Below are 133,959 nucleotides of genomic sequence, written 5' to 3'. Positions count from 1 at the left end.
CTATCTATTGTTATCTATCAGTATCTCCTGATGAAAACGTAAAAATATAATCTTATATAAAAATATAATCTTCTAAAACACCTTTAATGTTCACTAATGACACAGCTACAGAGGAAATATATGCACATCCTCTGTTCATCAAGTGCTAATTTTCAAAAATTATTAGCTGAGGGAAATATATCATGCTCTGACTATATTCAACTTCTTCAGGTTCAGATACGCCCTCCTCCTGAATTCATGCTTACTGCCTTTAGCAAACTTGCCTGAGTCCAATATATCAGGCTGAAGGTGTTCTAGATTGTGCCAGTATCTAGTAACTAAGAATGTGACTCTTGATATTATTGCCTGACTGGCTATCTAACCAAATTTTGTATGCATGCTTTTCACCGGATATTGACTTCAGAGGCCAAGGTTGCACCAATGAAATATTAAAGATTAAATCAGATTGTGTGATTAAATTTAAGGTAGGAAGATAGGATCTCATTTGAGGTTTTCAAAGGAGTGTGCTTTTCTCCCTTTGCATACTATGAATTTACGCTTGTGTTAAATACCTAAACTAGACACCACCAATTCAAATTATTCAAATTACAATTCAAATTCATCAAATTACTATTTAGAAATTTTAGTTCCATAATTTACTGAAATTAAGGCTAGCTGCTGTGAAGCTGTCTGCATCTTAAAAGATGAAGTGCATCATTTTACATATATGCATTCTAATAATCAGGACTGCCCATCCTTTCCTTTGTTTCCTTCTATATTTGGTGAAAGATTATTTATTAATTGTTCTATACTTTTCAGATTATATTTTTTTCAAACTTTATTACTTATGAAAACCAGGAAGAGATTCTGTAAAAGTTCCAGTACTATATCATGCAGCAGGACTGCAATTTCAATCTCTGCTAGAAGTTACTCATGTCCATACAAAGGTTCCTTTGATTTCAGACTGGAAAAAATAAATAAATTCTAACTGGCATGGTGAAATCAATTGCAATATCAACTCTTTAACATTAAAGTTGTAAGTGGGTGGAGTAATAGGTCAAGAAAACACGGACTTTTTTATTTTAACCGTTATGATAAATATTCTGGAGGGTTATCCTTTAACAAAAGCACTTATCAGTAGCTGCAGAATTTAATTTTAATTTGCCTAGTCATTAGAGATAGATCTGAAAAGCCAGATGTCAAGGCAGGCGCCATGGTATATTTGATAGCTAGTTAATGGTCCTTGAAATTCAGAAGCAGTATGTCAGCCCTAACAGCTCCCTTCACAACCAACCCCTGATCTTCCAGGCTTATGACTTCTTTTCTGTCTCCACTGCTTTTATTAAGACTAACAACTGAAAGTGGGAATTATGTTGGTTTTTTTTTGTTTGTTTAGATGAGCTAGAATATCATGTTACATCATTTTAATGTTCATCATCTCTTTGACTTCATGACTGTGAAGCTTCAGTTCTATGGATATTTTTTCAAACAGAAAAAAATGATTTCTCTGCAAATAAACTGTATGCACTATAAAGTATAGTTATGCTGTTTCTATTCCTGGTTATAAAAATATTTCATTTATGCCAGATTAGTATAGCCTTCTACCTTTTCTACCTTATGAGATAAAAGGGGCTCTTTGGAATGCTCAAGAGAGCCAATTTACACTGTAGGATGCTGGACTGCGTGCTGGCTTGAACTCACAATATGCAATTGTAGGTGCGATTTGGCTTCTTAGCTTTTAAAACATCACTTTGGGTAAAACAATCATCCTCTTTTCAGACTCCCTCAAGCACTTCATCAGATGGAAGCGGGTTTTTTATAGCAGGTGGTTGAAAGAAATGGCACATACATTACAGGGAATGAAAAAGGTATTAACAAACTAGGCAGGATGTTTGAATTCTGTGCAGAATCATCACTTGCAGTGACATTCCCTTCATATTTGAACAATGAATATCACTGCATGTAGGATGATAGAATAAATCAAATCTTAGTAGAAAACAACAACAAGCAAGCAAGCAAACAAACAGCAACAACAACACAAAAACACCGTACATCCTCAGCAAGTAGAAGAACTTAGTTATTCATTGGTTGTTTTTTTTTGCAACCTGAGCATCAGTATTTTTTCATTTGGGGTGAAGGTAAATTAAATTTTGTACTTTTAGTATCTGCTAGAAAAGTTTTGCTTGGTATATATATATCAAACAAATTAAATCTTGGAGATGACCATAATGTAAATGTTTAAAATCTAAAGTCTCACCAAATTTGTGAGGCAATCAGAAATAACTGCTGTAACAAGCGATGTTTCCTACAGATTGCCCTGATGTAGTACTTGTAGACCCAGCTCTGAGACATGCTTGATCAGACTTTCTGCAGGCTGCTCATGATAAGGTCAATGTCTTCTCCAGCCTCTGCCACCTGTTCTTTTTCATTTCGTTTTATCAGATTTAACAACTGTGTGAGCATTGACCAAACTAGCCCATTTGTTAGGTGACTTTGGCCATCATAAGGGGATTGTGAATACACGATCTGTGTGCTGAATCAGGCCAGCGTCCATCTAGTCAGAAACACTCTCTAGAATGTCAGTAAAGACTGTCTACTACAGAGGAGGAATCATCACATGAAGTCTTTGTGCTCTAATGGTGTAGAATTCACCAGAACATATTTATCCTCCACAGATGTACACGCACATGTGCTATTAGTCAAGGCTAAGCCTCCATTTTGAACACAGCCTCTGAGTCTTTCATGAAGGCCCAAAAAATGCAGTATAACACTTCATCTGATTGCATAGGCTTACCAGGTAAGATCTGTTTGTCTATAGAATTTGTGCATGGTTCCTTTTACCAACTCATTAACGTCAGCTGAATGCAATTAACTGTTGGCCCACTCACTAAATATATATATATATTATATATATATATTATATATATATAAGCACTATCATTTCCAGTCCTTTGAAGAGGACAAGGCTCCTGCCATTTATTTACTAATATATTTATTTTGAAAAAATAAATAATAATAATAATAACATATAAACTAAGCTGCTAAGGTGGAGGATTAATATTATAAGGAAAAAAAAAAAAACTAACAGTATTTTGATAGCATTCTGTACATTTTTCTAAATCCTCGAAACACTCAGAAGATGACGTTAAAGTTCTTGGAATTTGTTTCTTCACCATTTCGGATCACCTTTAAGGAATCTCAGCTGTACTTTAAAATACAACGAGCATCCAGCAGCTGGGAGTCACAGGGGATTCCTCAGTGTGCCCAGGGAACTGACAGCAGTGGTCAGATTTTCTTCTAATTATAACTCTTCAATCATCCCCTTGGAAAACTGTTTATATAAACACTCCTCATGAAATTCTGTAATGTAGAAAAGATCTGGAAGTTTTATTTTAATTCAGTTGACTTGGAGTGGAGAATACACAAAGGGCTAAGGCTGGATAATCCTTATTCATGCCAAAAAATCATTTACCCACATCAGTAATCCAAGCTGTACGTTCTCCAGGTGGAAGAGGTTTTGCACAGTCTGAGTTCATTAGGCACAGGGCTGTACAGCACCAAACTCTGCAGAGGCTCATACTTCAGAAAACTGACTCCACAGAAATCTCCAAAGTTACCTTTTATTCTACATCACAGCAAAAACATAAGAAGTTTAATGTACATTAAAATTTAATTTAAAAGTGTGATATACATATAAAATATTCATCATGGTAAAAAGAAATGAATTGTTCAGATCCAGGAAAAAATCGGTTCACATTTTAGTGGTTTTAATTTTGAATGGAAACTCTTTAAAAGTTTAAATAATCTCCTTCATATATTTAAAGTAATTTTTCCCTTTTCACATTTGAACAAAATGAACATGCTTCCACGATAAGTTTAGATTTTGATAAGTTACTTTTTCTCACCAAAACGGTCCATTTGAATGTGTTTTTCCAGCTCTATTGTAATATTTTTAGCTACAGGATGAATCAAAATGACAGCCATAGACTTTCACTGTCATTGAAAGTTTATATAATTTTCCTTGAAGTCTACTCAGAAGGCAAGTGAGAAGAGGTTCATCTAAAAAAAAAATAAAAATCCATGACTGTGCAATATTTCTGCTTAGCAAGACAGAAATAAAAGGGGCCATAAAAATAAAATAAATAAAAGAATAAAATAAAATAAAATAAAATAAAATAAAGTAAAATAAAATAAAATAAAATAAAATAAAATAAAATAAAATAAAATAAAATAAAATAAAATAAATAAAATAAAATAAAATAAAATAAAATAAAGTAAAATAAAATAAAATAAAATAAAATAAAATGCCCTCCCACAACACCAGCCTCCCTATACTGCTTCCTAGTCAAAAATGAAATAAGTATAATATAGAGTGTTTTGGTGCCTGTTAAAAGATTTTTGTAGATTAATGACCTTCTGCTATGACAAGGTAGCAAGCAGAGCAGTTCCTCATCTAGTCCACATGTTACCAGAAGGGCTGGATAGTTCTCTTCTTTGGCAACTTAGAGATTTCAGAATTTGTCTTCCTGGCTGCTCTTTGAAAGACGGAGAAAAGCCCACACTAGTTCAGGCAGCTTATTTTGGAAACATTTGTTTCAGTTGTATTTCAAGTACTATAACACATTATTTTTCAGTCTACTGTGTTCCTAGAATACTTGTAATAACAACCCTTATAGCAATGATCACGATAATAGAACCAGCTCTGGTGGCTGTTCCTGTAGAAAAGCCCAATTGCTGCCTGATCTGAGTAAAACAGAATTATCCCATGCAATATCTGCTTTGGCAGCTATATTAGGGTACAATATATTGGTGTGTGACAGATAAAAGGGGAAATTCTAGAGATTTATTCTCACTTATACAGAGAGAGAACTATAAGTGCTCCCCCTTTTACCTGGCCTCTCCTGCTTTCCTCTTGAAAGTCGTATTTCCTGTGTGGAAAAAAAGTAAAGAAAAAAATTTACTTCAGCTGCTACTATCCTTTAAAGACTGTGTGATCAAGCCACAATACAGTTTCCCAGAATTTCTGTAATGGCTTCACAAACTGACCCTTGCAAAAGAACAACACCAGGAAAAGCAAAAAAAAAAAAAAAAAAAAAAAGACACTATAAAAAGGGCAATAGAATCACATAACCCTTCCCAGAGTATACTAGAAAGGGAAAGAAGTGGCATAAAGAGGCTGGTCTTGGGACACACACAGAGTTCACATCATGCTACAGTAACCCATCAGACTTGCTGTTACTAATGGGTCTATAATTCAGTGTCATCCTTCAGCAAGCAATTATTATTATTATTTTTAATAATAATATTATTTTTAAAAGTATTACTTAAGCAAGGACAGCCATTTAGGATAACACTACCATAAACATTGTTACTCTTGCAAAGCCTGTCTTCCACTTGTATTTCCAGACAAGCCACATGTGTATGTATTTTAAGTGCTGCATTTCCTTTGGAATTTGGGAGGGAGTTGTCTACCAACCTTGAAGATCTGGACTTAAGTGATATATTTTATCGTGTATGTAGTAGTAAATAAAATGTCATGTGCAGCAAGTCCAGTTGCTGGAACCCAGTAATCTGTATTATGAAATTGCTAGAGCAATCTTGTCACATATTAGGCCTACATGAAGAAACTCTACCCCATATAATTGTGGGAAGTAGTTTGAAAGCTTGCATTCATCAGGAAATATTCCCAGGAGGTAGTCTGGATGGAGCTCTATGCCCTTGGGTCTAGAAGAGCTTAATTATGTGTATGTGATCAAACTGCCAGTTCTCTTCTGTGCCAAAAATAGGTCCTGCTGCTGTTATTTTACAAGAATAGATGCAGCCAAAGAGAAATATGAATAAAATTAGTCTTCAACTACTTGGTTAAAGTTGTTATCACTCAGATATCCATAAAAATTATAATCCTTTGAAGAGAAGGAAACGTAATATATACGTTCCACCCGGGATGGGGCAAATGGTCGAAGGTTATAGAATCATAGAATATCCTGAGTTGGAAGGGACCCACAAGGACCATTGAGTCCAACTCCTGGATCCACACAGGACTACCCACAAATCAGACCCTATGTCTGAGAGCGTTGTCCAAAGGCTTCTTGAAATCCAACAGGCTCAGTGATGTGACCACTTCCTTGGGGAGCCTGTCCCAGTGCCCGACCACCCTCTCAGTGAAGTACCTTTTCCTAACACCCATCCTGACCCTCCCCTGTCCCAGCTCCATGCTGTTCCTGTGGGTCCTGTCGCTGTCCCCAGAGAGCAGAGCTCAGTGCCTGCCCTTCTCCGGTCCCCTCGTGAGGGAGCTGCAGGCCGCCATGAGGCCTCCCCTCAGGCTCTTCTTTTCTGGGCTGAATAATTCAAGTGACCTCAGCCTCTCCTCACGCACCTTGCGCTCTAAACTCTTCACCATCTTTGCAGCCCTTCTTTGGACACTCTCTAATATATTTATTTCTCTCTTACATTGTGGTGCCCAAAACTGCACATAGTACTTTAGGTGAGGCCACACCTGTGCAGAGCAGAACGGGAAAATCAACTCCCTTGGCCGGCTTGCAATGCCACACTTGATGTACCCCAGGATACAGTTGGACCCCCTGGCTGCCAAGGCACACTTTTGACTAATATTCAACCTACCATCAACAAAACCCCCAGATCCCTTTTTGCTGGGCTGATTTCCATCCTCTATTACCCCAGTCTGTACATATTGCCAGGGTTGCCCTGTCCAAGGTGCAGAATCTGGCACTTGATTTGTTAAATTTCATATTGTTGGGGATTGCCCAGCTCCTCTCAATTTAGTGTTGTCCTCAAACTTAGTATACATTCAAGTCCCTCATTAAGTACTGTGTGCAATTTTGGGCACCACAATGTAAGAAAGAAATAAATATATTAGAGAGTGTCCAAAGAAGGGCTGCAAAGATGGTGAAGAGTCTAGAGGGCAAGGCGTATGAAGAGCAGCGGAAGTCACGTAGATTGTTCAGCCCAGAAAAGAAGAGCCTTTTTAGCTTTTTTCAAATTGCCAAAATTATCTACAGTTTTTAACAAATACACACAGAAACTCAGCCCTTGTGGGCATATTCAGAATTTTTCTATTTTATTGTTGTGTTTTGTTGTTGTTGTCATTTTTTATTTGGTTGGTTTCAGTGGCATTTTCAGATAAACTTTTGTCAGGAAAGCTGATGATTTAGGGAGCGAACAATAATATTTTTGAACTATATTGCTTATGTGCCATTTTTAAATTTCAGAAGCCTTCAAGGACAGTTGCGGTTAAAAAAATAAAAAATAAAAAAAAAAATAAAAAAAACAGTATTAAGCAGGTGGAATTAGCCTTGAAACTTTTGGCTGGGGCTGTGGGATGTGCTTCAGAGTAGTATAGATTTCCCTTTAACAAATTATATAATATATATTTCTCTTTATAGTTCTGGTAGGAAAAAGGGAGATCCCTTGTCAGACAAAATAAAAAAAACGTAATGAGGAAGACCCCATGTATTTCTAATATTTTGATTGCATTAGAGATACGTTGGAGATCAATCATGACTCTGTTTAAGTACACCAAATTTCCACCTGAGTAATTGATAATGACAACTTAAACTTAGCTGTGCTTGATTAAACAGGTTCTTGCTGGCACTTTGAGAGTCAATAATTCTCTGACATATACAGTTGCAATTACAAATACACACTGGCATTCACTTATCCGAAATGAAAACATTTACCTTCCCTGGGATTCAGCTGTCCCTTAGAGAAACTCTCATCTGTGTTTGATATTCAGTCTGATTTAGTGTTGTTCTGTATTTATCCAAGATAGGGATGGCTATTGCACACTTCTACGCCTTAGTTAACTTAGAGCTGTCTTAAAAATAAATAAATAAATAAATAAATAAAATTACATTATTTAAAAATATGGTGCAGTGATTTAAAAAGGAATTGTGAGTTCTCTGAGAGTAAAAATAAATAAGTACAGTTGAAAAGTCCTAACTCAATATAAAAAGTTATAACTCTTTCTGTAATACATTATAAACTTGTAAAGTTGAGATAATAACATCCAGAATTTTCACCTGGAATCCATACAGAATAAAGGGTCTGGATATATCTTTTAATATTGGATCCCTTTCTTATACTGGATATACCTTTTAAGCCAAGCTTGTCCTGTACCATCATCCAGAGTTTAATCAAAGAATGTCCCCTGATATGAATACCCTGACTGTTTACTGTCACGAGGGAAGGGATGTGCCTCCATGGATAAGTGACTTCCACTAGCAGTTTTTTATAACCGTGCTACGGAAACCAGAAGAGATGATTAAACTGAAGATGTAAATAACGTATTCTCAGCTGCCATTTCTCTAAGTATCTACATGGCCATAATGGGATTTCAACACCTCAGCATCTAATTTCAAGACACTTTGTTGCTATTAGATTCCTCAGCCTTTAGGTATCCTGCAGTCTTTTCAGTTCTGTCCCTGTACCACAGACTCTAGATGTGTAATGTAGCTTCTGTTCATTTTCTTTCTCACCTTTGCAACCCAACCTTTTCCCACTTGTAAGGAGTTGTAGTAGCATTGTGATAATTAATTTCTGGTCATGTCACAGCTGTATCCACGTGAAAGGCAAAGGTCAGCCTATGTCTTATTACATCCAGTATGAACTGGAGTAGTCTGTCCAGAACCTACCACTGAGTGTGAGGACACGCAGCACTCAGGACTTGTATGATAAACTCAACAGTTTCTCTAGGAATTCCACCAGTCAATACAAAACTGCATGATATAAATGTACAATCTTCATATAATGGAACAAATTAATATTCTTTTAGAGTCCGAGTTCAAGTATTATCCTCTGTAGCAGCCCTCAGCAGCACTCCTCATTAGTATCAGTGAGTATATTATCTTTCTTAATCAGAAACTCTTAAACTTTTTAGTCATGGGAATTCAAGGGTAACAAAAGAAGAAGAAATAGTGTGTGAATCAGTTTAATGGCACATTTACATGCTCTTGGCTGGAACAGGAATCTTGAAGTCACAGTCTTAGTCTTGCATTAAATAGGTAGGAGTATACTGTACACTATCCGGGAAACTCAGAACTAGATGAGGATAAACATGAAAGAAAAATTCAGAGTGCACAAGAATGGGTATTTAATCACCCATTGGGACTAATAATGATAGAGTTTGCTGAAACAATTGTGAATTTTCCTGTTCAAGTGCAGAGCTTTAGTAAGGAACAGAATTCCAAGTTGTGAGGTCATAGGGATGGCAAGAGGAGAAATACTCCAAACATGGGTTCTGGAGAAATCTTGAACCCCTTGTAGTCAACAGCATAGCTCACACTGACAGCTGGGTCATGGCCATGCCATGCTCAACACAGCAGAAGAAATCTGGCACATGCTGAAGGAAAGGAGATTCTTTTATTAATGTCCTCTACCTCCCCAATGCCCCATTAACACTTTTAACATAGCAAAGGAATAGAGAAGCTATTGAAATAGTCAAAACTACAAATGTTTGCTAGAAAATGCAGCTAGTGATTTATATCATACTCCCAAATACATAAATAAATAAATACCAATAGATGGTTCAACTATAATGATTTGTGGTGCTACATTTTCTTGTGATGAGTATTGGTAAGTTTGTCTTAAATTTATTTCTCCTTATTTTAGGCAAGGTTTATTCTAGATATCTGAAGGTCAGGGTCCATCTCATCTAGCTCCAACCATCTAAAAATTGGACACTTGAAAGTGTTAACAATTCCTCTGAGCTCTCTCCACAATCTCAAGAGATAGAAAAACACCTTCAGAGTATCATTCATCCTACCCATATTAGGGGTCCAAGATAAAAGGCAGTGCCCTTTGGAGATATTTGTGTGCATTTGCTAGCTGCAGAGGAAGCCAAGGCTCTTTGCATTGCCTGGGTTCATCATGTAGATGGTTATGGCTCACTGCCCTGTTGGCTTCACAATGCTTCCAGCAATGGAAGCGTGGGAGTGTACAGCTGGGAGGGAAAAGAACCAGATACTTCTCACAGCTTGATTTCAGGTGTCATGTGGCCACCTGATTATTTTCCTCTATGTGTGTTATGGGGAGTGTCACATAATCCAAGCTTGGCAAAATGGCCTGTATAACACAGCTGTTGGGATAGGAGAGTGGGTATAGGCAGTGGGTCATAACAAATCACCCAAATCTTTCTGAGGTGTTTGCCCCAAACTGATCATGTTAAAGAGGAAGACACCATCAGCTGTCTGAGAAGCAACTGGGTGCCACCTCAGAGGGGTTTTTCCCCTGTGCATCAGGGGTGCACCCGTACCTCCTGTGGGGGAGGGGTACACATAGGGACTGCAATCCCCAGAGAGGTGCATGTGCCTGAAACCCACCTGGCCCGTGGGAGGACGTATGTGTGTCATTAAAGTATCCTTAAAATTTTCTATAGCAGGAAATTTCAAAATCTGTAGGTGTTTATTAACATTTTGTAAGTGTCTAGTGTTGTGATTTTACTGTTGTGTTGTTGATGTTAATCTTAAGTATACGGTTCACTGATTGGCAGTTAATTAGGTGTTGTTAATAAATCAGTAAAACCTTTTGATCATTGTTTGGTTTACCAAGTGAACTGAGTATTTTTTTCCCTGCATCATTATTAACACATTGTATTAAGTCATAGTTAGTTGGAGGTCACTCGTGCATCTAACCTGTAACACAGAAAAGAGGATGTTCCCTCTCTTCCCAGCATGCAGCGTAGTTGCAGATGCTCAGCCGCTGCTTCTCAGTGTGATAAACTCTTTGTTGTCTAATGTTGAGAACTTCTCTCTAAAGACTGGAAAGACATTTATTAACTTTTTTTTTTTTTCTGGTGACACCTAAAACTTAATAACAATTAATCATAAATTATTGTGTATTGGTAAAGTCAGTATATCATACAGAAATAATGATTTCATTAAGACAGACAGAAATAATCAGTCTTTTTGACATTTATTGTAAAAGACAAGAAGTTCTATCCATCAAAAATGCACCGGAAAAAAAAATATTTTGTGCTAAATTTACCTTAAATTTTGGTCCACTTAATGTCTTTCATCAATTTCTATCTTCTCAGTTTAACAAATGGAATCATAAATAATGCAATCTACATCAATTGCACTTATTTGCAATTAGATTTTTTTGGTGCTCTGTTTTATGAATATTTAATAAACTGTGTAACCTTGATGAAAGGAGTGCAATTTAGAGGGACATAATGAATATTTAGAAATTCTTGTTTTGTGATCTCAACTTCTGATTTTAAATTAACATCCAGTAAATCTTCCTGTACAATGCTCAGCTCAGCAAGCCTGACATTTTCCTGATCTAGAAATACATGGATGATTTCAAGATATGTTTTCTACTGAAATGGGATTAGATTTTTTTTTAAAGTTTCTAATCATTATGGCCTGAAATTTTATATAGAGGAAGCCTAAAAGTACACATTATAGGGTTTCTATTAACAAAAACAAACTAGTCCTAATGCAAATTTAAGATGTGTGATGCAAAAAAGAAATATTACATATAGTTATTAGAACAGAAACAATAATTCTCCAAGAATTCTGGCTTTGTTTTTTTTAGGTATAAGAGTAACTAGCTGAAAGTTTTGTTTTATTTTCTCCAGTTAGCCACAATATCTTTATTCTAAAGTATATTATCGCAGGGTTAATACTAACACACTGCTATCAATTTTCAACATTTACCAGTCTTTTAGAATAAAGCAAAATAACAGGAAGATAATTGACAAAAAAAAAAAAAAAAAAGAGAGAGAGAGAGAAATAGAGATTAGACATATTTTTCCAAGAATAAGAAAAATCTCATGACTCAGTGGCCACTATTCAAACTATGGCTTATACTTCTGAAATGCGCATGAGATACAGGAGAACAGAAGATCTTCATTGGATAAATTTCATTTGTAGAGTGCTGTGATACTTGGAGGTCTCTGAAAAGTGCTATGGATCAATGAGAGCTTGGATGTAACTCCCTTTCACTTTGCTTCAAAATTAGCTCAGGAAACTGCTGAACATACAGGAAATGTGTTAAAAATATGCCTCATTTCAGAGCCTAGACACCTGCAATTCAGGCATTGAAACAGACTGAAGGCAGGAGTCTAGCAAAAGCACAAAACAAACCTGATCAATACTTCTATTAGAGAAAGAATAATAACGATTTTGTTCACACTACAGCTCTTGGAATAAATTGAGTGCAGAATGGGAAAGAAGTGATTCCCGGTGACCTCACTGAACATGGTACATTGTTCATCTCCAGGCAAAAAGTCTTCCCCGTTCTGCTGTGTTACCACTGTGAGCTTAGGTCTGGGAATCCTGCAGGTAGATGTTAACTGCCTAAGTATTATATAGTAGCAATCACCTTCCTCCACATCACCAGAACCAAAGGGAAGAAGGCAACATCAATTTGAACGAAAGTGCTGATCAAAAGTGAAACAGCTGGAGGATGGCCATTTCTAACTTACTCGATGGAAAGATTAATCTTTCTTGAAAAAAATTAAAAAAAAAAAAAAATAGAAGATTTTCTGGCAGAATATTTAATGGGGGGGGGGGGGGAGAAAGGAAAAACAAACAAACAAACAAACAAAAAACTACTCACAACTGATGTAAAAGACCAGTGGCCACCCATAAAAGTAGTTTCCTTCTGCAGAACAGAGTGGGGAGCAGGGATGGAGCTGGGCTGTGCATTGGGTGAGTTTAGTTTCTCCTGGGCTCTCTGTTTTCGTGGTCAGGCTGTAACAATGTGGCCATGGGGGCAGATCCAGTGCTATCTGACAAGAGCAGGTTTAAACACTGCAGTGCTAAAGTCCCTTGTTCAACAGAGTCTCTCAGATCTGGTAATGTCTCTTCACAGAAGAGAGGTTGAATTCTGGAGTGGGCAGCAAAATGAGAAAGAACTCATTTCCTGACAGCCCTTCTTTTATGTTACAATAAAGCACAATTACCAGCATGGTTGATGGTTGCAGAGCCTAGAGTGAAATAACTGCTTCAAATACAGGCTCATTTGGAACCTAATTATTAAATTACTTGAGATTGGTATTTGATTACAAAATAGTTTTGAGCTTATTGGCATTTTATCTCCTAGTCTTATCAAAGATGACATAAGCAAATATTTATCTTTGATATAAGAGTGTGAATTATCTTGTGGGATATGAATATTGCTGCTTATTACATGGGTTTCAATTTCTTCCTAAGCAAGCTATTACTTTGTTTATCTTTCATTTGAGAGTCAAGATAAAGCATAAACAGAAATGAGCTTGTTTCCCTAAAGCTGGAACTTTTTTTAAGAATGTTCTGACTGCAAAGATGGAAACAAGACTTAAAGTATTTGGATTGTAACTATCTTCAACTAGTGTTTGGTCAAAGAAAAAAAAATAATAAAAAGCTTGATTTGTCTGAATGCTGTTACGTACTCCTCGTTAAAAGGGAAAATTTTACATGGAGAAAGAAACAATTTTTCAAAGGATAAATAGACATGGTTGTATTGGGTTTATGGGGTTTTGGTAGTGGGAGGCTGCAGGGGTGGCTCTGTGAGCAGAGTCCAGCAGCTGCCCCATGTCAGATCAGAGCCAGCTCCAGCTGCCTCCAAAAGGGACCTGCAAATGGCCACAGCCAAGCCAATAAGCGATATTGTTTGTGCCTGTGAAAGAGCAGATTTAAGAAAAAGAAATAAAGCTTCTGAACAGCAGCTGAAAGAGCAAGGAGTGAGACCCAGCCCTGCAGCTCCCAAGGTTAGTGCGGAAGGAGGGCAGGAGACGCGCCAGGGATGCAGCAGAAGTCCCCTGCGGCCTGTGGAGAGGCCCCTGGTGGAGCAGGCTGTCCCCCTGCAGCCCATGGGTCCCACACGGAGCAGATCTCCACGCTGCAGCCCGTGGAGGAGCCCCCGGTGGAGCAGGTGGATGTGGCCTGGAGGAGGCTGCGGCCCATGGAGAGCCCCCGCAGGAGCAGGCCCCGGGCCGGAGCTGCAGCCCGTGGAGAGGAGCCCACGCAGGAGCAGGGGGTCTGGGGGGAGCTGCCGCCCGTGGGGGACCCGTGCTGGAGCATTTTGCTCCCGGGGGATGGACCCCGTGGTACGGAGCCGTGTGGGAGCAGTTCTTGAAGAGCTGCTGCCTGTGGGCAGCCCCCGCAGGCTCAGTTCGGGCAGGACGGCATCCCGTGGGAGGGACCCCACGGGGAGCAGGGGCAGAGAGGGACCGTGAAGGAGCGGTGGAGACGAAGCATCAGGGACTGGCTGCAACCCCCATTGCCTGTTCCCCTGTGCCACTCGGTGGAGGAAGTAGAAAAGGGTGGATGGGATTAAGGTGTTTTTAGTTTGTTTTCAGTTTCTCACTGTTCTAGCTTGTTGGTAATAGGTAATACATTACATTAATCTCCTTATTCTGAGTATGTTTTGCTTGTGATGATAATTGTTGAGTGATCTCCCTGTCCTTATCTCAACCCTTGAGCCCTTTTCATTGTATTTTCTCTCCCTTTCTCTTTGAGGAGGTGGAGTGAGAGACCAGGTGTGGTGGAGCTCAGCTGCCCCGCTCAGTAAAACCACCACAATGGCTGAACCCACAAAGCACTCATAGAGAGAGGATGCTTTAAAAGATAAAGAGCAAGTTGTTAAAGCACAAGTTGAAAAACTTAAGATCTGTGATTCATAGGTCCCAGGTTAGCATTCACTTTGACTGTGAGTCTGCACATGCAGCTGTTGTTACTGAGGAGTGATGTGAAGAAGTTGCTGTTGCTGCATGTTTGGAACAGGATTTTTTTGCTTCTTTGATCTACTTTTAAAAGATAGAACACTTTTAACAAGGTAACCAACCCAGACCACCAGAGAAACCGTAAACAGAGTCTTCACCTATTTCCAGCATTCCTGTGTACAAAGAAGATGTTGGCCCTGAATGTACAAAATTTACATTGTCATTGTAATTTGGTGTTCCCTGCAAATTTCTGAAGGGCATATTTTCCTATCATTTTCATTTGGGGAAAACACTCAGCTTTCTAAATGAACTGTCTTTCAATGACAAGTTGTCTAAGCAGGAAGCAGCACGTATAAGCTCCCTCTTTTTTTTTTTTTCCAGTCCCATTCTCTCTATACGGATAACTGATATATAACAGTCTGTAAAAGATCAGTGCTTGAGACATTTGTTTTTCATAAAAATGAAACAACATTTCAGCTGATTAAAGCCTTGTGGGTTTTTTGTTTGTCTGTTTTTGCAAAGATATAACTACAAAATGTATTAGCTTATAAACTGTAAATTCTGTTCAAGAAATTCTCTCTCTTGTGTCTAATTTTACACTAGTTGTTGAAGAATCAGGTAATGAATTTTGGTTAGCTGTTTCTTTTATTGGAAAACTTCTAAAAGGAAAGAAAGCAAATACTTCCAAGTTACTTTATTAGAATATATAACTATATTCCCATAAGACATCAAGAATGACTCGCATAATTTAAAGAACACCAGAAAAATCAATACTGAAGAAATAAATAGTGCAGAGTGTTCAACTTAGTGCTGCAAACAGGGAGCTTCTCTTAGATTTTTTGCTTCTGTCACAGTTAGGAATAACTGACATTAACATCAATAGGGGCGAAACTATGAAGATTAGTGGCTATGAAGACATAAAGAAGTTAATAGCAATAACTCACTTATTCTAGATCTTCAAGCCTAGACACACTGGTGACATATATGATGCCATGAATGAAGCTTGTAGAGCTACGTATGTCTGAGCCAGCTTGGACCATCTCAGTGTTAGTTAAATGGCAGGAACTCAGGGTAAACAGGGTGGACTTTAGGCCCTTATGTGAATTAGTGCATGACTGAGTCAGAATAATTAAGGTTGGAAAAGAAGAGTTATGGAGCTCTCCAAGCAACTAGAATTTCAACATCTCCAGAACCCTGATCAGAACAAGAGACTTACTAGAAACACCAACCAGTTCTTTCCAGAACAAATCAAGACACACTGATGGATGGTGACACTCTTGGCTCATCCTCACAGACAGTTGGGTTGGTGCCAGGCTGCAAAGCTAGGGACCAGAGCTGATGGAAATACAATAAGGCATATTGGCCCAACTTTACTGACACAGCCAAAGGGCTCATACCATTGCTTGAGGTAAGAACTGTAATTTCTCTACAAAGGTTTGCAGCACCAACTTGAATTTCACTTATTGTTTTTACAGTTTTCATGTATCACAGTCTACTGCTGGTATTTTGTCTCACTTCAGCAATAATAGCCTATAGGATCTTGGATGGATCAAAAGGATGTTAATCAGGTAAGTTAAAAAAAAAAAAAAATAGAAGTCTAATAGTTGCCTAGAAATTGCTTGAAACTAAAGCAAGTGCATAAAACCTAATCTTGGCACAAAATTACTGTAATATTTACTCTGTAAGTAAGTTCTTTTAGGGCATGAACAGACTAGAAACAGCAGCAAAAGCAATACAGAAAAGACCAGCCAGTAAGGTAAGTCATGCTGACAGGGCTAATGCAATAACACTTTTCAAACTGTACAAACATTTAGAATACAAATGGTCTATTCCCTTCCTTCAAGCACAGCATCTACAAACATCTTGAGCTCTGATTTAGCAGAGCATTCAACCATGTGTTTGCCTCTGAACACATGGTTAAATTCTACTTGCCACATCCTAGATTTACTATACCGTACGTGTGGAAATTCATGTTGTTTAACAATGAAATAGAAAGCTTCCCTCTACACTCAAAAAATCTATCATTCATCCATCAGTCAATAAAGTTTCATATTTTCATTTTTTGCACTGATTGTGAATGATGCCCTTCTAGGGGAATAAATAATAATAATTAAATATATATATGTACACCCCCTAGGCAGTAGGAGTCAGCAACTCCAATAATATAAAGCGAGTCATATACAAAGCTTATAGTAGCATGATGGGTTCACAAAACCTATTGCAGACTGGTGAAAATAGTACTCTTCTGTGCTCTTGTCTGTACAGAGGAGGTTGCAGTTTACCAGTTTGGTTATATTGGAAAGAGCAAAGGTCTCTATACATAAACCTGTGGACCAAAGGGGAGCAGAGTCCACACAAGTCAAAATATTTCCCAGACTGATGCAGCAAACACCAAAGAGAAATAAAGACAAATTAAAATCACAATCCGAACAAGACCTAGGAACTGGCTCTGAAAGAAAAAGAAGGGGAGTCTGGGGGACTATCCTTAACTAAAAAAAATCTGTAGCACTGAGTCCAGATGCTGTCTCTTGTTTCATTCATGATTCATTCAGAAGAAAAGGTACTTTGTGCTTTTTTCTTTTTTTTTTTTTCCCAATCAGCATTATAAAATCATCCTGAACAACTGAAACCACCCTTGAGTTCCTGTACTTCTTGTTAAGTGCTTAGATCAAAAGCAATCACTTTAAAGACCTCTGACTACGTTCTTCTGTATCTTTGTCTGCCTCTGAGCTGACTGCACAATACCTTTGCATTTAGGTTTATAATCAACAGGTTTATGTTTAAAATACTTTTGCCCTTCCTACTCTCATTGCATTTTAATATTTTAAAGCTATAAAAAGACAGTGGTGAAATCTCTCATCATAAACTAGTCATCACTTTAAATACATGTGTTTCATTTAGCATTTTATATCATCCCCCGTCTCCTTATTTTTCATTGGTATCATTCCATTGTCTGCATCCCTTTTCCTGCAGGCTACAGTATAGCCTTCTAAAATATATTCAAAGTACAAGAATGTCTTAAGGTTGTTTTCACTCGCTTCTGTGAAGATAGTCATTAGATGTGCAATTTTTCCTTCAGTACGCCTGTTTACCAAAGATCATAAACCAATAATACTCACCAATAATACTGACTAAAAGTTATGTTCTGTGCCATTCTGTGTCAAAATCCTTGTCTTATTTTGAACAGAAGAAGTGAAGCCTACTGAAATTAATGACAGGTCAGAATTCTCAACTATTTCCATGCAATTTGTCTGCCTTCTGAGATGAATACTTTCTAAAACTGGCTGGATCAAATGTGCTACATAATGTAGCTCAGGATTGCAATTCCTGCAAGATTTAAAACTAGCATTTGCTCTAGAAAAAGCTGTCCTAGCTTCTGAGGCACAAAATACTTGAAAACTCTTGATCAGGGTGGCAGAGGTCAGTAACCAAAATAAGTTTAACATATGAAAGTAAAGCCAACACTGGTTTTAATGCCCCCTAGGATACCAAAGTTCAGTGTTTTCTGCAGTCTGGACACAAGCCCTGGCTTTAGATTTAAAGCTGAGCTACAGGATAATGCTTGACCTTTTGACCCTGTCTTTAGCCTAAGACTTACTCTATATATTTCCACCGTTGAAATGACAGTTCATCTCCACTGTTGCAGAAGGATGAGGAGTATTTGAATGGGAATCCTTCTGTCTACCTTAGCTACCTGAATTTAGAAATCTAGTCAAATCCAGTCATCAGATTCTCTCTAAAGTTACTATATGGAGCTCAGAAACTCCAAAGGACTACCCACACCTTCCCAATTCTCTTGTGCTTGTTGATATACTTTGCTACTTACCTTGTGGAGGTACACACACAGCTTAGACTGAACACTTAAATGTAACTGTTTTATGTGCTATGAATCCCTTGTCTAATAGACACTGTCATCCTGTACTTCAAATGCTATAGCCATAATTTAGAGATATGTGAATCAGTTCTGTAAAGATCATAGAGTCATAGAGTGGTTTGGGTTGGAAGGGACCTTAAAGATAATCTAATTCCAACTCCCCTGCCATGGGCAGGGACACCTCTCACTAGACCAGGTTGCCCAAAGCCCCATCCAGCCTGGCCTTGAACAATTCCAGGGATAGAGCATCCATAGCTTCTCTGGGCAACCTGTGCCAGTGCCTCACCACCCTCACAGTAAAGAATTCCCTCCTTATATCTGTTCTAAACGTTCATTCTTTCAGTTTAAAACTTAACCCCTGTCCTATCACCCTGTTACCTAGTAAAAAAAATCCTTCCCTGTCTTTCTTGTATGCCCTCTTTAGGTACAGAAAGGCTGCTATAACTTCTTCTCCAGGCTGAAAAACCCCAACTCCCTCAGCCTGTCTTCATAGGAGAGGTGCTACAGCCCTCTGATCATCTTTTTGGCCCTCCTCTGTACTTGTTCTAATATGTCCATGTCCTTCTTGTGCTGGGGGCCCCAGAGCTGAATGCAGTGCTCCAGGTGGGGTCTCACAAGAGCAGATTAGAAAGGGAGAGTCATCTTCCTTTACCTCTTGGCCATGCTTCTTTAGATGCAGCCCAGTGTATGGTTGGCTTTCTGGGCTGCAGGCTCACACTGCAGCATCATGTTGAGCTTCTCATCAGCTAGCACCCCCCAAGTCCTTCTCCTCAAGGCTGCTCTCAATTTATTTTCTGCCCAGCCTGTATTTGTGCTTGAGATCGATTTGATCCAGGTGCACTTGTCCTTGTTGAACTTCTTGATGTTTATATGGGCCCACTTCTTGAGCCTGTCAAGATGTATGGCATCCCTTCCACACAGGAAATGTGTGGAAGGTGTGTCTTTCATGCTGTAAGATCAGCAATAGCAATTAATGTTATAGAATTATTACATTGGGCTTTTGTTGTTGTTGTTTTTTAATTTTGTTTCAGTTAATATTCTGCAAACATTTGTAAGAAATACCCACTCTATTATTTTTCTCCTTTTAGAAACAGATTTCAAATCAGGTCATTCAACTGGAATTTATTTCAGTCTGTCCTCTCTAAAATAGGTGGATTTAGTGTTCATGTAGGTACAAGATAGATGCTTTAGAATGCACTGAATGGACCAGGATGGCATAGTCCACTCAGACACTTGTGAAAAGTGACTGATGGTGTTAAAAGCCACATTTGTCATCTACTAGCCTTGTTATTTAAATGATCTTTGCTCTTTCATATCAAGCAGATTGAAGATCTCATTGTAGCAAAATTAGTTGCTTTTTTCAAGGCCTGCAGATAGAGCACATAAGGACAAGGTTCTGTATCTGCAGTGCCTAATAAATGTCTTGGCAAATTTAAATTCCAGAAAAGATATAGATAAATGCAAATGAGTTCACAAAAGCTGGGTGCAATGTAATTTTACTGAGTGGGTCTCTCTGTAGAGAACTTTGAAGGAAGTTGTGATGTTATCTATTCCACAGGGACACTAAAAATCCAACAATACTTCCATTTCTAAGTTGATATTTGCCCTGAAAAACCCTGAGCATGTCATTCCTCCCCACCATCAACTCAACATACAGTGTATTTCTTGTGTTCTGATGGCAGCCCTGCCTCTGGCACAAATGAGTGTGTCCAGGCCTATCAAAAAAAAAACAGGATCTGTCATTAAAATAAAATATTAGTGTTTAGTTAAAGCTCTAGGACTCTACTAAAGAGAAAGGTAAAAGGTATTTATAACACACTTTAAAATAGCCCTTGCTTTCCAGCCCTCAAACATGCCCTTCTCTGTATCTTCAGTCTAAAGTTTTCACCTAAAGTTTCTGCAGGCTGCTTGGACCTCTCTGTGGACCTAGGATGTGTGCAAGGAGGCAACCATTATGTGCCAGTCCTGCTTCACACAGGTGTGCTTTGTCAAAGAGCAATCTTCTGCCATGTGGCAAGAGGCACATGGAAAAACACCTACAGAGTATGCATGCACATAATTCCCAGTATGCAAACTGTGCCTGCCGCCAGAAACCCTGCCCTGCATTTCTTGCTGGAGTTCCCCACCTGGTTGGCACAGAATACATGCACCTGTCCCTTGTCTTCACCTGCATCACTGGACTGTAGGAACGTACTTACATTCCACTCCTATGAAGAACAGCTGAGAGAGCTGGGGATGTTCAACGTGAAGAAGAGAAAGCTCCAGGGAGACCTCATTGCAGCTTTTCAATGCTTAAAGGGCATTCGATGCTTAAAGGGCATAAATGGAGAGCAACCTTTTGCTTGGACGGATAATGATAGGACAAGGGGGAATGATTTTGAATTAATAGAGGGGAGATTAGATGTTAGGAGGAAATTCTTCACTCAGAGTGTGGTGAGGCACTGGCACAGGTTGCCCAGGGAAGCTGTGGATGCCCCATCCCTGGAGATGTTGAAGACCAGGTTGGATGGGGCCCTGAGCAACCTGATCCAGTGGGAGGCATCCCTGCCAGTGGCAGGGGGGCTGTAACTAGATGGTCTTTAAGATCCCTTCCAACCCAAGCTATTCTATGATACCTTCTGCATGTCCCCATGGTCTGTGGAGCACCCTGCCTTCCCTGCACCAGGATCAAGTGTTGGTGGCTCACTGCAGCAAAGATTTGAGACTACAAGTGACTCCATGTGATTTACTGCCACTCTTTCCTTCCTGTTCCTTCCTTTTTTTTTTTTTTTTTTTTTTTTTTTTTCCCCCTTGGGAATGCTGAGATACCAAAAATTCAATGTAAACAAAATCATCTCGTTTTAGAGCAAACAAATTAATCAACCAGTAACTGCCACCAAGTACGTCAGTTTGGTATATATGTCTTTCATTAGCAGTAGGAACAAGTTTGACTATTTGAGAATGACTTTGCACTATGCCTGAAAAAAAAAAAAAAAAAAAAAACAGCTACAGAGAAAAAGGATTGAAGAAAAAACCTGTACTCTCTAAATCACTAGTAAAGTATCCGAAGTTATAGCAATTGCTAGGGCATAAATGCAAGCCAAAAGGGTCAAACAAGAGAGTATCTTTCTGAACATCTTTCTGGGACAGGCTTCTAGTAGTTGTGCACACATCCAAAGCAGGCTGACTCCTGCTTTTGCAGCCTGAGAGGAATGTTTATGGAAACTAAAAGAGGCCAAAGTATGGGGAATAAGGGATGCTCAGAGTGAGAGAGTCTGTTAAGCAACAAAATATTTCCCTGCAGTTCTGTGGGAATGAACCAAAATGGCCTGTCTTGTCTTTGATATATGAGTATAAACAGGGAGCAAGAAAGAGTACATTTGGTGGAGATTTCAGATACTTCTGTCAGGAAGGAGAAAATTAAGAGTGGTACTCTATGACCCACTAAATAGCGCTGTATGTCAGTTACTTCAGTTAAAGTCTCTACTTTTTCCTGTCCCTGGAAATCAGATTAAATCGGCAAAGAAAATAACGTTTAGAGGAAAAAAAAAAAAAAAAAAAAAAAGAAGGTATTAATAGTTGCCATAAATTGATTAGTGCTTTCTTCTAAGCATAAATATCTGGCATTTTAACTGCTTTCTTAGAAGCAGAAGTCACAATAAAGGTCACAGGTTTGCAAAATCTTAACAACCAGTAAATACATTCAATTTTTCAACCTAACTTCGACTGTGCTCTCAGACTAGAACTGGGCTGACAACATGCAGGGAATGGAGAAGATGCACCTTGTGCTGACCAGAGGGACACTGGAGAGTCTTAGTATAGGAAAGGGTTGCTACACATTTTACCTCCTGACAGGCAGGGAAAGAAGCCAAAACAAACTAAAATAAAATGTTCTTGCATAAGCTGAGAGCTGTCTTCTGAGAAGGCTATGCTTTTATTAAATAGCGCTCCAAGCTGTGGATCAGTAGTAAGTGTTGTACCTGAAACCATGATGTAATTGTATACCGAAATATAATTAGATAAGACAGTCCCATTTTGCAATGAGTTATAGTATCTTCTACTAGATCATATCTGGACTTCCATGTAAAACTAACATTTGTTAGATCATTGTCTCCACGGAGTTTTTCTCATGTCAAGAGACATTTAGGTTCCCAGCACAGCCACTTTGAATATGTTCATCTGACCAAAGATAAGGGTGAACATAGGTAAACATAGCTGAGTAGGCACTACAGGGGATCCAGGGGATGCAACCTCCAATAAGTCCTGTGTATTTCCTAGAATCATAGAATGGTTTGGGTTGGAAGGGACTTTAAAAATCATCTAGTTCCAGCCCCTCCCTGCCATAGGCAGGGATGCCACCCACTAGATCAGGTTTCCCAGGGCCCCATCCAACCTGGCCTTCAACACCTCCAGGGATGGGGCATCCACAGCTTCTCTGGGCAACCTGTGCCAGTGCCTCACCACCCTCAGAGTAAAGAATTTCCTCCTTATATCTAATCTAAACCTACCCTCTTCTGTTCAAAGCCATTGTTCCTTGTCCTATCATTACACTCCCTGACAAAGAGTCCCTCCCCAGCTTTCCTGTAGGCCCCCTTCAGGTACAGAAAGGCCGCTGTAAGGTCTCCCCGGAGCCTTCTCTACACTAGACTGAGAAACCCCAACTCTCTCAGCCTATCTTCGTAGGAAAGATGTTCTAGCCCCTTGATCATCTTTGTGGCCCTTCTCTGGACTCATTCTAATATGTCCATGTCCTTCTTGTACTGGGCCCTCCAGAGCTGAACGCAGTGCTCCAAGTGGGGTCTCACAAGAGCAGATTAGAGAGGAAGAATCACCTCCCTTTACCTGCCAGCCACGCTTCTTTCAATGTAATTCTTTCATTAACTTAATCCTGCTGATGGCAACAAAAGGAGGAAATAATCCTTCACTAAGATGGGAAAGAAACATGAACAGGCACTCATCTATTCACATGGCTGGGCTACCTGTGAAGTGATAGCAGGGTCATCCTCCCCTACCATATCCCACAGCTGCCTCCATGGTTTGCTTGGAGTGAAGCTGAACTTTGGAGCCCATACTTGAACCTGAACACCAGCAAGGAGAGTGACGTTTCTGCTACTTCTGTAGTTTTCTTTACACAGTACCTGAGAATCCCAAAGTCTTTTTTTTTTTTTTTTAAACAAAATTACTCTCAGAGCCACCCTGCAAGAGAACGATACTGTTGTTATTGCTATTATTTCAGTTTTAGAGTTGGAAAGTGGGCTGCAGTGAGGCCATAATTTTAAGGTATCACTGTGACTGTAGACACGCATAGCCCTGAGTGAGATTTTTAAAGCACCTCAGACTCTAATTTCAGATGAAAAATTAGACACTTTGTGTCTAAGTGCTTTTGAAAATCCCACCAGGGTCCCATTTTCTGGTTCATTGCCTAACTGGCTTGTAAAATCTGCTGTGGCTTGCTCAAGGTGACACACAACTTTTGGATGCTACTTCACAGATCGTTTTTTCCTCGGCTTGCTTTGGTTCAGCCACTAACCCTTTTTCCTGCCTGACTCTAATCCCAAACTCACTCCTAAACTCCATCCAGCACAAACATACCATGGTGGGACAGGGCTCAGCTGGTCGCTTCATCTGCTGTTTTCTTCTGTATATAGCAAAACCTAAGGGGCTGTTGCTCTTAGCCCTGTAACTCATCTTGTATTTTTACTATTAAAAATCTTTCAACATGCAGACTTACTACAGTGCTATGGGTTGCTGATCCCACACATTTTTGTCAGCCACTTAAATCCATAGAGCAAAATGGGTAACATGACTTTTCTAAGTATCTGCTTTACCGCAGCTTCATAGAAAGGCTAAGGAAAAAAAGTAAGTTTATTAATATGTAACATAAATCTTATCTGATAATACAGCCAATTCATGTTTTCTTCTAGCAAGAGGAGACATGGAAAATAATCTGTCATTGTTTCCTTTGCAAGCACTTTATTCCAGACAGGGAAACTGTGAAGAACATTCTTTTTACTAAAGAAAATAAATCTGTTTTCCCATGGTTTATATTTTTAAAGGGCTCATAATACCATTATGTCTTCTATATTCTTTGATTTTTCAATACCTGTTTCAAATGGATTTCTCTGCAATTAGTGAAGTTGCTGTTATTTGAATCCCTCCTGTGCAAACTAAAAATAATGTAGTTAAATTGGTGCAGTTAAAACTAGTCAAAAAGTTTATTGAGATACTTTTATTTTCATGTAGTTTAAGTTAGAAAAATGTTTGAGCTATCCATCAAACTGCCTTTAATGTAAAATTATATTATTAAATGTAAAAACTGAAAAAAATCCTTTTATTTTCAGACTAATTCACTTTCCTTTATGACACAAACTGACATGCAAATTTGAGAACATGTAATTGAAGATGGCACTAATAAATATGAAGAGGCTTCATCCGCCAATTAGATAACTGTTCCTCTCAGGTTATCTCAGGAGAGATTGGCCTGTTGCCTGTAAGCTACTTCTCAAACACCTTATACGCCTACAACAATATATACCAAATGACAAAGCTTTTGAGAGAGATCTGTTCTGAATGTCAGAAGTGACTAATTTCTTCGATATCTTATATGATTTTCCAAAGCTATGAAGTACTGTACAGGAGAATTAGCTTATAGCTGTGCTGTGATTTCCCTAGCTAGTAAATTTAAGGTCTATCTCTGCATTTAAATATGTTTTATATTAGGAAGTGAACATTATAATTCTCTATTTGAGTTTAAAATTCAACTCCTGATATGGGTGATCTAGGTAAGCAACATTGAAGTTAAATGTGAAAGAGGATTTTGTACTATATATAAGAATGTTATATCCTTAGAAAAAATATCCCCCCCAAAAGGAAAAAAAAAATAAAAATCATGTGTGCTACAAATAGTTTAGAAATCACAATGCAAAAGAAAAGTGGTATACCATATATGTGATAAATGTCTGTGAGAAACTAATAAGGCCAATGCAAGCACACCAACAAGATGCAAACAACAACAAACAAAAAAACATAGCCAAAGATTTGCTTGCTTGAAGGACTTGAAAGAAGTTATAGACACGTGATTCAGATAGCTTCCTTTACTATATCGATAACGCTGAGTTGCTTTCTGTCCATGTTAAGCTTTAACATCTCTTTTTAGCACGTATGCAGCATTACATAATTTAATAGTAGGTATATCCTTTCTCTTTGTCATGAATATGTAGGGCTTTGGTCTTAAAAACATATATTTTATCTATTTTTTAAGCTTAGCAAAAGATTTGCGAACAACGATAACCAAGACAACTAAAAGGAACAGTAAATATTTTGTAACTCAAGGGACCTCCCCACAAGGTCTGCTTTTGGGAAAATAAAATGCTACAAGAATAAAATAAATCATATAGCTCAAATTCATGCAAGTGCATTTTTTATCATAAAACACTTCTATTTTATCCTGCAAATTTATGTCAAGACATTTTTGAAATGGAAGAATTCTAGTGGAAGGGAGAAAACAGGTGTTCCGGTTTCCTGTAGAGAAAAGCTTTTTGTGCAAACCTGTTTTTCTCCCAGCCCTTCACTCCTAGCAGTGAAACATCAAGATCACGACCTTTTTTTGGAAATTCTTATGAAAATTGGCAGTGAGGAACAAAGATAAGACATGACAATATTGGTCCTGAAGAAGTAAAATGCTATCAAATCATTTTTCCTTTTTGCAAGTGCAAAGTTTATGTTATTGCTGTTAATAACAGCTTAGTAGGTCCCAATGAGTGGACTAGCTTGTATTTGGAATCTACAGAATATGGACAAAAATAAAAAGTGTGAACCTGAAAAATACTCTTCAATATATGTAAATAATGTAACTCTGGTAACTTTGAAGAATTTATGAATTTGCATCATCACATCCGTCAACCAGATGATCCATAAGGTTTACCCATAAGATGTATAAATCTTCTAAACAGAAAAAGATGATGGTTGACATGCAAAGAAATGCACTAAGCAGTTAATAACTTTCATTCCTTGACAGAAGTTTTCTTCTTGTACATAACATCCAAATAAATAGCCTAAATAGTATGAGTTTTATTTTCTCCAGGATTTTCCATGAAAACTTAATACCTGTGTTTCATTTGCATTCAGAACATCTGACAGTTCTGCAGCATGTGAGCTAAGCCCAGCTCACATAGCTGATTCAATGAGCATCAATATTCATTAAAAGCAATAATTAAGTGATATTGCCCTGATTTAGAGCACTGACAGGAGGCTGGTGGCAACAGTCAGTGTTGGACCAGAATGCCCTGCCTCACTCTCAACTCAAGCGTGCATGAGCACTGGCCCATGGCTTATTAGGTTCTGCTGTTAATCCAGTGCTATCCAACTGAGAACAATGAAGAGTGAATTTCCACTTCAGATCCAATGCCTTTGCTCTATAACACAAAGTTGTGGCTTGCCATGGAATAGTTGAACTGCTTCATTGGCACACTGGGGCCAAAGTCTTAAAAAATCAGTGCTTAAATGTATATTTGAATTGTAAGTAAATATCCTAATATTCTGGGATGGTATTGCATCAAAAAGCTTCAACCAAGTCAAAGGACATCTAAAGATTTGTTAGTATATTTTGGTATCCAAAACTAGAAATGGTCTTTCCAGCTATTTCAGAGTACTTCAGTCATTAATTAAGATGATGTTAAAATGGATTTCATGCATCTGGAACTGGCAGGGGGCCCAAGAAGACCCAACCAGATCCTTTCCACTCAAAACTGATAACAAAAGCAAGTTAGGATGATCAATGCTGATTTTATGAAAAAAATAAAATAAAAAAATGTATCTGTTACTGTGGCAATCAGGGACCCAGGGTGAAGAAAAGTAGCATTTAATAGTTTTATGAAGCAACAAATGCACAGAGCAAGAGTTTCCAGTCCAAGAGATGGCTTGTACCTTTGTGAATGATACGTGTAGTTTGCTTCACAGATGCCTCCCCCCCCATTTCCTTCTGTTGAAAGTTTTCCTCCTCTTTGATTGCAAAGAAGCTCCTGAGAGGCCACATGCTGAACTGTGCTGGCTTGCCTCACTGCATAGTGTTGTCAGCTGCTGCATCCAACCCACGATCCATGAATAGCAGAGCTATCCCTCTAGAGACCACCAAGGGCCACTGCCTGCAGCAGCAAGAGCCCCAGCTATCACTTAGCATTAATAAACACAGATTAGTAAAAGGGCAAGATGCTTCCTGCTTGACTTTGATGGATCAATTTGGCTATGTTTAAAAGAATGAATTAAACAGCACAAGGGAATGTTTCCAAGCACAAGAGCTTGACTTTACAGACCTAAACTGTTAGAATGACCCAAACTGGCACTAGAGTCTTCCAGATGGTTCCTGGACAGCTGTTGAAAGCCAACGTGGGCAAATGGCCATTCCCAATGGGCAGTTTAGCTGTAGGCACCATATTCTGAAAAGCAGAAGAACTCAAAAGTGATAAGGCAGGCACTATTCTGACCATTGGCCTCCCTGCCAGAGAATAGCCCTGCCTACACTTAAAGCCAAATGTAGATGTCAGTATTGGCACCCAGGAGGGAACGCATCCTTGGCTCTCCGTAAGCAAGGCTCAGCCCTTGAACTGGGCACACAACCCCCTTATAATACACCAGGGGAGAGTTATCAGCCTGGGATGTTACCAAATCACCCATTTCCCAGAAGAGTCTTGGACAGCAACCTAAAATTATTTATGTTTGATGGTGTCCTGAATTTCTGCAGAAAAGTGCCTACAATTAGCTAGGTCAGGGAGAGATGGCAAAGCTCTGTCTTGGAGATTAAGCACCAGGTTCCAGTCCCAGCTCTGAAGCATGTTTGTTTATTTTATTCACTGACTGTTTAACATTTAATACATAAACACTGTCGGGGACAAGAAAAAGAATCCACAACTCACCCTTTTTAGGCAAGTTTCCTGATAACAGGATTAAAGACTTGTGCTTGTCCTTACATTTTCTGCTTTGTCCACTCGCTCTCCAGTTCTTTGCTGCACAGCAAGAAAGCTTCAAGAAAAAAAGGGGGGAGAAAAAAAAAAAAAAACAACTGTCAGATGCTAATATTGTCCCCACTTCAGATAGTCTCTATTAGATGGTTTTTAACTTCTACAGGATAAAAAGCACATGGGGGTGTGTTGCAAATTCCCCATGTGAATTATCCCCAACATCTGATCCAGGTGGACTGCCAATTAAGTGATTTCTGCTTCTCTTTCTGGTTAATTAATTAGTTACCCTCACAAATTAGTTGATGCTGTTGTGCTCATTCCCACAGGTATACCATAGGTATGTTTTGGATACATTTATATTGAGTATTTCACAGAATTAGGTAGCAAACTGAATTAAAGGATCCCAATCTGGGGGAAGAGTTAGTAGCAGGACAATTTGCAGGGCAGAACTTTAGGCACCCTTGCAGTTTCACCAGTGATAAAAAGGCATCCAAAGAACTGAAGTTTTCAGATCTTTTCTCCTCAGCTGACATCCTAAATTCCAGCTACATTGCTTTTAAAAATTTACTTGAGATATGTATATGCTTCAGTAATCCCATGTTCCTCTGTCTCAGTTTTTCATATTGCATATAGCCAGCCCTAGTACCTTGCTTATGGGCGGGGTGTTAAGAACAGCTACTGAAAGCTGGGAAGATTTTCTTGTGCTATTAAAGACTTACTTGGATGCAGTTTTCTTGCATCCCTTGCTGTTTCTAAATTAAATCAGTATCAGCATAAAGACCTTATGGGAGACTGAGAATGAAGTTACCTTTCAGCCTAAAAGAAGAAGGCTAGGAAATAAAGAAAAGGACAATGTAAGAATGTAGAAGACCAAAGCAAAGGAAGAAATGGAGAGGAGCAGCTTAGTCGTTCAGATACCCAGAAGCACATATCCAGGCAATAACTCATTATTATAATGCTTAATTTGAATAGATGGTACAAAATAGTTTCATGCAAAACTTACATTTGCATGGTTTTACTTAAAGTGTGTCCCTAAATTTTGATTGGAGATATATACACTTAATTATTGCATTGGAATGACAACTGAAAGAAATGCAAGATTCAGAATCCACAATGTATATGTTGGGAATGTTTAAATAAAATTAAGGAAGAAAAGATAGCATCTCTCTGCAAGAGACCGCCTTCATATTATCTCTTCCCTTAACACTAACAATATGTTAAAAGGATCTGAAAACAATTCCTTACAACTCATTCTGGCTGGGTGATCAAAGAAAGATAGCCTACATAGAAAGTAGATTTTATTATTTCTCATTAAAAGTCTTGAAATTAAAATGAGGCTTAGGTACTACATTTGGAAAACAAACAAAAACAACAACAAAAAACTTGCAATATCTCCTTTGCAAAAGGCAGCCTGTAATAATAATACTCTGAAAGAAATGCCTCTTCCAAACTATATTTTGAGCCAGTCCTGTTTTAATCCAAAATTAGACCAAAATATTGGTCAAAACAAAACATTGTTTCTTCCACACCTTTAGAAATTTCTCTTGTTAAAAAAAAAAAAAAAAAAAGGTTTTAATTTCATAAGCAGTTCTACTGCAGAACTTTAACTGTCTTCTGGGAACAATGTAAAACACAGGACATTTCTGGCCATAATGCTTTCTCTTCAGACACTCCAGTGGCATTAGAGAGGCTAAAACCAGACTGAAGTGTTCTGGGGTGGGGAAAATAAAGATGTATGCTTCTCCAAGTTATATTACTTCTGAGATTCTTTCCCCTTTTTAAGTAAGGAAGACTGGAAGACAGTGTATCTGATTTAAGTTATTTTACTGTGAATTTCTGCCATATTTTGAGCATATTCCAAGTGGCATTTGAGATATAAATAGCAGAATAAACAGTCAGCTACGCAAGCAAAGTTGAAAAGTCAGAGACCAACAAGATTATCAGTTGTTTCTGCAGTACTTCTGACTTGCTCACATGCCAAGTGTAATATCATGTGACGAGCATTCTTTACAGCCAGGAGCTAGATTTGAGGTTTCTTTATTTTCCACTGGCACCCCAACATTCTAAAAATAGACAAAACTATATTAAAGCAATAAAAAATGAATACCCCATATGTTTTACCCCAAATCCTAAATTATATGTTGTATGTCACTGTGCTTCTATGGTTGCCTTATAAACATAAGGACAACCATATGTTTTGGAAGGAAATTCCAGAGGTAAAATGAAATGCTTCTCCCCTTCTAAACCTAGTCTTATTCAAGGCTCTGAAGTTGGAAGATGTGTTTTATCCAATATTTGTGTGCAAATAATATTTATGATATAATAACAATCAGACATAGGACTCTCTCTAGATCCTATTTGATTATGAATACTACTCATTTGGCACTTCTTCCTGACTATAAGCACAAAGAAATAGACAATCTTGCATAATGAAAACAACTGGAATAATGAGTGTTGTTAGAATGCCAGTCTTTTAATGCTCTCTACAAATGCAAATAAGTTAGAATGGATTTACCGATTGCTGAATAAATACCTGTCTTCACTGGAATTTGATTTGAGATTATGTCCTCCAGATTTATTTATTTATTTATTTATTATTATTATTTTGCTGTCAAATACTTTTTTTTTTTAATGACCTTTACTGTGTGTTACCAAAATGTTTAGATCTGCAACATGTTCCAGAGCTCTAGTGCATAAGATTATCATTTGCCTACAAGGACCCACATCTCTGCCAAAAGTACTGTGAAGAATCACATTCACTTTAATGCCTTGAAACTAGGAATAAAATCAAGCTGCTTTCATGTATTTTATTGCCACTTTCAAAACCGTAGTAACAACATTTGAATGTACTGCATTTGGTTTTTGTCACTAATGTGCAAAAAGGGTTAAATCTTATTTTAAATACTCACTGTCCAGAAGCCATTTTTAAGATACCCTGAAATTCTGTTTCCTATTTTGGCAGTATTTAGGTGTTTTGACTTATCTATTTCAGTGGGAATTATAATTTGTCCCTTAAATCTGCCAGTCTTTTTTAAGTCTTTGCAGTTCATTTTCATACTTGGACATAAGTCACTGTGTATCTCTGTCTGCCCTGTTCTGGGTTCTCATGTCAACACTGAAGTGTTTTCTTTTAAAAACCTGATCTTTCATTGTTGTTTTCTTGAGTGATGGTTGCATTTGTGAATCCCGTGAGCATGATTGCAGTCTGAAACTGGAGACAGTTAATCTAGGAACACTTACTCTGCTGCCATTTAACCACAGTCTCCTGGGATGAGCTGAGCGGGAAATATGGGATGCCCAAAACATTAACTATATTGGATGAAAAATTGGTGTCAGGTTTCCTTCTGAGCTCTTTCCAAGTACTCGTGTTATTTGATTTATCCATTAGTCATGTTTGGACTATGATCTCTGGAGTAACTTTTACAGGAGGTGAGCTAATAACCACAAAAGATAGATAGTCAGCTAAAACACATCAAGGATAAGCTTATCAAAATAAAACGGAGTTCCTCCATAATAATATTTAAAGTTATATACTAAAATGCTAATTACCAGTCTCAGATCACTGTAGAGGGGCAACTGGTACCATCATGACAAATAATGAGATCTAGCTTGCCACACGCTATGTGGCAGACTGAAGAGTAAAACAAAGGTCTAAGATTGTGACAAGCCAACAGCCTCTGTAACAAACCGCTTCCTATCTAAATAAAGAAAGCATGAGGTGAGGAGGGAAGCAGATCAATGAAGAAAAGGACAGAGGAGAAGCAGATGGGAATTAATGTCCCCAAGGAAATTGGGTGACCAAATCAAACTCAGAGGTCAGGCACCCTCCATCCTAGTCATGCTCACCTCAACCTGGGACATGCATGGTATAGTGGGGGGGGGGGGGGGGCTGCTTTTCCATAGCAGTCCAGATAACATGTATGGCACTGAATATCCAGGCCAATAGCTATTTTAGAGGACTCTACTCAGATACTATTGGGCAAGAGTTGGAAGTGGTTATCCTTATTTTCAGCAAGATCCTGTATCACTATTGGTACCAAGCCTCTCTGTGCTACTCCTATCCCCATTTCATTGCAAAGAACATTCCTTTCTGATTAGACAATACTGTCAATTTCCATCACCCAGTTCAGTCCTCAGATCAGTACCCTTCAGATTTCTCAGCACCCTTTTTCTGATGTAGAAATACCTTTACAGAACTGCAAAACTCCCCTCAAAGCTTCTCTTTGCCAGAACACTTATCAATGGTTAAGAAGCTGCTATTCTGAAGCTTCGTTGCTTGCACAAATAATTGTATAATTACTTATCTTGTGTCTGTATCTAGCTGTGGTCTCTAGATTTATAAGCATTTAATACAGGGCAATCGAGGTTAAGGAAAAGGTTGTCCATGCACTATTGAAATACAAATATGTACTTAGTTGTGATTCTCTCTCTATACATCTGCTTAACCTAGAACACGATACTTGTATGCCATCAGTTAGATATGAGATTTCTGTTAAAAATACTGGCTTTCAAAATTCTTCCTCAGTGTTAACCGGACAGGATATGTCACTGAGAACTGGAGAAAAAAAAAAACTTCAAGAATAGCTAGTTTTCTTGAGTAACGAGAAGTTTGTGGAAGGAAGCAGTGTAGACTCTTCTCAGACCTGTAGACCTGTGAGGACAGTATTTTTTTCTCACTGTAGAGATGGTAAAATAAACAGGAAATAAGGAATATAGCTAGGATGTTACTCCGTACTGGTACTAGCATTTGGTAGAACTGAGAAATACATTTCTTTCTAATATTTTTAAATTAATTTTAAAATTTAATAATTATCTTTAATATTTTTAAAGAGTTTAAAATTTTAAAATTACTCCAAATATCTTTATGCCTCTTATATACTGTTGTGCACTGTCTTCTTTTCATTCCATTTGCAGAAGCCCAGCTAATATATCTTCAAGATCATGATTCTTGTCATAATGGCATCTGTCCCAGGATTCTTGATTTGTAGCCAGTGATTTGGTTAAAAGTTGTAAATGGTGTTTTGTCTTTCAATTTATAATCTGGGTCCTAAATGCTGGAGGGTGAGGAGGGTGAGGGGAAATTGTAAGTATAAAAATAACATTCTAAAAAGAAAATTATTGTACTTCTCTTCCTCTAAAGATGTTATTACTGTTATATTACTGTTATGAGGAAGAAAAATATTTCTAGCAATGTAAATGCTCCTGACTCTCATAGCCAAGTCCATTTATAGAAGTTTCCTTTAGTTTATGACAGGTACAACAGTATGGAGAATCTGACAGCTATTGTAGACTTTTAATGCCTCATGTAGAAATAGAACAACTGTATAAGAATTACTTTTCAAAATATTTTCTCATCTTCCACAGTTTAAAATGTTTGTTACTGTGACTTCTTTTATTCTTCTTCTTATTTTTTATTTTATTTTGTCTATTCTACCTGAATGGCTGAAGTTCACTTTTCTTTATGGGAGACAAACTTGGTGATGTACCTAATTAAAAAAATAAAGCTAAACATTTCGCTCAAAACAGAAGCATGCCATGTCTGAGAGAGGGGGTTTAGCACTCTTTCTTTTCAACCTTCAATGTCATAATATTCACAGTAATGAACCACTTTACACAGGGCTCTGATTACATTGGGTAAGAAGAGGATGTAATGGATGATGTGAATACCACTCCATTGAGCTCTTCAGCTATTATCCCTTCCCATCAAACGCAAATCACTAAACATATTACAATTTTCTGTCTCTCTTTTTCTATATATTGCAGTAAATTGTGTGAGACAGCTTAGAGAATCAGAATTTTAGATTTTATTCCCTTCCACTAATCTTGAGACATAAATTCAACTCAGCTTAAATCAAGTACATGAGCTGAGCTTCCTGTTTCGCATGCTGATCTGCCAGTTGTCAGCAACAAGGTGAAAGTGAAACAAAATCAGTATCTTGGTATATGAATACCTCTTATTGTAAATAATTGCTGTAGTGCCATAAAGCTACTCACAGGATGAATACATATTGGAAGTATGTCTCTGAAATGCTTACACTACAACTTGAAGACAAATGAAAGACAGAACACATCAATGTAATAAAAAGGAAAGAAATTAGGAATAAAACTCTTGCAGTCACATAAATATTTAAACGTCACTTATAACTAGAATTGACAATACCCAGCTGAAATACAATCAGGAATATCATTTCCAGAAAGAAGCTCTGATAACACTGATAAATTTGAGGGGTAGATGTCACCCTGTACCTTGTCAGTGAGTGCTCAAGCAAATCTGAAGTCCCTAAATGACATGCAATCTAAAGAACTACATCTTTTCATTTCATATGATAACAGGGCATTTTATATGGCTATATTTTTTTCTCAAATGACTTGAAAATTGCTCCAGGCCACCATTAAGTGTTGAAGGTGGTAATACAAAATACACATATTTTTCAATATCCATTTTTCACTTTGATTGTTTTGCATAGTTTATTTTTATCCATTCCCAGTCACTATCATGATCATTTCAGATCTGAAAACACAATGTACCCTTGCAGATTATAGCACCTACTCCACAATAGCCGACTAAAAGAGTTCACTCAGTTCTTTTAATATATTTCAATAAGGAACAATCTTCAGGGAAATAAGGAAGCATAGACAAAATAGGTTGTCTGTCCCGTCTATCTGAATAAGTGCAATTTAAAAGTAAAGTCCTATAAAATACGAGAATGAAATATTAAATAAAGAGTATTAGAAAGTTGTGAAAGATAGAATAATAGCTTTAGCTTTTTAAGTCACTGAAGGTCTTGAGTGTTTAAAGTGTATAATGTGAAATGAGCCAGATGAAATAATTATTTATCATTGGCTAGCAAAGACTGAATTCTAAATGGAAAACAATTTTCAATTAACTGGTCATGCTACACTTACCTGAGGTTATGTTGCATAATCAGTCATGAAGAAATGTTATTTGCGTACTGTTCATGAGCTAGATGGTTCTAATGCTCATTTAAAAACTAAAATACTATTTAAAAGAGGGGGCCATTGATAAAATTTGCCACCCACTGGAAAAAAAAAAAAAAAAAAAAGCAGGATGTTGACAGACACTTTAAATGTATAAATATTTTGAAGAAATGACTTATAGCTGTTGGCATCTAGCATCTCATAAGACTATTATCCTTCTAAAGTAATTCCTCAGCTACTTTTATAATCAAAGCTATTCAGGTCTCTTTATATTACTGCAGGCTATGAAAGTGGAAGCAGGTAATTAAAGTGGTATGTAAACATGTGAATATGCCAAGCTCACCCCTCAAATTCAAAGATAAAGTCTCTGCAGCACTGGGGTCAGTGTCAAATTTCCCTTTGTCACTGAAGGCATATATCAGAACTGATTCCTTTAGTCTCTCAAGCTTCTTCTATTCACCTGCATAATTTCTGCCTATTACCTTCTTTTCACTTGCTGGCTATAAGCTTGGGATGAACAGTTATTGTTTTCAATTTGCCTTTAAAGCATTCAAGCACAGAACATATTTTTTTCTGGCTTTTTAGTTGCTCAGTGCAAAGAGTGTATTATCTGTGATTAGGATCTTCAGGATCTTTTGTAATATAAACAAATATCAATACTGCTCATGTCTTGGAATAGCCTAGGTTTCCTGTGCTGAAATACTCACTTAAAAATTGATACACACATGAGGAAATGGGAGGTGATATTCAGGATAATTGAAAACATTCTTAAATGTAAGTAATTACTTACATCCATTCTTAAATCAAATGGATTATTGCATTACTTTGATTCAATAAATACATGTTATTTCATAAATATACAAAAAGTGGTGATATTTATAGAGTTTTGAAAGGGAATTCTATTTCCAACAAATACAAATAGTCCAATTAACTTGAAAGAAATGGCTCGTGTGCTTAACAGTAAGCATGTGCATAAAGATTTGCAGTAACTATATAGTAGGAGGCACTATTTGGAGAATGCAGCAAACACTTTCTTCTAAATACCACCACTGAATCACCCTAGGATTTCGAAGCACTTTATAAAAGATAATTAATTATCCTCCCTCTACACTGAACTCTTAATCAGAGGAACTCAGCATCTTTTGCTGTCATTAATTAATTCAATCTCCTGAGACCACAGTAAGGTAGGAAAATATTATTGTCCTCTCAGATTTTGAAGGAATTCAATAAAGGTGCCTCTCTTTAGTTATGCAACAGATTACTTATTGGCTCCAGCACCCACCTCCCAAAAAACACACTGAATGCAGCAGCCTGGCAAAATGGGTAATATTGCTGTATGCTTTTTACAGGTGCTTTAGTTGTTTTTCAAACAGTGACCCATCAAGAAAGCCAGAAATAGCATCCAAACATCATGACTTTGAATCCCTAAGCTAAATAGTAAAGGCATGTTTTCACTAAAGGTTGTTAATTAACAATTTAAGACACTTCTACACCTTATTTTGAAGCATCTTCATTGAAATCAGTTTCAGATATTTTTCAGTTGCTGTGTAAGCTGAGTGTGTGCCAACATCAAAAGCCAACAAAAGCATAGTGCTAACAGAAGTAAGATGTGTTACAAAGGGAACTGTATCCTGTGAAACTGAAAAAGCATTTTCCCAAAAAGTGCTAATGGGAGAAGGCTATGACTGCATCCCAATACATTCTGTGGTTATAGTCCTCTTGTTAGCCAATGGCTTGCTAACTAAATAAGATGCACTCGGGTAGGTTTACTGACATGGCTGTTATATATCAGATGACTTTTATCTCAAAACTAATACAAGGTGTTCAAAATATTGGTGTATCTGGCATACAAGCAGTGCAGGATGAAGCTGTGGTGTTTTCACACTGATGGACAGCTAAGCACCACACAGCCACTCTCTCACTCCCCCTCCTTGACAAAACAGGGGGAGAAAATATGATGTAAAAAGAAAAACTTGTGTTTTGAGATAAGGACAGGAAGATCACTCACCAATTACCATCACAAATAAAACAGACTGAGCATAGGGAGATTAATGTAATTCATTACCTATTGCTAACAGGCTGGAGCAGTGAGAAAGTTAAAGCAAATACTCTTCATCTCCACCACTCCTTCATGGTCACTCTCTGCCCCTGACCATGGGGTCCCTCCCACGGGATGCCATCCTTCCCGAACTGAGAACAGGGGCTTCCCGAACAGGGGCTGCCCACAGGCAGCAGCTCTTCAAGAACTGCTCCCACATGGCTCCGTACCACGGGGTCCATCCTGTGCAGCAATTCTTTTTTCTTTTTTTCCCCTTTCCTCAATCTGCTTTCCCAGAGGCTCACCCAGCATCACTCCCAGTCTTGGCTCTGGGCAGCAGCGGGTCCCTTTTGGAGCCGGCTGGAGCTGGCTCTGATCTGACCTGGGGCAGCTGCTGGGCTCTGCTCACAGAGGCCACCCCTGTAGCACTCCACATCATTCCCCCATGTTCCCTCCTCCCCCCAGCTCCCCCCAGACCTTGCCATGTAAGCCCAATACAGATGCATACATGAACTGAACAGTGTGGATCTCAGAAATTTGAAGCATTTTTGTGTTGTGTCTTTTGTGATACTACAGAAATAGGTATTTTCCTCTTAACCTACATATAACAAAGACATCAACTGAAGACATCAATAGTATTGCTTTCTTGCTTACTATGTACTGTTCTTCAATAATATCATGACTAACATGATAGTAATGTGTAATATATAACTTCTGGGTAACGTGCCTACTGCATCAAATTACACAACAGCTGGAGAAACGTCATCTGCTAGAACCTGTTCAGTCTGAACTTAAGGATTGTTTTACAGAAACTAGCGTTATCAAACAGCCAACAGTTTTCATTCTTGATTTGTCCTTCTCTGCAGTTCCCTGTGACTACCACAAAGAAATGCCAGCAGCATCAAGGAGATGAAAGGAAAAGCAGTTTCTCCATCCTTGGTATTGCTGAAAACTTTGATTAGTCACTTGCTTATCTTCTGCTGTTACCTCCTCCCAGGCAACTTTTTAGGGAAAAGCCAGATCTGACCTGACTCACCTCATAAAATAACAGTTTCTTATCTTCCAGCTGCTACCTAAGGTCACAGCCAGGAAATATTTTATGAGAGTTAACCAGTAAGCCCCCTGGGTCTAAGAATTCCCTCTCGAGACTAGATACAAAGGGATTTTCCATGGTAGAAGAAGATCTTATCTTTTTTCCCTCTCTCATTTTCTTGTCTCCCAAGAATGGAGTAATAAAAATACTTTTAGATACTTAAAAAACCCTTTCAACATTGCTTGGAGCCAATGGCTGATATGACCCAAGAATAACACACAAAGAATAACACACATAACGAATAACACATACATGGACACTGTGAAATAAGGCTGTCATGTATATATACAGCCACCTGAACTCTGCATTGCATACTGAATCAAGGGATTCCTGAAAACTCTCTGCTATCAAAACATTTGCATGAAATTAGAGAAATGATTGAAAGAGTGCTTAAGAGTAGAAGCTTATCCTATGTGCGTGTACTAAGAAAATTAGTTAAACATACTAGTACTCATGCACAAATATGTATGAATTTGATGTATATATACATTTTAAATATAAGTATATGTGCATGTACACATATGTATATGTATGTTCATACATATAAGCAAATAAAAAATAAACTACAATACACAAAAATTATCATTGTTTTTATGATGGATATTCCAGTTAGAATACCCTTATATACTGACTTTCTTAAACTCTCGGATTTCAACTCAAAGAAGACAAATGGAATTGTATTCCTTTTCAGTTGTAGAACTTACTCAGCATTTTTCGTTACAGAGATAGGATTGGTACTTTGTCAGAGTAGTCATTTAATGTATGCCCTGACACAGAAATTCAGACCAAAAATGCTCTATCAACAATACACTATTCCCTCGTGCTGCTGTGTAACTGAACTTCAATTCATTCAAACATGAAGGTGATTCACTTGGAAAAGATAATAAATTATCTTGACCTGAAAAGTATTTATAACCTTAAAGATTTAGGGTGAAATCCAAAGTGATCTTAAGAAACTAAAACAACCATTCAAACGACTGAGCTACATAGATCCGAAAATATTGCACTGCAGTCACTTCAGTTGGAAGTTCAGCATCCCCTCTGTGATACTTGAGAAATGTAAGGGTATTGAAAGCCTCCAATAGGCCTGAGTATTCTTTGAACTTCACTGACTATAATAATTATTAAGACCTTCCTCCTATAATCCACCTGATTCCTAGTGCCGAGGAGAAAACTGGTTTGAAATGAGAAAGCAAACTAAATATTCAATATAAAAATTCCATACTATTACTATACTATTTGTATGTAACCTGACAAATTATATGGTTTATTTTTATGACTGTCAGCAAGATTCATTCTTCAGCACAAGAAAGCTTCACAGAATTACCTGTTCCTACATTATATGAGCATCTTACTCAACAGTTCTTAGAGAAATGTGTATAAATGCATAGAGATCAGCCTGTAATTAATTAAAAAATTGTTTGGGTAGGGTGAATCATAAAACGTAACCTATGGAAAAGGAAAAAAAAAAAAGGCAGGTTTATATGGTCATTTCAGGGCATTGATTAAAGAATCTTATTAACACTTTGTTGTGAATACCCCACAACAGAAGACATGCATAGTAGACAAGCTGCTCAAACAGCTGCCAAATACCATCTAGGGCTATCCATTAATAAAAAGAAACTCTCTCCCACAATCTTCCTAATCTTCTCCCTGCATATATATATATATATATATATCCTTTGATACTAACTCCATGTTGTGACATAACTGCTCAATATATTTTCCATGAACATATCTTGTGCCCGCACATGAGTCCCAGTCCTCTGTCTAGGTGTGTGCATGTTTCTTCTCAAGATCTCCAAGTCTCATGGCTCAAGGGAGCCTAAACTCTACTTAAAATTTGTGTCTGGTTCACATTGCTGCACTTTAAGAAGCTTGAACTCAGACTCATCTGTTATTCAAATCTCATTTTTGCAGGCCTTTTGAAGGTCTTTCCAGTCTGAATCCCTTGCTGCTCATCACAGATGATGTCCAGCGTCCTCCGAGATACTGTTTTTAGGAGATGCAAAAAATCTCATCAGTAGCTATACTCACCACCTGAAGTGGCAGCTCAAAGTTTGCAAGACATGCTGTCTACACACTTTATTCAGGAGCTAGGAACACCAGGCTGTAGGTAAAAAATAAGCTTTTGAACTCCTTGTAACCTGAACACCAGGATGGAAGTGTGTGTGTGTGTGTGCGTGCGTGAGTGTGTGTGTGTGTGTGTGTCCCTACCTTGGTTTTGCACTAATTTGTGCAGACAGTGTTGTAGCTATATATGAGCTTCCTCTTCCCTTCATCATGCACGCTCTGCACTGAAGAAAGCTCAGTACCTAGTGGAAAATGTTCATCTTGCCAGCCTGGGACAAGGACTTGGCAGGAAAAAGCTCAGATTCATCTCTCTGCTGGAAGTGTGTTGTCTATTTAGTAGGAATTACTCAAAAAAAATGAAAATATTCCAAGGTTAGCACAACGGATCCTTGTCTGCACCTTCAATTAAAAAAGAATTAAAAGGGTAATGACAGAAGGGTTGTGAGAGTTCCCAAGCATAACGAGGTCCTCTATAAACAGTACCTAGACAATGTAACCTCTGATTGCTAATGATGGTGTTATACTTGCAGTCTGAGGCTATATTCAAAATACCTGGGATGGCTTATCTACCTTCTTACTTCTGCTTCCAGCCCCAAATCAGTACCCATGTTCATAGACCAGCTGTTTTCAGTGAGCTATTTTCAGATACCAACCAAAACGTGTGCAGCCCCACAACATCAGGAGTGTCTAGGAGTCACGTTTTGGACAGATTTTTTTCCAACGAGTCTCTTTTATGTTAAAAAGGGCAGGTCAGTTCTGTAAGCATCTGGTTTCCTTCCCAGGATCTGCAAGCTACCCAATCTGATATCAGAAATTCACTAGTAATAAGAGGACTGGTTTGCAGGATGCTGGAGGCAATGGGATGCTCAGCATTGGGACAGAAAATGAACAGCAAATTGTGAGGCTACAGCACCATCAGGGATTGTAGGAAGACCATGGACAAGTCAATGTCCATGCAAATTAGTCTAATGCTGATCATCTACAATGCCTGCAGGACACCTACATGATCTTTCTGTCCCAACAAAGCATTCCTTTTTTTTTTTTTTTCTGTCCATGGACACAGTTACAACAAAGGGATGAATTTCAATTTAGGGCTGGCCTGGGAGCTGCATGTTTGAACCCACTCTGGATGAAGGGTAGTTCAGACGTGGCTATCCTGCTTCCTAGGGGAGCACGGTAAGCATTAGGTTATTAGTTGTAGTCAATTATCACAGAAAGACTCCAACCAGCTTCCCCAGTTTTCCTGTCTTAACAGCAAAGTTGTTACTGAGTTTTCAGAAAGAGTCCAATGTAATTTATGTATTTTAACTGTGTCCCATGAAATGAATTTCTTCAAGCTTTCAGGACAGACAGGATGATCCATATTAAATATTAAGCAGGCAAAATTATGGTTGTATATGAAGCTCCCTGAAAACACAAAACTCCAGTAGAAGAAAGCATCAGGTGAATTTCAGTATCTTAAGCACCTGAATCACAATATCGTATGATAGAGAATAACTTTAATAGCTTAATTATAGAAGGCACAGCAAATTTATTTATAATTCACATGAAATTCACAAAAAAAAAGTGCTTTGTCAGACACTGACCCTATAATAAATCACATATTGTGATCCTTCCTTTCTTTTTAGTAGTGCCTTTATTACCTATAATGTAAATATCGTTTGTTAGCGTAAGGGTCCCAGAATTTGGCACAGGATTGTATTATGCTAGACCAAGTCATGTGGTTGGTTTTACCTCGAGCCATGAGACTAAAGATGGAGAATTCACTAACAAACACAGAGAAAAAATACACAAAGAAAGAATCATGTCAAAATTTTATTGGTGCTGAGGTAGCTTGCCTTATTGTGGAATAGTCAGCCAAGATATTTGCACAGTTTGACTAGTGTTAATTTTCACTTTTATTGAGATTTTACACAAAAGGAGCAAGAAAATAGCAAGCAGTATAATTTACATATCACAGCATATCCAGGTTACACAGTGGCAGCTGCAAATGCCAACAGGCACAGTATGGAGAACAGGACCAAAGAGCTCAGTCAGTCACACGACTAGTGGGAGATGTGCAGGCATCAGATGAATTATGTTAAAAAAGTGATTGGTGGGGAGGAAGTCTTGGGTTTAATGTAAGCCCTCTCCTGACAAAGGGGAAGGCTGCCTTTCAGTAGTGAAAGGGTGGTTATTGGGTGGTGAAATGGGAATTGGCAATAGGCTCTACTGGTGAATGAGTGACAGGATCAAATCTGTCACCACTGTCCCCTTCATATAACTTATGGATTGTGATTTTTTTCCCTTAAAAATGGGTTGCACAGGCTTGTTGGCCATCTGAACAGGAAAGTGCTGCTTTATCCCTTCAGGAAGTAAGGAAGATTTTGTCTGACTGACTTTATGGTCACGTCAAGTCCAATCACAGATGAGTCCTCCAAGAAACTAAAGATGGTTGTTCTATGATGAAGACAAACACACTTTTAAAACAGAGGGAGGACATCTACAATTTAAAAACATAATGTATCTCACAGCTCCCATGACTTACTGGAGGAGGAAAGTGAAAACAACTACAACAACATTTTAATTTCTTGTTTGGTTTTGTGTTTTCTTTTGCAAAGGAAATGATGCAGCTCATGTTAGTTTAGTAAAATTAGCACCTACAGTGTCCAAGCAGGAGAACAAGAATATGCAATTATATTTGACTGCAGAACAAGAACACACAATTGTTTTTTTGTTTTTTTTTTTGTTTGTTTGTTTGCTTTGTTTTGTTTTATTTTGTTTTTTAATCTCTTCTTTACATTAAAGAAACAGCTGCATTTTTTATTATTCTTATTTTTATTTTTACTGCCAGTGCATCTTTGCTGTTTGGAAAACTAAATAAATGGTTACAGATGAGCCATAACAGAACTTTTTTCAAACTAAGCTGCAGAGAATAAACATTTAAATGTTCTCTAGGTACTAGTAGTAATTCTGGGTAAGACAGAAAATGGATGGTAAACTTTTGTTCCAAAATTTACCTGTAAGCATTGCTATATTTCTAAAGCTCCTCTCTTCTCCCTCCCCTCTTCACAAATTCCGTCCCCTCTTCATTCAGTTACATCACATGTTCATACATGTAAATATGCATATCAAACAATTCATAAAACAAGCACTGCAGAAGAGCTAGTGACTTTTATTTGTAAATTATAGCTATAGATTGGGTTGGATTTTTTAAAAGGGATATTAGCATTCCCTACTGCTAACTCTGAAGTAAATAAAATGATACGAGGTAGATGAATTTCTCAAAGGTTAAGTAGTTCTCATTTGATTACACATCTGAAAATCCATACTTAGACTACAACTTTAGAAACTGAACTGGAAATATCCTTATATTTACAGCAGTTACTGATTGCTCTTAAACTAGAACTAATAAAGAAGTAGTCCTTTTTGATTTTTCTGAACTTTTGATCCTTATCTGGACAAATTAAATTTTCAGTGAGAAAAAATGGAGCACAGATGTAACATGGCCAGAGTTTTAAATGTCATAATTTCCTCCATTTCTTAGTTACTGTTATCCTACATTGATCTGTTTCTCTGCAAACAGTGACAGTTTTAAAACTAAGACACATTTTAAAGCTCTGGATGTGGGTTTTGCATAGGGATTATCTGAAGGACTCCAAGGGAAAGGGGGTCTTCAGCATGCTGGTTGGTGCTTCAGCATGCTAAAAAATTTACTGACCTATCCAGAAGTGTTCAATCCATTACCATCCATGTAGGACATACAGCCTTTGTGGAACACCAGTGTTCATTTCATATTTCAGAATCAAACGTGACATTTGTATCCACACACAACTTTCATTACTTGGTTTTGTTATTGCACACAATATCAAAAAATAAAAATAAAAAATAGAAATGATATGGCTTGCAAAGCTGGCAGAACACTACTCAAAGGTGTACTGCCATCTTCTGGGAGAATCTATCCAGTTTTGAAGCCAGATGAATTAGTTACTTTGTCCAACTTCTGCCCGCTGTAGTGAAGAAGATGTTGTTTTCCAAGCAGCTGACAGTACAGCTGAAAGGTTTGCATTTTAGCTTTATAATGTCTTGCTTCATTCAGGACCAAGAAACAAACATCATCACATCATACAGTAATATGTACTAGCACATCAGACTGGTTAAGAAAATCTCTTTTATGGCCAAAGAAGACATTATAACATTTGTAATACATTACCTTCAGTGATCAAAATTTTTAATTATCATCTCTTCAAGTCCTACTCCAATATTCCAAAGGAAAACACAAAATTGGTTGTGTTCAATTCACAGAGATTCATTATGAGTTTGAGATATATCAGCCAATCTTCAAATAATTAAAAAGTTACTTTTTATCTATTTTTCATCTACTGACGCACACTGACCCTTTGGATCAGGCTATTAATAACCTGATTTATGACATCTTCCATGCTTAGACAGATCAGCAGGAAATCAGCTTCATGAACTTGCATGTCTCTCTAAAAACATTTTAATAGTGCTAACAAAAAGCTTGGATGTCTCAGATGAAAAGTAACCATTCCAGTCATTTCAAATATTTTTCCATATAATAATGTTGTTGCTTTTTCGTAGACTAGAAAAACACTGCCTGAAATTTCTTGCAGAATTTGCATGAATTCATTTAATTTAAGGCTAATATATACCAAATCTCCACTGCCTTTTACAAGTGCAGAGGTAAGGAAGCAGAGAAACTGTTTATTCTGTGAGCAGATGTTATCAAATGAAACATGGTTAAACCAAAACATCTGTCTAATTAAGCCTCAAATTCCCAAGTAACAATATATTTTGCTGCTTATATTGATAAGCCATGGACATAACAATGATTATCAGCTATACCCAAGAAAAGACAAAAAATCATATTACTGTGTGAATCGCTAATAATCACCAAAGTTGCCAGGTCTCTTAACTTATCCTCTTTCTATTCTACCTCTTTTTGTCATAGGCTGGAAGTATGTCACAGAGAGGGGAGTTAAAAGGATTACCGATTAGTCACTGCTGAATCTCATATTTAATATTTATGCTAATAAGCCATTCCCAAGTCAGTTTATCAGTTAATGCACTCAGACTCTCTGTCATCCTACGAGCAGTAATACTCATCAAAGCAGATTTTAAAGCAAATGCTTTATGCTGAAATGAAACAAAACCACTACTAGGGCTGATAAATGCTGGTAAGCCCAGGACAGGATACAAAGAGGTCAGCAATTCCTCCGCTGCCACCACCCTGTCACAGCTCAGACTGACTGCTACAGAACAAGCAGTCTGCAACCAGCTGCTTTTTGCATGTCCCATCTAACTCTGACCTCCGGCAGAGCTCAGCTGGGGCTCTCCACACAGTATTCGGAGGGCAAAAGTTAATTGAAACCAATTAGGCTGCAATGATGTTGTCTAATGAACTCAGACCAGCCATGTACAAAGACTACCAGGCTTTTTGTTACCATAAACGTCCTTGGTGTTCAAAAGGATGCAAAATACAGGTATTTTCTAATCTCTGTTTACTCTGCAACTTGGTTTGACCATTTTTAGGAACAACTGAGAAGCTCACAAGTACGAGAGTTAACTAATGAAAAAGGCTGCCTGATCCAAGTAGCTGACTCTTGTCATGTAATTTCTTATTCTCCTGCTATTATCTACCCAGCTGAAAGGACCCTGCAAAGAATGGCAGTTACTGGACAAAAAGAGAGGTTCACTGACATCAGTAATGCAATTCATCTTCAGTACTCCCACGAAAAGCTTATGCATACAAATAGAAGCTCACAGAAGGAGGCATGTGCTTCCCCTGCACAGTTCTTCCACACTGTAAATACTCTTTGGAAAGCTTACAGTGGACAGACAGCTACAGTAGGGAGGTATTGACATTTGTTTTGGGGCTGGGAGAGGATTGGGTGAGAGATTTCTTCTTGGATTGTGATGCATTGAAATGGAATTATGAGCTAAGTGTCCACACGCACTCACGTCAAGTGAAAATGAGGCAATTCAATTTGAAATTGGGACCAGATGCACTTCCAAGATCCAGGCAACCTTCTGGGGCTACAGATGGATGGAAATAATTTGCTGACCAGATAAAAGAAATCTATGATTTTGTCAAAACCAGCAGTCACAAAGTAACAAGGTAAAACACAATAGTCTTTTTTTTTTTTTTTTTTAATGCTGAATAGAGTCCTGCTATCCCATACTGTCTCAGGAGGAAAAAAAAAAAAATAAGAGGGGGGGGGATGGAGAAAAATTTCACTAAAAGAGGGAGATATAAACATAGTGGATCTGTCTTCCAGAAAAAATGAAGGTAAGCCATCACTCTCCTCTCCTGAAAAAGCCAGTGCGCCTTGTGGACTAACTTTAATATACTTCTCTGTGTAGGAAAGATACAGGAACATAACATCCTTGAACATGGGACCTATCCAAAAACAGGTTTACAAACATCTCCCATCCATGAGGACCAGAAACAGAAAGACTGGAGGGACCTGTGGTACAGGGATTACTAAACCTCACTGAGCACAGCTGTGACTACACTGCATATTTTCCTTTGCTTTGCCCTTGCTTTCTTCTGTAAAGCTCTAAAGCTCTGATGATCTTTGTGTCAAAAAAAAAAAAAAAAAAAAAAAAAAAAGCTGTTCTACTGTAGAAAGCAATAAGCAAGTGGAATTCCAGAAAGGTTGCAGGTCATATTTTTTTTTGCAAATTAATATTCTGTTCTATGGAGAAAATTAATTCAGGATGTCATCACTCGTTACACCTGTCATTCAAAATAGATAGTTCCCAGAGGAAGAAGTGCTTGAACAGCTCCTTCCACCTCCTTGCCCATGCACCTTACCCTCCTCACAGTCTGGGTTTGGCAGAGGCTTTCTCCTGGGCTTCCCAAAGTCACCTTGCAGCTTCCTAGCAAGACTCCCTCTGACCAGGAGCCACACAAATGCTTGTGTTTGCTCGTAGCCTCCAAGGAACAAACAAAGAGCTCTTCCCCAGGCTCAGAGAAGAGCCTCTGACCTCTCTCCTATGCATGTGCTCTTGCAGATGACTCAGAATGGGTCATGGATTTTGGCTTTCTTCCAGCCCGAATCCATTTGAGGTCCATAGACATGTTGCAGACAGCAGCACATCTGTCTGTCCTCTGCAACAGTCATAACTGCAGATTTCTAGCATGCTCATAGCAATAATTTTATGGAAGGGTTCAGAAGAAATAAAGATGATTTGATACAAGTTATTCTTGGTTATTCTAAAGCCCACAGTATTTATTAAGGATGCATATTCAGTTTAGGACACAATATAAACTCTCGGTTTTAAGAATTATTTGAGCACCCCCTATTTCAATATGTCATGACATGAAAATGAAGCATTAAAATCATTAAATATATCAGCAATGATAATTAAATATGTCAGCAAAAATATATTGCTGACATTTGATTTTATATTGAAAGTATCCTTAAATTAATATTGGAGAGACAGGTCTTTTAGCTGAGTTGGGGAAAGTGCTGGAAATAAATGTTTCTTTACACCCTTGGAATTCAGAAATGTTTCAACAAATCTTTCAAACATTTACAAAGCCATATGTGTTAAAATACAGTTTCTAGTGAGCTAATCTATAAATCTTAAAATTAACAAAAATGGTTGCTCGCTTTCCCACAGGAAGAAATCGTCAAGTTTCACTCGTGCTCCTTTTCCTGAATGATTAACTAATACTTCTGAATCAACAACAGATGACCTGCAGTAACCATTCACAAGGGGCTAAAGTCATAAATAGATACAGTCCCAAAATATATTTATTTAAAATATAAACAACTCTCAGATCAGCAGAGCAACATGATAGGTTTGCTCAGCACATATAAAGATGTAAGTATCAAATCTTCCCACAACTTAGAGCCTGTACAGTTTTCTCGGATAATCCATACAAGCAAAGCAATGAGATCTAACAACAGGAAGAAAAAAAAAGAAAGAAAGAAAAAAAAGAAGAAAAGGGAAAAGGGAAAGGGAAAAAAGGGGGAAAAAAGGGAAAAAAAAAGGGAAAGGGAAAAAAGGGAAAGGGAAAAAAGGGAAAGGAAAAGGAAAGGGAAAGTCAGACACAGGTATAAATATCTATGCTAACAATGAATACAGGCTGGCTATGTTTCACTGACCGCAAGAAAAAAAAAAAAGCATATCAGTTTTATCACGACTTGCAAACAAGTGTTCAGAGACATAATTAAGCTCAGATCTCAACATCAATGGAAAACTCAATTGTATCAGCATCAACAAAGCTTTTCTGATATAAATATCTATAAATAATGAGAAGCAGCTACACCAAAGACATGGATAAATATAGAGAAAAATCTATCAATAAAAAAGACTGCACTGCCCAAATAGAATCAAACAGAATGTGCTGGAAGCTAAATCTTATTAATGCTTTAATGATATTAAAGTTATCTTCTATCAGCAGACCATTTTCTAAAAGGTTAGGAGGCAGCTGGAAACACCTATTGAGGGTACCTCTGAAGATGCTATCTCCAGAAGCTGTGCTCCAGAGAATATCATCTCTTTCGATTCCTTTGCAAAGTTCTCCAACTGTTGTGGTAAAGCAGAGTTCAAAGGTTTGAACTGCCCCATTAATTTATTCAGGGCTTTATCATGCTGCCAATAACTCACACGTCAGGGATGCCATTACTTTTCTCTTTTAATAAAAGAGAGGAAGGACTGCAGATCTGCACAGACAGTTGCTGTGAATGCTGCCTTATTTAGGTTTATGTTGAAGGGTCAAAGAGCAGGGGAAGCTGTGGGGACTAACAAGAAATATATTCCCTCCAGTTAAGGAGCCATGTGCATAGCCAAGCTCAGCTGAAGAGAACTATGCAAGGCATGTGACTGGGCTCAAAGAGTGGCTCAACAATATTTTTACTGTGATTGACAGGTGAAACACTTGCTATTGGGACACAGAGATGCAATTTTTCAACAATACTGCTAGGAGCTAAACAGGTAGGCAAGGCATAGAGGAATAAGGTTATCATATCCCTGACTTTCTTCCATTCGTCTTTCACAACCAAATTTAAGAGGCTGCTTGAATTTAAATTATGTGTCTTGAAACTTTAGAGCACTTATAATAAATAATTTTGTGGCACAGGTGAGGCCAGTGTTAAATACTATGAGATTTCATCGTTCATTCCATGAATGATGAAGCTTTAGAAACTGTAGAAGTCTGGCATCTATTCAGAAGGTGATTGAAATATTTTGTTCAAAATTACAGGAGACTTGGTACAAAGTTTAAAGATTGTGTAGCCATTATATTATTCATAAGGCACTCTTTAAGCACACAAGGACTGGCTGAGCAGCATGTCAAACACAGGAAGATATATATTAATGGAGACAAAACGTAACAAAGAAAGGTAGGTCCTGACTTTAAAATGATACAGTGTGGAGATTATATTCCACCACCTTGAAGCCAGATTTGTAATACATTTAGTGACTACAACTCATTCAAAATATAATAATGCTCCTATAAGGAAAAAATTGAATTTCTGCTCTAAGTATAAAATGTGGTTATATTTCTGATATCAACACACTGAATGAAATTATATTTGAAAAATTAAGAAAATAAGGAAAAACTGTTTTGTCAAATGAGAAACAGATAGGGTTTCAATGAAATAAATGCAGTTAAAGGGTTAAGGAAAGAGGTTCAAAATACTAACAGGGATAAAAATGTGAGCTGATTTATTCAAAAGAGCCCAGGGAAATCAGGTTTTTGTATGCAAAGCCTGTCAGAAAACAAAATTTCCTGTTGCTATGGAAATTGAAACCAGAAACTATTCCCAATCACAATGGAAGTGTGGGATTTTGAAATTTCCTTTGGAAGAAACTTTTTTGGGGAAAACAATTAATTTAGAGCTATAAAAATATGTAGTTTGTGGCATGTGAAATGTTTTGTATAGGTAAGGACCAGGATTTCTTGTCTATAGTTCAGCTCACTTCTGTTTACATAGTGAAAATGTTAATAGCTATATAATAACATATACACAACATACAAGAAAATCTTTCTCACTACTACATGCAAGTGTGTGCATAACAAATCAAACTGATCACAGAGAAGATGATTAAACGTTTCTGCTTTACACTTTCACTTTTAAAATCAGACATGAAATGGAATTATTAGCACTTCCTTACAAGGGTGCCGCTAAGAAGATAAATCAAACCTGTACAGCACTCACATACCAAAATGAGCTCTACCAAGAAAAAGTCAGGCAAATGTGCCAAAAAGCTGAGAGTAGCCCTAGAATTTTGCTTATGGCAGACTGGCAAAGTCTCCCCGTCATGTTCCCCAGGATCCATTTACTGCATAAGAAAATATTTCAGCCTCTATTGAAATATATTCCCAGTCTCATCCCTGAAGACCCTTCCTATACTTCTGCCAGAGAGAGCATTGGAAATATTAGTTGACACCACTGAAGATATCAGCTTCTCCCCTTAAGCCCAAGACAGTGTCACAACAGCAATTCAAATGTGTGAGGCTAGGTCCCATCATTTGTTTTCTCCTCTTCATACCTCGATACTTGGGCCAGGGAAACTTTTGTTATGCAGGTACCCAGCCTAGTAGATTCCTTATTGAAGCCATTGAACTGGGCCTTCGTTGGAATAAATTCTCCCATCCCCAGCAAACTCACAAAAGTGTTGGGTTGTTACCACAACTATGGAGTCACGGAAAAAAGGGCTGGGTCTCTGTCAAGAAGACAGTAATCTGGGGGGTTTTCAAATTGGCTCACAGCTCCCTTCCACCCACTCAGATTTTGGTGATTCAGCAGATAATTGTTTTATTTTTTTTAAACCCAGCTGATTTGAAAAATATATTTTATCTTTACATAGATTTATATCAGTGTCACTGAGATAATGACCAGCTGGAGCTGGGGCTTGGCAAGGGGCCACAAAGGAGCAGGAAGAATCCTTAAGCCACTTCTAACAACAAACCTCCATCTTCACTCTCCCCAGCTTGAGCTCAGCTCCCTTACTCCCCAAAGGGTATGAAAAAAAAAAAAAAAAAAAAAAAAAGCTCTTCCTTCTTGCAAAAGGCTTTCACATATATTAAGAATGATATATCTGTCCAAGTATTCTCTTCTGTAGACTAAAAAGCATAAATATTAAACAATAATATTAGAACAATTTCTCTCTTGAGCCCTTCTATCCACTTTAGTACTCTACTTCTTCTTACCAGCCACTAAGCAGTTACTGGTTGATGCTAGTTTGTTTACTGGAAAGAGCTCCTTTTGAAACACATCCACCAATTATTCCAGAGGAACATAAATATCCATTTGTAACTACTATTTAAAAAAAATAATTTTCTCTGTGATCAGATTTCATGGTTAGATTCCCATCAAACGAATCACATAAATCGATGGGGTCCACCAGGCTTTTCATGTGCTGGTTTGTTGTGTTTCAAGTATGCTGGATAATGAAGCTCTCACTTGTAAATTTGTTAAAATGGGCTCATTTCCTTTCTCAAGATATGATTTTCTTGCAACTACATTTTATTTTTCATCTCAAGCAAAGTAGACCATTCTTTTTTTCTTTACCAATCACCATTTGAGTGTCACACACAACAGAAGGCAATGGATTGGCTACAGCAACCATGGAAGTGACATGGATTTTTGCTCTGAATTCTCCAAGGAACATAAGCATTTTCCAAAGAATACAACTAAAAGCGGATGAAAACATTTTTTGTGAATAGAGAATTCATTGAAAAGGACTGTGACAGGGAGACCAACTTAATTTCTAAATCCAGCCCACAGTTGGTGGGAATTTTCCACAAACCAAACAAAAACAAAACAAAAAAGGCAGGAGGGATTTTGGAACAGTGTACATTTCATTGTGAAATTTTCTAAGAGCATCTTGTTTCTGAGGATGCTGAAATGTTGCATTTCAACATATTCAAAAAAAAAATACTTTTTTCATTGTGAAACTTTTTTTTTTTCCTATTTCAAACCAGCCTAAATTTAATTAGATGCAAAAAGAATTAACCCCTCAAAATCAAATGAAAAATTGAGTCACATAAAAAAAGTTCAAGGGTTCTTAAATTATGGACTTTTTAGACAATTTGGTTCAGCAACCAAACAAAAAAACCTATTGTTCACTCTAATAAAATATACAAATTTTACATAACTATGACAGGACAGAACAGAGGATGATTTTTTTTTTTCCTTAGACATTTCATTAAAGAGAGATCATTTTAAAGAGCTAGGCCAAAACTAAAATCAGTTTTTCCAGCAAGACCTCAACTTTTTCCATTTCTCCACAGCTGAAGTCACCATTTTCATAGTAACATGAGGTCTTCTGCAAGATCACCACCCCATTTTTGACCATCACACTTGCCCTAGGGAAGGATTGTGCAGATTGAGACAACTGCTGTCCTACACAATTTAAATGTCTGAAAAGAGAGGCAAAAGTTGTGATGGAAACCAGAAGTGTTGGATGACAGAATGGCTGGCAGGGGATCACATGAAACATTGACTAGAGCTGCAAGGGAAGATCCCAATCCTCTGTCACCCAAAGCTACAGCTCTCCACCATGACAGTGACATGCCTGAGCAAGCCCCGATCTGTCCCTCCCATTCTATGCCCACTCATATTGATATACCTGCAATTTGGGCTTCCCAATGGAAGCAGGTTTGGCTCCTGTTCCTTCCAGTATTGTAGCAATGACAGTAACAAAAAGCTTTGCTATGCAGTTTCCCAGCACTTGAGTTTCCATCACACTGCCAAAGATATCTCTTAATTAAGGTGTCAGAACCAGAAAGGATTGATCACAGTGATGGCTTCCTCCATGCTGAGCTTTATCAGGTCCCAAATTCCTTTTTCAGCTACTTTTTTGACCACTTAATTAACAAGTGATTCATCATCTGACTAGCCAAGAGAGAGGTATCTCAATCTTCATGAAAGGAATCAGAGATAGGAAAAAGTCAGCAATTTTTCTTTCCTTACTTTTTTTTTTTTTTAATGCTCATGTATATATAGTTTCTTGTTGATGATTAAATCCAACAAATATCACACTCTGATAACTGTGGAAATATTTCTCCGTGAAAGTTATTCTTCAGATATCTTTGTCTGCCTTTTTTCACTACATGAACAGCCACACAGTTTTATTCTCTTTTTCTCCTCCATCTAATAAAAAGAATGAGACCATGCAAGGTTTATTGTAAATAGTTTGTGTGCTGAACTGCATTTGTGATGATGAACTCAGCAGTATTTCAAAGGAACTGGATACTGAAATTACATGTACAGAGAGAACAGGATCTAGGCAATCCAAAAATTGCATTCACCCTTTCTTTTAGCTTGCTGAATAGCTGGGAATGTTGCATGGGCTATATATCCTAACACATGCCATATGCCTAAAAGGGGAGTATGTGTTACCAAAGCCCTCTTGGGCTATAAAGTACAGGGTCAAAAGGGAAAGAGAGACCATGCAGTGAGCTACGCTGTCCTATTCCCAGTACACCAGTACAGACTTATTTCCCAGGTTACATTCACAGTGCTTTATCCAGTTTTAAATGACCACAAGAAGGGAGATTGCACTTAGCAAAAGTCATGCTATGGCACAGTCCTTTTCCATTGAATATGTTGTTGTTGTTTTTCGTTTTGTTTTCTTTTGTTTTCTGTGGGAGTAGAGGAAAAGAAAAGCTTCAGGATGTGGGGGCAACATTTCCCAACAAAGCATCATTGCAGCGTGTCCTCTCTATAGACACAACTCTTGCCATTGGCCCCTTTCTCCTACTCCATTACTTCCCTCCAGCTGCTCTCATTGCCTCTCTCCTGATTTCAAGACTGCAGAAGCACTAAAACTTTGAAAAAATGCTATCAGATTGAGAAAGACATTGTGGATAGGGCACAGAAGGTTGCAGTCAATGTGGTGTAGCTATGCAACAGAAAACTGCTGGTACAGAGACATCATCTTCTTTCCACCCAGCACCCTAAGCACAGCATACACAAACGCTGCATGGCACATCCTTGCTGTGTGCATATTCCCTACCCCGTCCCCAGATTCCTCCAACACTTATTTTCATATGGACTCACAGTGGCCCTAAACTGACTCTCCTAACACTGAATTTTCACCAACATTTTGTTATCCTAGTCTCATTGCTGCTCTGACATTACTCCTACACCAGGGCAGAAAATCCAGGGAAAGAAAAAAAAAAAAAGTCTTTGAGCCACCTTTTTTCCCTCATTTCAGTGTTAGCTTTCAAGGAAACTGGATTTTCAAAGCCGTTTCCGGATACCCTAAATCATATCGGGATGACTTAAAACATTAAGTGGTGCACATATAGATTTTCAGCAGGTGACAATACAGTGAAAACAAGCCAACAAAAATTGACGTTCCAGCTCAAAGCACCCTTGGCAAGGACCCATATTGCGCCTTGCACACTTGCACTGCATTGCCTAATGAGATCACTCTGCATGCACCACACACCCCTGTAACGCAGCAACTCCTCGGCAAGTGGCAGCACAGTAGATGAAGAGAGGTTACCTTTGGTGCCAGACTTCTAAAAGCCCACACAATAATGCTTTGACAGCTGTCCGATCAGTATGTATATGTCTAGATATATAAAATACTCAAAGTACTAGTCTCCCATTTACAGAGGCAGTCTAAAAGCCAAAAGCGCATTACAGTACCAAAAGCTGCAATTAGTCAGAACTAGATTCATCCTTTCTCTTAACCTTTCGTTCACCGAACTTACATTTTGTGACTTAAGATGCATTAAATATACCATACCTCTGTGTGAATCCATATGTTGGTTAGGAATGCTTCTGATGAGATTATAATTCATCCTCAAGACCTGTAACAATATAGATGACGTACCATATTTTCTCCTCCAGATTCAATTGTCTAAAAAAAAAAAAAACCCTCTAGAAAAGAATATATTCATATATTATTATTTTGATTCTTCAGTTACTACCAAAAAAATAAATAAATAAATAAAAATAAAAAACAATTGTGTGGTGCCAAAGGCAAAAGAACAGAATTGCAAAATAAATTCTAATAAATTCCACGCACCCCAACATCCTGCCCACCAGCCATTTCTCTTTCCACACCTATAACTAGAGCTAATTTAGTCCTTAAAAAACCCTGCAAGGAAAAATATTGCTATGCTTTTGTTATATTATGCTTTTGTGTTCAAAAAAAGTTGGAATAACATGAAAAGTGACTGACCCAGGGGAGGGGGGTGTTTACAAAAAAGTTATGTTAGTTTTTAACAGCCTTAACTTCAATGTACCCATCATTTCATTCAACACTCTCAGTCACCACAGCACCACAAGATTGTTACTCCATATCCTCCTGAACTATTCAGAGAAAAAGAATGAAAAATAAATAAATAAATAAAATCTGTTTTTCCTTCCACCCAGGAGGCTTCTGAAGCTATGCTGTCAGACACCAACATCCTCCTTCTTCGTACAAAATCCCTGTGCACTTCCGAGCATTAAGCTGGCTCTTTGTATAGTTATTCACCACACTTTTTTCCAAAGATCCACAATCCAAATACAGAAGATCGAAACCTCTTTAAAAAAAAAGGAGAGAGAAAGAGAGAGAGAGAGAGAGAGAGAGAGAGAGAGAGAGAGAGAGGAAGAGGAAGAGGAAGAGGAAGAGGAAGAGGAAGAGGAAGAGGAAGAGGAAGAGGAAGAGGAAGAGGAAAGGAAGAGGAAGAGGAAGAGGAAGAGGAAGAGGAAGAGGAAGAGGAAGAGGAAGAGGAAGAGGAAGAGAGAGGAAGGAAGGGAGGGGGGGAGGGGGGGAGAGAGAGGGAGAGAGGGAGAGAGGGAGAGAAGGAGAGAGAAATAAATGGATTTTTGTGTACTTGGGGTTACATCCCCTGGAATTAAATGCCAGAATTATCTATCTCCTTGTTGTAGGGCCTAAGCTAATCTTCAAATAATTGATAAAAAAAATATCCAGAAGTCCTAAATTTCACTAGGAACTAACGTTCAGGAGCAGAGAAGATCCCTTTCTCTGAAATGCATGGCATTTGATTCTGTCAAAAAATAATATTGGACAAACAAACTGATTGAACTCTTTCATGCTTGCAGTTTCGAGGTTTCTAGGAAATGGGGTAGAAGCTGCAAGGGTAATTTATAGCATGTGTAACACTTCAGAAGCATCCAACCTCCTATCAGTGTGAAAGGCAGATACAGCACCACAGCTAGAAACTGGCCTAGAGAAAAGGACATTTTGTACCTGCAACAAAAAGCCTGTGGGAAGAAAATGTATTATTGCATCTAATGGAACAGGTTCAAGGTTATATATAAATCTCTACCTGTGATTCCATAAAAGCACATGGGTCAACACAACACAGAGTAGCCTCCAAATGGCTGTTGCTAAATACCTGGACCTTGAACTTCTCCCTTGTATCTGCTTTCTCTCCCAGGTTGCTTCTTAGGGGTGTAGGAGCGTGGGGACATCAAATTGAGAGATATTATTCCACCTCCTGAAAGGCTGTTTATTCCACATAGACCTCATTATACTCTCACCCATACCCATTCCTTCCTAGGACCACAAGCATAGTAGCCCTAGGAAGGGTCTTTGGAGTGGTTCCCAAGGCCATACAGGTTCCCCAGCCTCTATGCACTACCAAGAAGAGCTCAGTACTAACTGTGCAAAGGGGGAAAGGGAAGCCCAAGTACCAGCACCTGTGTTTGGTCCCTTGTGCTCCCCACCATTGAGGCAGCTACAACCTTAAAATTGCTGTTGTAGCCAAACAATATTTTTGCAGTTTCTCCAAGCTTGGATATTATTTTCTGGCTTCACAGCTGTAATACCACGACTCGGCTCCATTATAATATTTATATTAATGTACAGAGACAGACTTTATAACACATGGCACAGTCAGAATATTTTATATAGCTTACAGGAAGCCAAGAAATAATGCAAATTTGGGTCACAAAAGTACTGTCAGCATATTGTGCCTGCCTCTGCCAACACTGGTTTGCTCCCTCTGGTATTTTATTATGTGTATTTTTTAATTACTACAGGAAACTGAACTTCAACTTGCAGGTTATTCTAGACTTTAACAGACAGCTAGCAAGGCTTTTTGGGAAAGTCTAAATTTTCTTGTACAGGAAAATGTTTTTAGCAATATTATGCTGAATTAATTCCTACCCAGCAGCCATCACTGAGCAACATTAAGGTTGCAGAATAAATTCCTGTGTCTGTCTTCATGTCACCCAGGTTGAAACACCTACATCAGAAACACGGCCGTTCCTACATATATATTGTTCAGGGGATGGCACCACCAGAAGATAGTCAAGTGCCTACACCTTGTGGTGTCGCACTCATCACATCTAAGTTTGTCGACCTAAAGGCCAGGCATCTAACCTAACGAAATCATACAGGCTTGCTGCATAGCCAACAGACATGTGTCCCATCTTCAGACAGGACCTTTGTGTACATAGGATGTGCTGTTTCCTGAAGAACACTGTTTTTTCTCAGTTGACCGAGATAGTCCAGATGATCAGCCACACAATAGCTGAAGTTAGGGGACATAAATAATGCCCAGGGTGCCCTTCTCTCTGTGCTGATTCATAAAAGATCCTAAGACAATGAGAGCAAATTTCACCATAACCATGTCCAGCATACTTATGTGCAAGTTATAATAGGATTTGAGTAGAAATACTGCTGAATACCATAAAAAAATAGGAAAATTAGACAGTATATATGTCATTAAATAGTAGAGATTAACTAAAGATTAAACCATTGTAATGCCTTCTTGAGCTCTGACTTGAAATAGTCTTGAAGAAACAGTGAAAGATTACCTTAATAAATCACTACAAGAAGTCATATAATATTTCTTTTAATCAACAAAATACTGAAATGGTTAAGAGTTCCTCATTCATGGCACCACATTGTCATGGCTGAAACAAGAGAGGCTCTTTCCAGCCAGATGCCAGAGATGGGTTTTCCTCCACAACCAGCCCTCAATTTGGAAACCCAGTTCCTTGGCCAGGAGGTTCATGGTCGTGTTAGGCATGGTGCAAAGTTTTTCCCTCCCACTGGTATGAGATCTGGGGGAATCAGATGTGGGTTTGGATGAGAGAGCCCTTGACTTGCTTTTCTGCCTATATCCCAAGCAAAGACTGTCCTCTCCAATATATTCATTAAAAATAAATGAGATGTAGATCATTTCTCAAGGAAGCAGTCATATTTACATTTAATCTAATTGTTACACCTAAAGGAACTCTGTCTTTTGTTCCTTAACTATGAATTACTGCTGTTTGTCCTTCCTTAGCTGTGCCAGTCAGGTGGAAGGGCAACTTCCAGAGTGGAAATAAATGCCAACATCTTGTAACCTGTCCAGAAGCACACAATGGCTCTTCCTTCTGCTAGATCATGTTTGGACCATAGGCCCATCATGAAAAATTAACTCCAACTACACAGGAAATTAAACAAAGAAGTCTCAGTGAGTCGTGACATTTTGCTGTGCTTAGAAGAGATGCTGCAATTATGGTGCAGCAGAAAGTGCTGAGATGGTTTAATGGCATCTGCTGCCTCTTGATTGACAGAGCATAAACATCTCAGAAATACAAGCAGTAGCACTGCAGCTATAGAGCACCAGACAGCAATATTTACCGACTGCAACTGAGCTACTGCAATCAGACACAAATTGCACATCTAGCACAGGATTATTTTGGTTTTGTTTCAGAAATGTTCTTTTTTGGATGAAGAGGTATTAGCAGCTTCACAAACACTGTCAGCTAATCAAAAAATATCAAAGAAACTCTCCGTAGCTTAGCTGCTTTCTATCACTTGTTCAACTTGTTAAGGATGTGTGGAAATGAATAAATGCATTAATACACAGCATCCTGGCCTGGGTGAGACCGTGCTGCATTTACCAGTCAAAGCTGCCTGACACTTTCAGCATTCCCTGACAGCAACCTGTTCACATGGAAATCAGCACAGGGTCTGCTTTTAAATGGTAATATTTTGCATTACGGTGCCTGACACTAATTTCTACGTAACCAATGAGTGATATTTTGTTTCCTTGCCTTACACAGATGTGCTATCACTTATTTACCTTCTGTTTATGCTTTGCCACTGATTTGTGCCACACAGTGCCTTTTCCTAAAAACAAAAAAAACAACAACAACAAAAAAACATACATACGCACAACAAGACTACTCAGAAATTTCACCCCAGCTAAGCACTGTCTGATGCTAGCCATGCAAATGAAAGATGCCCTTCTGGACTCAGAAAGACCTCCCTCTTGTTCCTCTACATTCGCCTTTTAAAGTCTCCTGACACACACCAAAATGTGACAGTGACAGAGACTGCTCCCGGCAGGGCATGAGCTGGGGGAAGCTGGGCGGTACCCCATCCTACACCATACTGGGGAAGAACTCTGCTAGCACGGCTGCTACTGTGGAAATACTGAATATCAAAAGGGAAGTGTTTGCCATTAAGACAAAGAAACTAATAATGTGCCAGAAAACTGCTTTGTATAAAGACAAGCAAATTGCTCCCATACAAAATGGGATGCATATCCGAACATAACCTCTTCTGTGTTTTGGTATCTGAAACAGAGCAGCTGAGTGAAGATAATTTAGGCAGCATTTTAAAAGAGAAAAGCATGTGGTACAGGAATAAAAATGCAATAGACAATCTACCTTCCATTGATACTGTGTTGATGCTATATAACTCTAGACCAGGAAAGAAGACGAAATAAATAAGAAACAAATCTCCTATTACACTCATTTCTTAACAGTAAATTCTACTAAAACTACCACTAGCAGAAAGAGAAGTATCTCTGTATTTACTCTTGTCTGCTTTTTGCTGGCACTCAAGACTTGTGTCACTTTCCTGTACCGGTGCATGTTACAGGACCGAAGTTCTGCTTTGAGGGCAGAACTTTTGGCATGAAACAGGGCTCACATCCTGCTCCATGTCGTGTCAAATTGAGGTGCTGGATTTATTCCAGCAGAAGAAACAGACAACAACAAAGCCCTTTTTTTAAGATACAACTGATATTAACAGAGCTCTGGTCTCATCCCAGAATAACACATTGCATAACACATGGATATGTACTCTACCTTCTGATATGGTCCAAAAGATATGCCTCACTGTGTTGCAAGATTTATCTACGCATTAAAAAAAGAAGTCAGAGGAACTTAGTGTCACATTTTTAAGATCGATTCATGTGATCAATCAAGAATTTATGAATTTTATGATAAACTACCATTTAGTACAATTTTTCTGTGATCTTTGGGTAATGTTTAATATATAAAATGAGATTTTTCAATAGCATGTTTTTTTTCAATGATTTAATAGAAATTTCTTGCAGTTTTTCTTGCATTACAATATTTTTCATTCCTTTTGAACTTCAATGGCAATATGATTTATTTTTATGTGGAAACTGCCAAGAGAGTTTCTTTGGACAGAGCGATTTTTATGCTGTTATTCTGCTGGTTCTTATTACATTCACATGCACATACATATTTAGCATTTTATATCATTGCATCTTTGTAATGCTAATTGTTCACTAAGAACAAAACACATCTCTGCTAACTTTCCCTTTTGGCTTTCCTGCATTAACATTGGGAAGAATTAACCTAAATTATCTGTGAAGCATCACATACACTTATGATACTCAGCAACTAATAAGCCAAATTCTAAAGTTTCTCCAAAGCTCAGAGTACTCCCACAATACTATGTTAGTGCACAACAGTCCTGAGGGACACCTCTCTCCAAGGTATAGATTGATCCACCCCATTCTTTTTTTCTCATTCTCCTGGGAAGAGGTTGGAGCTCTGTGCCTCAGCAAGTACGAGTGCACTTCAGCTATTCACTCAGTGTACTTTGCAGTAGAAATCCTGGCACACACCTGAAAAATCAGCCTTCTGGGTTATTCTGCAGAGTAATTGATTCCCATCTGGGTTTACTCAGTCTTGAAGTCAACTCCTATTGAGTTTGAACTGCCTGAGTAGAAACTGATTCAGCCCAATAGGGATTACAAAAAAAAAAAAAAAAAAAAAAAAGTGAAACCTCTCTTTAAGCAAAATGTCAACATCACAGTAGCTTGGATTCTCCATTGCCCAGCATCTAATTTAGTCACCAGAAAAATGACCAAAACAAAAACCTAAAAAAACCCTGTGTTCACAAATACTATTAACTACTATAATGTCCTCAAGTTTCTCCAGCACTCCTTCTTGCTAGGCTCAAGGGCCAGCTTCCTTTTTAAATAGCTCTGGAAGATACAGTTTGAACCAGAGTGGGATTAGCTAGCTGCATAAGAAATCCCTGGAGAAGAGAGGGATGCACAGTGCTGCAGCACTCTGCCAGGCAATGAGTGCTGCTCCAGCCCATAGCACAAGCCAGGAAGGCTGCTGTCATCAACAGAAAAGCTTTAGAAAAATGAGCTGCAACAGTTTTACTTATGGGTGCCCACATGCATTGCACATCCTACCTCTCTGATGGGCAATATATGGTAGAAGAGAGCATGTCCATGCATCTCCATTCCGTGGCATTACAGTCCTGGACTGAGAACCAGTGCAGTTGAGATGCTGCTCACATTTTCTTCTAACCTCCAGCAAGGAAGCAGAGCTGACAGCAGGGAGCAATAACGCCTAAAGACCACCACAGATGTTTGCTTCAGTGGCCACAAAACAAAGCCTCTGGGGAAGCCACTAGGGTGGTCTTAATCACAGCAGGATCCTCTCCAGGCACCAGAATTGCTCAGGTTTGCAATGACAGAAAAGGTGGCTAAAAGGTACAATACGCTCCGGTCCAGCCCTAGGCCACATGCTTCATCCTAGGACTCATGATTTAGACCCTTTGGGACCTGCCAGAGCTTGGCCATGCTGGTTGTGGAACACTGGGAAAAATACAGGCACAATGGGATTAATTTATTTTAACAAACTAAAACTGTATTGTGCTTTTGGAAAGAAATTCATAAATATTATGCTTCCATGGAGTAAAAACAATATGTACCAATACATTTTCTGTCCCAGTTTAGGAAGCTGGTTCCCAACTCCAAGATTACATAAATGTTTTACAGTTTTACATGTACATAATTCCTTCTTTCTTCTGATGTGTTTGCAGGTAAAGACTTTACTGATGTGCCATAGTTCTTATATGTTTGCAATATATGTCTACCTGAACAGCAGCAAATTATAAAAGCAAATTTCATATAAGCTATCAGATTGCTGCAGGAAAAAAATAAAAATAAACACCAATCTCACATTTAAAACTGTTTTCCTGACTTTTTTTTTTCTCCCCAAAATGCATATCATTAGTTGTGTAAAAGCTAAACCACCATATGAGGCATATTTTAAAGCCTCATATAAACAATGAAGCCTGTATGGCATCCTCAGAGCAAAGAATGTCCAAATATGGCTGAGAGTTAAGTACCCTGAGAATTAACTGCTCTTAATAAATTCACTGAAGTTTCTAAGTCAACATTTACCAAGGATTAGAAGAGAGAAATAAAGGAAGGAGAAAGTGATTCAACTCATTTTCCTGTACCATTATCTAAAGATGTTGTGTTATAAACATCCTCCATATCTTGAATGCTGGAGGCATCTGTTGAATCTTGGTCACTGACTACAATTCCTACTGAAGAAAGGCTAGAAATGAATGAGTGCATCTTTTTCGCATAAATATCCCTAATGTTAAAATAAGGTAGGTCATTACATTTCTCTTTGCGATCATTGTTGCATTGGTCTGGATCAATATCTTTTTGCTTTTGATAGTACTTAGAAAACTTATTGAAAATAATGGTGATTGGAAGTGCTACCACTAATATCCCACAGATAATGCATAGGGTGCCAAGCAGCTTTCCAGCAAGCGTGACTGGGTAAGTGTCCCCATAACCAACAGTGGTCATGCTGATGGTTGCCCACCACCAGCAAACGGGGATGCTGTGCAGTTCTGATGAGTCATCATCCTTCTCCACTGAGTAGACAAGAACTGAAAAAATAGAAATCCCAACAGACAAAAACAAAAGGAGAAGTCCAACTTCCTGGTAGCTATGTCTCAAAGTAGCACCTAAAGACCGCAGTCCTACAGAGTGCCTGGCCAGTTTCAGGATGCGAAATATCCTCATTAACCGCAGGATCTGAACCACTTTCCCCATGTTTTCAATATCTTCACTTTCTTCTTCCTTCGTGTCCACAGCCAAGGTTGCATAAAATGGGATAATAGAGACAAAATCAATGATATTCAGTGGTTTCTTCCAGAACTTCTTTTGACTTGGGGCAGTGATGAGTCTGATCACTAGCTCAGCAGTGAACCAGATGATGCATGCAATCTCCACAGCTTCCAGCACAGGGTCTTCAATCTCCCTGTCATTGGCATCCAGCCTCTGAAACTCAGGCATGCTGTGAATGCACATTGCCACGATTGACGCCAGGACAACACTCAGGGAGGACACGGCAATTAACTTGGCAGACAAGCAGTATGCAGGATTTTCCATTCTGACCCAGATCTTCTTTCTTATTTCACCAAAGCACAGATTATCAAACTTTTCCAACTCCTTATCAAATATGGATGATTCTTCATTAGAGGAGTCAATGCTTCTGTCATTGCTTTTCTGATCCCAGTCTTTCTCAGGACCTTCCTCTTTCCTTTCCTGGTACCGATTGCTGCAGCAGGAATCAATAAACAGCTCATTTATCCCCCAGTATTCTATTTCCTGGCAGAATGAAAAGACACAAAGCTCCTCCATGACATGAAGTTTCCCAGTGTAGTAAAAATTCAGAACATATTGGAACAAGGAAGGGTTCCTGTCAAAGTAATATTCCTTATCTGCAACACTATAATCATCACATAGTTCCAGAATAGCCTCTTCTGAATGGCATTTGAGAAGTTTCCCAAGTCTGGTATGAGGAAACCGGAGCAAAGTGCTTTGATCCACTGATTGCTTAAAGCCACCCACATTCAAATTGATAAGTTCTGCATCTTTGCCAGGTCTGCGGAAAAATTCACCATAAACCATTTTGAACAGAACAGTTCCACTGTTGGTGCCCAGTGAGATTACATTGAACCTAAAAAGAACATAAGATATTATTAGAGCATTTAATTCTGTTTTGCTCTTGTGACACATTCTTTTTTTCCATCTCCAGTTACTGCGTAATGCTGTAACAACAACAAAAAAAAATGAAATGATGAATATCATTATTTAGAATTCCACAGAGGTAGGTTTAAATTAATTTGACAGTTTAACTCAGCTTTACTAAAATTTGAGAACTATAGATTCTGTTTTATCTCTCCTTAATTTTTCTAGTGTGCAGGAAGAATGCTTAATTTATCGATAAATCAGTCTCTGTATTACTATCACATTGAAATTAATACTTAATAGATACTGCAATGAAGCTGGAAATCTTTGGTTTAAAGAGAGAAAACTTGATAATCCATCAAAACATTTAGGACAAAGCTTAAGAGCAAGTATCTCAATTATGGTGTCGGGAGAGCTGTATTGATTTATATGAACTGGCAATTTATAATCCACTACTTTCAGCATTATCTGCATGAGTGCGAACTGCAATTACTTCCATTGTAATACCAATTCATTTCTTTCTGGAGTCACCCACAGAAAAGCATTCTGTATTCTTGAGAACATGTCAAATGTGCATTTGAAGCTTTCCAATTCCTGACTTCAGAGTTTTGCCTAGTATGTATTTGGACATCTGCACTCCCTCAAGGTACTTGCTTGCTGGTTTCCTACTCACCTGGAGTGTCCCAACCCTCTCACGACCTTGGTCAGTTCCAGAAGCTCTTCCTATTCTGCCACGGCATGGATACAACCACTAAGGTAGTGCTGAGAAGCTGGTGTTGAATTGTCATTTCTAGAAACAGAAGCTTCCAGAGAAGGAACTTCCACAAAAATTTTGCCTTAGCAAATAACTGTGGATACCTGCAGATAGACAGAAGGACATTTCAATGCTTCCACATTTTCCTGTAAATTAAACTATTCAGCTGAAACTGAATTTCAAAAAGGCAGATATAGTTACCAGAAAATAGGTTAAATTTTTCAGGGGAATTTAGCTCTTGCTTTCCTTCTAAGAAACCATTGTCTTCAAGCCAAAACTGGCAGTTCTTATGCTTTTCATGAAATTATATATCACTTCTGATCATGAGGAGAGCATAATTTTTTGATCTCTGACACTTAAACATTAATTGTTGTATACTAAGCTAATTGATTCCAATTTAATAGGCAAGTCAATTAATTTTAATTGTGACAAGAGAACATTGTAATCCTTCAGTGCTACTGGATGGATTCACATATAAAAATATTGTTCTAGTGCTCTTTAATGGCATGGACAAGTTACTCAAGGAACAGACAATATTTTCTATACTTGTGTAGTTTTCAGTGCCTCCTACAATAGTACCAACTCTGATTCAGAGTTGGGATCTGTTAGGGTTTGAATATTTTCTGCTGCTCTTCAAGGTCTCCTGACTCAGTTAATGCAGGTCACTAGAGTTATATCTATTTCCCAGTTCACAGTGTGTGCAACATGGTTACGCCCCTGCTGTACATCAACATGAGACAGGAGCATCAGCACTTCTGTATATAAAAGAAACCTGGGCACTTTCTCAAACAGAAGTCACTGTAAATGGCTGGGACACCAGCCCTGAAGTGAGTCCTACTTCACAGTACCAGTAGGAGGAAAAAAAAAAATGTCTGCAATCTTTATTCATTGTCAACTAAAAGAATTCAGCTTTCATTCTGCCTTGGGCACTTGTATTAATAGACTAGTTCCTCAGAGCCATCTAGCCTCACTCCATCAATCCATAAAGATATCAAGTGTTTTCTTGCTGTAGCTCCAAATAAAAGAGTCAAAAGAGTCTTGCGGAGAAGGGAAGACTTGACTGAAATGAAATGACTGACCTCTTGGTACGAAACAACTGTGAATAATGTGAACAGAGATAAGCCTGCATCTCTGCTACTGTCAGCTACAGCTTCATCAGTCATCCCAAGTAACTTGTTACGCAATTCTTCGGCACTTCTGTCTAACACAGAACTGAATTCCCCCATATTTCTAAAACAGACTGACTTTAAACTGGATGCATTGTGGAGATGGAGCCATTTTCCAGCTCATTTTCAAGTCTATCACCCCAAGTGGGTGACACCCCCACAAGGCTGCTTGCTTCAGAGGGAGGGATCCACTACGCTGCAGAACTCCCAATACCCTTTTACTGCAGCAGGACCTAAATCCTGCTCTACGTTAGGGTCAACCTTCATGCACAATGCTGTCCTTGTCACTTGTTGACTGTAGCAAAAGACAGAAATGGGAAAAACTCTACAAAATTGGGCTCAAACTTCTTATTAAATGCCAAGGAGAGGAGTAGGAAATTGAGATATAGATCCATGCTCGGAGGGAAAGCACCAAACTGCTCTGAAAAGTCTATCTGCCAGAAGCTGAATCTCTTCGAGACTGTTGTGTAGTATCTGTAAGATGCAATGATGTATTTGCTCTGTGGTGCTGAACACCTGTTATTCAGAACAGTAACTTCCTGCAACTGCCATGAAGGAAAGAACTTTTCTTGTCTTCTTGCCACGCCGGTGCCTTCCAGCGAGAGTGAGAACAGAGAAAATAGACCACCAGGAGCTCAATGTTTTAGTGAATAAGTGAAGACATCCAGGGTTTTACTGCAGACCCACTTCTCTGTTTAGGGGAATGTTACAAAGGACATTCTGAGCCATGAACTTCTCATTCCCTTCACCTTTAACCTCCCTATGTGCAATTTTGTTGTTGTTTTTCTGTAGTTGTTTCTTTGGTGTTTTTTGTTGTTGGTGTTGTTGTTTCTTTTTTGTTTGTTTAAGATTGCCACAAACATCAATACAGATCTATTCAGTACTGTTCTCTTTTCAGTATTTCCCTTGCATTGTTTTTCCATAGTTCCTCATGCAAGTAGGAACACAGAGTGTAATGCTACAAGCATGTATTTACTAATTTTTGTTCAGAAGACTCTTTCAAACCAAAGCTACTGAACATCTCACAGTTATCTTCTTGTGTGCAACAACTACTGACACCTGTAAGACTTCAACAACCAGGCCCTGAAGATGGTGCAGATAAATACATTCCCTGGTAATTAATTCTGAAAATACATATCTGTATCCAGAGTGAGATTTATTTATGTAGTCAAAGAAACTGTTATTTTTGAAAATGGAAAAGAGTACTACTTTTTTTTTTTTTTTTTTTTTGGCCACACTACAAACTCCTTTAAACAACTTATCTTAAATCCAAACTAGTTGGAAACATTAATTTTACTGTGTGCATAGACTACCACACAACCAAGATAAGTTCTCATTCTGTTAAAACACAAGGGGGAAAAAAGCTGTATGAGAAATACTGCTTTCTAAACAAGAATGACAGAGAATGGTCATTTTTTACAGGATGATAAACTGAGTACAAAGAAGTGATTTTACACCTTAAGATGTAGTTAGAAGACAGGTATTTACTAGCTAACAGAATGACTGTAAAACACCATTGCTCAAAGTATTTCCCAAGGCTCAGCTTTTACAAATGATTAAGACATAAAATTAAAGTACTGATCTCCGCTCACAGATGAAGGGCAGCAGGACTCAGCCGATAAACAGTAAAGCACTTCACTCAGGATCAAGAGGTGAGCCATGATTTTACAACAGCATAAATTCCCCCTAACATTTCTCAGAGTCTGGAGCAACTGGAGGTCAAAGTATATTCAAAATCAAACTAACTCTGTTTATTGATTAATTTCAGTTAGTAAAACTCTACTTCATTTTCAACATTTCATTAAGATGAGAGCACTAGAAATGTAAGCTAATGTTACAACAGGCAAGATCTAAGATTATTGGGAGTGGGCGGAAACTATGACGAAAAGAAAATAAGTTTTACTTAGAAATAGCAAAACAAGAACTTTAGTGCACGGCATTCCGTAGAACACTAAACAGACTTATTGTTGAGAGAGCAATATAAACCCATATTGGTTATGCAGGTTATACTCATAATGGTGTCTCCATGTAATTACACTGTATAATAAATTCGGTGAGCAACAATTTACTGCTTTATTTTGAGGGCACTGTAGCCATAATTTGTGCAAGATACAAAGAGGAAATGGATCCTGCTTAGGAAGGCCATGACCTGGAACCTGCTATAATCCTACTGTTAAGAGACTTTTAGATAAAGCCAGGAATACACAGGAGAGTTTCAGGAAAACTAGGTCAAGAGGAGCTTCACGATCTGAAGAATTTCTTGTTTCACTTCGAGTGACCTCGATCCCTGAGACATGGACCAGGATATTCATAGAATCATGGAATGGTTTGGATGGGAAGGGACCCTAAAAATCATCTAATTCCAACCTCTCTGCCATGGACAGGGATACCTCCCACCAGACCAGGTTGCTCAAAGCCCTGTCCAGCCTAAATTGGGAACACTTCAAGGGATGGGGCATCCACAGCTTCTCTGAGCAACCTGTTCCAGTGCCTCACCACCTTCAGAGTAAAGAATTTCCTCCTCGCATCTAATCTAAACCTACCTTCTTTCAGTTTAAAGCCATTACTCCTTGTCCTATTCTACACTCCCTGAAAAAGAGTCTCTCCCCAGCTTTCCTTTTAGCTAAAGAAAGGCTGATGTAACATTCCCTGGAGCCTTCTCTTCTCCAGGATGAACAACCCTAACTCCCTCAGCCTGTCCTCATAGGAGAGATGCTCCAGCCCTTTGATCATCCTCATGGCTCTCCTCTGGATTCATTCTAATATTTCCATGATATTGTGCCAGGCCCCATCAGAACAATTTGTGGCATTTAAACAAGTGTCTCCAACCCCTGGGCAAAGACCACAGTTGACAACTTCTCTCTCAGCACAAGGGAGCCCTTTACTTACACAGTGGACTTTTTTATTCAAGGGTAAAACTGTGCTCAGCTTGAAATGATGCTTTCCTGGAGTGCCAAAGCCTGCATCATGTACATCCTAACACAGAGCTTCCATAAACTTTGCAACTCTCAACTTGAAGTATATCATCAGCTTCTTTGATCTTGCCTTCTGTAAACAACAAGTATTCATATATACCATAATAGACTGCTAACTATTCCAAAGCACACACTTCTTGCCCTGGAGAGAGTATAAGAAAGGAAGCAAACACATAGCAGATGTTAGTTACTTGGTTGCTTTAATTGATTCAGTTCGTTTGATGAGCTACTGGATAAGAGCTCATATAGAATAGAATAGAAAATGAAACAAAACACAAAAGAAAGATGTTTATTGCAAGAATCAACATAATTTTCTGAGATGCCAAAAAAAACATTCAATAGAAGTTCCAAATGTTAAGCTTGAGGGCCAAATAAAAGCCAGTCATAAGGAAAGCTGTGTGAAAAGGATATAAACATTAGAATAAAAGTCAAAACAACAGGATCCAACTCTTCCCAGTCCAAACTGGAGATGGGCTTTAGCCAGCACTTCTGCAGTCATACATTGTTGGTGAGGCCACAGACCCATTGTCTGGCTTGGAAAGGAGATAGCAAATTTCTGGGCTTTTAGCATGCTGTGAAATCCCTAAAGCTCACAAAAGGAGAGCCACAGAGACAGAGTTTGTATATATGGTCCCTTTGAGAGAGCTACACCATGGATGTATAATGTGGCACAAACTGTTGCGGTTTCCATCCTCTTCTGGAACATCCCTCTAAAAGGTTTTTAGTGAGGATGTGAACTCCACACCACAAAGTTATTTGTCAGGAAAGTTTCTCTTTCTCAGTTATCACTCTCATACTCTCTATACAAAGCCCCTGTACTCAGTCAGGTCCCACATCACAAGCTACAGCACATCTTTTTTGATGTTTTTTTGTTGCACATTTAACTATGGTAGTGCCTCAACTACTGGTAATTCCAAATTGGGACAGCTTCAGCTTTTGTTAGCATAAATCTGTCTGTGATTATCCAGGCACAATGGAAAGGAAGCTGAACTGATTTATGATTGGATAGACTATGCTGTGCTTTGCTACTTAAAATATTTGAAGAAAGCAAGTCCCTACAGATTTTCTACTAGTTTATTCCATGGCTAAATTGTCTATAGCCTCACCTTCTGCTTATTACACCACAGCACTTCATAAGCCTCTCAAGATTAAGAAACACTCACATTTCATGATGTTTTCCTGTAAGTAGAAAAGGCCCTAGTCCTGTTCACACTGAAATCAAAAGAGTTACAATACTGACCTGAACTTGGAAGGACAGGGAAATCTTTATAACTCTGAAAATTCTTCAAGAGCTCACTTTGTTGTTGTTGTTTTCCCAAAGAATCTAATAATTGTGGAGGATTTCCATTCTAAGTTCCCCAGTTCAGAAATCTGAGTTTTGAGCAAATTCACTATCAAGTGTCTTGTTTGGGCACCTGGCTATCACCAGGCATCAGATATTTCCTCCTCATGGTGCAGATGACCACCTAGGTTCTAACTTCTGATAATTTCCTGAGAAACCACCCTAGCTACATATGTGGAGGTTTAGACATCTATCTACTTTTAAAAACTACAGATATGACCCTAACAACTTCAGTTCAGAATGAAAACTTTAACCAGTTTTGAAAGTGCTTGGATTTGGAACCACACACCATAGGGCAAATACTTGTGTAATGCACCACCTATGAGTATTGCATATGCTTTCTGGCTCACTGAGCATAGTAAAACAGCTAAATGCATATATAAGTTACTTAATCACATTTAATGATTTGGACTGAAATCCAGTCAGTATGACTTAAGTTACTACCTGTCAGCTGGGCAGTTGTAACTACCTGAGCACACATGACTAAGCCTGAAAATATGCAAGGCAATATTATTTGTTGCAACCTCTCTTATTGTGATATCAGCTGTAACCAGCCCTGTTTTGTAATATTTGACACTGTCAAGTTCACTGCAAAACCATTTGCAGTCTGTGGTGGCACAGGCTAACCTAAAAGAAAAAAGTCATCTAGAACAAATAGCAAGACCATCTGAAACTGTTCTGTGGTTATGGATATCCTGTGAGGCAAAGATGATAAGTTCATTAGCTAAATTATTTGCTCAGTTGTTATTTATTTTATATACTGTATTAGCAGTGACATCGTTTATCCAGAATAATATAATAAAATGCTATAAGAATAAAAAAATCATGCAACTACATTTCTCTCGAAATGGATTCAGTACAGCCTCCAAGGTCAAATTTTGTTCTGATGTTATCTCCACATAAACCTATTTGGTCAAATTCATCCCTGGTACAATACTGTTGATGTCAACAGACTTTCAGAAACTAAACTTGCACCAAATGCTTCTACATCTTTTCAATAATATGGAAAATGGAAAGAAATGATAGTCATTTGGAAACAACAGTAGATGTTAGAAGGAAAGGGCAGGGGCAGGGGCAGGGGCAGGGGCAGGGGCAGGGGCAGGGGCAGGGCAGGGCAGGGCAGGGCAGGGCAGGGCAGGGCAGGGCAGGGCAGGGGGGAAGGAGGGGAAGGGAGGGGAAGGGAGGGGAAGGGAAGGGAAGGGAAGGGAAGGGAAGGGAAGGGAAGGGAAGGGAAGGGAAGGGAAGGGAAGGGAAGGGAAGGGAAGGGAAGGGAAGGGAAGGGAAGGGAAGGGAAGGGAAGGGAAGGGAAGGGAAGGGAAGGGAAGGGAAGGGAAGGGAAGGGAAGGGAAGGGAAGGGAAGGGAAGGGAAGGGAAGGGAAGGGAAGGGAAGGGAAGGGAAGGGAAGGGAAGGGAAGGGAAGGGAAGGGAAGGGAAGGGAAGGGAAGGGAAGGGAAGGGAAGGGAAGGGGGAAGGGGGAAGGGAAGGGAAGGGGGAAGGGGGAAGGGAAGGGAAGGGAAGGGAAGGGAAGGGAAGGGAAGGGAAGGGAAGGGAAGGGAAGGGAAGGGAAGGGGGAAGGGAAGGGGGAAGGGAAGGGAAGGGAAGGGAAGGGAAGGGAAGGGAAGGGAAGGGAAGGGAAGGGAAGGGAAGGGAAAGGTACCGTTTTCATAACCTGAAATGTGCCTGGGAATAACACACATTTTGACAGGGAACAAATCTGGCACCCTGCAACATTCCCAATGGCTCTGCAATTTATAGTCTGTTCAGATAAAATTAAACGATCATTATCCACTTTAACTAAGTGGAATTGACAGATTAAAATACATTTGCTTGACAATCTACCTGTAAAGCTCCACCAATCAAGCACAGTTATAATGCTGTCATTATGACACCTGTCAATTTTCAAGACAGCAGAAGACATTAAGCATTTCCTTGAGCCATACTGTCCCAATTGCTGAAGTTTGCAGAAAAAAGAAAAAAAAAATACAAAGATCCCCAAGGCATTATTACAACCAGGTCAACATTGTTATAGTTTGATGGTAAAAGAAATTCTTTCTCTCCAGGTTAACTTTTTGACAATAATCTTCTTTGACAGGTCATCTTAATGACACCCTGTTTCCATCAAAAGTACGATTTCAAAACAAAAAGTACTATTTGAAGTGAACGTTTAACTTGCAGCTCAAAGGTCCTCTGCAACTAGGACAATTTTTATAGATTCCCTTCCTTAAAACAATATTGTGTACTTTATTTTCTACCGAGTCCTACACTGTTTCCATTCTAGTACTTCTCCAACAAACACAATGAACATAAATCCTATTGCTACACTTATTCTGGTAGTTTGTGTTACCACTAGCAGTCAAAAACATCTGATACTTGATCCCAGTATCAGACACTTTTCCACAAAGGAAAAATGGCATGGAATAAAGGTACATTGGTCTATTTCTTAAAAATAATTCCTCATTCTCATTTTGATCTTTGGCTACTTAGAGGTGAAACCCTATTTTACTCGTAAAGATAGTTGGTAAAGGTTAATTGCCTAAGCAACTAAGATGATGCAGATACCCAGGTAGGGAAAACAGCATGCCTGAAGTCATACAGCAGATCCATGAACAACTGCAACCTACATCACTTCACTCCAGTGTTCACTTCACAATCTCCTCCATAGCTGCCATGCACCAAACTAAGTAGTGGATTGGGTACCTGGGTCTAGAATCCATAGTCAAATGCAGTCTGATAGCAGGGCATTCATTTTTCCTGAAGTATGTTGTCTTTAAATATTTCTTCATTAAAAAATAAGAAAATAATAAAAATAAATAAATATTAGTCCCGCACTTATAGTGCAGTGCAATTTCAGGAGTCAGCAAGTGCATTGGCAGGGTATGTTGACAGAGACAAGAAACTGTACAATCTATCTGGCCACTATAACCTCTCCAGGCCTAACATAAAGGGATAAACAATTAGACATAATACTTTTTTTCTGTAATACAGAGGCCAATGCACCACTAACGGCTCTCCTGAGTTTTCAAGCTGAGTGTTAACAGTTCACAAGCCTCCACACAGAGGCTAGTTATACCCACAATTAACCGTTATAACTTTTCCATGTTAAGGAAAGGAAGTAAGAGTTTGGTGAAATTCATAACATTTTTACCTCCTGTGGAAAGGGAACAGAGTTAAAAATAAGATTTAACCCACTGCCAGGACGATTGACCTGATATTCAAAAATTTCCATTCATTAGTTCATCCTGGATTTTGTAATTGTACAGGAAAAGTATTTATTTTTTTCCTCACTTTGGAGTCTGAGGAATTGTCCTCCACTTCATAACAGAGAAGACTCCTGATGCTGCATGACTTTTGACCTTTTCTGCTCCAAGATTCTCTTTTCCCCCTCCTAATTGGTTGTTTGTTCTTTTTTTTTTTTTAGTAGTAGTAGTATTAGTACTAGTACTATTTATTTTTTAGAAGCAAGATAATATTTCTAAAGCACACAAAGTCAAAATGCAAATTTGATTGGATTAAATGGTTGTTCTGAACAAGGACAAATCTGTACACACAAAAAGCAAGTGTTTCCCACCTTATGCAGAGAGGAGACACCTATGAACATAAAACCCAGGACTGTGCTGTAGGACATCACAACAGAAAAACCTTTTATGAGACATCTGAAATCAGTCCTGCTTGTGCTAGCAAACTCACCTTCACTTGCACTCAGACACAGAACCAAAATAACTAGAAGGACAGACTATTCAGCCATGGATGGCACAGTGCTAAACCTCTGAATTGACTACCCATAACTTTTGAATCCATGCTAGTTTTATTCTGTAAAGCTCTAGCTTTGGGATAAACTGCTTTAAAAATTTTCTCTACAATATTATTAAGGGTGCATCTCAGTCACTTAACTTTTTTTACTTATAAATAAAATGGTTGTGTTAGTAATATACTAGTGACTGAAGAAATTAAGTTGGGAATGAACCCTGAAGAGTTATCTAATTCAAACCCTCCCTTTCTTCAAGGCAGGGTCAGTTATTCCTAAACAAATTTTGACAGATGTTTATTTAATCTCCCATGATAAAGACTGCCCAGAGAGGTTGTGGGATCTAGTCCAGTGCTTGAATGCCCTTGTCCCCTCAAAGTTGTTTTCCTAACTTCTACTTAAGCATCCTGTGCTGCAGTTCAAGCCCATGGATATATAAACAGAGTAGATTTGGAATGGGATGGAGTCACTGAGGACAGACAGTAGAAACAGGATATCTCCAAAATCTTCTTACTGATTAATTTTATTCCTTTGCTACATATCTAATTTTACTTGGCAGTCTGAGTAGCTAAAGTGACATGGGTTTTTTATATATCTATATTTTTATATGTTTTGAGGAAAATCTATTAATCTCAGTGATAAAGAAAGGTTTTCTCTACCCAGGGGAAATTCTCCAACATATTTGCAGAGTCTCTTAGGCAACAGGAACACAAGCAATTGTTATTGTGGAAATTCTGGGTGAAACCTTCAGCTGAAAAACTGTAAAAACCTTTGTGTTTGAAGTATTTCACTAAAGGAGTCACTGTGTTGTTTGGAAAAAAAAAAAAAAAAAAAAAAGCTCTTGACCCAAGACAACTCTGAAGCAAAGCTCCAGATCTCACTGATGTAAGTTCTGCTGCCTGCTTGGATCTGACAATCGTTTTCAAATCATTCAAGTAACTTTTACAATGCGTGAATGTGTGAGTATGCATGACATGAGGCCACATGCTAAGGGAGGGTATGTTGAGGCAGCCAGAGACAATATCTTCAAGAGACCTTTTTGAGCATAGAAACCTCTGGATGCAACAAAGGATTTGGGCCCAGACTTCCAGCCAGCACTGGGAGAAGCACATTACAGATCAAGCCAGCTAGCTGTAACCATCAGGTGCCATCTCAGAGTGGCAGAAGGAGGGTAGCATGGTGTCACAGAAGCATTAGGTAAAGACCAAGCTCTGGGGACATACCGTTCGGAGCCAGTCTGTAAAGTTTACCTATACTTAGGCTTCATTTTCTTGCAGTGCACAGTGTTTTGGACACATGCCCACCACTCAAATACTGGATATCACTTTGTTCCTCTCCTCTCTTTGACTTTCCACGTAGCATCACAAATTAATCTGTTTTGAAATGGTCTTCTGGAGGCTATCTTGTCCAATGCAATGATCAGAGCAGGTCCAGTTACATCAGGCTGCACAAGGCCGACTGAATTTTGAATGTCTGCAGAGATGGAGAATTCTCAAACCCTCTGGGCAACTGGCCAGTGTATGACCCCTCTTATAATGAAAATATTTTCCTAATGGCTAACCAGAAGCTCTTACATTCCAACTTGAGTACACTGGCTCTCATCTCACTGCTGCACACCTCTGAGAAAAGTTTAGCTTTGTCTCCTATGTACCCACCCATCAGGTAAATATTGACCACAGTAAAGTTTCTCCAAGCCTTCTCTTCTCCAGGTTGAATAAGCACATCTCTGTCAGTCTCCCCCTGTATGCTGTGTGCTCCATCCTCTGACCACTTTGATGGCCCTCTGTGGGACTCACTCCAATATGTCAATGTCCTTCTTGTAGTGGGGAGCCCAAATCTGGACATTGTCCAGATACAGTCAGATAGAAATAACTGCTTCTGTGGATCTGCTGGCTACAGCCTTGCTCTTAAAGCCTAGCCTTTCACTGCAAGAGCACTCTGCTGACTCATATTCAGTATGTTATCTACCAAGACACCCATGTTCTTCTCTTCAGAGCTGCTTTCCATTCAGTCAGTCCCCTAGCCTGTACTGTTGGATGGGATTGTTGCAGCCTGGGTGGAATTTTGCCAGGACATTGAAATCCCTTTTAGCAGCATCCCTTCAGCATACCGATGTAGTATTAGCCATCTCAGCCTCACTAACCTCCCCGATTACTTCAACTTGGCTGTTCTCGCAAAGCATTTAGCAAGAAAGGACATTTGCCAGAAAAGGTGTGAAGCAGGTATATGACAGGCTAAGATATAAAATTGCTTCACTGCACAAGTGTTCAATTGAATATTCATAGAAATAGCTGAGGCATTGTCTTTCTATGTAAAAAGGAACAGCCAGCAAATAAGTTTTTAATTGAATAAGCATTAGCCTGTGAGTGCAATTCATCTCAGCACCTTTCAGTATTATTAACCATCCCTTTTTTCAGGAAGTGTTGAGTAGCTGCTAACACCCAGATTCACATGGGCAAAATAATACCTCACATTGGCATAGCTTGTGAGGTGCCTGAGGTGTTACGTGAGTGGACCGTATTCTGGCAAAACTAACAAATGTGTTGCACAGTCCATAACAATATAGCCATTTACTCAGCCCAGGACTCAAAGTCAAGCCCTTTAAAGTTACTCCGGGGTAATTTTTACCATTACCTTTCAATGACAGAAAGTTTGGTTACGCAGTATCAAAACAAACCAAATTAGAAGGAATTTCAGAAGGAACAACCCTTCCCCTCCATACTTCTCTCACCCTGCCTCTACAAACATGGTCTTCTAATGTCTAAGATGACCCATATGAACATCCAGAGAAGAAAAATGAGGACAGGTGGCTAGGTAAAATTTTAATCCCATAAAGGGAAAGCAAAGGTTTTGCCGAATATTTTGACAGGGGAATGGATTTCTTAGGTTTTTGCCTGGGGTATGCTTCAGCTAGACAGATTCAGAACTCCCACAAAGAGCCCCAAGGATTTCAAAAGAAGAACAGTGAGGAGGCAATCTGCTACCAATGGGTCCAGAGACATCTGAGAACCAAACTACTTATCCACTAAAAAGGAGATAAATCTGTCAGTGTTTTCCTTGCTGCAATTTTTGGTGTTAAATTGAGCACTGTTATGTTCCCACTTCACTACCCAAACTCATGAGTACCTGTGGACACAAGACTTCATGGGCTAAGCACTTTCCAAGCCTCATTCTGAGATGAGAGAAGTTATGTTTCAGAGACTTTCCTTAGCCTTGAAGTAGAGAATAACTTCAGAGCAGGAATTAGATTTAATTAAGCATGTTCAGTGCATCAGAAGAAACTAATTTAAGAACAGTACATATTTGTTGTCAGTTGGTAGTTTCCCTTTATAAGCTGCTGCTTAAAGCAAAGTATCACTAAGCACCACTTTAAGCAAAAACCCATTTGACCTTAGCAGCAGAGCTAATCTACAATTCACTGGGATAAAGAAGAAGACACCTGAAATTACATTTCTTTCCTCTGGTCTACATTTAAATGAAGTACTTCAGTACGTGCTCAGTAAAACCTTGGAGAGAAACAGAATGATGGTATGAGGAGGGCAAGGCCATAAGTTTCAAAGAACACAGCCAACATTCAACAGTGCATAACAGCAGGATGCCAAAGGACAACTCATTCTGCAGAGAAAGAAGAGGTGCAAAGAATCCTGCCTCTTGCTTCATTTGTGCAGCAGTGTTGCAGTGTAACCCGGCAGGCAGCTCAGCACCACACAGCTGCTCACTCACTTCCCCACAGTGGGATGGGGGAGAGAATCAGAAAAAAAAAGGTAAAACGCATGGGTTGAAGTAAAGACAGTTTAATAGGACAGAAAAGGAAGGAAACGAAAAAAATAATAATGATAATGACAGAAGTATATACAAAAAAAAAAAAAGCAATGCACAATGCAACTGCTCAACACTCACCGACCAATGCCCAGCCAGACCCCGAACAGCAGCAGCCCCCCAGCCAGCTCCCTGCTTTATTTCTCAGCATGATGTTCTATGGCATGAAATATCCCTTTGGCCTAGTTGTGTCCCCTCCCAGCTTCTTGTGCACCCACAGGCTACTTGCTCGCACGGTCGTATGAAAAGCTGAAAAGTCCTTGACTTAATGTGAGCACTGCTCTGCTGCAACCAAAACATTGGCATGTTATCAACATTAATTTTCTCCTAAATCCAAAACATAACATCACAGCAGACACTATGAAGAAAATTAACTCTATCTCAGCTGAAATTAGGACAAGCAGTTCCCCAGAGGCCTCTGGGAAGCCCTTTAACATTCAGACTTTGTATGTGAATGCAAAAACACTTGCTACCAGCTGTAATCACTAGGATTTATCACTGAGAGAAAAATGTCTGAATGTCTCTGAGATCCACAGGTCTAGGGCCAGCAACTGCTGGAGAAGCCAACAGAGACTCATGTGCTTGTACATTAGGCTCTTCTCTTTTATGAGCTTCACAGTTTTCCATGTACCCACAAACTTCTTGTGAGCATCAGATATACTGTTGAGACCCAAAGAACTGAATTGTCTTTAGTTTTGCACCTTTTTGTCATCCTAACAAATTAATCAAAGTAAGGGGGAAAAACTGTTCTTTGCCTGGTGTAACAGACAGAAAACTGTAAGACGAGAAGCACAAATCTGTGAGAAGAACAACTTACAAAAAACAAGACCATAAACACCATTACAGTTTCCAGACTAAAGGCACTGAGCTAAAATATCAGCGAGGACCCTTGCTATCCCTTTTCCTCAACACAAGCTTTTACCGGTTTCACAGATGAATTAAAAGAGCAGTATTGATCCACACTGGCTGTCCTTTTCAGTGCAAACATTGCACTGGACAGGCAAGCACGCAGAGTTTCTTAGCTTAAGAAGAATATACAAGGCAGCATCCTTTTCTGCAGCTTATTCAGGGAAAAGGTGCCACTAAAACGCTGTGCTGAAACCATCATTCAATGCTTGTCACAAGCTAGGACTAAAACACGAAGGACTAACTTAAATTTGGGCTGCAGTAATGAGTTGGTTATTTTCAAAATCAAAATCTAACTTGTGGTTCTATTTGTTCTTCTTTCAATTGGCAATAAACCGAGTTCATAAAATTACAAAGCAATGTTGGAATTGTAATCCAGTTAAATCAGCACTTACAGGGATTCAGATAAGTGAAGAAATTTAATTAAAAAAAATAATAAAATAATTAAAAAAAAAAGAAAACTACTGTAATAAAAGTCTTCTTTGGGACATCCTCCCCACCACTAGCCTTTAAACATACTGATATACTGATTGACAACAATCATACACTAAATTTATATTGTACATTTGTCATCTCACAAACTATGAGGTCGATTCTTCTCCCACTAAAGTATGAAGTGAGAATCCTCTTGCCCTCTGCAGCACTTTTTCCCCCTGTATCAGGGAGGTATCTGTGCAGAAGTCTGCATGGCAGTTAACACCACTGGAAACAGCCTCAGCTCTTGTCAGCTCAAGGGGAGGAGGTAGAAGAGAAGCAAGGAGCAGCATGAAGCTAACAGAAGCACCTCCAATTTTTGGCAAACTACCCAGGCTGTGTCTTAACTCCTCCATGCAAATCAAAACTGTTCATAGATTTTTCCTGAGTTCATTATCTGCCTCCCACAGGTAACTTGCCTGTAGTTACATCAACATCAGCAATCAATTTGTTAGGCTCAGAGAAAAATAAAATGCAGAGGAATATAAAATGCCCCCTATATGGGGCAGCAAATTGCTAATATAAAGTTGTACAACATTGTTACATACAAGAAACTTTCTGTCCATAAATCTTGTATCATTTTATTAACTTTAAACTGCCGTGAGGGAGATGCCTTCAGCTCCATGCTTTGGAAGCAGAACCTGAGACTTGAGGGGTGACCCATTCAACATCACACAGTAGGCCAACATGTTCTACTTCAACATTCCCAAATCTATAAAGTCTCTGTCTTTGCTTTGCTTTTTGTGAGAACTGAAAGAGGAGAGGGACCAGCAAACCTTTGCACAGGTTGAGCCCTGAGCCTGTCATGAGAACAGCACTGGACTGGAATGAATAAGCACATTGAAGAATTAACCAGTTCTTAAGATATCAGCTGGCATCTAAATTGCTTGTCCACACTGATGAACAAAGGGCAAAAATGTGCAAAAGTGGAGGAAAGAACAGGGAAGCAAAATTCTTTCTAACTCAGATGATAAGTAACCTGTCCTCCTTAAACCAGCCACACTTTGTTCTCTCCATGTGCCCTTAGTTGGTCCACCCCCCCCCCCCCCAAAAAAAAAAAAAGGGGGGGGGGGGGGAGAAAGGGTCGTTTATTAGTCTTTACCCCAAGACAACCTTCTTCAGAGCACATGTGGCTCCAGCAAAGTAGATGCATCTTCAGAGCACACACACCTTGCCAGCACAACCTTTCATTTCTTGCTGCTGCTGCATTGCTGCATCAGGAGTATGTAGCAGAACAGATATCAGTGAGGGAAACAATTTAGAGGAATTAAAATGAGTGAAGCCTTCCAGAGTCCTCTACACCAACGTTACCAAGAACTTACCCACACAGACGATCCTGCTTGCTTCAGATTTATCTTAGCTCCTTGCAGAGCAGTGCATGAAGTTCAAGGTCTCAGGCTCTATCTGTAACACTGAAAATGACCTGATTCCATCTAGAGTAAAGAAAGCTCCAGAACAAGAACAGTGGTTACACTGGTACCTTCTGACTTAAAGTAAAAAGCTCATCTTTCCAGAAGACAAATCTCTTGAAAATAAGATGAGTGTAGAACGAGCTCCCTCAGAAACTAAGGCCCAACACAGTCAACACCATCTTCCTTTCCAAGCAAGATAAATATTTTAAAGGCATCTCTTGTAGAGCAGAATAATAAATACAAATAAAAATAAAAATAAATAATAATAATAAATTCAAGCATCAAATACAGAATTTCCTTTCAAGGAAAAAAAAAAAAGTTATCCACAAATAAGAGATGACAGCAGTTTAACACACTACTATTAGGACTCTAGATATACTATGAATGACAGGAAGACAAGACAGAATAGAACAGATTCAAATAAAATGGGAAATAAAGGGCAGAAGTGTTATTAAAATATGGAAAAAAAAAAAAGGGCTCAGAGGGAAATGACTTATAGTAAAGAACAAATGGTGGAGAATGGAGAAGCAAATTGGGGTCATGCCTTGGATCAGCTGAACACCTGGCGTCATCTGGTGCAGAACCATCGACTGCAACAGGTCAAGGACTGCTGCTCTCAGCTGAGGGTTTGGCCCTCTGCATTGAACCAGACAGAGGCAATCAAACAGGCCTGGCCTTCTGGGGATGTTCCCCCCTCAGGAAATAAAGAGGCAACACAGGAAGAGAATAAGGATGATCCCACAAATGACAAAGGAGAAAGCAAAGTCTAGACAAGGAGAAAGACGCTAAACAGAAAAGAATGGAAGGAGAACAAGAAAGAACAAAGAGATGGGGCAAAAGCAAGATAAGAAGCAAATATCCACAGGTTAGTGGAATACATTTCATTTATTCATGAGCACTGTTTTATTATGTGTCCTTGGCAGACATCCCGTAACTGAAAATTTGCAAGGCAGAGAATGATGCGAGTTTAGAGACGTGAGCCTTGTTTCTAGTCATTAGCCTTGGGCAGGTCATTTTAATATACGTGCCCCAGTAGCAAGTAAACAAGTTCTTTAAATCAAGAGCCTTTTGACAGGAGGCGCGCTGCAAACAAATGGACTTAGCCACAGCCAGAGAGGGATTCCGGGAGAAAAGGCAATAAGCAAGCCTGGCCACAACCTGTTTACGAGTAACCAAGAGGACAGACAGGCTGTTGGGAAAGACATTGCACAACAGGCTGTACTCCACTGCTCACTCCGACCCTAGCTCGTGCCAGAGCATCTGTCTTTCACACGCACTCCGGGCTAACTGACATTTATTTTACCTGGGAGTAAGCGGGGCTCAGCATGCCCAGCTGGCACGAAGGAGGGATGCTCGCAGAGCGCAGCCCAGGAGCGGTGGCAGCGGTGTCTGGCAGCTGTCCCAGCACAGAGGCAGGCACTGTGTCCAACATCAGCTTCGCTGGGGGCTCTGCCAGAACAAAGTGCTCACCCCTGGCACATGCATCAAGGCTGAACTGGGAAAGCCCAGCCACCTCCATTCCCCATACAGGTACAAGGTGCCTCCACAGCTCGGCTCAGTCACTGCTGAACTTCACTTTGCATTAAGGATGAGCCTGCCCCGTGGTCCTGGTGCTGACAGTTAATGGCTGGTTTTACTTTGCCTGTAGCTGTAGTTCCACAGCTAAGGTGATAACAGTGCCTTAATACTGATTTATCATCTGTTCAGGTTTGAGGTGTTTATATTCTTCTTGCCCTGGGGAATTTGCTAAGTCCTAGAGAGGATGAGCAAAGAAATACTTTACTTAGAACCTCTCTGTTTGTTTAAAGGACAAGATGTTTTAAGAAAACATCCAACCCCACCAGCCTCTGGAATAACTCTAGGGATCACACCAGAGTTTGCATCAGTGCAACTGAAAACCTCTACTCGTGCCTTTTCCTTTGCCATTTGTTTTTACAAATGGGGAGCTGAAGGGCTCCTGTCATTTTTGTGCATTGTCTTAGTGCTAAGCCTGGTAAGACACAGATCTTTAGACATTGTGTACAAGGAGAAAAGTCTCTACAAAAATAGCATTAATGTCCTCTGCTATAAATACATATAGATTTTGCTTATTTTAAGATCAATTTAAACAAATCATTTCAGCCTGTGTAAAGAATGCCTAACAGACAAAGTAAGGAACCAGGAAATTTTGATATTATTTCTGTACCTTTCCGATTTTTTCCAATTCCTGCAATTGAAAAAAAAGGAAAAAAATGTTAATGTCTCTTTATAAAAAAGAAATGTTTTGAAATTGACAGATAACAAGCACCACACAAAAGCTAGGTATGAATATTGTCAGTTAAAGCTTTTTTATCATCATTTAGCTACCTACCTACATATAAATCATTTACCCAATTTCACAACATAAAATCCCCTTTGCCTAAATACAGTGCTGTCTCAGCAGAAGTTTGGATACAGAATCCACAAAGTTTTTTCATCATTAGCCAATTATCTCCCATTGCCCAAGTACTACTTTTATGAGGAGTGAAATTTAGAAAAGTAGAGGGCAACAAGAAGGGGATGAAGTTCTCTATTTAAGAAAACAAACAAACAACCAACAACAACAACAAAAATCATTCTCATCACAAGTTATTATTGATCTCAACATCACTGCAATGGGCAACTTCCACCCAGTAGCAAATAACAAATATAGCCCACAAAGTTTAAGCGAATAACAAATATAGCCCACAGTATATAGCCCACCTCTGCTACCCTTTAAATCTAGGACATCAACACTAATCAAGTCCTGCCAAAACTGGGGTTGATTTAACCCTAACTTCTTTGAGCAAAGAAAGATTTTGGAAAATGCTGACTGAGGAAAGTAAGAAAGCATGACTCAGGACATGCCTCTGAAAATGAGACCTTCCCAAGATATCACAAAGACACCCAGGATTTGACTTGCATACACCCCCCAAAAACCCTGGCTCCTGCACAAAGTGTACTCTTGCCTCCTCGACCCTCTTAGGATGTTAGTCTGAATAACTTATGCCATCTATTGGCCTAGACCTGCGACAGATGCTCTGAGGAGAACTTTAATTCTGGGAAAGCGACTGTGTTAAAAGGGATCTGACAGTAGATCTGTAAATTCTGCTAATGGAATCAATACACTGCCGCTGCTCAGATCTTGAGGTCTACCTTCCCCAGCAGACGTGCTGCCTCAGAGCCCAGCTCCCAGAAAAACCAGCAGCTGTGGTCTGGATCAGGCAAAAAAAAAGAGATAGTATTGGTATAGGTCTAGCACGCACTGCCAAGAAAAGCCAGAAATGAGCAGCGAGGATTTTCACTGTCTTACAGAAGCATGTAAGAAAAGTCTTTATTATAAGAGAAAGGCCCTTCAAAATCCCCTTGGATCTAAAACCAGGGAAACTATCTCCAACTTACTAAGTCTGCTTTAAACTGGCCACGCAGTGAGAAGCCACTTCTCTCGCCTTTCTGTACCCACAGTGACTACTGCAGTGATTTAGGGCTCCTCCAAGCGAGTTTACTTTTTTACCTAAATGTGTTTTTAAAAGGCAAGGCAGAGCTCTGCAATGCGAAAGGGACGCAGAGCCATCTCTATTGATCCGCTCCCTCGCAAGCCATTAGGAAGCACCCGCGGAGAAGTCGGCGAGGAAACACGCGGCCGCCCCGGCATCGCCTCGTCCCCTCTGCGGTTCCAGAGTGGTCCCCAACTCCGGGGCTGTTTCTCCTTGGGGGGACGGATTGCTCCGGGAGCGACTTCTGTGGAGCCGGGGATCCTCAGCACCAAGCTGCAGCATCCCTCCTCCTCGTCCTCCTCCTCCTCCCCCGGCTGTTTGCCCCGCAAAGCGCAAGAACCCATCGCACCTCCGGCACCGAGCTGTGCCGTGCCGTGCCATGCCGTGCCATGTGCCGTGCCGTGCCGTGCCGAGCCGTGCCGAGCCGTGCCGTGCTGCCTACCTGGAGCTGCCCGGCTCCGCCGCCTGCCCCGCCGGGCTCTGCCGGGCTCCGCGCAGCGGGCGGTGGGAGGGGAAGGGAGGTGGCAGCGGGCGGGATCAGGCGAGTCCCCACCCCGGCCCCAGGCACCCCCCCGGGCCCCCCCGGAGCCCGGTTCCCGTCCCAGAGCCGCAGAGAGACGGGCACCTTCCCGGCGGGGCTAGGGGCCCCTAGGCTAGGGGGGGTCCCGGGGGGGCAGCACTGAGAGCGGGGGACACGAATTGAGCCCGGGGGGGTCCCGCACTGAGGCTGAGGGGTCTACACTGAGACCAGGGGGTCCCGCACAGCGCGCCGGGGGTCTCGCACTGAGCCCCAGGGGTCCCGCACTGAGACTGGGAGATCCCGCACTGAGACCGCGAGGTCCTGCTTTGCACCCAGGGGTCCCTCATGAGTGCTCCCGGAAAACCCCTCTCCACCACGGGGGTCCTGCTCCTCTCCCGGAGAGCTCCCACTTTTTCCCCCTGCGTCCCGTCCCGCACCTCACCCGTGGGGTCCCGTCCCTGAGGCACGCGTGGAGACCTGCCCGTGTCACCTACCGAGCAGTGACCCCCGCTCCCACGGCGCAGGAGCAGGGAGAGGGGCAGCCGGCAGGGCAAGGGGGGCGATGCTGAGGCTGTCCCTGGGGTCCCTCCAGTTTGGGCTGCGGGGCTCCCACCTTCCTGCTTTTGGGCACCGATGGTGCTGACAGCACCCCGACAGCGTAAATGGCATCGATCCGCTATCGATTTGCTGCCACTGATGTGCTCAAGGGGAGAATGGGTGGCTTCGCCTCAAGGTTCTGTAGGGGGAAGTGGTTTCTCTTGGTGTCCTGCCCCCAGATTGTCCGTGTTCTGCCTCGTTTCTGCCTTAGTGAAGACCAAAGGGTAGCAAGAAGTCAGGCCTGCTCGGACCGTACACAACAGGATATTCGGGCAACCCCACCTGTGCTCCTTGGATTGAGAAGGTTTGTGCATTTGCTACAAATTTAAATAAAAAAAAAAAAAGGAGGATTTTCTGTACTTTTCATAAACTTTTCCAAACTTTTCATTAAAAAGAACCTTGAAGACATCAACTTTACCATAACCAATTTCAGAATTTGGGGAAAAAAAAAAAAAAAAAAAACACCTCCACTTGGTAACTATTCCCCCCACTTTTTTTTCCTAATTAGTCCTTCTTTAAAATTAAAAAAAAAAAAATCACAAAATAATGTGATTATGCCATAAATTCTCCTCCCCCCCCCCTTTTTTTTGTAGAATTCATTACGTCTTTTAAGCTAACGAATTCAATTTAACAAGGTTGTTCAAGAACAACCTCTTGTTGTCAAGTGAACATAAATACTCACCATGTTATTGTGTTCCTGGTGATAATTTTGAAGTCGTACAAGTGCCCTCAGCTGTGAAGACTGAGGAGAGTGGGGATCCTAAGACAATGTATTTCTCTCTGGTCGTGTTTTCTGGTGTTCTCTTAAGCTGCTATTGCTGTGCAGGAAGGGTTCTTTTTCTTCCATGTCATGGTATATATTTGCATTAATAAAATCTTGCTTATCATATTCCTGTTCCACTAATCAGAGAAGCTTTAATCACTGCAGAATATGGCTTGCCCAGAAATTATATGAATCTGTCAGTGCTATGCACAGCAATCTGCATTTCTGCTATATGTTTTTTTTTTTTTTTTCTTTTTGAAAAGCCTAATTCACCAGCAGTATATTAAGATCAAAAGCAATGACCTGCACAGAATGACATTTAGTTACGGAAAGTTTGCAAGAAATTAAGGGGCTGAGTGCAGAGTGACTTTCTCAGAACTATCCAAATACAAGAATGCGAACGGAATTCTTCTCAAAGACAAATGAGGTCGTCTCAGTGGGTCATTTAGAGATCTCAGCATAAAATTTGAAAGATCCTGCAGAAATACTGTCACTGACTTTGGAAATGATGCTGCAGCACAGCAGCCCATCAGATGATTGCACAACCTGAGTCATCACAGGTGAGATGCTGGAAACTGCCTAGGAAGGGGAGCAGCCGCTCTCTGGGCAGCAGGGGCATGGACGTTTCTCTAACAGCTGCAGAGATCTGTGATAGTAAAGGGGGATGTGGTGGGCTCATTGTGTAGGTCTACAATCCTGGTGATCCTTGCCCTTAGCCACCATTGTGGCCACTGGATACGTCTCATGGTTTTGGTCTGCCCACCACAGAGGGCAGAAATGTGCTGCCTCAGCATCTCACCCAGCCTGCCAAGCCTCAACCTGCATTGCCACAACTCGCGGCTCCTTACATCAGCATGATCTTGCACTGCTCTTTTCTGGATGACAGGCCCGGCCCCTAGGGGCAGCACATCTAGAAATGTCAATTCTCTCCTCCCAGTGTTCTGCAGATCCAGACGTCTTCTCTTCTTCATCCGCATCAAGAAACATCACAAGACTAAGGAATCACATTTACTTCTGTATTTGATGCATCATGGCTTATTTCCACATAAACAGTGCTTAAGCACTGAGCTGTCTGAAGGAACATCTTCCCTTACAAAGCAGTTTTTTGTGTGCTCCCACTAAACCTCGGCAACTCCCTTGAGCTATGATCATGCTGTTACATAGAGGGCTGACTTGAGATTTTTGGCAGGTTTCTGTATCTTCATTTGAAAACATGCCCTGGAATTTGCTTGTCTTGCTCATCTGGAAAAAGAGAGAGGTCATTTCTAGTTTCCTGATGCAGGGAAATTTATTGGCAGCTGATGGTGGTGGTGGGCATGAACTCAGCTGCTAGCAATGGGAAAAAGAGATGGAGGGAAATCTAGGCTGTTAACACTGTCATCGTTGTTGCTCTGCAGAGGTTTATAATATTGGAAAATGGTGTTAACTGTTGCTTTCTGGCTTAAAAGGATTGTGAGATGAAGACTGCTAGGATAAGTGGCATATGTAAAGCTGGCCCACATTATCTTGTAATTTAGCCAAAGGTCAACCAGAAAGATTTGTATTCTGAAACAAATCATTATAAAGTGCCCAGGCAGGTTTTTACAAATGTTAACTCCTTCAAAGCTACTGGTAATAAGTTAACTCAAGACAAAACTGTTGTTTTAAATCCCTCTTAAGATGAGAAGGCTTTCACCAGTGGAGGGAATGGAGTGAAAAGTTTGCACTAGCGAACATATGGCTGCACATTGGAAGCAATTGTGACCCCTCTAAAATGGCTTACATCCTTTTTATGGCTCTCCAAAGCATGCAGTGATCCCGTTCAAAGTCAGGCTGCCACTGGCTAATCTGAACTGGAAACAGCAATGCCCTGAGCACTGTTGTGCAGGGGTTTGTGGTGTTTATGTAATTCCGCCATCCCTAGGGGCTGGCCATATTTTTTCCTATTTGTTTTCTTCCCTGAATTGCCTTCATTCAACCAAATTCTGTCAACACTTACACCAGTGGAGCCCTATTAAAGGCAAATGGACTCAATGTTCTTCCTTCACAAATGCTCATAATTTAAACTGCACAGCTGTGGGACAAAGTAAGAGTCACTCTGCCTTAGGTACTTTCTTGGGGAGAAAAAAAAAAAAAAAAAAAAAAAAACTACAATGGCAATTCCTCTGTCAGCAAGAGCCGAATCTGCTCTGCCTTGCTCACTACAATCCCACCCACTCTGCTCCAGCCTGCCAGGGGACAGGTGGGACAGGGACTGTGACGTTTCTTCCACTCCCTGCAGCACTTGCTGATGCACAGCCACAGCCACCACACCAGTCAGCACAGGGAATTGTCACTTGCTGCAGAAGAACCCCTATGAATCACAGCTTTTCACTTTCCCATTGACTTACATGTTTTTGAGTGCAGGATTTCAGGTTTATGGCTGGATACAAATCGTTTCCTTCAGTTGAGTTTTGCGTGTGGTTTGCACTACTCCACAGAGTTTTTGTCCTCCCACCCACAAAAATCAGAGGAACTACTTCTATAAGATCATGTTTTTACATTGTCACAAGTGAGAGGTAGATTAGAAAAAGAGCATTTCTCTACTTGTATTTGTGGCTTCAGTCTCGGGACTATGATCCTTTGAATTAAGTAAATTGGTGTGTATTTATTACCTTTGCTATTGAGTTCAGGCAGACAAACTTTCTTCATAAATGTGTGGAGTTCCTCCTTATTTAGCTTGAGAAAGTATCTTCATATAGTACAACACAGCACATTCAAACCACTAAATTTCATATTTCCAAGATGAGGAAGTATTTCCAAAAAGATATTTTAAAGGGTTTGTTAGACTGTGACTGGATGAAAAGTTACATCTGCTGCAGAAGTAGAACTTAGAGCTCAAGAGTTTTTACTTTTTTTTGTGTGTGTGGGTGGGGGGTTGTTTGTTTTTTAGTGCTGATTTTGCTAGTAAAGTCAGAGGAGAACACTGCTAGTATTTGAATTTAAAAGCATCTGTAATTGTTTCTAGGAATATGTGAAGAATCCCAGACCTTCAGTCAAGCAGAAATTTATCCATGCAATTTATTCACTGGTTACTGGGATTCCTTAGGTAGACACGTCAAAGGTATGTGTGTATGGAGCATCTTGCATCTGTGGAAAGTATGTCTTCCATTTATTCTGAAAACATATCAATGCAGAAGCTCGTTTAATAAAAGGTGATGAACTGCAAGTTACTGAATTCACAGAGATAGATAGGAAGTTGCTGGTACTGTTCCTAACTCAAACTAACCTGAAATTACAATGTGACATCCAGTAGAATAGGTCAAAAGTAGGGCCATGGAAGCACAATATATAAATGACAACTCACAGGGAAATGTTGAATGCAGCAGCTATCATTACACAGACTACTAATACTGAAATTACACACTGGATATATAATCTGGCTTGCCTGTCATAACTGATTTTTTGCTTAATAAGAAATTCACTGGGCTTTACAATGTTATTCCTTTTTTTAAAGGAATAGTGTGAAAGAATAGAAATAGAGATAAAACAAGCTAGGATCTACCAGTGAAAGAAACGTGTTAAGAATGGCGAAGAAGGACCGTATGAAATCTTTTATTTCTGCTACAGAGTTATAGAGGGTTTGGGGGTTGTTATTGTTGTTTTATTTGGGCAGTGGTGGTGGTATTTTCTGTTTGTTTTTGTTGCTGTTTTTGATGTTGGTGTTGGGGTTTTATTGTTGTTGTTGTTTGGTGTTTTTTTTTTTTTCCTTAGGAAGATGAAACAGACCAGCTTTCCCAGCAAGGTGATGAAGTCATCATCTCTGGGGGTGTTTAAGGAACAGTTGGACGTGGTGCTTAGGGACATGGTTTAGTGGGTGACATTGGTGGTAGGGGGATGGTTGGACCAGATGGTCTTGGAGGTCTTTTCCATCCTTAATGATTCTGTGATTCTATATGAAGTACAAGATCATTGGGGCCTTTTCTCTTCAATATTCTTTCTTTTCTCTATGTTTCTTTATTTCTTCTTTTCTGTCTTCTTGGTTTTCAACTGTATTGTTATTCAGTGTTACTAAGGCAGTCCCTTAGGAGTCTCAGTCCAGGCACATAACTTCATTTTGGTAGATGTGATACAATCAAGTACAAAGGAAAAAAATCCTTAAGATTGGATAATACAGACAGGTCTATAGAGAGAAGAAACTGAAAATCGGGGTTTGGAAGGTGAGGTAATACTAAAATGAATGGAAAAATAAGAAAGTTATATCAGTGTTTCAGTTTCCTTATCTGATATTTTAAACATTTTCTTCTATTTCTTTTCAAATCTAGAATACTTTTTCTCTTCTTACAGATTTCTTTTCTTACCTTTTGGGGATTTGTCCTTATTTTGCATTTCTGATCGCTTCTGAAGTCCTTGACACGTCCATTTCTCTGTCTGGCTATCAGTCACCGGCTGTGTGGTTGAAAGATGGAATTGCAAAGATTTTCTTCAATACTTAAAACAGGCCAGGAATCAATACTGCTATATAGGCATATAGCTCAGATTATTGAGATGTAAGAGTATTTACATCTGAAAGCATTCCACCATGTTCTTCTAATGAATAATGAAAGCAGATGTATAATTATTGTGGGTCTGGGTTAGCCAAATAAAATCTTTGGAGTGTATGAAACAACTACTACTTCTTCATTACTATCCTGTGTTTACTTAATGTGTTTGGGAAAAAATAGAGCACTAAAAGCTCAGAATTTTGTCTCCATTTGGAAAGTTTCTAACCTAAAGGATTTATAGATGCAGACTATTGACACAATTATTGTATAAATTCAAAATCAGTTTGATACAGAAGTCTTTCAACACTGGAGATACTGCATTTTAGTAAAATGTTATGAAGCTCATCCATGTTTATGCCCCTAAAATTTAGGTCTTCAGTCCAAGTTAATGAGTTAGGACCTTCTCTTTTCAGTGATTTATTCCATGTATCTTAAACATATGTTTGATCAGAGGAATTGCTTTTTAGGGAGGCTTGTCTCATCTGATTGACTACAAGAAAAGCTTAAGCCTAGCAGGTTAAAAACCTAAAATCAAAGGACTAAAAGTTATCTAAAGTGAATCCCATCCTGTGTTATGAAAGTATAAGAAAATCTCTCTCTGGTTAAGACAGGATATTTACATGATTTTTTTTGTTTGTTATGATTTAACAGTTATTGAGGAAGTATTGACCAAAATGACAACACCACTAAAATAATTGCACAGTCCATCGAAGGTGAGACACTAACCCATTCTCAGTGATGCAACCAAGAAGAAACAATGATGTTGGAAAAGGATGTTTGTTGTGCTTTTGAAAGAATTTATAACCATCCTCATTAATACATCTATAAACTAAGTAAAAATGTAGACCTTGAATTAAGAGAGCGGATGAAATAGAATATTTTACCCTGTTTTGCTGTCAAACGTAAAGCACAGTTTTGCCATAGACTTTTTTGTTTGTTCTGTAATTTTATTTTATTTTATTTGTCAAAGAGCAATATGCTCTGTTGCATTATACTTGGGAAGCTCTACCCAAAAATCTGTCTGAGTCCAAAACATTAACATCTTTGAAAACCCATCTTAGAACTAATCTCAGGTCCAATGACCAAGAAAAATTAAGTAGGACATAGGCTGTGGTGGTTGTTAAAAGTACACAACTGGCTTACTTTTCACACTGCATGTACCTTTCTGTGGAGTTTTCTGCCCTTTCTTGAAATTCTTTGGATGCAAGCAAACTCTATTTCATATAGTTGTATTAACAGGGCATAAAGTGATAAAGTTTTATGCTGCTTAAAGTTTGGAGCCATTTCACATCCAACAGTTCAGATGCACCAAGGAGATATGCTGAATCCATCTGCTCATAGTTATCAGTAGTAAGAATAGAGAAAGATCATCATAATAATTGGTCACAGCATAATGATGAGCCATCAGCAGAACATGGTCATAAAAAAATAACCACAATATTTTCAGTAGAAATAGAGAAGCACTTGCATCACCATATATATTCCAGTGAAACCTCATCTGTATTCAGTTCTGATTACCCATATTACAGAAAAATACGTCAAACTGGAATAGATGCTACTTGAATGTTCACAGGAGTGGAAAGTCAAGCCTAATAGATGGCATGAGAAATACTCAGATGTTTCACTCTATAAAATGAAGAGTAACAGTGAGAATGCTTTCTCTCTTTAAAAATGAGAAATAAAATCAACAAATAAGAGTAATTTAGGTTCAAGAGCTGTACTGGTACAAGAACAAATCAATATAAACTGCTCAAGAACACAATCTGGATAAAAATTAGAGCATCCCCAAACATGTAAGAAATAAAGATCTGGAACATTCTCTCACTGGGGAGTCTGATGGGCAAAAATAGGATTGTTTTGGAGTGGGTTTTAATCACTTCATGAAAATTATTGTATAGAGGATTGCCTATAATAGGGGAAGAGAAAGTACATGGATTTATGGACTCATAAACTTCTTCCCAGACCTGAGATTTTCAGGACACTACTGCAAGTAAATGTGGAAATCAACTAAATCAAAATTGCAGCATTTAACTTTTGCATAAAGGAAGCTGTGAATAGTTATCCTGATCAAAAACCCTTTTAATACTGTCTCTATTTTCTGACAGTGATTAGAATCTGGTGCTTTAAGAACTGCTTCCTTTAGAAACAAACATATATTTATATGTCCAGTTTGAATGTAGAAATATTAGATGAACACAGATGCAAGGAGTGCATCTGATGAAGCTGGGATTACCAAAGTAAAAACAGATGGGCCAATTATAAATCAGCTGTGGAGCAACCTGATTGCTTAATGGAAAGATATAAGAAATCCACAGCAAGTTTAGGTTTAATGGCACTGTAGCACCTCCTTGTACAAATGAAATAAATGTACAGGACCTGGTAAAATACATATCTGCATGAATTATGAAGTTTCTAATACAGTACCAAAACCTGATATCTTTGACCCCTAAAGGTATATGAATATTTGCTGGATGATCCTTATAACACTCAGATTTTTCCAGATATATGAGTTAAAGTAGTTGCAGCAGAATCTGTTATTTTATTAATACTTTCTTGAACACCAGCCACTGCTCTTTGCCTTGCAAGAGGAAAAAACAACACTCTTTGCCTTACGGAGCTGAAGACATTCAAAGCTAAAAGTGCTTTCTCAAAAGAAAGTCAGCTTAACATCACTGTTGATTTCCAGTCCTGTGCTCTAAAGAGACTGCAAAGGACTTTAAAGCAAACTGCTTTACAGGATTCACTCGCTACTTGGAGGAGCTCTAAAAGCAGTCCTGGGACATCCAGTGGACTAAGCTGTAGCATTATCAGGCTGACAAATAGTTTTAAGAGCTTCATCTGTACTTCTACACAGTGCTTCTATGTTAGAGTGCTGCTCTTTAATTTAAAAATAACATTGGAACATAAAAATAACATTCCCTTCAACTTATGTAAAGTAAAATCTTATTGCTAAGTTTAACATAATTTTATTCTCAAGCCATAGGAGTCCTGTCTATAATATGTCTAAATTCTGGAATAGCGTATGTTGTTTATGGTATGGCAATTGTACCACTTAAAAAAAAAAAAAAAAAAAGTCAAGCCACTACTTGACAACTCTTCCACTTGCTTTTCATCTGCTGTTAGAGTCAGGACTCTCTTGATAGTCTTGCTTGTGCTAGGTAATATCAGAAAGTTAGGTTTACAAATGGACCAGCAATTTCAGCAAAGTAACACAGCTATTTTATGAACAGGCAAGGATATGAAAAATCTAAACCATAATTTTCAGGAGGCCTCTATCACAGTTGCATGTCATGCTCAAATCACAAGTACCTCACTTAAGCGTTCTGACTGCACCCATGTCGTCTTAGCTTGAGAAAGGTGTAAACCACTCTCTCTATTCTTCAGGTTGCCAGATCCTGCCTCTCTGCAGTAACTAGCAGAAGTGGTCCAAACACCTATTGTGCTGAAAATGCATTGTCTGATGATCTGTTGAAAGCAGCATTATGCCATCTCCATACATGATCTCTCCCCCATGTCAAAACAGCCCACCTCCTCTCCTTGTGTCTGGTTGTGCCAGCACTAATTAAGCACTGCAAAAATATGTGTTTCTTTCTAATGGTGGTGCAGTTGGCCAAATGGCCCTGACATTGTCCCATAAATAGTTGAAATGATGCTTCTATGGAGGCAGCACCTTGTAGCATGTGGAAGGAAATAAAGGTTTGACCAGAGTATGGGAGCCAAGCGGGGAAGACATTAAGGCAGTGCTGCCACAGTGGTCAATGCATAGTCAAACCATAGCCTAATCTGAAAGCTGTTAAACAAGTTTTCTAACTAAGCTGCACTAAAAGGACCCCTGAACTCCACAAGAACCTCTAATTTTGCATACATTCTACAATCTAATGAATGAAATTACAGCTAGAACATGTACAGAGAAAGATAATTGGACATGTGATACTAATCTTGTCTTAGTTGGTCTTTACTGGTTTCAAAAGAACTATTCCTAATTTTCTATGATGAGAGTAAGCTCATAATCTAATTGTTATTTGATAAGTTGTTGTTTCTTCAAAAAACAATGAGTTTTAATTGCTCATTTTGAAATAGAGGCAAAAAGAACTTAGCATTTTCAACACAAAATACTGAGCTTTCATAAGAAACCAGTAGGGATCGATTTCTGAATTTTTTATTAGACTCAATGAAATGTTATCAAATAAGTCTTTTCTGTCAGCAAAGTGAAATTAAGAAGAAAAACTTATCATATACATCAAGTTGAACAGGTCAAATCAAAACGGGCTCCAGAGGGGATTTGTTGTTATGCCTGAGTGGCTCATAGCTGTCCTGCTTAGTGTCAGGTAAAGGTGACTTCCACACCCCTAATCCATCCTGGTTTGCAGAATCACCCTGACTCTTTCAACTCTAATTGCCAATTACCGTAGATTAAATCCTTTCAGCAAGATGACAGCAATATCAATATTGCAACTTGCCACAACTAACTGCCAATCTACTGAATGTCCATATAACTTTGAAATGCTGGAAGCGTTGGCATTCTGTCAGCTGCTGTGGTACCTTGTGGCAGCCAGGATTCAGTTGTTAAATATCTCCTGTTCTTCTCCATGGCCTGAAGCCTCTTGCCGTGCAATATCTTCCAGGATGGGGGGCAGGCTGTTACCCGCTGAGATACCAGAGTGTGTTCCGGATAGGGAAGTCTGGCAGGGAAATTTGGCTTTCAGTGGAGAGCAGTGACATGAGACATTCAGCCTATAATCTTCTGATGGTACCACAGAATCTCAAGAGGTTTCAGCCCAGCAAGCTGAAGCAAAGCCCCCAGATATTTCCAGAGTGAATTTCTGAGGAACTTTCTCTTCTGCTAGGTAATTCATTATTTCTTACTTCTACTCTTTATCTCTACTTATTGCCAGGAAATATTTTTTTGTTTTTGACTGGTATTGATGAATGTTCAATGTAATTTATTGTTGAATCAACAGGAGTATAGGAAACACCAAAAGGATGTTAGCAGTATCTCCTTATGCCACAAGTTTGTCTTCTTTGTAAAATACTTAATCTAAGGCCAATTTTCCCTACAGTTACCAAAGGCTATATAAATACAGACTGATTATATTTAAAATAATGCAGCTACAGTAAAGCACAAGTGATCTTCCATGTTTATATTGTCTTTCTTGTGCACATAGTCTGTAGTGTATGAGCAATTTACAAACTTTTTTGTATCTTGCCTAACACTTCTATGAAGCATTATTAACCCTGTTTTATGAATGTAAGACACAGATGCAGATGTTTTATGAGACTTCCAAATACATTTGGAAACTTTGAAGTAGACAGTCCTAATCTACGAGAGACTGACTGGTATTTCTTCACACAATTCATCACACAAAATGGGGATATACCAAGTGACCGTCTCCATATCTTTCATGGTCCTAAATAAAGATCATTCATCATTGGACTCGTTATGGTTAGAATCTGTTTCCACAGAAGACATTATTTCTGGCAAAAAGCCAGGGCTCTCCCCAAACCATTATGAAAAGTGCTGTGAGACCTTTAACTTAACATTGGATGCCTGTCAGTTCTGGGTAGAGATGTGTCATCTGAATTTGAACTTTTCTTCTTCCCCAGAGGCAATAAGAAGTTCTACCTGCAGAGCAAAATAGATAAACACTGATGTAATTGAATACATTTCCAAATATCTAAATAAACCAATCAATAAAACTAAAAAAGAAACTTCAATGTTTACAGTGTGCTGGGAACACAGAGAACTTCCTCCTCCAAGCTTGGAGAACCTTCTCTACAGGTCACTGAAATCAAATACGATCAAGTTATTATCCATTCAAGACTACAGCATGAAAATGTTGAGATGTCAATAAACAAGCATAGAACTATATTTAAATAAATTACAATTAGATTTACAAATTAGATCTTCTAAGGATACCTGCAAAGATCACTCTTCTCTTGGTTCTATATCACTTCATTTGGACTGCTAATAAGACTATTGGAATATGGAATTACTTGAACAGACAGAAAAAATCTGTTTATTTGCTGGAGATGACATGATATTTTCACTTGCTATTTCTGTTGCTACGTATTCTAATTCGGACTGGTGCGTGGACTTGCACCAAAGAAAATTTACTTCTTCCTTATAACACCGAAGACTTACTTTTAGATAAATAAATGATGTTGTAGGATATTGTACACTTTACATAAATAAGAGAACATATAGGATTACAAATGAGTAAAATAGTGACTATAAAACCAGAGAAATATTTGAAGTGGCCAAAGAAAGGTAGTCTGTATGCCTGTAGGAAGAGAAGAAGCATGGCTTCTGACCATAGGCCTGAGTGTTTCAGGTTCTTCAGGATCACAGGAAACAACACTGAAACTAAAGATGAGCTAAAAATACAAGAGGATTATATCTGTGTGACCTATCTGCATGGCAGGATCTAGTTTATGTGCCCATTACTTTGAGGGATATAAATGTGCAATAGCAACTTCAAATACAGACAAAGGGAGAGAATGTGAGTGAAGGCTAAAATCTCTTGTTTATATTTGAAACAGAACTAGATCACAGATTGTATTTTCAATTTAAGAACAAGTAATTCTTTCCTTGTTTATTACAGACGTCAAGTATCCATATATAACAACATATAGACAAAGACAGGGTTATACAGGGGCAGCAATTATTAATGGACATCATGGAATGACAAATAAAGAGCTAGCTCTAAAATGGTATTCATTGCACACAGATGTCTGGACCATGGGCAGATGTCTTAAATTGTCTACACAAAGCGCTTTTGTACTATCACAGTAATCTAAATTGCTTTGCATTTGGTTCCAGACATTTCCACAGATTGTTCTCCACTGCACATAAATTCCTACTCTGAAATTCTAACTGGACTTTAAGGGCCAGATTACTTCCTGGTGTAATTCTTTGGCTTAGTTTGTCTTAGTTTTATTGAGCCAAGTTGACGCAGCCAAACTTTCAAAATGGTACTCCCAATTATAGGAAATCTCATACCTAACTCCATAGGTTATGGTCCTGGTTCAGAAGAGGGCTTCCACTGCCCTTGAAACACCATGCTGAAGGGGATAACACAGTAAGCACAAGCAGGAAGAAGGTGGGGTGGAAGCATGGCTTCGTGTGTTCTCTGTGTGCAAACCACCACGTACTTCACAACTCAGTATGCTCATGGTTGACACTCCTTGTGGGGAGGCTTGCTTCAAGTCTCCTTCTGTACCCTATTCAGAGAAGAAAGGACTATCATAGCATGACTTAAAAAAAACTTTAACTCAGAACATTTGTCCTCTTAAACCTGTTGGTCCCCGATTTCATCTGTGAGTTGCCAGCTAAAATGAAAATAATTACTGCCCCTAAACATGGGAGAGCCCCAGGTAAGCCACCCATGCCACCCATCTCTGAGACAGATGGCTTCCTGACTCTCTGGGGATCTTAGCCATACTGTACTCCCAGAGCAGGACTGTGCCTAGCTGAAAATCAAGTCAGTGATTATTTAGGAAATCATTCATATCCCCAGAGGAGTCATATCTTGCAGCACAGACAGCCCAGACTAAGTTGCTGAGTTCTAGTTAATGGCTTCATTCTATCTAATGTGTCTGTTCTTGCAGATATTGCTTACAGATAAAGTGTGTGTTTTCTGTCTTCCCATTTATTTTTTTTTTTCATGGAAAATATTTGAATTAGCCGAGCATATAAACACACTGTCTAGGAACAAATTCATGGGAGAAGGAGGATATAGAGTGAGACAGATAGGATAGTTCATTTAATAACTATTATTCTGTATTGCAACTCTGCGAAGAAAATGAATAATAAATTTTCCAGTGGACATTTTACAAGGGTCACTTTACAAGAGTGAGACTGCAAAATCTCTCTGTTTTATTCTTCCTATTAGCAATGAGTTATCTCTCAGTTTTATTCTTCCTATTAGCAATGAGTTATCTATCACCTAATCTGAGAAGCACTGTGACTTGAATTTCATTTCTCATGCATTTTTGCCTTTAAAATATGCAAAATAGTTTTTAAAGTAAAGTTGAGATATAGGCATACTAGATTGTGCAGACTTCCTTTTTTTCCTGATACAGTGGTCATGACACTACATGATCTGACCCTACCACTCAGTTACTACTTGTTGTGGGAGAACGATCAGTTACCAGACAAAAAAACTGGAAATATGAAGACATGCTGATCCTAGTAAATTAAAGAGCACATACTTCCACACAACTGCTAGCCATGAAAGTGTGTCAAATACTACATAATTTCTTCCTCTTCTTACCCTGATGCAAATGAAAAGTCCAGAAGGAAAATTTTGTCATCCTTGGCATTTTTGGCCATAGAGTTTGAGTAAAGTCTTATTGATTTCAAAATTCTTTAGAAATTAGAACTGTGACAGAAAAACAACTTCTTTCTTTTTACTTAAGTCAGTTGATAACTTTGGTTTGACTATAAATCTCTCTATATAAATTATATAAATAAACTTGTATTTATTTGTGTTATTTGCCCAGAGTTATTTGTGTTATATTGCTATATTGTTATATTTGTGTTATATTGCCCAGAGTCATAATTATGGTCCAAGACATGCTACATAACAAAAAAAAAATCAAACAAAGAAACAAACAAGCCAGAAAATTTAAGGTATCTAGGAATTAATTTACAATTGCCTGGTAAAAAACAGAAAAATAAGAAAACAAGCAGAGAGTGTCCATGCAGGTAAACTAAATGGGTAATGCTTTCAGTACTGCTGTGATAAGGCTGAGTTTTAGCAGGACCACTGTAATTCTCCTTCCTCTTCAGCATGTGGTTGCTAGTTGCCATGACCCTGCTGAAACTGCAAAAACTGAACAAGACACCGCCAGGATGCTGCATTGCCCCATAACCTCAACATGCATGTAAGTATTGGTAGGCTGAACAGAAATATGGCTAGAGACTGTTTGGGGTAGAAAAGCATAAGCAATCTGGACACCTACCACAGAATTGAGATGATGGGTTTGCCAACAGCGTAGATCTGCTTTAAATGTCAGGTAGAGCCCATGCAGTCTAGAGGAAATCTCAGGTACTTCCCTAGTGGTGCTTAAAATCAGGTTCTGGAAAAGTGTAATAACCTTTTTGTAATATTGTAAATAATAACTGTACAGAGAAAGTAGGCATAATTTTAATGGCCACCTATCCAGCAATAATAAACACAGTGTGCTATGCAACACTAAAGTGCTGACTTCCTGATCGTGGTTCTATTTATTATTACAATCAATAGTGGATACTTTATAAATAACTGTGTTTTTCAGAAAACAAAACAAAAGTAAAGTTGAAAATTCATCAGATAGGGGTATTTCAAAAGGAAATAATGGGAAAACAAGCTAACTGGGGATTAAACTTTTTTCTGGGGTAAAAAAGAGTATCTTGGAACATGGTAAACTTTGTTTTTACTTTTTCTTTTTTTTAATATATATATACTTTTAAAGATGCAGAAGTGGTGCAGTAAGGTTAGCTGTAATAAATAACTTCAGCATTAATGCATATTTTTGCCTAAAACGACCTTGGTGTAACATTTGTTAGATTTAAGAACAAACACTGAATAAAAGTTGAAAAGTTGCAGCTGGCTGGCAGAGCAGGGAAGAACATCCGATAGGAGGGTGTCAGGCTCCCTCTCCAGGACATTGTTGTTAACTACAATTCTTTCATCTCTCGTATGCCTTCGGATGTGCAGAGGAATGAGCAAAACCAGACCGTCACAGACATAAGCTTGGGAGAAAAAGATCCCCAATATAAAGAGGCTACACATGAAATATATAACTAAGAGACTCCTTCAGATTTGACCACTCAATGGTGGCATGCACCGATGCACACAAAGTGAAAATTCATTATTCCTGATAAAGTTGTTAGAAAACACAGAAAGAAAAAATGGAAATACTGCTCAAAGAAATACAGAAACCAAAGCAATGTTTTGGCCATGAAAGGGGAGAAATGAGAATTGCCACGGGGAAACTCTGTTTCTGACTGTTAAGGATCTATTTGAACAGAATAACTGACAATTGGACTAAATGATGATCAAGACAAGGAATACTGATTTTTGCACCTTTTATTATATACAGTAATAAAACAATATTGGATCTATTATTGTTTATGCTATTAATTTAGCTATAACTATCCACAAATGCTCAGCTCAATACTTACAGAAAAAGTAAACAGACACAACACCAACACCTTCACTCACTAAGTGACCTGACCATATTCTGGCCATCAACATCTCAGCTCATCAGCCCCATGAGTATGACGGTCCCATGCATCACCCATGTTAATTATGTATATTGTATTAACCCATGTTAATAATGGTGGGAAGCCATCTCTGATCTGGACCCAGGGCCACAGGATTAACTTCTCTACATTAAGGAAGCAGCAAAGGCAGGGTGTTTATCTCTGATCTGCTTGTATTCAGAGCAGATCTCTTACTTTCCCACAGTTTTGGAGAAAGTTTTCCTGAAATGTTTAGTGGGTGACATTGGTAGTAGGGCGATGGTTGGACCAGATTATCTTGAAGGTCTTTTTCAACCTTAATGATGCTATGAATCTATGAAATTGGCTGGCCATGACTAATAATGATCACTTCTGGTCTAGTGTCCTACAGGCCACCCAATCAGACACTTCTTCACTTGGTTTGAGATGTCCAGCAGTCTCCAGCATATGTCACCTTCAACATTAGTTGTAATCAACTACCTCAAAGGTCAACAGTTTCTTCCTTTCTTATTACAACACTTGCCCTAAAGCTGCAGGTCACACATCAGCCTGTGAAACACTTCAGCTCTCCAGGGAAGGTCATAGACACTTCTCTACATGGAGAAACAAGAGATAACATAGAAACAATGAATTGCCACATGCTTTACCAGAACAGCACCATTTATCCTACTGCCTGCACACAACAACAACCTGCTGGTCAGGAGTTGATGGGATGTGAATAGGGGCAGATTTAATCAGTAAAGCAAATGAACAGGTGACATGAATTACCAGTTTGTAGCTAGAAGGGTAAACAGCTGAAAATGGGTTTCATCACTATAAAGGTGACAGGCTTTTCACATAACCCAAATTTTTGAGAAGATAGAAAGGCTTTAGTTTTTATGGAAACTTGACGAAGGAGGCTTATATTTCTATGTAGCTATAAGGGGCAAAGCAGTACAGGCAAACAAATACGTAATGGAGCTGAGTCTGGTGCTGAGGTGAGAATTTCATGGTGGTTAATGCTAAATTATCTTTCTAAAGGTGTCAGATATGTTAACTTCTCTATTTTACTGTGCCTACCATTCCAGTGGTAACCAAGGAATTCCCATTTTGCAGTTTCTAAATCTAGATTTGTAGTTGTAACATCCAGGTTAGAACTTGAGTGCAAAGATCAGTTACAAAGCTGTTGTTAAAGCAGGAGCTGTTGCTAATCCTTGTTTTCTCATACAGGTTATTAGTGATAGGGATATCCATTTCTGAAACATGGACACAAGGGAGACCAGGTAAAACTGCTGTGAACTGCCTTCATATAGAAATGTCCAGCTTTTTTTTTTTATAGGCAGTGATGCGTGTATTTCAGGTTTTTGTTTGTTTGTTGTTTTTTTATTTTGTTTTGTGTTTTTTTTTTGGTTGTGGGTTATTTGATTATTTCCTTTCAGTAGGTTAGAGGGGGATTTTTTGGTTTTGTTTTGCTCTATTCCAATTAAGATGTTCTGCTTGGGGCAGCTGATTTAGTGGTTTCTTGAACCTCTTTCACAATCCTGTTTCTGTTGCTGGCTGCTGCAGATAGCAGTGCCAGCTGGCCAGGCATGGTTACTATCAGAACACTGATTTCATGGCTATGTTTTCTCTTGAAAGTGCTTCTTGTTTTGTCAGTTTGTTTTATATATATATATATATATATATATATCCTCTAACATCCCTTGACCAGAGATTCTGAAATATAACTATTATGATATTGTTATTTATGAAGTAGAATGGGAAGTTAAAAGTTTCTCTTTATGTTACCTTTAATTCTCTACTTACTGGCTTTTAACACAGGACCCATGAGTTCAGAGTGCTTGGAGAACTTTTTGTGTATAACGCTGAGGGCAGAATACTTTGAGGGCAAGTACTTATCTCTTTCTGCTGTTGGTAAGTTGATGCAGAAGATCCTGGAGACAGAAATGCACAAAGTGATATCTTTAAAATCCTTTGAGGTCTTCCTATACTAAAATTCCCTGGATCTCATGAAGTGTGTAGAGCTGTTGGAAATACGTTGCACCTCATTATTATTATTATTTAAAATGCCTTTATTTCTGTGTAACCTATTCTTTAGCTTTATTAAGTTATAATTTAGGTATATCAAGTCTAATCATGGCTGTCTTTGCACTCAAACTAAAATGTACCATGTAGGAAGACATGGTAGTTGTTAGACATGTTAGTGGATTTCCCTCCTGGTGAAAATATGCCCCTATAACCACACATACTATTTGGAAAGTACAAAAGCTGAAGCTGACACTACTCTACTAGTTTTGCATAGATGATTCCACACTTTTTTTGCTTATAACTAAGGGGCCTAGTGGATTGGTAAATTATCTGGGGTCTCTGACTGCAGACTTAGTAATCAATGAGTGGTATGTTTGAGTGAAAAGCACCACAGAGTGCCCTGGAAGGGTGAAATGAGTTAACTTTGGTCAGTAAACATAATCAGATGTAAGATATAAAAATACTAACTCAGTCTTGAACTAGCTCTCAATGTTGGTTGTCTGACTAGATGTGATTTTTTTATACTACATCCATCTTCCTAGAACGTTAAACTTGTGTCAAATTCCTCTTAATATATCTTTCCGTTTCAGCATTTTCACCCATACATCAATAGACTCTGCAATTGAAATATGTATGGCTTGAAAGTGTAAAGCAATTATTTTTGGCTTAAAAATCAATGATAATTTTGTAGCTTAGACTTAAGCTAAGCTTTAGTGTGCTTGTCATCCTGATAAGACTCCTGAAGGGTCTCCATTGGCCAGCCAGGCATTAGAGAGAAACATGAGTGTGTGCCAGCCCCAGAACTAAGCCCCTGTGTAGCGAGTTTTCATCATTAATCACCCATGACAACTTTGACACTGATGATCTGTGTCTGGTCTGCACTTACTGGGGCTTCCTCCCTAGTCCTTTAGGATTTCATATCTTCCCATATTGGTCATTTATCATCTTCAGCCTTTCAGCTGCTATGTTTCCTGACCCAGTCTGTTTGTAGCTTTACCTTTATCTTTCTATTGATTTTGATGCATATCTCTACCTCTTTGCAATTTTATCTTAAGTTTGACCTCAAGGTATCTAGCTGGGCCATAAAGGACCTGGGCCAGCTGAACTCTAGGGGCAAGGGAAGATTGCTGAGGGACTTTGCGGAGCAGGAATTGTACTAATTAATACTGATCTTAACTAATTGCCTATAGATCAATCTGGCATAGCCTGGGAGCTAGATGAGGCCTTGGCATCACAGTGTGGCTATACAGTAACTTACAGCAACTGGAATAACATTGAGTTTCGTGCTTCTGCACTAAGCTGCCATTCTCATGTGGAGGTAAGTCTAATATAGGCTTTTTTTTAAGGTACTGATGCTGTGTATGACTTTTACACAAAAATTACCAAATTATTGGCAGGTATTAACTGAGGGGTCATAATGTCTTGAACATCTACTAGCAGAACATTTAGTTCTCCTCAAATGTATCCAGAGATCTAAGAATACAGCATGGTATTGACATTTCAATGCCCTACAGAGTAGCACAGATGAGCATATGAAGAAGCATGTTACATATGTGTCCTAGAAGTGCAACTGCTTTCTACTTGATAAGGATAGGAAATGTATTTGTGTTGCTATACATATAGGTATCTATCTATATATAGGCTAGTTAATCAAGGAAAAAAAACCAATAACATTTCAGTATGGTGGTGCTTTTCTGTGCAAAGTCTAATGGGTAGATTTCCTAAGTTTGGTCACAAGGATAGCTGATGTCCTGCTGGGAAAAATCCGTCTAACAAAAGTTTCCCATATCCATGCAGAAAGATACATTCACAGTAACTATACAAGTCAAAGCATCTCATACTCCTGATATGAAAAATGCTTCAATTCACCTAAAAAGTGCAAGTTGTCATTATGGTCCATGGAGTCCAAGAGAGTTAGTATGTGAAACTAACTATATGGAGGTAAGCACTAGAAGATTTCATCTTTGGAAACAGGTTAGATGCTGGGAATGGGAATTAGAACAGAGTTTGAATGTCATGCTATGAAAGATTTTACTGGTGAAGCCACAGCAGCATCTTGAGCTTAGTGATGTATTTGTTATGTTTTCTATAGACTTCTGAATAGTGTTAATAGCCAATAAAGTTGTGAAATAATATTCAAAAGATTAAACTAACAGACTGAACTAGCTGAATGGTGTCTCAACAAATGCTGAGATAACAAAGCTTCCTTCAGAAAGTACACCTACTGAACTTTCTGGGGAGAACTGTAGAGAGGTAAGAACAATTCCTCTTTGAAGAGGACCTGGGTGTAAGAATGAAGCCCTGGTTTTAACTGGAAGTGAAAATGCTGAAACTAGAAAATTGATATGCTTTAAAAAAAAAAAAAAAACTGAAATGAAGTTGACTATGGATAATACACTATTATGGCATAAAATATCATGAATTCTTGACTTGAAGAGGGGAATGAAAAATCTCCCTTTGGGAAATGCTATTCTCCATTCTTCTCAGTCTCCTACTGTCCTGAAAGTACTGAAAAGGACTTGTGAGATGTTCAAGGCAAGGGGGTTGATGGTGACACTCTTTTCCTTAGATTGACTTTTTTCATTCAGGTTTCTGTCAGGAGGGTTGTTCCAAAGACTGTAAAGGACTTCATTCAAGATGAACCTGAAGACCGGACTCTTGCCTTTCCAGAGGTAAAATTACGGGTTTTCTTCCTAATAAGAGTTAGTGCTACTTCCAACACAACCATCCTTCTTTGTCTACACAGTATAAATTGTCCTTTCAAAAACCTACATTTAAGTAGGAAGAGCAGAACTTCTTTACAAACTGGTTTTAGAATAGAGGTTTTATATATATTAGAAATACAGGCAGCTGTAAGCCTTATCTCCAAGGGAGAAGTGGAGATCTCTTTCTCAGACAACCTAAAAATCAAGTCTTCCCCAGGCAAAAGGGTACGCAACAAAAATTCTAAGAACCCACGGCCCAAGAATGAACTCCAGATTGCCTTTTTTTTTTCTTCTTGAGCCCTATATTTTCAGTGTAGCATTGTAGTTAATCTCCTGCCCCATAATTTATCTCCATACAGAAAGGGACATCTACATTTTTTTTAGTACAATATCTGTTTGCTTTTAATATGGAAAGCTTTTTTGTGTGAGAGGCTGAGCAGGGCAAAGCTTGAGGAGTATCATAGTAGTATTTATGGTAAGTCAACAAAACTTCTGTGTAGTTCAATACATAAAAAATCATCCAATATAGTAAATAAGTCACTTTGAACAGCTTGTTTAAACTGTTAATGAATTTCTACGAGCAGGATAAATCAGGAGAAGCCTCAATATGGCAAATAGTGTTTCATCAACCAGAAGAGAAAAGGGCTTTGCTTGTGAGTGATGCTTGGAGTGCTGGCTATGGACTCAACATCACAGACACCAGGATTCTGTTGCGAGTACCATATAATGCTGCACAAACTCAGCTGGTAAAGGTCGGTACACTCAGTCTAACCAAACAAGTTGTCAGATTATATAGGTCTAACCAGATTTCTTCCTGCAGGCTCAGGGAATTACTTTTTCTACAGTGAGATCAAGTACACTTTACAAACAGCAGTGGATGATCCTAATGGTGGATACTGCTGTGGTGTGTCCTGTAGGTAAGGAATGTGGTACCTCACCCCAATGTTTAAATGTACAGGGAATGTCTGGTAACTACTGTAATGATCTGACAGCTTTCCTATCTGGTCCCTAAGATGGTGTGGATTACACTAACAAAATGATCATCTGGACTGTTCCAAAATACATTCAAGCACTCTGTACTGGAGCAACTAGCTTTAAGGATGTTCTTGTTGAAGCTGGTGTGAATCTACACAAGCTCTCTGCCAAAGAAATGGCTTCCAGGAAATATGTGTTATCTAATGATTTCGGTGTGATTACAATGAAGGTACCAATAGGTGCAGAAGGTGGCTATTACAAGGTTAGTTGGTTATATTGGATGACAGGTAAATTATTTTCTGTTGTAACCGTGTGGTGGTGTTTTGTTTTCCTGGGGAGGAATAACTTTTCATTCTGCTCATTACAAAGGAGGGGAAAAGGGAGGGGGAAGGGGGAGAAAAGGTATATCAAACATCCCAAAAACCCTGACCAAAGGGCTCTTATAAACATCACTTTGTGAAGACTTTTTTCTGATAAGCAGAGACAGACAGAATCCCATAAAGAACTATGATTTTTCTTTCCTCAGATTAACACAGAATTTTTGCCTTTCAATCCTGATGTCATGTTCCTTGAAGACAGTCCTAGCTGGACTATAAAACATACATAGATTCTGTCATACTTTCCACAAAATGTTTAAGATTGAGAACATGCCATTTGTTCTCAAGACCACATTATATCAGGATGCTTTGACACTATGCCTCTAAATCGAGTCCCTTGGAATGAACTCAGTCCTGGGCAAATGTTATAGCTGAACTTCAAAGGAAAATGAAGGAGGAGCCATTTCACTGATTAAAAAAAATCCCCTGCTGTTTGGAACTAGGAGGTGGGCAACAACCTTCAAAAGGTAGTCTCTTGAGTATCCTGAGAATAATACAAACTCTTAGAAAAATAGAGCCTATAATAGTGATACAGTAAGTATGACACAAGAATGCATGATTCCTCACAGGTGCTGGTTTTTCAGACTTCCTTCCCAGCATAAAAGCAGAGCCACAGAGCTCAGGAGGAAGGTTGTTTGGAACTGTAGCTCTAGCTGACCCTGCAGTGTTGTGATACAGCTTTTACTTCATAGATGTCATGTTATATTAAAGGATGCTGATTATACAATTCCAGACTTCTGTGAGCAGTGGACGGCATGGGGCAAGATACTGCATCAACCTGTTCTTGGAACACCAGTGGGAGGATAACAAATGGGGACTAACCAAACATACCATCATCAAGGAAATAGAAACACCATTTGAACTAGTAGAACTCACTGTAACAAACAGTAAGTATCCTAACACTGAGTTTACTGAAGGTTTTGGTACTGAGAGGAGATTGATGCTATTATGTTCCTTTTCAGATTCAAATCTGAGTGCAAGGATAATGAATGTGACAGTGGGAATGTTCCTTCTGGATGTGGAGCTTGTGAACTTGACCATTGAGGGGGCGACTGTCACAGTACCTGAGGCTGTTCAGCATGGGTACCGAATGTATGAGATTAGATATGCTAATCAAAGCAAAGCCTATGTAATACAAGTGCCATTTGATGCACCAAGCATTAAGAAAGAGGTGTGTACTACAAAAGAGCAGCTAATCCTGGTGTAGAAATTATATCACTCAGTGATTTTTACTTCTAAAAATGTTTTTTTCAGTATGTGAGAGATGATGTAAGAACATACACACTGAATGTCACACTGGAGTTCATAATTCATCCAACAAGTGAGACCTTCTCTGTCCTCGTTGTTACACTATCTGCTGTTAAAGATGCTGGTAAGCTAGTGGAACCTGTGCAAAACTGTACTTATCTGGCTGTGATTTACCTGGCTGTGAACTCAGCTGCTAACTGGGCGAAGTTCAGCCAGTGATGCTCTCAGTACTAAATAGTGCTATTAAACTCTGATGGCACCTAGCATGTTGGCTGACCCTTAGCTGTATTACAGTACTGCCCAGCGCAAGGGGATTTTGTGATGAGAACAACGTCCATCTCCACATCACTCATGGGAATGTGGACCAGGACTGGATGCCCTTCATCTCAGGCCTACACCTGACCCCAGAGGCTGCACAGAAGTACAACTACAACCTGAGTGATAATGGCACTCACTTGGCCATCTCTGTCCCTTTCCTTTCTTCCCTCCTGGACTATGAGGTAAGGATGCCAGTTTGTATCAACTGAAAGATGTGCTAGCCATGAGATGAACGTGATATACTATGTCCTTGTAGATAAAATGAACCTTCCAAAATAAAGCTTCCTTTTGGATAGGCTTCAAAGGATTAAAGGAGGACTCTCTTTTCTTTTTGGCCTTGGAAGAACACTTATTTCCCTTGGCTAATGTTGGCAGAAGTAGCCAGGAGAAAGCACTTTGCAAATACTTGCAAAGGCTGAAGAACATCTTAATGGCAATTGCACAGGCAGTGACACTTGTGTTGTATTGTGAATCTACTGAAGATGTTCTGCATCTGCTTCTAGGTTAAGATGAAAAATCTCTTGTGGATTTGGTTTTGGTCAAAGACCATTACCTCTGGCTTGTTATAACCTGCTCTTAATTCTTTAGTTTTTTTAGAAGAGCAGTGGATCTTCATTTAACCTGTGATAATCCTCTCTAGGATATTCATATGTCTGGAGTATTGGCTTCACTCCATTTAACCTTGAAAGATGGAGTCACCTTTGCTAATAAGAAGGACTTCTCAATTTCCTGCAGATTTTCCCCTTCAGAGCTCATACGTATGTACACTGCCACTGATATATTTAGCTTTTAATGCTCTTTGAGTTGTATAAGTCACACAAGCCCACGCTGTCTGAAATGTTTCTAGAGCTTATACTGGTGTGATACCCTATCTGCCTGTCAATTTTTATGCCAAGTAATATGCTACAAGAAAAGTCAACTTACAGTCTATAGGAAAAAATCCTGTCCAGTACAAGGTTTGGGAAGGAAAAGAGACAATATACTTCCTTTCACACTTCCAAAAGCATGAAACTTTGTCAAAGGGGTTTGGGGTTGTTTGGGGTGTCTTCCTGGGTGCTTCTTCTTTCTCTGGTGGGAAGATGGGCATGTGGGGGTTAGTTTATAAATAGTCACTGAAAACCTACTCATCTGGATTGGAGGTACTGAATATCTTGGCTAGAAAAATCTCTTTGGGGGAGATTAAGACGTTCTAGGAAGAGAAAGGTGAGTGAAATGGTCACCTTAGTCTGTGTAGCGCATGCTCTACTGGTGTTAGCTTGAAGAAAATCAAGTGTAAGTACTGAAGAGTCTTATTCAAATCTTCATCTTCATGAGCTGCTAAAAGTCTTGCTAGGAAATCCATACAGAACCTCTTAGTTATACTAAGCTACAGAACAGAAGAACTGGAGTCTGAAGAACTGATTTGTACTGAAAAATGTATCTCTTTTCCTCTTCCAGAGTGCCTTCCCAATGGCACTGTGTTTATTACTGCAGTGAAACTGGTAAGACTTGCAGACCTGGACACCAGCCTCCTTGTGTTAAGTGACAGAAACTGCAAGCCCAGCCTAGTGACAGAGAAGACTGCAACTTTCAAATTCAATGTGAATACATGTGGAACAAGAAGAAAGGTAAGTGCTTAGTGATATGAAGTTTACTCTTTATTGGGATAGGTTTAGCACTAGAACTGCCAGAAGTTCAGAGCTGAGTAGAAGCTGCAAAAGGTCACAACTGATAAGTAGTCGTTTTCAACATGAGGCATACCTAAGGTCCTTTTCTGAGGATACCAAATTCTGTTGGGCTGAATTTTGAAACTTCACCTTCCTAGTTGGTGAAAGAAACTTTCAGGACCAGATGAGCTTGTTTTCTGAAACCAGCATTTAGCTTGACATCTCTGAATTGTTCAGTAATGGTCTTGAATGTGAGTTTGTGTTGCCAGTACATATTCCTAGTATGTTATTCGTATGTCTTATAGAAACTGGTTAGATATCACTAATAAATACCTAAACCAACACTAGAGCGGGCTTCCTCTTTCTGCCACATACTGTTTAAAGAGCAAATAGAGACAAAATAACAGAAGATCAAATCACTTCTAAATTCCAGTCACAACAAAAACAGCTTACTTCTCTGAATGCTAGGCACTGGTTCTGCGAACAGAATCAACAGAATTCCTTTTTTGTGTGTCCCAATGCACTTCTTTCTGGGGTGCTACGTCATTTGAGACTGTTAGCTTGATAAGCTACTTCTTGATAATGACTTTGCTGTTAGCTGTAGCTTGCTTTGGTTCAGAAGGTACTGGACAGTAACTTCTGGCCACTTCCAAGTGTACTCTGCTCAGAGCCATCTGCCAGTCAAGGCATGTGGATATTTTGTAAAAAAAAAAAAAAGTCAATTCCAAAGTAACTGTCCTGTTTGTAACAATATATATCTTCTAGTTTAATAGCACATCTATAACATATGAGAATGAGGTAGTCTACTTCAGACCTGGAAATGATTCACCAGTATACAAGTAAGTGACATTTCCTAGAGGGAGGCTGTCCAAGATGTTTCAGTTTCTGAAATCTAATACTAAACATCTTCCCTCAGATTGAAGTTTGTATGCTTATACACAATCAAGCAGACTGTTGATGTCCAGTATGAGACTAAGAAGAACCCATCATCCAGTATTAAGCCAGGGTTTGGCTCTCTTGACCTCTCATTGAAGCTTTTTAAAGGTAACCTTTATGATCAGAATTTTTGGAATTGATGGGATTGAAAAGGACCTCTGGAGATCACTTTGTCCAACTCCCCTGCACAAAGAGTGACCTAAAGCAAGTTGCCCAGGACTATGTCTAGGCAGCTTTTGAATATCACCAGGGTGAACTGAAAAATCTCTTCAAGGCCTCAGAGGCTGTACCTTCAGAATGCAACACAAATAGTCAAGTATCTACAGTGGATCATACCATGTGCAACCAAGTCTTACAGTTTTTCTGCTTGGTATGAGAGCATTAACTTCTGTGTAGTGGATGTGATGGCAGTGTTTGAAGTGTGGCAAGTGGAGAAATTACCACTGACCACAATAACTATAACTTCCTTCAGAAGGAAGCTACATGCGTTACTGCTGTAAAACGGTAACACTGCTGGCAAAATGTTCTAACTGAAGTCTGAACAAAACCATCACCCTGACTGGAGTGGCCCTGATGCTTTGTTACCTTTTTAAAAGCAGTTTTGAATGAGAGTCTGACTTAACAGGTTTTAACAGAAAGAAGCTTCCTTCCTCTAGATCTTCAGAGCCAAGAAATACAGTTCAAGTCTTTGTTTTCTTTACTAGTTCTTATTTTTCTACCATCGTAGCCCTATTTGCTGACATCTCCATTTTTTTGTGCTGCTGTGATGGAGTAAATGGGGGTGGAAAGCAGAGTGACTCAGAGCTGGTGAATACCTACCCTGTAAAAAGGAAACTCTACCATTAATGCTCTCTTCTAGACAAGTCCTATTCTGACCCCTATCAAGAATTGGAATTTCCTGTGGTAAAATACCTGAAGGAAGCACTATATTTGGAAGTAGAACTGCTCCAGCCTGCAGATCCAAGACTAGAACTAAACCTGGAAGACTGTTGGGCTACAAACTCCCAAAATCAGGACAGCCTTCCACAGTGGCCAATCCTCATAAATGGGTAAGAAGAGCTTCCCTTCTGTGTCTGGTAACTGCTGAGCACAAAGCCCCTAACCTTAGTTAGAAGGAGAGTGTAAGAGGACAGAGTTCACCTGGGAAGGATTTTTCATCCTGATTCTGTATCTGCTGCTATGCTGTGAAAGGCATGAGGGTGTTTTTACATAAGCTATGCCTTCTGGTATCAGAAGGTCACTGGGGTGGGCAGAAATACTAGCTTCTAGCTAATCATTATGAAAGAACAAGAAGTAACTATTACTACAGCTAAATACAATGGCAAAAGAGAGGGACTGTGACTGGGAGAGGCTCTTTCCTCAGGCCATAGTGGTAGAGATAATGGAAGTTTCTCAGCATTTCACCTCCTTGGCTTGCATAAGGACCTTGTCAAAGTGATGAAGGTTTAGATTAAGGACACTTTCTTTCATTTTCCCAAAAAAAAGGTGTGAAAACGGCAAAGACTCTCACAGAACAGTCATCCACAAAGTTAATTACAGCAACAGAGTAAAATTTCCTCAGCACCTGAAGAGATTTGAAGTGACGATGTTCACCTTTATAGAAGGCACAACTCCATTACAAAAGCAGGTGAGATATCTCTGGTTTGTTGTGCACTGTCAGTGGTCTCAGTGCATGAGCCTGGAGTAGCGCATGCAGCAAATGCTGTGGAAGATCTCAGCTGGCCCTGTGCTGCTGGGGGCTGTTAGCCACCTCCTTGAAGGCTTAACACTATAGGAGTAGCAAATAGAGACTAGTGACTCACTAGCATTCACTTCATCTCATTTGGAATCAGTACACATCCAATATTTGCCAAATAAGACTCCATGTACACACTACAAATATTTTTACCTTGTAGCTGTATTTCCACTGCAGCGTGGTGATCTGCAGCACTACGCCACAGCCTTCCGACTTCCTTTGTCAGAGGAGATGCAATCCTGGGAAACATAGACGTGGTAAGAAAAACATTTCTCAAGTCATTCCTGAAGCTTGCTCAGCAACACAGCACATGCTCTCTGGAGCTTTGTCAGATGACAGACTCCTAGTCCTAGTGTGTGCTGTACAGAATATTAAAAGCTGAAATGTCTCATTAGACCACAGTACAGAACCACAACCGCATGGGCAAGCATCATCTGGGGCAGTGCTTATTAGGAAGGAAAACACAACCAGCAGAGGTAGGTATTGCTTTTAGATCATATTACTGATATACCAAATGTACTACTCTTGTAACATAAAAGGCTTCTGCGCATTTCTCTCCTCTCTGTAGGTGAATACACTCTCTCTTGACAGAGACTAAACAAGAACTGTTTAGTTTTATGCGGTTAAATGGCCTATGTAAATGCAGTCTGCCCAGACTTTCAATTAAGGACACTGCAAAAATATCTTGGAAAATACTCAGTGTCTGCTGACGTAAGGGTTAACTAACCAAGTACAGCTGAATCTTTGTCTCTTAGTCAACTTTAGTGTGTTGCTCTCCTGTGCTCCTCTAGAGTCTAGTAGTCTTCATCTTTGTGTAACTTGCATCTGACCTAGTCTTCTCAGCTAACGTGTCTGAAACTTGTCTAGCTGCTTTGCAATTGGAAACATCTGTTTTGGTGTAGAGGGGGAAAGGTAGCAGCAGATGTAATGTCAACTGCAAATCATTTGTTATTACATGTTTTTTTAAAGTTTTAAGATGAATAAAGTGTTGCAGGGACCTCAGTAAGTCTTTTTTCTGAAGCATTTTCTGAAGCAAATGGTAATAAATATATTTGATCTTTAGTGGCAACTACTAGGGGAAAAAAAAGTAAGCTGTGGATTTCACTGGAGGGTTGTGGCTCTGCAATGTCAAGTTGCCTCCCTTGGTTGTGGGGTAAATCAGTCACAGGTAGCATTAATAACTCTGCTTAGCAAAGTAATCTGCCACCCTAAAGGAAAAAAGCTTTTAGTGGAGGTGTATAGCAGTAATGATAATACACGGACTTCATCTATAAAGCGTTTAGGAGTTTTCCTTATTAGAAGACATGATATGTAGGCACTTCTGTCAGATAATCCTGTCCTTTCTTTTTTTTAATGGGTAGAAAATTTCTTAATTTATTTGCATCTGAGTAGTGGTATGAAAAGTTTGGATTCAGTACTGTATTTTCCTGTTCTAAGGAAAGATTGCATAGCATGAATCATTATTGTTTAGGTACAGAGACACAACAGGTATACAATGTTTGCTTTTTAACTTTATATTAAATGGAATTCTACTACAAGGAATTGCTGTGAAAGGTACCTTGAGCAAGAAACTATATTATTCCATGAATCTATTTGTACCTTGTGAAGAAAAACACAAAGATTTGTAGCTCTGCTGTTGTTATACCTGTACAGAGATCCCATTAAACAGTTTATGCTATAAGTTCAAGATCATGTTTGAAAGTCTTCTCCATCTTCTAGTTGCCTGCTAAGTATATCTGTAGTTGATTTTATTATTCTTTCTGGAAAAAAAAACACCTGTGGGCTTCATGATGAGTGACAAAAAGTCCCTAGCTGTGCCTCAAGACTGTCCTCCAGTAGAGGAGGCTACAATACTGTATTAGTCTTCTTTCTGCTCTGGTTGGTGAAGACTAAAGTTATGGAGCTATGATATTGAGGAATGAGATGTGTCAGCAAGGAAATGAAAGGAAAATGCAAAACTTGTAAGCCTGATGAGACTTGACAGGCCAGTGATTTTGTGCTTACTGCTTTCCCTGCTTTAACTGAATGGCTTAAGCACCAGCTATTCCTCAGTCTGTGGACATGAGCTATTGAGAATTCACAGGACACATCTGTAATAGCCTGCTAGGGCTTTGTACCTAACAGAACACAAGCATAGTCACTTTAAGTGGTATGGTAACTTCCCTGTATGTCTTATATCATGCTGATTGTCTCCCAAGAAATGAGCCTGGTATGCAGCCTCTCCCCCGGATAGGGGACCTGCAGCTTTCATCTGCCAGTGATCTACCAGCACAGTGTGGGCTGCCTTGGGTAGCCTGAGCTGCCTTCTCCCCTCTTACAGCTGTGCAGGGGTGGGGAGGAAAAATGTAATAGCCAGGAACAGATGTGAGAATCATGCATGGGGAAACGGCAGCCTATTGTGAACTGTCCTTGATGTGGTTTCCTGAGTCTTAAACTTCTCTTCAAACCAAGACTCGAGTGAAGTCGTTTAATATAAATGCAGTATTTAAAGTCTTTCATCTATGGAGATGTGTTCCCCTCACCCTGGATTAGGCAATATCTCAAGATTCTCCCTATTGACAGTGATTTAAGAGCTGTAAAAAAGCTATTTAACTTTTTCTCTACTGTTTAGTCTTTCTAAAAATTGTTCATTGTCAATTTGCAAAATGAGAATTCTTAATAGATAAGATGGTCCTTTATTTTCTTCACTGATAATTCAAGGAAACTTCTTTCCAAATTACTTTCCATGGCTGAACTAAGATTCATGTAAACCTTGTCAGATTTTACAACAGTATGTGAGACAATTCATTTCAATATCAGCAAAATATTTTTAAAGACAATGTGACAGTAGTACTTTCTCTACCTTAGAGGTCTGTTTATACTAAAATTCAGTAAGCACCTTCCTAGTTTTGTATATTTAAAAAAAAATCTTCTTGAAGTGTTGAATCAACACCTCTTTGCCTTTTAAGTGGATATTTTATGACCACATGCTTTTCCCTCCGGTATTTGGGATGTTATTTTTATATCCCTGTTAACACAAGTTGAAAGGAGATCGATCTTCTTTGTTTATGCTTAATGTCTCCTACAATTTCAACAGGTGAATGATAAAAATCTAAGGGGAAAGAAGTCTTCTGTGATTTGTTTTTCTAAGAAAATAGAAACAATAATGGAATTCTACTGCAGACAGATATTTCCACTTGAAAAAATGGTGATAAGTCAGATACAGTGTGGCTAATTATAGCACTAGCTGTTGATAGAAATGGTTCTAACTTACTCTACTGTAACTTTGACCTGGCTAGTGTTTTTAAAACTATGTGGTGCTTTAGTCTCTTAGAACAACAACAACTTACTATTAACTAAATATTAGAAGATTAAGAAAAGCAACACTTGTACCAAAGTGAATTGGGTCAGAGAACATTTTTGCTTTTTATTTTAAATCTTAGTGTCTTCAGTAGAAGAGTAAATGTCATGAACATATATCAACAGGAAAATATGTCCTGAGAGTGAGCTAATGATGTGGGAGGCTTTGGTTCAAGTTTTTTTTCTGCCTGATAGTCTTGCTTCGGTCAGTCTTCAGATTGTCATTTCCTTACATATTCTACTTCCTTTTGGGCATGCAAGTCCAGAAACACTGAAGCGCCACACTAAGAACATTGACAAATCCTAGGCAGGTTCCTACTTTAAATGTTTCAAAGCATAAGTAAGCTGTATCAGTCTCCTTACAGTACTTGGTATAGTGATAAGAGAACAAGCCTAGGCTCACGTTGTGTAAAGAAGCAAAAAGGCAGAAGCTTAACCAGGGAGAGTTTTCAGATGGACTCAATTGGACTCAATTTTTCTAACTCATGGCAGCAAAGCTGCTTTATTGGGAACTGGGTCTCTTCTCCATGGTTAAGTTTTGTATCTGTTATAGCTATGAATTTTACCTGATTTAATTTTACTGTAACTTATAAATGCAGAAATTTGGATCTTCAGAAGCTGGGGTGCATCTGTACTCGTACATTAATGTATACTATGTATGTGTTTTATACACATATAATCTATATAACTTTCTGTCATGCAGAGCTGGGCTTCCCCTGAAGAACTGGTTGAAGCCCTTTAGCAGGAGCCTTTCTTCCCCTCAGACACACCTATATGCAGCCCAAATGTGTAACCATAAAACTTCTTGGCACCTATGTGGTGCTCCTCGGTTTAGAATTTCAAAGTGCTGTGTGGGGGCAGGCAGCCCCTGAGCTCCCCCCTGTTCTGCAGCTCAGGGAGGGTCTTGAGGCAAGCTCCGGCTCCGAGTCTTTTAACGGCTGAGGAATATTCTCTGAGGTACTTACTCTTTCCACCTAGAGGCAATTTGACATCCTTGTCATCAGCAACATCGCTGTACTGTTCATGTGGTGGGCAGTAATGCTGTCCCTCTCCTTATCTCAAATGGAAAGCTTGGGCTGGAGGCTGGAGAATGGAACTGGATGTGGACCGGCACCCTAATTAGTGGAATTCCTCCTTTTTGCAGATGAGCTCCCTACTCAACAAAACCTACCTCCAGGTGCACTAGAATAGATGCTGCTCTGAGGTACAAGAAACCAAGAGCCTATTCTCATATAGCTCCTGTTAGCAACATTACCTCTGATATTCTTAAAAATAAAAAAAAATATAGTCCATGTCCTGTTGCTATCATGAATATAACAAGTCAGACCCTCTCTTCACATGCAGTGAAACATACATGCTCAGGGGAAGAATTACAAAAGGAGAGAGTTAGAGAGAAGCTGTGTTATGCAGAGCAAACATGGCACATCCTAGGACATCCACATCCTAGAGTCAAAGAATCAGAGACTGATTTGGGTTGGAAGGGAAGTTAAAGACCATCTAGTTCTAACCCCCCTGCTGTAGGCTGAACAACCCCAACTCTCTCAGCCTGTCCTCAAAGGCGAGGCACTCCAGCCCTCTGACCATCTTCATAGCTCTTCTTTGGACTGGCTCTGGCCGTTCCATGTCCTTTGTATGTTGGGGGCTAATGACCAGAGGCTCCAGCTTAGGTCTCAGAGCGGAGATGAATCATCTCCTTTGACATGATAGCTACACTCCTGTAGCCATGAACTGAACCCACCTACACCTCTTACTCCTATGTTTTGGTTACTTTTTTCTCATTATTTGCAGGTGCAACAGGAGCTTCCCTTAAAGGGGAGTGGCTCTGTCAGTACTAACAAATCAAACGGCACCAGTATAGCATGTGATACTAAATTAACCCCCTCTTGGACATGAATCTTGGTCCTATTACAACACAGGGATTGATTTAGGACAGGCCATGGCCTGTTCACTAAGGGCACCTTATGCCTCTAGAGCCACCATGTGCTGGAGCTCAAAGTAGTTAAGGCTACAGCATCAGCCACTGGAATTCTGGGGCCTAGAGTGTGGGCACAGGTAAGGTCTGGTTCACTAGCACAGAAGTGGTAAAATGGTCCTGAAACTCAAATGCCTTTCCTTTGTGGTTACTTAGAGCTGCTCTTCCACTTTGGACTCGAAGGGAGAGAGGGACTCTGGAGACACCCAGAGAGACATGGCCCAGCATCTTCAGGGCCTTCGGTTTTCCTGCGGCCAAGGTGGGGGGTGGGTAGGAAATGTCAGCCCTGAGCCATTCCTCAAATCTGCAGGTTTTCTCCTTCCTACTGGGAGTCTTTTTGCATACAGCATTACATAGTTCTGTATGAGTAACAGCCTTCAGAAGCCATTAGCTATCACTGTCTTCCTTTATAGTTGAGTAAACTAAGGCAGTAATGCTGAATGACCAGCAAGATTACAGATAAACTAGCCATAGAAGTGGATGCTGTTACTTCCCTTCCTTTGCTTTATCAAGCGCTGGAAACACAGTTATTACCTGTAGTTCCAGGTTTGGAAGATTTAAGGAACAAAGTTAAAAGACTTCCCAAACGCAGACAATCTATTTGGTATAGTATACTGGTCTATCAAACCAGTATACTTGGGAATGATGATGGTCTACAACCAAGATGACAATGATAGAACCATCCTCTGTGTATCTGCTTGTGGCTTGCCAGCACCAGTGAGCTGGTACCCCCCTTTACTGCTGTCACCTACATCGAGAGTCTTTGTGAAAGGGCTCAGCGTCAAGCTCTCAGTTCTGGCTCTGGAAAGATCCTGTGGCCAACATACAATTTCACTTCCTTAAACAGTAGGAGGACCGAATCAAAAAATAAATAAATAAAAATCCACATTGATCTTGCCTATGCTGAAGCCCAAAAGCTTGTGAGAAATACAATGCGGGTTAAAACAAAACAGAAGCATAGGGGATATGTTTAAATGTGAATACGTTTTGAGTGACACTGCTACCTGCATAAATTTGAATTTAGCTGCTTTTTTCAGATGGTGATGGATTTCACACTGTTTGCTCCAACATGCACGAATCATGTGAGAAGAACACCGAGTCAGCTTAGGTTGAGCCAGGGAGAAAAAGTGTACAAAACCAACTATATTTCACTCCAAACAACCAGAAAGAAGAAAGAAAAAAGAGAAAGGTGCAATAAAGTTTTAGCTTTGCAGAGCTCTGCTACAGGATGCATCCTCAAACTTAGACCATCTGCCCCACACAGATGTGTTGATTGATTCATCCTGGTGAGACAAACCTGTTACCTCCTGCCTGCTGCTTTCTCAGTGTCTTACATCTCCCCATGGAGAAAAGGTTAATTTGTCTTAATTAGCTCTGCACTGTTCAGCCCTGCAATGCATCAAGTCTGCCCTAGGTTTTGCTCCTCTCTGTGCATTGCTGGTCTCAGTGTAGCCAAGTCTTTATAAACAATCTACAATGAGATAAAGCAAACATTTTTTCTTTGTTTTTGCTGCAGTGAGACTTGCATGATCTCCATCACACAAAAGGCAAAGAAATTAAAGATTTGGACTATGTCGTCATTTGTTTGTTTTTTTGGAAAGTTTCATGGGTGTGTTTTACAGGACTGTTACTGGTTGTAGGAAATCTCTGATGTGACAGCTTTTAATAAGGAGACATTATGGTTGTCAGAGTCCTCCTACATTTCAGTACATCTTGAGGATAAAATTTTGTATCTTTCTCATATCTGAATCAATTTATCTCATGCCAGAGAGAAGGAAGAGGAACAGAACTCAGTCTTATTTGTTCTAGAAAGCTGATGTAAAAATGTCTTCTACAATTTATTAGACATTGAAGCAAAGAGTTTTATAGATTAAATACAGACAGAAATATTATATGTTTCTGTATATATTAATACAGAAGATAGAATTTGACAGCAATTTATCTAAATAAAAAGACAGCTTATATTTCAGTTCCAGTATTTAGTGGTCATGGTTAGATTTTACCTATCTGTCAGTTATATAATACAAGATACAGACTATGACATTGATATTTATTTGTTTATGAGCAAAGATTTTCTTACTATTACTTTGTTTCTTGATTTTTAGGTACAGCAGAAATGTAGATAAATAGACAACACTTGAACTAGCTATACATGTTCTTCCTCGTCCTAACATTAAAGTGCCTACAAACCAATACAATTATTATCCTTATATAGTTTTTGTTATTTACTTTTTAAAAAATCACTTTAAAACCTATGGATTTACTATTGTCCTGATTAAACAGAAGATCAGTCAGAACAGTGATACATAAATCCTAGGAAGCTCAGATAGCTTTTTGTTTTGACTTTAGTATCAGAGTAAGCTTAAAATTTCTCAGAAGCTTATTATTAAAAAAATAAAAAATAAAAAATAAAAAAAGGGAAAAAAAATGATAAAAGCAAAAAGCAAGATTTCCATCTCAGCGACTTGTAGCTCAGCTTTAAGGCCATCCTACATCACCTTCCAGCATTGCGTCCTGTGTACACCAGTGACCCTCGCTCCCCCTCCCTCTTGCTCCTCTGGCACCCAGTGTCACAATACTCCAGTGAGGAAGAAATTTTGCTGGTTTTGTATGTTGTTTGTAAAGGCTCTTCCACAGCAGAGCCGGGGGCAGAAGGGCAGGTGTTCCAGGTGGGTCTACGTGCGCTTGACGCTGTTGAGGAGCTCCGTCAGTTCACTGATGTACTTGATGGTGTACTTCAGGGTCTGTATTTTGGTGAGGGGCTGGCCCCGCTGGCTGTAGGCAGGGGGCAGGTAGTTGCGCAGTGTGTGTAGTGCATCAGCCAGGGTCCTCATCCGCAGCTTCTCCCTCTCGCTGGCCTTCCTTCGGCGCTGGGCCGACATCCGCACCTTGGTGCCCTTGGGCAGCCGGGCCTGCCCGGGACTGGGCAGGTAGGCAGGGGGGAAGTCCACCAGGCCGTATCCCACCAGGCTGCCACCACCGTAGGGGGTCTCCGCTGCTGCTGGGCAAGGGGACGAGGAGTAGGACTCAAAGGATGGTGTCGGAGACAAGCTGTGTGGAGAGGAGACGGGGTGCAGCTCGAAAGCCCCGGTGGCGTTTTTCCAGTCCCAGGAAGATAAACAGACGGAGTGCTCCGAACCCAAAGCATCTTCCATATTTATCAGCGTCTCGTGCAATTTGTCCATCCTGGAGGAGCGTGCGGGAGAAGCAATTCCCACTGCCCGCCAGCAAAGGCTGGAGCCGCCGGCTGCGGAGACCTTTTTATGATGGAGGAAGGAAAGTGACAAAGTGGGAACGTGGGTTTGGCGAGGGGAGTTCAAAGGAGCACCACAAGTGCTAAGATGGAAAATGAACTCCTGATGTGCTAGTTTCTTCTCAGTGATAATTATCAACCTTCAGCTAAAAAGCCTTTAAGCTAACAGGCAACAGTGAGAAAGGAGGAAAAAAAGATTATCTTCTTGCGACTAAACCAATTAAGGCTGCGCATCAACATTTAACGTTGCGCTGGGGGGATAAGTGTTGGGAGAGGAAAAAGAAAATTAACAATTTTGCAAAACAGTTAGCAGATAGAGAGTTTAAAGATAGTGAACGTTAACACAGCCCCTGAATTTCAACCATCGAGCCCTGTATTCTGGGTAACTGAAAGCAACGACACTACAGCAGTGATGATTTGATCCATGCAGATTGCGGCTGAGGTAGTCTCTCATTAAAAGTGTCTTAATCATGGAAGTCAGAGATGGTTGGCTTGTATTTTGGTGTGTTACGGCTCTGTGGATTTCTCTTCTCATTAGATTGTCATTTCTCTCTGGATCATTTGGTTTTCAGAAAATTAAAGGAGAAAAGCAAGGCATTCCCTGTAGTTTGCAAATTTATTTGTCATTTTAAATCATGGGTTGAGAGGCAAAGAGGAAATTTATAATTGTAAACTAAGTCAAAGTCCTATTTAAAAAAAAATGTTGTATGAGGATGAAAAATTTTCTTTGAAAAAAAAAATGTCTAGGAAATAAAATAAATGCAAACTTTGGTCCCAAACATAGGTTTTATATATAAATTTAATACAAACTAGTATACAGATTAGACATGAAGGAGAAGACTAGAAGCTATTTCTTAAAAAAGTCCTACCTCTAGGAATCTGTACTTCTGCCAAAAAAAAATATAATAGATAAATAAATAAAAAATCCAGCACTGAATGCAACAGTGAAGTTCTATGTTAAGAATTTCAACATAAAATGCATATCTACCCTCTAAATTAATAGCATTAATAATGAGCACTTTTCATCTGTAGGCCTCAGAAGAGTTTACAGTGATGATTAACGATCTCTGTTACTCTGGGGAAATGGATAAGCATAGTCAAGGAGGAACCTGCCCAAAAACACACAACAAATCATTAGGAGAGCCAGGAAAACTATCCAAAACTATTGGGCTCTGCAGCCACTGAGCAGCTCAGCTGCCAGCCGTGACTTTGTATTGGCTCATAATGGAAGCAAAATATAATATATAATGAAAAGAAGGGGAGAGAGAGTGCCAACCTAAAGGAAACAGAAAAGTAGGGTAGAATTTATTTTAGAGCTTCTGTGTAATGATCTCTGTGTGCTCCATAATCCACTCTGAAAAATGGGGAGAAATGCCTCCAAATGGCCCGTAGCCAAAGCAAGCTGGAATACACCATTTCTTTGTGATTGTGAAATCCTCACTGCAATCACTAAGAGAGAAAAAAATATGTACATTTAAATTAGGGGCCAATTCAATACTCGCTGAAATAGTTTGAGAGGCTTTTATGGATTTTTGTCGAGTTTGGGATCAAAACTTTGGGAAGCAGCTTGCAGGATGCTTACTGATTTTACGTAGAGGTGAATAAGAAAGTGAAAGGTTTTAGCATTTTAACCCGGTCTGAGATGGTTTGACTCTAATGAAGTTTCCATGCGGAAACTTAGGGTACAGCTTACTGCAGTCAGTATTGCTTTAGGTTTTATGGTTAGCCAGTGGTGTTCTGATCTCCTATTTGTTCTCTCTTTAAGCAAAATGAGTTGAAATATTCCTTAGAATCACAAATTCCTGCTACAAATTAAAATTAAGACAAGACGAGCGACGGATACTTTCTGTGGCTTCACTGAACTGAACGAGCTTCACTGAGCATCATTTTGATGGTCACCTAGTCACAAGCTAGAAACAAAATCTAATTTAGCATATGTAGGAGACTCATTTTTGTCCTAGGTAAAATCTCTCACCAACTTTTTTTCTCTTACCCTCCCAGTATTTGTATTTCATACTGCCTTCATAGTCTGTGTATAACTGTATATATATATACATGGACCATTTTCTCCATGGTTTTTGATTTTGGAATCAAATATTAAGCTCTTAAACATGGTCAAATTTAGAAGCAGAAATTTCAACAAATCACTTGTTTGCTGTCTCTAAACAATTCATGCTGACAGTTAATTTATACCTTCAATCTATGGGTAAATGATGCAAAATATTGTTTAGATACCAAAAAGAGGAGGAAAAAACTGTGCTTGTCCAAGATACCATTGCTGTAAATGACTGTACACAGTCATATTTCATCTCTGTATTTTTATATGTAGAGATTTGGGATGAGATTAGCCAGGGGAAAGAAATATAAATTATAACATTATCTATTTGTTGCTATTTTATTGTATCTTCTGGGTAACTAGAGCTACCAAGGCAGGATATTAGAGTATGTAGACATCTGATCTGATTGCATGAAAAATCTCCGTATCTTCTAAGCTTATGCTCTTATGAACTGCTACGTGGGAAAGGAACATTTACAGGCTTTTCTATATTAATAAATAAATGGGACTAATGCTCAGACTTGAAAACTGCCTTGCAGTTGTGCTTTCTCTTTCCTTACCAGCATGCTCCCAGGCACCATTTGAGCTTGGAACCAACTAGTCATGTGCTAGACATTGCCGGACTGGCTCAGGGGATGACACCAAGGACGTAAGGAGAGACAAAGAGAGTTTACCTGTATGAAAGCAAGCTCCTTTTCAGAGCCAGAGAATAAGCTGCAGCACCATTTGCTCTACTGGCATAGATGCAGCCAGAGGTCTGATTTTGAGAAATAACCTCCCATTTCTACCTACAGCCCCCAGGTTTCCGAAATGTACTTGCGTAAGTGTGTCTAGGTTTTGGCCAAATTGAGAAGCTATGTAAGGTCTCTATCCATGATTCCCGAATGATCTACAACCTAAATAAGTCAACAGAGTGTCGTGGTATTTGGCTGTTCTTGGATCAGTTAATTTTGCACAGCAGCTATGTCTCCACCCACAACATGAGAATCATCAGTTGGGAAATTATCTCACAAAGTAGTGAGACAATGATAACAGTAAAATATGTTTATATTTATATATATATAAATATACTGGCAATGGTAGAACTGTTCCAGTGTTCTTTTATACAGGGCTTTTAAAAGTATGATACAGAGGAAGGCATGGCTATGGGCTGAATAGCAGGTTTATTCTTCTGTACCCTAGGACTATTTGATACTCTCCTGTTAAAGAACTAAGAAAGTCTAATATTTCAGGTGGCACCTCCCTAGAATGTAAATGCATGCAAAAAAAATATGTTTGCAATCTTTATTTTATGTCTCACAAATTCTGGGAAGTCACTTTTTGTCAGTAATGCGAAAACACTGAAGGGTAGTGAGATATGAGTCTAACAACAATGAAATACTCACTGACGCTTAAAAAATGGTAAGGGATTTTCTGTTTGACAGTTTTGATTTCCATTTCAGTAATTTATTGTGCAATATAAAGGCTAACATCTCAATCTTCATCTCCTTTAAAATGAAAGTTTCCCTACTCAGATTTCTGCATTCATTACAGAAGGAAGGAGAAACATGTATGGACCAAACCTTTTTCTATTAAAAAAAGGTATAGATTAGAATATTTTTAGTGCTTCTCTGCATGTCTACTTTGGCATTTAATTTAAAAGAAGTTGTCCAAATAATCGCTGTCATGCACAATTATGATAGGTAATGAAGTTTTAATGTAGTTATTTAAGGACAGATCTATATTTTTCCCTGTACAAATCTAGAGTAGATTTTCACCAAGTTGTGAGATCAGTAGAGGAAACAGACTTGAAATGATAAATAAAAAAATCATATTGAATGGGAAGAATGCAAGCTAAAACTGAGTAAGCATGAATAAATGTAGTTTGGTAACACTAATCCCTTAGCATTCAACCTCCTTGAGAGTTAGAACAGAAGTCCTGTCAATGTATTGCAGACCATATAAATAGCCTTGTAGAGCACTTAGATGATGTTATTTCAACTTGCAATTTGTACCATAGGGAAAATAAAAATCTATATCTGCAAAGCTTTTAAAGTTGCTTCATCTCTTATTTAACCAGAAGTTTCACAAGTACTAGGTGCTGTGCCTCCCACTCGTTGTGGAAGTGGCTGTTACAGTCCTGCTTTGCACAGATTTGGCTGCCCATACATATATAAAATGTGGCAGGAGCAGCTGCAGGTCACACTGACTTCAGCAGACACAGCAGGTGTTCAACACTTCTGAAAAGTAGCATTGAACACCTCGATTTATGCCCAAGCTTGCAATAAAGGAAGGAAAGGATCACCACATTTGTTATCAAGAGTCACATTAGCCACCAGGTGATGCTTCTCTTTTTTAAGGCTTTTCCTTAATTTGGATAGAAACTATTTTTTTTTTTATTTTTTAATGAGTTGAGTTTGAGGCTTTTTTGTAGTTGTGGAAGAGGATCCAATCTCAACTGAACTAAATAAAACTTATAAAACTTGAATATAAGCAAGCCAGACTGTCAGCAAATATAGATTTATTTATATACTTATTTATATTGAGGTCAATATGCCAAAGAATGTGCAAGAACAGCTTGCTGCAGTTCCCAGAGGGAAGGAAGTCAGTGAGAGAACCAGGACTGATCCTGAGTCCACACCTATAAAAGGGAGCCCACAACCATCACGGCAATCCATGAAAACAATGTGCAGATTGGATCCCTAGCTGTTATCACCGCCTTTGGCCGAACAAACCCAGTGTTATTCATTTGTAGCAAGAGCAGAAAATTGTGAGTTCTAGTGCTGTTTAAAATCCTGCCTTAAACTTTTAAACCCTTTAATGCTCTCAACTCCAAAACACCAAACTAAGAGCCTGGTGATGGAGGAGAAAAACACAAGTATCATTGATTTCACCAGGGCTTTGCGCAGGGACAAGGATCTCTCCACAGTTGCCCTGGTAAGATCAGGACCTATCTATTTGCTTTACATCTTCACATGTAAGTATTTGATCCTCCAAATAGTGGCAGTCTCTGTTGACCAAAAAGTGACATCAGCTCCGCAATTCATTTAAAACATCTGATCTCCAAGCAACTGGCTTCCTAGATGAAAAGACCTACGTGTGGAATTTACACCTATCCACCTTTTAAGTAGGGAGTTTATTACCTAGTGGTTTTCAGCTGATTTTTCAGGAATGTCTTTTTAATACCCCTGTTAACAGAAGTTGAAAGGAGGTTAGGCTATGTGGTTGGTCTTTAATGTCTACTGGTTACTTCAGCCAGAAGGAAAGGGAAAAACTGGGGGAGGAATTGGAGTCTAATGAGATTTATGTTGCTCAGAAAATGAAAAGTAATAGGTATTATCAAAATAAAATAAGCTTTTTAGGTGGGAGAGCTCAGTTATCTCTTAGTGCAGATTTATTGTATCAGCTTTCACATTAGGTTTTAGAAAAAAATGTCTACTGAAATTGAGTTGATGTATTTCAAAGTTTTTCATGGGAGAGGTGGAGGGATACCTGTTGTAACTACTAACATCATAAGCAATACCTCCTTTCTACCCAAACACATAAGTTCAAGTTTCATGAATGATAAAGTACAATATAGTTTATTTCCAAATGTTTCTTATACTATTTTCATGAACACCCTCATGATTGTTTTTGCCATGTCTGATAGTGGTTTCACAGGGCTATTTTAAAAATTGAGACAGCATGTAAGGGTCCCAGAAAAAGTTCAAGATTGGTACTATTGATTTCCTACTATTACATTGATTCTTTGCGCCCTGTCCTCTAAATGGTTCATTTTGCAGCATGATGAATTTTCAAAAACTCCCTAATTCTTATGAGAAATTCCAATAGCTGGGAAATTAGCATTAAAATCTCAGTCGTGATTATTTCCAGTTCAGTTGCACGGCTGAAGCTGAATGTTTGTGAAGCAGGCTATTTTTCAAATGCTGTGATTACATTTCTTCTCAGGCTGTTACTTTTCATCCAGCATACCTCACTGGGATCTGCTCATTTCTCCCTCCCCCGTGTCTGAGCGCTAATGTGCAGAATTGCTGCTCGCTGCTATTAGAAACCGCGTTTCATCTCGGTGCTAAATGAAGTTATGCTCTGAGCACAGCCTGCAGTTCAGTTTAATAATTATAAAACAGATCGATAGTCTACAGTAAGAGAAAATGTAGAAGTGTTAGATTAGAAATATTATTTAGCTCTTATATATTTCCCCTTCTGAAATAAAGTGTTGTGTGCGTGTTGCAAGCTACCTTTCCCAAGCGCATGATTAACCTGTGGGTGAGGATCATTGATTTTAAACATCAGTTATACATTTCTTGGCAAGTTGCTAAATCTTAATTTTAATCACAGTCATTTCCACAAAAAATGAGTCTGTCCTTCAATCCATTGATTAATAGGAACAACATTAAGAACTTTTTTTTTTCTTTTTTGCATTTGCTTTGAATGCTTCCATGAATTTTGCCTCAGAAATTAAACTCGAATACATTTGAGTAAAATTGCTCTTATTTTTAACAGATAAACTGCACACACAATAGGATTTCAAATTATATCAAATCGGGGGAAGTAGTTAATATATTGGAGGGCAGAGATGACATTTAGAGGGACTTGGACGGGCTGGAGAAAATGATTTGTGAGAATCCTCAGAAGGTGCAGGGAGGGCAAATGCAAACTCCTGTAGCAGCCAGGATAACCCCACTCAACAAAACAGGCCCAGGGCGACTGGCAAGGAAGCAGCTTTGCAGATGAAGACCTGGGGAAGAGGGTGGGTTGACAATCTGGAGCAGGTCCAGCAAAGGCCCCCCAAGTTGGAGCACACAGCGTGTGGGGAGAGGCCCAAAGAGCTGGGTCTGGAGCTGAGAAGGATCCAGGGAGAGCTGGTGACTGCCAGCAGCTACTTGATGGGAGAGGGAAAAGAGCAGCCAAGCTCATTCTTTGCAGAGATTCACAGTGGAAAAAGAGACAATGAGTACGTCAAGTGCTGAGTCTTAAGAGCTTTCAGCCTTTCAGTGGCTTCTTACAGGTTTCTCACTGTACTTCTGGTGATACAGGACACCAATACTTGTATTTTTTTTTATTAGAATTCTACAACTTTGTTCTTGGGTGATAAGAGTATAAGCACACAGGAGTGTAGTCTCCACCACTTGAAGATCTTGTTCCCTTTCTCTGTCTCATGATCAGCTTTTAGTTTCTGTCTCTTCTAATTTTTTCCACTTCAGCTTTCCTCTCTGTGACAAGATATTTCTTCTCCTTTTTTCTCCTTCCTTCCTTCCTTCCTTCCTCCCTCCCTCCCTCCCTCCCTCCCTTTTTCTTAAGGTTTGATCTAATTGATTATTTGATTTTCAGCCTCTTTCTCATTCTCTTTTTACTTTTCTTGATACTGAAAGTAGAACAGGATGCCTTTTTTAGTACCCCCTGCCCATATAAATCATGTATCTTTGTTTATCTGCACAGCTGCATGGATAAAGTTAATGTTAGAAGCAGAAAACATTTAATTATCTACCTGTAACAGGCTTTTCACGAAGTCCAAAGCACAGATTATAGAATAAATATCTACAGTAGTTACGATACATAGTTATAGATTGGGGTTCAGTTAAGCCTGCAAAGTTGCAAGCAGTCGTTTACTCGAGGCTGCTATTGTTTAGCAAACTCTTTTATTATTTTATTTATTTATTTATTTATTTATTTTTAAACACATGAGACAGAAACAAACATACAAACAAGCAAATACCTCTAACTAGGAAAACTTATCTATGGGACAGTAAATTAAGCTTATACTTCTCTGTTAGGTCACAAAAAAAGTGAAGGTAAAAGGAAAAGAAGGTGAAACTGGGAGAACTATTGGGAAAAAGGGATAACCGATCAAACTCAGCTTGTTTGGCTCTGAGAGCCTGTTTCAGTGCATGCTGCTGGCTACCCCGTCACTCTGACGAGACACAGACATCTGGTTTGCACCCTCACTAAGTTCCTGCTTAGTTAATGATAATTAGGTTGTGTAAAATCGGTGCGTGTATGCATGAATAAGCAGGTATATCTTACACCAGCAGGTATGCAGATCTTGAGGGCAGCTGGTCCTGGCTAAAATTCTGCTGTTTTGGGGCCCATTTTGCTACGAAGCAGGGAGAACATGAAAGCACTGCTCAGAGAGGCAGCTCAAGCACACAGATGGGAAATCAGATGGTCTGCTTGCAGACCTGCTGCTGACCTGCATGGTCACAGAGACCCCATCTTCAGCTCCTGCTCCCCCAAATTTCTCCCTGCCTTAGACAGTGACTGTGCCAGGGAGGGGATCCCTCTCTGCAGAGACCTCCTCCATGATGCCCACCACAGAGATCAACTGAAAGCTTCTGGCATTGTCCTATTGCAAAATCTTGCATAAAATGGAGACATTATCAAATAACAAATCTAAATTCTCCGGGCAATATTGCTTTAAACCAGTTGGGACCGCCCACCCTCAGCTACCCATGAAATTTTAAAGTAAATAAAGTAAATACTAGCAAATGGGTTGCATTCAAAAAAAAAAAAGAGGGAATCTTAATTTTCCCTGACATTGACCTGACCTGTCAGGCTTGGATGCACACTCATCAGTCTCCCAGTCTCCTGCTTTTATCAGATAGCTGACATTCTGTGATGAGTTGAAAGCGAAGTAACACAGATGGATAGTGCTCTCTTTTGAAGAACAAAGTGTACCAGTAACTGATTTTTCAAGTACTTTCAACGTGAGGTTAACTCTTAGACTGTGGGAGCATCTTTCAAAGGAGTGGGAGGAAAAAAAAAAAAAGAAAAAAAAAACATTCAACAGAGCTGATAGGGATTCCCTATTAATATGCATATAAAGTAAGCTAACATTTACATAGTCCCTGCTACTTTCAGTGTACTTCAGACACTGACTAATCAATACTCATTACACAGCTTTAAAAAGCCTAAGTATTCCTGGGGGGAGCCCCATCCTTCCAAATACAACATAGAGCTTGAAGCCAGCTCTCTAGCATCCTTGGAGCCTCCCTGAGCTCAGACAGGCTCTCCTCCTCCAAGAAAGCTCCCAAGCCTTATCTTCTTTCAGGAGAAAAGCAGTTTGGAGAAATGTCGTTGACTCTTGGCACAGGAAGGAATTTCATGTAGGCAATTTTTAATTAGTGAACCCAGCCTCCCTTAGGAATCAGTTCTGAGAAGAGAATAAAATGACTCCCTAGCACATGGACCTGGAATTAACCATTGCAGTGAAGCGGAGAAAATAGCTGATTATAGTTAATTTTACACAATAATGAAGGATACAATAGTCCTATTTCAAATATTCTGATATGTTCCCTGTGAATCCTGTGGGTTCCTACTTTCTTTGGAGTAAAATAGTAAAAACTATTATAATTAAAAAAAAAAAACCCACTAAGAACATCCTTTATGTATCCTAGTTTATATGCTTGATTTTGCTCACATATGTTCACAATGCCTGTAAAGGCCTGATTTTTTTTTCAAGGTTTCCTCTTCCAGCCCAAAGATTGCTTTTATGCTCAGAGAATGACTATTTAAAAAAAAAATTAAATTGCTCCATGGCTGTCTTTTCTCAAGTTTGCTAGGTGCTGAAATTCTTGGTTTCCTACAGGGTGATGTGCCCTTTTAACAGTAAATTCAAACTGACAAAAGAAGCCAATCTTTTTGCCTTAGCAAACATTATATCACACTCTATTTCTCTGAAATCCTCCATGAGGACTTTCTCTGCCTTAAAAGAAAATCTTCTTATAAAATAAATTCAAACTTTTTTTTTTTTCCCTGTGCAGTATTAGGGACACTCAAATTCAGTAATAGAATTTTTCACAACAAATTATATAATTATTTTTTCTATTGTACATCTTCAGAGTAACTCTCAGAGGTGTTGTTGTAGCTCCTGGCTGCTCCACCTGGCAGTACGTGCATGTAGGTGTCTGGCCAGGGGCGCAGCACTGGAGGGAAAAGATCAAAGGCCTATAAATGTGTCAAACTTTCAAATGCAAATCACCTGCCATAACGCTGCTGAGAACAAATCCTTCATTATCACCATTCTGTGAAAGGCTTAAATTAGCCTAAATTGGCTGAAAAGAACAAGAAAAAGAAAGCCATTTATCTTCCTGTGAGTTTTATTACCTTTAGATTTATTTGGCTAATGGTCCAATAGCCCACTAATCAGAATATCTGCACAATAAATTATTCAAATGACCCATAAATAAAATATGTGATCATATAATGTTGGTATTAAAGTTAAACCGAGATCTGCAACAATGGGTTATTACAGGGTCAAAAGAGTCCTCACAATAAGCTATTTTTTTTTAGTGGCCAAACTATGAGCTACTGTAATTTATGCACTAGCAATTATCAATTGGCTTCCTGGCTATGAGGTTGAATTAAATTTAGGGGAATTTTTTAAAGTTCATTTCCTAAGCTGTATGTTCTCCGGGTAGACACTATATCCATCCTTATTTCAGCCTGTCATTATTCTGAAAACATAAATAATTTCTTATTGGAGAAAAGATACCACTTTTTTTCTCCTACTTTTTAAAATAGATATGTTAAGTAATGTAATAGAGTTACACAAGGGACACTGTGTAAGTAAGTATTTCATTGATTTAACTGACCAAAAGAGCAAGAGTTAAATATATATGCACAACTCCTAATGCTGATTTATAAGGAGAAATTCTAGCACTCTGCTTTGTTAAACAAATAACAGCAGCAAGGTTTTCTTAAGAGAGCTTTATTGAGATCTCTGTAATAGGGTGGTACACCTTGACCTGAAAGCTCTTGCTCAGGATAGGGAAGGGGTTGTGTGACGGGAGCTGGCTGGAGACCCCTCAGCAAGCACCTTTAGGAAGGGCCACGTGGGACTCCCCAGAACATCCGTGCTGGTAATTTCTGCACTTTCTTGTTCCTCACTGGCTCTTCAGCGTTTTGGTATATTCCCCCATTGACACGCTCCTATCCCCACAGTCACCCACTTGGGTTAGACTCTGAACTACATGATCGATTAAACACAATGTGCAAGAACAGGGTCTTTTCTCCAGAAGTAAGTAACGTACAAGAAGGCTACGCAAGGTGATACAGACACCTACATGCACGTCACGCCAGGAGGACCTCACTGCTTTGAAGTCTTTCCCTGTTCACTGTCACTCGCTGTGCCACAAAGCATTTCCAAGTCTTAGGCTTGTGGTAAATATCAGTGAATGCGGAAGGGAAGTCACACAGCACAAACAAGGCATCTTTCCCTAAGGCTTCACGGGGTGGTATGGCTACTTCCCCCTGACAGATGATTTGAAGCCACCCAGGGTCAAGAAGAGCATTGAACACGATTTTCCCTTTTCCAACTGAATTTCTCTCATTACTAAGAACTTCTAGGGCAAAAAGACACCCAATGTTCTCCTGATCTATCCAACAGGAGGAAAGAAGACAGATTAAATCTATTAAGCAATAGTTCTGATTGCTCACTCTCAGGAAGCTTTCAGATTTCTATAAAATCAACTGGACGTAAGCTAAGCAAGCTCTGCGGGAAGAAGAAAGAATCGTTGCCACAGTTAAACCACAAAAGCAGCTTGGGTACAGAAAGATGCAATTAACAACACTGGCCCAGTGCCATACTGTCTTCTGTGAACTACAAATTGCCCGCTCCTTCAGCAGCATTTAACATAAAAGATACTATGTCAGCAGTGTCATTCCAGCTCACAGTGAGACATCAGCCCTGTAACTAATTTTAAGAAAATAGAGCATCTCCTGTATTTCTACCTGGAGGGTCTTATTTGGTAGAGGCCATACAATAACTACAAAAACTAACAACATGTTAGTCTTGATGAATAGTCTTATAAAGCCCCTTTATAGTAGGTGTGCACATGGCTTTACCTCCTGGAGCCCTTTGCTCCATTAAACTTCAGGCTTTGGGGAATCAGCGCATGGCTCATTTCCACCCAGCGAATCCAGCTCACCAGCATGAAAGATTTAAAGGCAATATCTACAACGTACCACAGCAGCCTGAGCTACAGAGGGGCCTAAAGGCTGAAGCTGTTCTGGCAGTCACAGCATCCTGGAAGGCAGCCTGAATTCGGTCTGATACGAGGCCACCAGTTTCATCTGTATTTGCAGCAGATAAAACTTGAGCCTGTTATTCATTATGTGTTACTACTGCCAGAGCAGCAC

At 39.1% G+C, this 133,959-nt stretch overlaps 3 protein-coding genes across 21 annotated transcripts; 1 reads left to right on the top strand and 2 right to left on the bottom strand.

Moving 5' to 3' along the window:
* Window positions 1–55,317: 55,317 nt before the first annotated feature.
* KCNS3 (potassium voltage-gated channel modifier subfamily S member 3) lies at window positions 55,318–85,177 on the bottom strand. 17 transcript variants are annotated; one of them, XM_048047410.2, is made up of 5 exons: window positions 85,109–85,177; window positions 83,358–83,378; window positions 81,083–82,621; window positions 65,253–65,437; window positions 62,409–64,568 (listed from the first exon to the last, which is right to left on the bottom strand). In XM_048047410.2, exon 5 carries the CDS (start codon window positions 64,517–64,519, stop codon window positions 63,035–63,037), a length of 1,485 nt encoding a protein of 494 aa, XP_047903367.1. In that variant the 5' UTR covers window positions 64,520–64,568; window positions 65,253–65,437; window positions 81,083–82,621; window positions 83,358–83,378; window positions 85,109–85,177; the 3' UTR covers window positions 62,409–63,034. The 17 variants fall into 17 exon arrangements, 15 of the variants coding, with proteins under 15 accessions (XP_047903367.1, XP_066851070.1, XP_047903368.1 ...); XM_066994969.1 differs by having other exon boundaries at window positions 81,083–82,925; window positions 85,109–85,169; XM_048047411.2 differs by having other exon boundaries at window positions 85,016–85,124.
* A 16,941-nt stretch (window positions 85,178–102,118) lies between these two features.
* LOC106030748 (zona pellucida sperm-binding protein 2-like) lies at window positions 102,119–114,904 on the top strand. 3 transcript variants are annotated; one of them, XM_066994968.1, is made up of 22 exons: window positions 102,119–102,253; window positions 102,486–102,538; window positions 103,077–103,169; window positions 104,474–104,601; window positions 105,081–105,224; window positions 105,872–105,955; window positions 106,573–106,734; window positions 106,809–106,905; window positions 107,002–107,225; window positions 108,074–108,227; window positions 108,303–108,511; window positions 108,595–108,712; window positions 108,883–109,088; window positions 109,547–109,664; window positions 110,344–110,513; window positions 111,318–111,391; window positions 111,469–111,596; window positions 112,348–112,537; window positions 112,974–113,115; window positions 113,384–113,480; window positions 113,619–113,699; window positions 113,763–114,904. In XM_066994968.1, exons 1-22 carry the CDS (start codon window positions 102,231–102,233, stop codon window positions 113,789–113,791), a joined length of 2,724 nt encoding a protein of 907 aa, XP_066851069.1. In that variant the 5' UTR covers window positions 102,119–102,230; the 3' UTR covers window positions 113,792–114,904. The 3 variants fall into 3 exon arrangements, with proteins under 3 accessions (XP_066851069.1, XP_013028127.3, XP_013028125.3); XM_013172673.3 differs by having other exon boundaries at window positions 106,573–106,740; window positions 113,792–114,904; XM_013172671.3 differs by having other exon boundaries at window positions 106,573–106,740.
* A 5,517-nt stretch (window positions 114,905–120,421) lies between these two features.
* On the bottom strand, window positions 120,422–121,719 carry MSGN1 (mesogenin 1). Its single transcript, XM_013172811.3, has one exon. The coding sequence runs from the start codon at window positions 121,717–121,719 to the stop codon at window positions 121,210–121,212; it is 510 nt and encodes a 169-aa protein (XP_013028265.1). The 3' UTR covers window positions 120,422–121,209.
* Window positions 121,720–133,959: the final 12,240 nt, after the last annotated feature.

Source organism: Anser cygnoides, chromosome 3 (assembly GCF_040182565.1).
Source record: "Anser cygnoides isolate HZ-2024a breed goose chromosome 3, Taihu_goose_T2T_genome, whole genome shotgun sequence".
NCBI classification, from domain to species: Eukaryota; Metazoa; Chordata; class Aves; order Anseriformes; family Anatidae; genus Anser; species Anser cygnoides.
The sequence above is the reverse complement of the archived record's forward strand: the minus strand, read 5'-3'. Positions and strand labels throughout refer to the sequence as shown.

Bases quoted from the DNA above. Each gene is read 5' to 3' on its own strand.
- KCNS3 (XM_048047410.2), bottom strand. From the start codon at position 64,519: ATGGTTTATGGTGAATTTTTCCGCAGACCTGGCAAAGATGCAGAACTT.
- LOC106030748 (XM_013172671.3), top strand. From the start codon at position 102,231: ATGGAGCTGAGTCTGGTGCTGAG. The intron at 108,512-108,594 runs GTGTGTACTACA...TGTTTTTTTCAG, and splicing joins CACCAAGCATTAAGAAAGAG to TATGTGAGAGATGATGTAAG. The intron at 113,116-113,383 runs GTGAGATATCTC...TTTACCTTGTAG, and splicing joins CAACTCCATTACAAAAGCAG to CTGTATTTCCACTGCAGCGT.
- MSGN1 (XM_013172811.3), bottom strand. From the start codon at position 121,719: ATGGACAAATTGCACGAGACGCTGATAAATATGGAAGATGCTTTGGGT.